Here is a 144,179-nt window from a genome sequence, read left to right on the forward strand (position 1 = left end):
TTGTCGACTTCTTAAAGAGTTTTGATGACCTCCGTGAGCGCTGTGAATTTAATTAGGAGGCTCCGGGTTCGATTCCCGGTAGGGGCAAATTTTGAATTTATAATTTCAGAATTTTCTCTGGTCCGGTCTAGTAGGAGGCTTTGGCCGTGGTGAAAGACGTGCCGCGAAGCGATTTAGCGTTCCGGTGTGATGTCGCGTAGAAACCGATTAGGGGTATGACTACCATACTCTGGTACCTCCACTGGAGGATAGATACACAAAAAAATATTTATGACTTATTTCGAGAAATACAGATACTTAATCACTACCTTTATATAAATAAATAAATATACTACGACAATACACACACCGCCATCTAGCCCCAAAGTAAGCGAAGCTTCTGTTATGGGTACTAGGATGACTGATGAATATTTTTATGAATTATATAAATACTTAGAATATACATATAAACACCCAGACACTGAAAAACATTCATGCTCATCACACAAACATTTTCCCGTAGTAGGAATAGAACCCGCGACCTTGGGCTCCGAAAGCAGGGTCGCTGCAAACTGCGCCAATCGTCCGTCAAATTGTTATTATATACATACCTTAGTAATATATAGATATCGCAATGAGATTAAAAGATTAATAGTTACCAAATTATAAAAGAGATATGGATCGTGTTTTTTTTTAATTTCTGTCGTTTGTAACTACAGCACGGCTAGCATAGGAAGGGGACATTTATCATCATCATCATCATCAAATCAAACGATAGACGTCGACTGCTGGGCATAGGTCTTTTGTAGGGAGTTCCAAATACCACGGTTTTGTGCCGCTTGAATCCAGCGGCTACCTGCGACGCGCCTAATGTCGTCCGTCCACCTCGTCGGGGGTCGACCAACACCAGTACGGGGCTGCCATTCCAGCACCTTGGGACCCCAACGTCCATCCCTCCTCCGAACTATGTGCCCACCACTTCAGCTTTGCGACTCGTTTAGCTATGCCGGTAACTCGGGTTCTTCTACGGATCTCCACATTTCTGATTTTATCACGTAGAGATACTCCGAGCATAGCTCTTTCCATCGCCCGCTAAGTGACTCTGAGCCTTCTTATGAGGCCCATAGTTAGTGACCATGTTTCGGAGCCATAGGTCATCACTGGCATTACGCACTGTTCGAAGACTGGTCTTCAGGCACTGAGGGATTCTTGACAAAAGGATGTCACGAAGCTTCCCGAACGCTGCCCATCCGAGTTGGATTGGGCGGTTCACCTCCTTCATTATATCCCCGGGGAAAGCCTATAAATTTATCTTCCCCCACAGCTTTATAAACTCTCAGAGCACTGGCGCACAAGTGGAAATAATATCCGAACAATATATGTGTAATAATAAACGAGAATAAACCTCTCCTATTCCATATCCCCGTGCTTTAGCAGGTGGAAAAGTTATTTATATATCCGTGTCAGGGGATATAATGGGCGGATATAATTTTTGTCTCCTGCCCTGCTGAAGTATATTATGGTCTTCTTTTGAAGTACTGCAACTAACATTCCAGCCGCTAGAAGAATTCGTTCTTGTCGTCTGAAGTCGTAGGTTCTTCATATAAAGCTATTAGGAAACTGGTTATTCACTTACCATTAGATGGGCCGTCTACTTCGTCCGTCAATTATGACCAAGTATAAGATTATAGGAAGCGGTGATAGCCGAGTGGGTAGAATCTCGAGTTCACTTTCACGTTAATTTTACGCACCTCTTAACTTTTCTGAGCTATGTGCTTTGGTGCATTAGAGAAAAATTATTTGAGTAAATTTTTACTATGCGCACGCACACCGTCACAAAAAACCGACACCCTGAAGTTAGCTAAACGGTATTACAGTGAACACCTGTAATTGTCATAGTCTGCGGGCTTATTCCGGTGATTTCATTGATTCAATTGTAGAAAAATGTCCATTTCTTTACCTAAGTAAAATATTTTTTGGTAATATTTAAATAAACTTTATTTAACTAGATAATGCGTTATGATAAAACTTTCAATGTATTAAAGTTATACTTTGAAGTTATACTTCTTTTGGCGCGTTAGGAAAAAATGATGGGAGTAAATTTTTACGATGCGCGGCGCACACAGTCACAAAAAAACGAAACCCTGAAGTTATCTATAAGGTTTGACCGAAGACTTTGGCAATTTTAAGTCATCTTTAAATCGTCAAAGTCTGCGGGCTCATTCCGGTGACAAAAATCTCAACTTTCAATGTTTGTATTAAATACCTTTTTTCTATTGTAAAACGTAGAATAAGACGAAATATAAAATTTTTGAAAAGATTTTCATCTTGTTACGCCAAAGAAGTATAACTTCTAACGCCTGTACATAAGTACATACACGTATTTTTTATATGGACATTTTTTTACTGTACAGTACGTCTGGTATTGACGGAAGACGGATGATTCTGTTAATAATACAATCAATAAAGGAAATTATTAAAATAAAATAAAAGTAGTACATGTACTGTTATAATAATATTTTATTAACATAAAACAAATAAGTACAAATAGTTCATTATATTTAAGGTAAAAAACATCACAACGACAAAATATACATATTATTGACAGCCTTAAATATAGTTAAGTATGCATTATGACACAAATTTATGTAATTAGTGAAATGTTACTACCCCATTCATCAGTTTGTAGTGCTAGTTTTATGATTGAGTATATATTAGTTTATTATTTTATATTTATTTATTATATTTTTCTTATTTGTGCAATTTTGTTTATGTATTTGTATTAAGCTATTTGAATGTAGGTTTATAATAATTTTACACCACCTGTCCGCTCTCGCTCATCCTGTCCTAATCCAAAAGTTGCCTGGCAGAGATCGCTACTAAGCGATAAGGCCGCCTATTGTATTCTACTTCTGTTGTATTTCTATCGTTTTTTTTACCAACTTTATAGTGGTGTACAAATAAAGAGTTTAATAATAAAGTTTTCGTAAAGAACAAGACACTATCTCTATCCCTCTCATTAAAACTCCTATCTTTATTTCCTTCCCATCCGTCCTTTGGGGTTCACAAATCTATGAACAAAAAGTCGACCTCCGTCTACCGTCGTGCGCGTGCTAAAAAAATATAGATATGGAAGACCATGGTATTTCAGATATTCACTGCAATACCCACAATGTTCAGGATGGCACTTAGATCTTTCATTAATTAACACTATTATTGAAGCTAAATACCTAGTTTCTAGATATGGAAGTATATGTTATAACGCTAGGCCCTTTGATACAAGACATATAAGACAGGTCAAACATAACTACTATGATCACTTATAACATCAGGACTTTTGAAACAAATTGTTTGTATAGAGCAACCTATGCTACATAAGCTATCTGTATGAAATAATGCTAGGGCTCCATATATGATACCTGAATAACCCAAAGGATATAAGAGATATACTTATCTGATGCTACATCAGGTACAACCATAGTACAAACAACTTTTAACAACTTATCTCAACTCCATCACCAGTATATACGACTCTTGTTTTGCCACAACAATATTTCCTTAAGTATGTCGTTTCCATTATAAATCATTTATTCCCAATTTGTAATGTTCTATCCACAATACTTTACTTAATCTCCTTTTCTCAATTAATTAATCTAAATCCGTGCTAACTTTTCTTTCCCGCCAATCTATCTTGTCAAACTCGCGTCTCCCGCCATAGATCCTATATTTTTCTTTGACAGTCTACTAAAGGCCATTATTCTATTTTCAATACACTATCAATGAGTATACAAACTATGTTTTGATGATATATTTAATATAATCATCGGGTTTATCATAGATAAAGTGCTATAATTCCCTATTTCCTAACACGCGCAAGTACTATTCGCGAAAACAAATAACATGGCCGTATAAGTTACAAAAATTATTTAAATTATTATCGTTTCGCATAACGCCTCATTGAGTATTGTGGTGGTGAATTAATTGTGTGCAAGTAAAATAACTGACACGCTGGATTCAAGAAGGGGTACCGTGAGTTAATTCCTTTTCCAGATTAATTTTCCTTCACGTGGTTCTCCTAATCTATATGCATCTTTCTTTTTCGCCTATCAATACAGTCCACTTTCTTTTAAAATATTACAGCTCTCTACACGCTTTTTTCCCACTAACTGGATTTATTAGTGTACTACCTTCTGTATACTGTATAGCTTTTTAATGGTTAAAATATGATATTGTATATATTTAAACTTATTTATTTAAACATCTTTATTGCGTAGTAAAGGAGAAATTACAAATATACTTAAAAAAAAAATTAAAAGCAAAAGGCGACCTTATCACTAAAAGTGATCTCTGCCAGGCAACCTTAACGATAGAACGAATAATACATGAGAGACGGGTAATCGCAATTACAATAAACAATACATAAATTTACACACTTAAGTACGTATTACTAATAACTCAGCGACGTCAGCGTCCAAATAAACTCATGTGAGTTTCAGGATGCGAAGAATAATAATTTTAGTAGTTTAAAAATAATAAGCACTGGTATAATGGTGGTAGTACTTTAGCGGACGAGCTCTGTCACAAAAATCCCTACTTCTACTGAACCGAACCACTATTACATGACTTCTATTAAGTCTTACTCTATAAGTTATGGAGTAATAACATCTCAGTGATTAAATTATGTTAAATTATTCTATAAAAGGAACTAAGTTCAATTAATATAACTTAAGTAGGATTTCAAGAGTGAACTGTTTTTGGTTGATGAAATAAAACTTAACGAAAAAAAATAATTAAGTATGAAAATCTCGTTTCAAACAGTTCATAAGATAAAATTTATTACTCGATTAAGTTCACGTTGGTAAGATTTTACCGTTTTTTTTTAAAAAAGAAAAACTTAAAAATAAAGAAGTTAGCATCACAACTTCAAAAACTTTGTACTATATTAAAACTTTGTAGATATATTTGCCAAAAGAAAAAACCTTTTCAAATTATTGTGTAAGATTATATTCAGTGGCGTGTATAGAGATACCCTCTATGCACGCTATACTCGTAAATACTTAAAGGTAGGCTTGTCAACATTAACTCATACAATGCCTATTCTTAAGCTGTCATCTGCATACCCTGTGCATACACTCTATGCACGCCACTGACTATATTGTACTATACCTATCACATCTCAAAACGAAGAATATTTAATTACAGTTATTTACTATTCGAAATTATTATTCGATTATTGTATTTTGGTCGAAAGCATTCAGTATCACTTAATACCCTGAATGTATTATAAGTTTAATACAATATTTCTGCTACACTTGGAGGTAATTTCTAAATAAATAATAATAAATAGTGAATCTCACAACAAATTCCTACACAGCATCATATAATGTTTCTCTAAAGGGTTTTTTTTTTCATTCTAAAACCGTTCGACGACTAAAACGAAGACATGTTTAAGGGAACGTTGATAAAATACGTGAGATGTTTAAGGGGGGAAGGGGTCGAGTCTAATTTAATGTAGAGAATGGGGGGCATATAGCACATTTCACGCAATTTTTGACAGAAAATTTACAAAAACACCTCACGTAATTTATGGACGCCCTTTACATATACTTAAAAATAAATAAATAAATAAATATACTACGACAATACACACATCGCCATCTAGCCCCAAAGTAAGCGTAGCTTGTGTTATGGGGACTGAGATAGCTGATAATTATTTTTTTATGAATATAATACACATAAATACTTATAATATACAGATAAACACCCAGACACTGAAAAACATTCATGTTCATCACACAAACACTCTCCAGTTGTGGGAATCGAACCCACGGCCTTGGACTCAGAAAGCAGGGTCGCTGCCCACTGCGCCACTCGGCCGTCAAATTATGTGTAATGTTTAAGAAATTACTTCTTTTTGTACTAAATAACATTCCAAATACAAGAATCGATGTTAGATTGTAAAATTATGTTGGAAAAGAGCAACTGCTGAGTTTCTTGCCGGCTTCCCCTCGTTAGAATCTCCCTTCCGAACCGATGGTAGAGTCCCTACAAACAGACCGACTCGACTTTCAAATAGAGCTTTTATTAGGTTTACTTGAAATAAATGTTTTTTTTTTAACTTTGCTCAGAATACAGTTGTGTGATGACAACTGTATTCTAAGCAAACTTAAAAAAATCTCCCCTTCTCGTCCCACGTACGAGGCGACCAAGGGAATGTAACAAAGAACGGGCAGCAACCTCCTCTGTGCTACTACTACGATTACTATTACTTTGATGACAAACACGCGGTGATTTTGTGCAAACCCTCCCGTTGGGAGAGGTCGGTAGTTCAGCAGTGGACTGTTACAGGTTTTCGAGGAATGATAAACAGACAATAAACTACAAGCTGAAACTGTTGGTTTCGTTCGGACGATTAAGTAATCACGCCTGCTCGAAAGCAATCTTAACTACTAATATTGCCTACTTTACTCCTACTCAGATGTATTCGAATCTTAATAAAATTATAATGGCGCATTTTCATTGGTCGATAGAAAAACACATTCGGAATATTTCTTAAAAGATACCTATGATATCGAATGGTGTATTCCATTTGCCACGCGCGAGGATTCACTGTTTGCTTAGTATTCATTGGCTTGCAATTCAAATGTGCATAAAAGCAATGCCTACCTTTTGTACCTTGTTTTTTTTTTGTAACGTACTGAAGAAGGATTCTTCCTATGACAAGTAAATTGCATTTTCTCCGTTTTCCATTCAAACTAACTATAAATTTATGAATTTTAAATAAGTTAGTTTCATTGGCTTGCATTTCATACGTGCATAAAAGCACTGTTTACCCTAGTCTTTTTATTGTTAAAATGTTAATTTTGAAGAAAGATTTTGCCTATGAAAAGTGAATGTGCATTTTGTCCGTTTTCCGTTCATCTGTCTGTCTGTTAAAGACCTATCACATTTTAATTAAAGAATGCAGGAACTATAAATGTTATACAGGTTAGTATATTTATTAATATACTAGCTGTCCCGGCGAACTTCGTACCGCGGATATTTTTTATTTTTTTGATGAATGTTATATTTTATTACTTATTATCCTATTCCGGACTAACAGAAATCCAAAAATCAAATATCATAAAAATTGGTCCAGCCGTTCTTGAGTTATAAATGGTGTAACTAACACAACTTCCTTTTATATATATAAGATGTATTAAACCTAGACTCGTAAAAAAGAGTATGGGTTTAATATAACTGTCATACTCCTAACAGTTTGGTCCACTACCATCTCAGTCTGCGCGGTGGAAGGCTGACATTGCATTTAAAAAATGCAAACGAAATGGTTATATTATTAATATAACCATTTCGTTTTTGTATTTCCATAGGCTTTTTTTTTTCCTCTACCAGTTTGCCCTTAGATGCAATGTCAGCCTGACACACTGCACACAGATAATTGTCGTAAAAATGTCTCATATATGCAAATTAGGAATCAATATTTCGATTGATTCTGTTACGCTGGCTAAAAGTTATTTGCTTTTAATCGAGTGCATTTTTTTTCGAGGCAAACCACTAGTATATAAGAGGCCAGGCTTTGTTTTGGCTGGACAAGCATCTTGTGTATGCACTGTTCGTATCGACCAATGAAATGCGTTCATAAATACGTACATGCGTAACATAGAGCAATAAAATGCGTTTACACTTACATATGCTAGCATTATGGATCAATAAAATGTGTTTATAAAAACAAACAAAAACACTATATAGCAGTGCAATGTGTTTATAAATACATATACTGGGTAATGTAGACCTATAAAATGTATTCATAAATACACATTCCAGCAATAGTGAGCAATGAAATGCATCCATGAATAAGTACAAATACCAGCAGTATAGACTAAATAAATACATATACGTGTAAACAATGAAATGTATTAAGAAAAACATTTACTATCACAATGTTATATCATAAAGACACACACTAGGACTATAGAGCAATGCAATGTGATCATAAATAAATACGAATGTATGTATATTGTATGGTTATCGCCATCATCTCACTACCGTGTACACATTTCTCATGTAACGTACGCATCAAAAGTGACATCTATGGGCCTACTTGATTAAAGATATTTTTGACTTTGACTTTAACTTTAATTTTATAGTGCTAATGCACTAAAGAACAATGCAATTTGTTTATAAGTACTTGCGATAACACTATAGAGCAATGATTAGTATTCATAAATTCATATACAAGCAAATGGTTTCACTAGGATCACGTGGATATAGTGATTGCGGGCTCCTTTTTCACTTCCAACATTTTGTAGTACACCACAGCGTCGTGTACGGTGGGGAAAGTGTCTAGCTGCAATTGCTCGGCTTCTAGGGAGTTGTACCGCTCGATCATTTCCAGTACGGGGCCTGGAAGGGGATTTTAACACCATCATCATATCCACCGATTGACAAACACTGATGGACATTGGTCTTTTGTCGAAAGTTCCAAAATTTAAAAAAAGGACAGTGTTCTGAAGGGTTGTTTGCGTTGATACACCCTTCCTTGTTCTCTGACCGCACCTTATGCCGTAGAAATAAATTCCACCCTCATCATCTGGATGCCTGGTATTCTTCTACTGTTCGAAATATCAGATCATTTCTACCGCGCACTTGCAAATTACAGAACAATCTCCCTTCTGATGTGTTTCCTCAAAAATACAATCTAGGGTTATTCAAGGGGCGGATAAACAAATTCCTTTAAAGCCGGCAACGCGTCGGTGGCTCCTCTGGTGCTGCAGATGTTTATGGGCGCAGGTGACCCACTTGCTCGTTTGCCTGCTATTAATATAAAAAAAAAATACTCGTTGTTGGGCCGCTTGTTTCCAGCAACTAGTTCGATGTCGTTTTTCATTGACTGAACGGCAACACGCGTATTGCCAGTGAAGACATATGGTTCCGAAACCTGCTCGCTCAATATGGGCGTCATAAGAAAGCTCAGAGTCACTCACGGGCGATGGAGAGAGCTATGCTCGGAGTATCTCTACGTGATCAAATCAGAAATGAGGAGATCCCTAGAAGAACCAGAGTTACCGACCGCTCAACGAGTCGCGAAGCTGAAGTGGTAATGGGCGGGCAGTGGCGTGCACAGAGGCCATGCACAGGGTATGCAGATGATACAAAATGAAGAAAATCTTCAATACGAGTTATAAATACTTAAGGATAGGCTTTTTTATAACTCTTACAATGCCTATTCTTAAGTTTTTTTAAACTCAGACTTAAGATTTTCTCTATTTTATGTCATCTGCATACCCTGTGCATACCCTGTATGCACGCCACTGTGGGCGGGGCACATGGCTCGGATAAAGAATAGACGTTGGGGTCCCAAAGTGCTAGAATGGCAGCCCCCGCAACGTTCGTCGACCCCGAACTAGGTGCACAGACGATATCAAGCGCGTCGCAGGTCATCAAAATCTGAGATCAACTCACCATTAGCTCCCGCCAGAAGCACAGTAATGTTGTTGGCCACAAGTTCTCTCTGCGCCGCCACCAAACTCTTAATGCCCGGCGCGTCCACGTACGACAACGCCGTAGCGTCTATTATTACGCAGTTCACCTGTAAACAATTCAAATAAAGGATCCTGAGAACAAATATTTTTGACCAACAAATAAAACAGCACCATCTCTTGGACTTCTCTCGAACTACGACGTAGTTTTAACATTAAAATCTACGTACCTCGTCGATTGCCTGTTGTATTCAGTTAAATCTTACTTTTTAATAATATGGCCCGCAAATAAATAAACGCCATCTATTACTACCCCAGCTCAATTCAATTCAATTCTTATTTATGGCTGAAGTTAGCTCGGATAATAATAAAACTATTAAAGAATATGAAGGAGTGCAAACTACGCGAGTATTATAAAGTAGTTTCACGTAATAGTTTGATTAATGAAAATCTAGTTTAAAATTCTAGACTTACCCTATTTCCTATGTTGGAATCCCACTCAAAGTCGGTCTTGCTGTAATTGCTATCGTCATCCTTATTCTGATCTCTCTTCTTCAGGTACCCAATCCTTCGGAATAGAGTCGCTCGGAACAGATTCTTACTGGCGAAGTTGAGCCCGCCGCAGTAGTGGAAAATCTTGATGCCGGGGATTTCTTCGGCCTGGAATAACAGAAAAACATATATGAATACTTACTTAAGTTTAGTTTTTATGCATACCATATTAAATATCTTTGTTTTAAAGACGAGACTAATTCCCGTTTTCACTAAACTTAGGTAACCCGGACGCCAAATGATTTGATAACCTCAAACACACACACACACACACACACAAGCACACAAGCGCCCACACACACATACACACACACAAGCTTGCGCGCGCGCGTACACACAGACATGCACGCACATACAAACACGATATATTACACATTTAATGCATGTTCCTTAAAAAGTTTATTAATGTCAAATTTGTTATTTCTTCTGTTAATGTACAAAAAAATATTTCAAGTGAATGAGAGAGATGATGACTATATACGAGTGTACATAAATGCAACCTTAGTTTTGGCATCAGTGGTCGTCAATGAAATTATTTTTATTTTATTTATTTATTAATTTATTTAGGTGATGTGTAGAACAAAATAAACGTTTCACCCACACTTAGATAATGACCACCGACGGTAGGCGTCATTAAAGTTACGACACCGATTCGGCAGAGCGTCATGTTCTGGGAACTACTAAATTGGCGTCACAGATGAAAAATATAACAATACCGACACAAATTACCACACCTTGTGGCAAGAATAAAAAAGGTGCTATTTGAAAGAAAAAACGTGTGAGCCGTCAAGGGACGCCTGGCAGATGTGAAACATCGAAATGGTTTTCAGTAAGTTATTGCAGATATTGCATAATGAAAAGATAAAACATTACAAATTTGTTCCACAAATAAAAAAAAATACATCCAAATGTATAACCACTCCTTTTTGTAATTCGGTTAATAATGACTGTTTTATTACAAAATTAATATTCATTTTTATTGTTACATACGAAATACAAAAATTCAATCATATAGCGTGGCGATGATCAGGTCAAAAATCAGGTTTACATAGATGTTTCACATCAAAATAACAAAACTCATTACTCAATTCAATAAAAATAGCATTCGCTTTTTCTAATGACTTGATATTATGACATATACTAAGTCAGTTACCAATATAGACATTTGCATTATGTCACTCATTGTCAACATAGAAAATCTTAGAATCTAAATACTATAGGTATTAGAAACAAAATAAACATGGAATAACGTACATCTCATTGTTCATTATAACAAACAATTAAAGCAAAGATGCACAATTTTAAACATTGAACTTTAACTCAAGATAATCCCACAAAAATTTGTTTAATGGACATAAGAAAACGCGATTCTGCAAAGATTAACAAAAGTATATTTTGAAATGGTTTTCCAGAAGACATATTGCGAAGGTACTCCAAAGGATTTTGTGAAGGCTTGCTAAGAATAATCAGTAAAAGTTTCAGCAGAACATACTGCGATATCCCAAAAATGAGGTTTTTCGCGGACAAAAGATACCCATACGCTCTTAATTACGAAGTTGGAGTTTGCGACGTAGTAAAATGGTGGATTTTTATGTTTTTGAACGTTTTCCTGATGAGCAGTGTGCAGTTTTTTATACTCTGTTTACATCGAAATGGAATGGATGAGCCGAGGAATGTTTATGTCAGAATGAAGTACTAGAACAAACAGATTTTCATCCTTTATGATCAGAAATGTAACATTTTAGTTCATTATTCCGCTTTAGCACTGTTAACTCTACATATGTGTTGCTATAATAAACTGAACAACATTTTATTGAAGAGGGTGCGATAAATGTACTACGACAATACACACATCGCCATCTAGCCCCAAAGTAAGCGTAACTTGTGTTATGGGTACAAAGATGACCGATGAATATTTTTATGAATCATACACATAAATACCTATAATATACAGATAAACACCCAGACACTCATAAACATTCATGTTAATCACACAAACATTTTCCAGTTATGGCACGAACCCACGGCTTTAGACTCGGAAAGCGGGGTCGCTGCCCACTGCGCCAATAGGCCGTCTAAATCCTAGCAAGCATAAAGATTAACAATAAGAGTTAAAACGCTTTTACAGTTGTTATTGATAAGCACTCTTGCATAGCTTTTAGAAGTAGTACAATTTTTTGTAACACAACTCGTCCGGGAAAGTACTCTCGCCATGCTAATTGCATGCTTATGCTTGCTACTGGGAAGAGTATAAGGCTGCCAGTCCACCACAGCGGAGCGAGGCAGCGGAGCCGAGAAACGGACTAATGCGGAGCGGAGTTGCGTACTGTGACTGTCCACCAGAGCGGAGCGAGGCTGCGGAGCGGAGTGAGGAAGTAATGCGGAGCGGAGTTGCTGTGTTTTTCAATATACGGAGCTAGGCAGCAAGTACGCGACGAGTGATTTCCCGCTCCGCATCCCCGCGCGTTTCCCCGCTCCGTTTCCCCGCTCCGCTTACCGGTTTTATATGAATTTTTAAACTAGCTCGCAAGTCCCTGTCCACTTAAGAGGAGCGGAGATTTTGTGCAATTCTATTGGTTAATATTTCTCTGTTTCTCGGCTCCGCTGCCTCGCCTAGAGGGAATCGGCGTCGTGGGAACAATCCGTTTATAGTTAAAGAGCAATACTCACGGCGCGATACCTTTTGATGTCAAGGTACAGATCTGTATCCAGCACGCGGCCAAGTAGGCACGTGTACGGCTTCTGCGAGCGACAGAACAACGCTCCAACACTAGCTAGTAATCCAGCGCCAAGTCTTAAATACGGAAAACAACATTCTCAATAACATGCTATATTTTAATTCAATTACAGTCATATTTCAGCCTGACATAATGGTATTTGAAGAGAGCTTCTTGCGTCTTAGCTTGCATGTTTTTTCGATACTAAATGATAAGTATAAGATATGATAAGTAACTAATTAATAAATTTGTGACACTCGATTGAATCTTTGTGTAAACCGATCGCCCGTGAATGTTCATCTCCTGACTACAAACTATACAACGTGTAACTGAATAACGAAATACCGTTGAAGCGTGCGTAAGTATATTAAAGAAGAATATTTATTATTCCATACAAACGAATTGAAAAATTCTCAGTGTTTACTTTGACAGCCCTATTGAAGGTCGACGCGCGCATAGTACCTACGCTACGCGACGCGTACCTAATAACGTGGCAAGAGTCACTTGATTTTAATTTTGCATGTGATGTTAGGACTGTATCTGATTTCGTTCAGTAAAAACTATGGCAGTGGTTTCCTCGAAAACTATTAGTTTCGGTTTCACAGATAAGTCTCAGAAACAGTAAATAATATACCTCTGAAACTTGTGAAGTAATATTTCGGTTTTAATTTACACGTTGTATGAGTTCTAGATTTTATAACGATCGTGTGTCCCGAACACAATTAGCAAACGAACAAGACATACTTTTGCGTATTTAATTTAATATTATTATGGTTGACCAAGTACGAAGCTTGCAGATACTAGTATGTATTCGCGTAATGTATACATAAATCATAATAAACTTGTGACGTACCCAACGTCGATATTGATCAGCATTGTCACTAAGAATGTTACCAGCCACACTACAGCGTCCAACTTGCTTAGCTTCCAAAACCTGAAATATTAAGAGAATCACTAACCACAGAATGAAGTTCATACGGAAACCGAGTATGCGACTTATATTGAAGCATCAAAAACCACTCCACTTTAGTAGAGTTTCTCGAACAAACAGTTAAGTCATTCGTTAGTCCTAGTCCTTGAGGTACCCACCCACTGGGCTATCACCGCTGCCAAGCAGACAATTATAACACCTATATTTTAGGGGGATGGGGGTTTAAATTATTGTTGTGATAAAAAAGGCCAAGTTCGAGTCGGACTCAATTATCAACAAAAACGGAAAAAAAATCGTGTTTGTTGCATCCCCTTAATATTTTTTTAATTATTTGTGAAAATTCCGACTGTCTAACTTTCACGGTTCATAAGAAACAACTTTAACGATAAAAAAGCTTGGATATGAATTGCTCTAACTTCATAGCTTAATATTGATTATCTGTGACATGGTGATAACAAAAAAAAAATACCCGGCTAACAGTGTTGTGGGCTCTTCTTAGACCAGGGCGCGTTTGGAAACCTCGCTTTAGGTTTAAGTTTTCGAACGAAGTATCACTATCCCCATACAATTATGTAAACATATATGTAAGAACCCTTCATAAGTGCCCGTTATAGGCTCCTACATGAATAAAGAATTTTCGAATTTGAATTTGCAACCATGTGACAGACGGACGGACAGACATGCGGTGCGATTTTACTCCTTGGGTACGGAACTCTTAAAATAACTTAACAGAACTGAATTAATGAATGAATTTATTAATACACTTTTATTGTACACCAAATAAAAAGGTAGTTACAGAAATATAAAAACAGAGAAAGAGAGTACAATTTGTTGGCCTTATCGCTACATAGCGATTTCTTCTAGGCAACCAAAGGCGTAAAAGGAAAAACCATAGAAAAGAGGTAGGCGGTGCAATAAATAAGATATAAACATTACACCAATATATAAATACAATATAATAAATAAATAAATAATAAATATATTACGACAATACACACATCGCCATCTAGCCCCAAAGTAAGCGTAGCTTGTGTTATGGGTACTAAGATGACTGTTTTTATAAATAATATACATAAATACTTAGAATATAGATATAAACACCCAGACACTGAAAAACATTCACGCTCAACACACGAACATTTTCCAGTTGTGGGAATCGAACCCACGGCCATGGACTCAGAAAGCAGGATCGCTGCAAACTGCGCCAATCGGCCGTCAATATATAACTATATTATATATGACGGCGCCTCTGACGCGATATTATTTTTAAAAACAATGACTTCAGCAATACTGACGTCATTTTCCTCGTCGTTATCGTAACTTTCCATGTTAGCAGTAATAAGGACTTGTTTTTCCAAATAATTGTTTATTTCACTTAAATAAAGTTATCACAACAATATAGAGCTCTGCTCGGTTTGGCTACTCGTGCCAGAATGATCCGTAAGACACTGAACACTCTGTATTTATAAAGAACACCCAGGTGGGGTGATAAGCAATCTGTTGTTTACAGGTGGTGTACATCAATTAGCTAATGATCTTTAATTATGAGAATAACAATTACAATTTATCTTTAATCAATTTAGTTTTTAGGGTAATCAATTTAGCAACTTCATATGTCGTTGCGCCGATATATATACAACGTGTAATCGAATCACGATATAATGTTGAAGGATGTATAAGTATATTTCAAAAGAAATAAACCTGTAAAAATTTTAAATCAAAAGAAGCATATTTATTTTTCCATACGAACTAATTCAAAACATTCTCAGTGTTTACTTACGACAACCGAAGATAAAAGAACGACACATGGCCATAGTACCGTAGGTACTACTATTACCCATGTGTCGGTCTAAGCGACGCGTACCTAATAAAGTGACAGGAGTCACATGTCGGTCTAAGCGACGCGTACCTAATAAAGTGACAGGAGTCACATGTCGGTCATAGCGACGCGTACCTAATAAAGTGACAGGAGTCACATGATTTTGATTTGCATGCGATGTTAGGGCTGTATCTGATTTGTTTCAGTATAAACTATAGCAGTGGTGTACTCAAAAACTATTAGGTTTTCGGTTACACAGATGCACAATCCACGGTCCCGGGCAGCTTGCCTCCAGCTGCTCCCAGCGACTCGCCTGATGTCATCTGTCCACCTCGTTGGGGGCCGACCTACGCTGCGTTTATATATATAATACAGATACAGTACATAATGTTCCTCTGAAGCCTGTTAAGTATTATTTCGGTTTTCATTTACACGTTGTATATTGAAAATAGTAGATAAATTACACATGAGCACTTACTTATTTAGATCCTTGACTTGCATAAACATGCCTTTCAGTGAGACGATTATGATGGACGCAAGCACGCACCGGGGAAGTTGCTCGAAGAACGGCCCCACCCACAGCAGCACGCATAGAATGAGTACCGCGCTTACAACTGATGTTATCCCGGTTTTGCTTCCAGCCTAAAATCAAAGTACAAAGATTTTCCAGTAGCTGTATCAAACATTTCATACGGTGTCATACTAAATTTCTGTAGTTCTTCTTACGGTTACTCTTGTTAGACATCATAATTATTATGTAAATATATAATGATTTATAGGTATACATTATTTAAACAAATATGTTAATGTATGCTTATGAGGAAAGTGATCGTATGCTCATTACCTACAAAGTGTACCTATTCCATATTTTGCTAATTTGTCTGTGTTTTGTAAGTAGGTCTAGGATTGAAGTGGGAGTAGAATGTTGATCTTTGTTCATGGTAGTACATTCGACGACTCAATTCATTCCTATTCCTACCCTCGAATTGGTAACACGTGTTAGCGAAAATATATTACTTCAAGTTCACTTTGGTATTTCTTTTACTTTTATACCAAATTCTCGATAGTTTAATACTCTTATCCTTAGTTATGTGGGATGGGATCCGTTGAGGCCGTCTCTTTGTTTTGGTTTTTGCCATATCAATCGTACGAAACTTTGAGTCAAAACCAGAATTATTGTATTTATTATTTTCACCTGCTCATTTAAATCGATCATTGATATTCGACTTCCGACTGCATATCTGTGATGGTGATAATTCTTATATAAACCATCCTAATGAGCGAAAGCTACTGGTGTGCCAAACGACCCTGATCAGAGAGCGATGTTTTTATTTATTTAAACTACTTTATTGAATAACATAGGAAACACTTGCCTTAATATGATTATGTGCAAAAGGCGGCCTTATCACTAAAAGCGATCTCTTACAAGCTACCTGCCGTTAGTTTTAACGGAATAAAGGAATGAGTGACGAAATACCGCAATCCTATGCATAAAATTACATAGATTTACACATTAAAAAATACAAAGATCATTAAAAAGAGTAATAAATGTAATAATATTTATAAATCTTTATATTATTATAGAAAAAATATATTTGTTACCTAATATCACTCAATACTTAGTTATTATAGTTTATTATTTCTTTATTTAATAAAGTCTCTAAAAAGTTTCGTATATTTTGTTGAAATCAAACTTACCTGATATTGTATGTATGATCGAGACAAACTCGCACAGAGTGGAGCGCAGCAGAAGAATGACCCAAACACGTTGCTCGCGCCCTGCAACAAAAACATAAATGTAAAAAATCACGTTTGCTCTGAGCATAAACAATTATTATTAAGGAGTAAAGAACCTTTAGACAAAGTTTCCAGGTTCTCCTTCCTTCTTGGAAGTACGCATCTTTTAAAAAGATAAGTGCAGTTGCGATTGATTTTGATTCAAGATCTTTATTTAGGACTATGTGCCTAATTGAATAAAGAAATATTTGACTTTCGACTTTGCTTTATTCGTTACTAGGTTTTGCCCGCGACTTCGTCTGCGTTTGTTTTTGTTTTTCGAAAGACATGTGGCATTCAATTTAGGTGTAATTCTACTGAAATTTTTAAGTTGTGTATTCTTTTATAAAAAAAGTAAGTAAGTAATTATTTAAATCGGTTATCATTTGACGGCGTTATGTCGTCCCCTCTCCCAAAAGAACTGAGCTTAATTTCGGGATAAAAAGCATCCTATATTACTTCTAATACCTTCAGTAATATGTGTACAAAGTTTCACGATGATCGGTTCAGTAGTTTTTGCGTGAAAGCGTAAATTATTATTACTTATTAAACAAACTTACATTCACATTTATAATATTAGTAGGGATCTATTAATATATTAAATTTAAAATTATCAGTGAAACTGTGCGTCCGAGTAGCATGAATCCATTCAAGTAGTTCAAGAACTTGAAGTGATATCACTTCAGGTTGTTATAGCATAGTTTATATAGGTTCGCACATCTAAAGATATCAACATGTCAATATAGTAGATGGGCAAAAATTGTAACCAACTGGCATCCCATGGATTGGAAGAGAAGACCCGATAGGCCGTTAAAATTGACTCACATATAGATCCTTATAGCGGTGCGCAAAACTCTAAGAATATACATAAATATTAATAATTACAAATATTAAATAAAAATAGAGGATATCCAGTTCAGAGTGCAAATCTCACCAATGCCAGAAGTTCTTGGTTGGCGTCCACCTCGTACTTCTCCTTGGCGGCGAAGATTAGCGCCATGGACATGGATATGGTGTACGTTACCATCGTGATGGTGAAAGCGTCCAGGGCGATACGCGGCAATAATTCTATGGGCGGAACATTAGCATCCGGTAACCTGCAAATTATAAGGAATAAGTATCTAAATACTTGGACCTTGCTCACGAGATTACCGCCATGTGGAATGTTGAGTCGACCGTTATTGTTCCGATCGTTTCAGTCAATGGTCTTCTCAAGAAAAGCTTCGAGCAACATCTTAAGACGTGTTGGATCAAGAGTCGGATACAGAAGGCAGTAGTCCTTGAAACGGCGCGTATTGTGAGGAGGTTCTTCACTCTGGAGCTCTGATCGCCGGTTGCTTGGGCATTCAACAGCCCCTTATAAATTTTTAATACTTAGTGTTTTTTTTTCAAGCATTGTTAATAATAATTATAATAATGTACTTTATTACAATTGTAATGGCGATGGCATTGTAGCGCGAGGAGGGAATAGAGTCCACGGCACCTGATCCATAGTTTAACTACTACTCCAATAATGCAGTAAGTCATATTTATGAAATACTCACCCAGTAGGAATAGTTCCGACGAGGGAAATACCGTAGTTTTGCTTGAGGTTGCCGAAGCTGGACGCAAGGGTCCCGATGACGATCGCCAACAACTCTATGGGCACTGGGACTCGACTCCTCTTGCTTACCCAGGGCTACAAAGAAATATCAAAGTAATCATGACCTTGAACAATTCTTCACTTTACAAAATGTTTTTTGTTAGGTTATTGTCTTATAATGTGAACAAACTTGTCTATCTTTTAATTTTAAAGTATATTTCAAAAAAGTATAACTGCGGGACAGCAATAGAATGACCAACAAGCGGGCGTATCGCATCATCACCGTGTTACAAATCACCAAGAAAACAAAAAAAACGTGTGTGTACTAATGTACAAGCGTTAGAAGTTATACTTCTTTGGCGTAACAAGATAAAAATCTTTACAAAAATATTATCTATCGCCTTATTCTATGTTTGTAGAAAAATTTAAAGTCAACTGTCAAAACTTTTTTAGAAAAACTAAAATGTTGACTATAGCTAACATCGTGGTGTCGGTTTTTTGGGACGGTGTGCGCGCGCATCGTAAAAATTTACTCTCACCATTTTTCCCTAACGCGCCAATAAGTATAACTTCAAAAATTTCCTCTGATAAAAAACACCCACATGTTTATTACAAATACTTTTTTTTAATAATGATATTAGTGACCTTTTTATAAACAAAAAAAATAATTCTAATAAATTAACAGTCCAAGATATTTACTTCAGATAACTCACCACATCACCCATTTACCGGCCCACTACAGAGCACGGGTTTGAGGCCCTGGCCCACCACGTTGGCCCAATGCGGATTGGTGGACTCCACACACCTTTGAGAACATTATGTCGAACTCTCAGGCATGCAGGTTTCCTCAAGATGTTTTCCTTCCCCGTTGAAGCAAGTGATATTTAAATAATATAAAACGCACATAACTTGGAAAATTTAGAGGTGCGTGCTGGGATTCGAACTCGGCCCACCGAAAGTGAACTCAAACTCCTAAATAATGAAAGGCTGCTAGGGCTAAAAAGTTAATCAAAATATTACGTAAAATTGTTTTATCTTCTTTGTTATCACATATTCTCTTTTTTTATTGTTGTATTGATGTTGTGTGTAGTCTTTTGCATCGATAATTTTTATTAGTGTTTTTACCTACACTTGGAGGAATCATGATTTTTTTTTACATAAATTTAAGATGCATATAAAAGTTTTCGGAACCGACAGGGTTTGAACCTGCGACTCTCGGGCGATCGCGGCCTGAGTGAATTTTTAGATGCATTTTTAAATTTATTATTATATTATTATTTTGGTCTAGAAAAATCAAGCTTAATCTGGGATTGAATGAAAAACAGTACCTTCAAAATTTCATTGTTCAACGCAATAACGACGCAAGCGATTGCCGATATCGCGAACGCGGTCCAGTTCGCGTTTGGGATGTTCTTGATTATTTCTACCACTGTCTGGAACAATACAGAGTACAGCATACGGAGTCAGCCGGAATCAGATCATCGGAATTAGTAACTGATTCATCGTCATCACATCAACTCATTACCGGCCCACTACAGAGCACGGGTCTTCTTCCACAATGAGAAGGGGTTAAGGCCGTAGTCCACCACGCTGGCCAAGTGCGGATTGGTGGTCTAGTTTAAGTCATCATCACCAGTCCACAAGCGTCCACTGAACATATGCCTTTCGAAGAACGCGCCACCTCACACGGTCTTCCGCCTTTTCTTCCGCCTTATTCATTTTAAGTCACTGATTAATTCCTACTAATATTATAAAACATGTGGTGACGTGCGTTTGCGTGTCGCCAGAGATGACTTACGGATCCGAGACATGTCGTTAACTATGGGCCTCAAAAGAAGGCTCAGAGTCACTCAGCGGGCGATGGAGAGAGCCATGTTAGGAGTATCTCTCCGTGATCAAATCAGAAATGAGGAGATCCGTAGAAGAACTAGAGTTACCGACATAGCTCAGCGAGTCGTGAAGCTGAAGTGGCAATGGGCGGGGCACATAGCTCGCAGAACCGATGGACGTTGTGGTTTTAAGGTGCATAAATGGCGAGCCCGCACCGGTAAACGCAGCGTATGTCGGCCCCCAACGAGGTGGACAAATGACATCAGGTGAGTCGCTGGGAGCCGCTGCTGGCAAACTTTAAAAACGTTAAAGATTCGATAAAATGATGTATGACAAAGTTGTTCCCCTTTAAAAGTTAAAAAAAAGTCCGAGACAGCGTATGTCTATCTTTAAAGGTTGACTTATAAGCGGACGAAGTCGCTATTCAGCATGTATAGTAAGTAAAATAGAAATACCGCCAAAAGAACAAAACAGATAAGACTAGAATTTATAATCGACCCATTAAAGGAAGTAAGTTTATGTAGACAAAAAATGACTTCGAATACATAACACACCACCGCCCACTGCTGGGCAAAGACCACCTCGCTCATAGGAGAAAGGGTTTGAGAGCATAAACCCACCACGCCGGCCAAGCGCGGACTTCCTTCTTCTTCTTAGTCGTTACAGTCGACCCATTAAAGGAAGTAAGTTTATGTAGAAAACAAATGACTTCGAATACATAACACACCACCACCCACTGCTGGGCAAAGATCACCTCGCTCATAGGAGAGAGGGTGTTAGAGCATAAACCTACCACGCCGGCCAAGTGCGGGCTTCCTTCTTCTTAGTCGTTACAGTCATGACAGACTGGTCGTGGTCGTCATTTGGGTGTTGTGGCTCGCTTGACAATACTTCGCCACTCTCCTCTAACGGTTGCCTTTCTTGCGCATTTATGTAGAGGAGCTTCGATGGTCCGTCCATCTCATCGGTGATCTTCCGCGTGCTCTGGTACCTTCTACTTTCCCTTGAACCTTCTAACTTCCCTTTCCCTTTCCCCCACACACAAATTCGAGACCGTTATGTTGAACTCTGAAGCGTGATGTTTCCTCGCGATGATTTTCATTCACCGTTAAAGCAGGTGATATTTAAATTGCTTAAATCAAAAAACGCAAATTAGTCCGTAAAGTTAGTTACTTACAAATACAACTTTATAATTAGAGCCCAATTTGGGCAGCTTAATTCCGAACAGATCCTTCAACTGGGACGCCAGCACGTGGAACGAGGCGGCCGTGGTGAAGCCTGATACCAGAGGTTCGGAGAGAAGCGTGGATACGGCGCCTAGCCTCAATATCCACATTATCACCTAAAACAGAACATCAACAAAGAAATATCATCGGCTAAACAGTCTGAAGCAAAAAATACGCGCCAAATGCGAACCTTCACCTGGTTTTTCGAAACTAGGTAAAAAATAACGAATAGGTACATTTGTCGTCATTTGCCGTCGCGTGACGCCCAGTGGATAAAACAGTTAAACATCAGTTCAGTGATGTTGATAATGATATCCAACGTTAAACGTACCTGAATCAGACCAACGGTGAGAGAAAGTATACTGAGTACTTGAAGCGGCGTGTAACCAACTGACAAAAACGGACCTAAGGAAGATAATAAATATAAAAAATGAGAATACAATCACTTAAATGTTTATAAGTTAACTCATCTTTCGTAATGCTTTATATTTATTTTCAAAAAATAAAAATTCTTAATTCAAAAACAGACACAAGTCAAGTATGTATTTGTACAAAATTGCAAATTCATTCAAGGGCAATTGTATATTATTTTATAACAAATTACCAAATGAAATCTTTGAGTTGTCTCTCAATAAGTTCAAAGTTTATATAAAACGTAAGCTTACAGAAAAATCCTATTATAGCATTAAGGATTATTTAAACGATAAAAAAGCTTGGGTGTGAATTGCTCTAGCTTCATAGCTTAATTTAAATTTACTGGAAGATGGTGATAACAAAAAAATAAATTTACCCGGCTAAGTTTGTTGTGGGCTCTTCTTAGACCAGGGCGCGTTTGGAACCCTCGTAGCTTTAGATTTAAGTTGGCTAACGAAGTTATCACCATCCCGTTACAATTATGTAAACAATTATGTATGAACGCTTCATAAGTGCCTGTGATAGGCCTACATGAATAAAGAAATTTTGAATTTGAATTTGAATTTATTTGCAAGCATGTTTGTAGTGACTCTACCACCGGTTCGGAAGGCAGATTCTACAGAGAAGAAGCCGGCATGAAACTCAGCAGTTGCTCTTTTCCAACATCGTTTTACAATTTAACAATCATTGTACTATCTTGTGTGAGATGAAAGCGGAGCGGCTTGCTTCCAGACAACCTTGTCATTAAGAAATTCTTCAATAGTATAGCAACAGCGATGTATTAAATGTGTTTTTTATACTGTATTCTTTAAGTGATTATCTATTACGACATATTAACATGACTAAGAAGTAATTTTGACTTAAATTTCTAGTTATATTTAGTTACAACAAAGATACGGCCGCAGCGACCCTGCTTTCCGAGTCCAAGGCCGTGGGTTCGAGTCCCACAACTGGAAAATGTGTGATGAACATTAATGAGTTCAGTGCCTGGGTGATTATCTGGATTTTTATAAGTATTTATGTATATTATTCATAAAAATATTTGTCAGCTTTCTTAGAGCTCATAACACAAGCCACGTTTACTTTGGGGTTAGATGGGGCAAAATGTATCCTCCAGGATGAAAACTATTATATTCTAAATTTCATCAAGGTAAGCAATGCATTCATAACAAATGCATTTTTTTTTTAAATCACGCAGTTAACTTTTACTACTATCTTTTCCGGGATAAATATTATCCTATATCTGGGGATGCAAGTTACATCTGCGCGCAACGGTTCAACCGAACAAAGGTAACACATAAACAAACATACAACATTTCGCATTTATAATATGAGTGTCGATTTAGTAATATTTACTTTCTGTTGTCGTGCTATTCACCGCGGTTATTAACTCAGGGTGGACTGAATGTTGGGTCACCACCTGCAAACAAAATATAAATTCGGCATAGCGTTAGCTGCATAGAATTAAAACAAAACAGAACCCTCATTCAGCCACTATAGCATGCAGTACATTGTGTCGCAAACAGTAAAGACATCCTGCGCACGTACACAATTCCAAACACTCTTCTCTTAATTAGGGTATTATGTGAGTGTATTTACCTTTCCCGCCATAAGGCAAGCAACTGCGAAGGTACCCATGGAAACATGGGGTGAGGTTCCGAATATCACATATATGAGCACTGGGAAGAAAGCCATATATAGCCCGACTATGGGTGGTACTTCGGCCAGTAGCGCGTAAGCCATACCTGAAATTATACAACGTGTAAATGAAAACCGAAATATTACTTTTCAGGCTTTAGGCTTTATTATTTACTGTCTCTTAGACTTATCTGTGAAACTTAAAAGCTAAAATTTTTTAATAAACCACTGATATAGTTGTTACCGAAATAAATCAGATGCAGCCTTAACATCACATGCAAAATTAAAATCAAGCGACTCCTGTCACTTTATTAAGTACGTGTCGCGTAGCGTACTATGCGCGTGTCGGTCTTTTATCTTTAATAAGGTTGTCATAAGTTAACACTTAAAATGTTTTGAATTCGTTTTTATGGCAAAATAAATATGCTTCTTTTGTTTTAATATTTTTACCACTGCCATGGTTTTTACTAAAATAAATCAGATACATGCAAATTTAAAATCATGTGAATCCTGTCACTTTATAAGGTACGCGTCGCGTAGCGTTAGTACTATGCGCGTATCTGTCTTTTATCTTCAATAGGGTTGTCATAAGTAAACACTTAGAATGTTTCAAATTAGTTTGTATTTTAAAATTAGTATGCTTCTTTTGATTTTATATTTTTACAGGGTGATTCCTTATATTAATTACTTCAACAGTATTTCGTAATTCTGCTAAACGTTGTATAAACGAAAATTAAAATTAATTGAATACCATCCACTATGTCAAGAGGATAACAAGGTTCTTAAATAAAGAAATAAAAAACTGGAAAGCCTGATTCAGTAGTTTTTTTTAATGACCGACAGAATTCTTATTTTAATAACGGCCGATGGCGCAGTGGCCAGCGACCCTGCTTTCTAAGTCAAGGCTGTCTTTGCATGAATGTTTTTCAGTGTCCGGGTGTTTATTTATATATTATAAGTGTATTTATATATTATGTGTATTACTCATAAATATAATCATCAGTCATCCTAGTACACATAACACAAGCTGCGCTTACTTCGGGGCTAGATGGGGATGTGTGTATAATCGTTATACGTTATATATTTTATTTATTCTTATTGATTGAATGGGTCGGCAACAAAAAAATTAAAAAAAACTGTCAAACTATGAAACTAACCTTGTGGTATATGCATGACGGCAGTCGTGGCCCCCGCAACCAGGTCTCCTACCAGGAATTTCTTGGGGCTGTACCGTGGCAGCCATTTTGCGATGGGCAATGAGTTAAGGAGGCACTCGCCGAACCCACAGCTTTGAACTGCTCGCTTACATCGGTAGCTCACTGGAATTTAATGAAATATGGCTTAAATTGCTATTAGACTCTGGAACTCATTGTCTCAGATGTCTTCTATTGTGCAGTGGTGTACGCTATGGTCAAGTAAAAGACGCCGTGTTCGATTCCAGCCGGGTACCATTTGTGAGTTTATAATTGGCTCAGGTTTTAAAAAGACTCGAACTTTGAAAGCTTCACAGTTTTACAAACCTTCAACTTGCATACTTCAAAAATTGCTTTACGATTATTGATCAGTTTACAAGAAATTTTACAATCATCAAACTTTACAATCCTCTGCAACATTTAAGATTAGCAATCCTTAAAATTTGCAAGTTTCAAACTTTACCGGCCCACAACAGGTCACTGTTCTCCTCCCACAGCGAGAAGGGGTTAAGGGCATAGGCCACCACGCTGGCCCAGTGCGGATTGGTGGACTCCACATGCCTTTGAGAACAATATGGATAACTCTAAAGCATGCAGGTTACCTCACGCTGTTTTCCTTCACCGTTGAAGCAAGTGATATTTTAATTACTTAAAACGCACATAACTTAGAAAAGGTGCGCGCTGTTATTCGAACTAGGACCCCCGAAAGCGAAGTCTTATACTTACAAACTGGGCTATCACCGCTAAAAATATAGTATCTAATGTGTATCATGTGTAAGCGGTTATAGCCTAATGGGTAACGTTTTTTAGCCGAGTTCGATCCCCTACACGCACACCACTGACTTTTCGGAGTTATGTGCGTTTTTAATTTAAGCAATTTAAATATCACTTGATTTAACTATGAAGGAAAACATCGTGAGTAAACCTGCCTGCCTGAGAGCTCACCATAATGTTCTGAACGGCCGTGTGGAGTCTACCAATCCGCACTTGGCCAGCGTGGTAGACTACCTAGACTAAACCTAGAGGCCTAAACCCTTCCCATTCTGAGACCCTGTGCCCTGTGGTGGGACGGCAGATAGTTGATGGTGATATGCACAGACTATGCAGATGATATAATTTGGAGAAAATCTCCAGTACGAGTTATAAATACTTGTGAGTAGGCTTTTTATAACTCTTACAATGTCTATCCTTTGACGGCCAATTGGCGCAGTTTGCAGCGACTCTGCTTTCTGAGTCCAAGGCCGTGGGTTCGATTCCCACTACTGAAAAATGTTTGTGTGATGAGCATGAATGTTTTTCAGTGTCTCGGTGTTTATATGTATATTGCTTCATTATTATTTATGTATATTATTCATAAAAATATTCATCTTAGTTCCCATAACACAAGCTACGCTTACTTTGGGGCTAGATGGCGATGTGTGTATAGTCGTAGTATATTTATTTATTTATTATTATCCTTAAGTTTTTTATAATTCGTTCTGGAGATTTATATAGATATATACATACCCTCTATGCACGCCACAGATGCTGATGATGTATATACATAAAAGATAATCTAGAAGAAGTTAAGGAGTTGCGGGCATCTTATTTTGGTTTTTCTTTTTTTTTATAGACTTACATGGTTTCTTTGGCACTTGATAGTCTGCATCTTTGTTTAGCGCGTCCTGCTGGTACACCCGTCGTATGACGTTGAACTGCTGACTCGGATGACCTTGGAGCCTGGAACAAGGAAAACAAATAATTAAAATAGGTACATTTAATCTTTATATATATTTTTTTTATAATTTTTATTAGTGTTTTTACATACACTTGGAGGTATTATCAATTTTTTATATGCATTTTAAATTTATAAAAACTTTATATATATATTTCTTGTGTGCGTATGTATGTCACTGAACTCCTCCTAGACGGCTGGACCGATTTGAGTGAATTTTTCGGTATGCGTTTGGTTGGCACCCTGGATGGTTTAGATTCACAAATCAGCCCGACAGATGGCGCTGGGGTCAGCTAGTAATATTATATATATTCACCAGTGTCGGGGCCGACTTCGAATCCCAGCAAGCACCTCTAACATTTCTAAGTTGTGTGCGTTTTAGTGGCGTGCATTGGGTTTCTCACCAGGATATGCATACACTAGGAAAATTGCATAAAACGGCACAAATTCTCCTCCTATTCCAGTTATATATCAATGTTAGGGTATGCAGTGCTTCTGTGCATGTATGGAGGGCACGCCACTGGTTTTAAGTATTTAAAATATCACTTGCTTCAATGGTGAAGGGAAACATCGTGAGGAAACCTGCATGCCTGAGGGTCCCACATAATGTTCTCAAAGGTGTGTGGAGTCCACCAATCCGTACTAGGCCAGCGTGGTGGACTACGGCCTTAACCCCTTCTCATTGTGGGAGGAGACCCGTGCTCTGTAGTGGGCCGGTAATGGGTGGATGTGATGAATTATATATCTTTATAGAAAAGGTTTTTTATTGTAATAATTGTCCGACCAAGCTGATGCCCACCGAATGGCAAGAGGAAAATCATTGCCAATAAACGGAGCAACTAAGAAAAGAAGAAAGAATTAAAATCGTCTTTATTGTCACACTTTGAGGTAAACACCAGGTAAGGTAGCACGTCTTACAAAGTGCCATAAAATTAGGCTTAGGTGTACAGCCTCATACGCCTGCAATTTCATTAGCAACCACTCCTTTCTGACCAAAACTCAGGAATACAACAATACAATGAAATAATCCCTACTAATCCCTATCCCTATCCCTAGCTAATATTAAAAATGTGAATGTAAGTTTTTTTGTTACGCTTTCACGCAAAAACTACTTAACCGATCCTCATGAAACTTTGTACATATATTCTTGGAAGTGTTAGAAGTTATATAGGATACTTTTTATCCCGACATTAAGCTCGGTTCCTTTGGGAGAGGGGATGAAAGTTTTTGACGATTTTACACCATAACTCCGACAAATTTTAACCGATTTAAATAATTATTTTTGTACTATAGAGGTTATAATATGTGTTTAATTTTACCCAAACTGTGGTTGGAGATAGAGGACAGAACTCCTCAGCGGACAGCGGCAAACCCTTCATTTAAGGCTCAGCGATACTGAATACTTAAATTTTTTTTAGATCTACAGCTAAATTTAATGCCACATCAAAAAACAAAATCAAACGCAGACGAAGTCGCTGGCAACCGCTAGTAATATTATAAATGTCAATATAAGTTTGTTTGTTACGCTTTCACGCAAAAACTACTTAACCGATCCTCATGAAACTTTGTACATATATTCTTGGAAGTGTTAGAAGTAATATAGGATATTTTTTATCCCGACATTAAGCTCGGTTCCTTTGGGATGAAAGTTTTTGAAGATTTTACACCATAATTCCGACAAATTATAACCGATTTAAATAATTATTTTTGTACTTAAGATGTACGAGAGGGCATCCAGCACTGGATAGAGCTACAGGACCCTAAAGTTCTCTTCACCGACCGTTATTATATTCCAAGACCGTGATCGTGAAGCGATTGAAATTCGGAAGCACAAAAACTTCAATCGTGAGAATGGTTTTAAATTAGCAAGTGTGTCCACACACTTGCTAATTTAATACCACATCCAGTGGTAGAATTATGCAAACCAAGAAAGCATCTTAGAGCTTCTCAATTTAAAAGTGACATCGTCAATGTCGTGTGTCGAACAGTTCCGGAAATACCGACATAAAATACACGAAAGCGGGTAGTCAGATTCTGCCCGTGACATCCAACTTGACATCTCGTACCTACGCAGTCCCGTCGTGACCACGATCCATGCAACTGGGTCGAAATATCGACAAATCCAAAATATTGTATATGTACTCGTTGAACTATATTTAAGAAAATTTTTAATTTACTTTGGTTTATAGATGTGTACACAATCTATTATAATGTTAAGAAATGATAAGGATTACTTAAATAAGAAAAAAGCTTGGGTGTGAATTGCTCTAACTTCATAGCTTAATATTAATTTACTGTGAGATGGTGATAACAAAAAAATACCCGATTAAGTTTGTTGTGGTCTCTTCTTAAACCAGAGCGCGTTTGGAACCTTTAGGTTCAAGTTGGCGAAAAAAGTTAAACGATCCTCTACAATTATGTAAGCCGCCAAGTATATGAATATAAAGATTTTTTTAATTTGAACTTTTTTTAACGCCATTATCAGAATTTTAACCTTTCCATAGTCTCTTAGGAACAAATAATACTCGCCATTCCTCATCACTATCCGATTCGTCCTGCAATAAAGGCTCATTTTCACTTCCGACGTTATGCCTTCTGAAATCCTTTTCGAAGAACAAAAAAGTTTTTTTCAGACGCATCTTATTGAAAAAGAATCCTTATGTTATATTCGTTTTAAGATCTACTTTCAAGATACTTTCGAAAATTTTATTAAAAATTATTTAATGTTTTTTAATGAGTAGTGCGAAGATAAAAATAACTTTAATCTGTTTAATAACAATTAAAATTAAAAAAAAAAACAACTTTGTTTTTAAGTCACTATTATTTTTTTCACGTCACAAACTGTCTATTATTAAAAAATAGAGATTTATTTAAACTTTCAAGAACCACAACACAAAGAAGACGACGTTTCTTTAATAAGATTAGTTAAATACTATTTTTACGAATCAATCAATTTGTTTACAAACCACTTATGTATATATATCGATTTTTAATCGTTTTTTAATTTAAAATACAGCGTCGTGTTCTAAGATCGATTATTAAGTTACTAGTACGTTGAATATAATCAAACTGATAGTTAAGATGTAACGGCCGAGTGGTCAACAATTGGTAACATATTTTTAGCAACAGCACAGTTGCACAAAAATTTCGCGATATAATTAAATGTCTTTCAAATTTCAGCGACAATTATTGCGTGTTACCGGATCAAACTGGACGAAAACCATTATAACGAGTAATGAATATTATATAAAAAACAACTTCAATTGTACTGTATATCCATAAGAAAGCCCATAAGATATTTTGGAGAAAATATACGACTTATTGCCTCGATGAATGATGAAATGAGACGTAATTTTTTGCCGTATTTTTTTTTTTGTACATATTTTTTTTCTTCGACGGAAGTCTTGAATCAAAAACGGTTCATAAAAGCAAATGAGAAAAAGGTATTGCCTTTTTTATTTATTTTTATATAAAGCGATGTTTTGTATATAATGTTATGTTTATATATACATGATTTTATACCAAAATCATTGCAGTCGACTGATTACAAATAAACGTATCTATCCAAAAAAAATTGTATATAAAGTAGTATAAATAGTATGTAAAATAGTATATAAAAAATAGATTAAACAAAACATAAATATTTAAAGTTTAAATATACTTATTTGATTTTACACGTTTATATATTATATATTTTTAAAACACGCTTTAAAATCAAAAGTAATGAAAAGATTGTTTCATGAGAGTTAAAAATATTTGAGTATAGTCTCACACTGTCTCTAACTCCGTAATAAGTTACAGTTTATTACTAAATTATTGGAAGTAATATAGGTAATAGTCGACGCAGTATAGCGGTAATAGCCCAGTGGGTAGGACACCGACATTCGAGGGGGCGAGACCGAATCCCAGCTCGCACTTTTCTGAGTTACGTGCTTTTTAAGAAATTAAAATATAACTTGATTCAACGGTGAACGATAACATTATGAAGAAACTTGCATGCCTGAGAGTTCTACATAAAGTTCTCAAAGGCGTGTGGAGTCCACCAATCCGCACTAGGCCAGCGTGGTGGACTACGGCCCGAACCTCATCACCCGTGCCCTGGAGTGGGCCGGTAATGGTTTGATATGATGATGATGATGACAGTCGACGCATCAGATTATAGTGGTATGAGTAAAGAATACAAAAAAGGTATATTATGAGTGATTTTTTACTTTCATTGTTCTTCACTTACCAAATGTTTCAAACAACTCCCTTCTTATCAAATTAACAACGTATATCATATTGTAACGTTTTTCATATTATCGAGTCAATTAAAAGTTTACCGGACCAGTAACCTCTTACCGCAGGTCACCGTAAGGCACTGTGTACACAGTGAAATTTCTACGCGCAGACGCCTTGAAAACGCGAATTAAAATCAAAGTATTCTATAATGAGATACAAACAATACGTACAATAACAATTAGATTCTAGTATTTGGAATGTAGATCATAAAATAATCATAGAATTATAGTAGATACAAGAAAAAAGTACTTTTTAATTCATAGGCGAATCAGACAAATGTTTTTTTTTAATTATTTTTATAGGATCATAAAAACAATCAATGACATTATCATGAGAATATCATAAATAAAAGAGAAAGACAGCAGATTGAAACCTTCTAGAAATGACCACAGCATGCTTAATTAAAATACTCTAAAAGCTAATCAACTAACAAAGCGAAATTATACCTGCAATACTATACAAAGAAAAGGGATGATAAGAATCCAAAGTGGAAGGGATGGCAAGAAGATAAACGGAAAATAAATAAATGCAAGTTATAGTACATGTTTGACATGTACTTACATAACTTGAATGATTACATTTTTGAATGATGACAATGAACTACTAAAAATGTCATAGTTGTTTCTGTATATTAAATACCATATATTTAGAGGTTACTGTCTATTTTAATTATGCTTAATTTTATTTAAGAACCTAAAATTGCAAAATAAGTGGTAATCGAAAAGTGCATGCAGCGGCCGCTTATCATTTTAGGTCGCGTTGTTTACAACGGAATTCTGTAATGTCACGCTCTTATCCCTTCCTTCACGTTCACACTCAAATACTATCTATCGTAAGATACGCATTATTTATATTTTGGGGCGCAATGCGATTTAACGCGCGAATAAACGCGCAGCTGAAAACGCGCGTAAAACGCTTCGTCTGTATTGTGCTCTTAATATTATCAAAACATATTATTTTCCAAACAAATTTGAACTGCCTTGTCTTTGTTCAGTTATTAAGTGTATTGATAAAATCAATCAATTCGGTTCATATACTCCTCGGTCAAGGTAAAATGAACTAACAATGAGTCTAGCAATTTTATCTTGGATAGCATCATCACTTAGAGTACATCTAGATGGCATATTATTGCTTTTATACCTTTAACGCTTGAATGTAATAAGTTCCCCATTATTCTCCCACAAAGCCTGAGCCATTTAATATGTTACTATCTGAAACTTCATCCTACTATCTGTAGGATAAAGTTTCTTTTGTTATATTAACTTTACAAATAAAAATCGTTGGCTAACTATTCAATAAATATGGATTGAAGTGGCTATCAAATTTAAAAATACTTTTAAAACATATTTCTTTTTCTTTATTTTTAAAGTCCTTTTTAAAAACTTGGTCATATAAGTTTCGCTTGTGTCGCATGTCGCTATGTAGTCGCATGTCAGTGAACCGAGCATATAAGTTTGGCCAGTATAAAAAATCGCTCAGTTGCAGATTTCAGTTAAACAATGTAGAATTCTGACCTCCGTGTCGATCCATATCTAAAGTCAATCAAGTCCGAAGTAAAGGTTAAGGTTTTTTTTGAGTATTCATGGGATTTGATGATACCATCAATGTTAATAGGTAAAACTGATTTATCATTTACTCACCATCTATTGGGATTCAACTTCTCCTTCTCGGAGTCCTTCTCCTCGCTACTAGTCCGCATAATTACTATTCACTTCACTTATTGCACTTAAAAACACTTCAGTCACAACATTTACACTGAATGCCTTACACTTTAGTCTTTGAGATTAAAGTGTATAAGTATAAAATATATAGGTACCTATCTTTCTTTTAGTGCACTTAGTATTGTGTAAATAATATACTATAGTAATAATATATCTAGTAAGTCACAGGGTTTAACTGGTACTGAGAGGTTTACTTCTGAAAGTTAAAATAATTTTTCTTTTGTAATTTTTTGGATAACGGGGGACAGCAGCGTCCTCTGTGCTACTACTTTTAATATCTATTGAGATCACTAACCCGTCTCTGCCCAGCAGCGTGGTGATTACGGGCAAATCCTGCTGTTGGGAGAGGCCTTTAGTTCAATGGACATAGTAACATGCCTTTGCATTATTTTACATTATAATAAATATTAAGCTTTTATTTAAATGAACGGGTGCATCTTTACGTATTTCGGAACGTTTCTCTTATGTCAGTTGTGACAGTGACATGATCAGCTGTGATGAGAAACTGGTGTTTTTTCAAACTGTTAACCGCTATACTTAATTAAAATCATTCTCTGAGATTTAATATCCTTGTGGCTTAACATTCCAATGCTGGGAACTCCCACGGTGGGATAAGAAGTTGACTTGCCTTTAGATTACCTGTTAGCAGACATAATTACATCTGAAGCTGGCACAGCACTGAAACCTCTGACTGCCTGGAACTTGATGCTGGCCTACCACAAAAGTAGAGTACCGAAATACAGTCGAGCTTAGACTGGCCTACGTCCTGTTTTTTTTATATTTTTAGTTTCAAATATACCTGATCTTTAAAATTTTGCCCGTATTCTTTATTTTACCTTCAAGATTAAAGAATAACGTGACAACTGTTGTAGGCTCATGATTACGATGATGATGATGATGGAGTACTTTTTAGGCACCGTTTCATCAGCAAAGAAAGTACAATGACCCTAAAAATAACAAGCGTTTTATGGGCATTAGATTTTCCCGGGTGCTTGGGAACGATTTCGCACTCATCTGACTCTCATTCGATTGTGATAAAAATGTTAATCCCGCGATCATCCGCATTTATTACAGTTTACAAATCCCGTGGGAACCGCTTGGTTTCATTGGATAAAAAGTAGCCTATGCTACTCTACTCTACGTCTAAAATGACATTATTACTTATTTCTGATTATTGTATTTTTATAAACATTTGAAAACTGTCTGTGAAAGTCGATTGTTAAGGGTCTGTTTAATGAAATGTGTTATTGTTATGTACCCACAATTTGGCAAATAAATAAATATTATTATTATTATTAATAAAGTTGATTGCCTGCTTAGTTAGGGCGTGAAGGAAGGACAAACATACTATCGCATTTATAATATTAGTAAGGATTTGACGGCCAAGTAAGGTGGGAGTGAAAGGAGCATGATAGGGGTGGAGATAAAAGACCGATATATAGTAGCCACAACATTAGAAATCAAACTAGAGTTATTGATATTCTAAGTAAGATTGGCATTCACAAATGGCAGGACATTCAAAAAGAGATAGACAGGAAAAATGGAGCAAAGTCGTCACAGACTGGTACCCACGAGATGGAAAGAGAAATAGAGGCCGACCATATAGGAGGTGGGAAGACGACATTAAACAGACCGCGGGACCAAGGAGGATTTTGCCAACAGGCAATCCGAAACGCGTGAAATAATTCCTATCCCTACTTCCCTATCCCTATCCCTATACCTACTAATATTATAAATGTCAATGTAAGTTTGTTTGTTACGCTTTCACGCAAAAACTACTTAACCGATCCTCATGAAACTTTGTACACATATTTTTGGAAGTGTTAGAAGTAATAAAGGATATTTTTTATCCCGACATTAAGCTCGGTTCCTTTGGGAGAGGAGATGAAAATGTTTGACGATTGTACACCATAACTCCGACAAATTATAACCGATTTAAATAATTATTTTTGTACTATTGAGGTTATAATATGTGTTTAATTTTGCCCAAACTTTGTGTAGATCTAATGAATGTGGTTGGAGATAAAGGAAAGAACTCCTCAGCGGACAGCAGCAAACCCCTCATTGAAGGCTCAGCGATTCTGAATACTTTATTTTTTTTTAGATCTACAGCTAAATTTAATGCCACATCAAAAAACAAAATCAAACGCAGACGAAGTCGCGGGCAACAGCTATTATACAAATAAATACCCAGACACTGAAAAACAATCGTGCTCATCACACAAACATGTCCCAGTTGTGAGAATCGAACCCACGGCCATGGAGTCAGAAAGCAGGGTCCCTGCCCGCGACGCTAGTCGGCCGTCGAACCCAGTCGGCGTTATGATTGATATGCCATAAAGAATGTCCAGGGCCCATGGAAAAAAAACATTGCGTAAGTTCATTAAGTTTGTATAAACGTGGAATATTTTTTTAACTTCTCCTATAAACAGAGTAACATACCTTCTAATGACAATGTAAGATGGTGATAACAAAAAGGACACCGGCTATGTTTGTTGTCGGCTTCTTCTTAGACCAGGGCGTAGCTTTAGTTTTAAGTTTACGAATGTGGTTATCGCCATCATCTCACTACCGTGTAATTCTTATGTACGCATCAAAAGTGCCACCTACTTGAATAAAGATATTTTTGACTTTGACTTTGACTTTCTCATTTATAAACGGTTCAAAGAAATGAGAACAGACAGAAACCGACTAATATTGCAGCATCAAAAACCACTCCACTTTAGTAGTCATTTCATACCATTTAGCAGTTGACAGTAATTATTTTACCTCTAGTGTTCCAAGCTTTTACCATAAAACGGGGAAAATGGGAAAAGTTTGTGAGCTAGCAACATTCCGCGGGTGTGAAGTGAGATGTGCGCGGGGCGTTTTCTCTTTTTTTTTTAGAAACAATTTACCTTTTAAACACAAACTACTGGGTAGTTTAGTGTTTAAAAGAATATAACTGAAAAAAATATTTAACGTGTGTATACAAACATATTACTTAAATTTTTGTACAATAAAGGCAGTCTTATATTTTTCATAATCTCGGTATTTTCACTGTATCATTGTCAATGTATATACTATGAATAAAATAATAACAAAATGTAGACATTCCGCAAATTGGCACGTGCATTTTTAATTCTCATTCAAGGGTAAGTATATTGAACAGCTATTACTTATGTACGTAAACTAGATCAAGAATTATTGGAATCAGGGTGGGCGTATTTTACAATATAATATTCTATACGTTAATAATAGAACCTTCTGTCAACTGCCTATTTGGTTTCGTGGTAAGCATATTCTACTGCGGATCCCGAGATTTTGGGTTTGAATTTCAGTTCGGCCCAAGGCCAACAAATTCTCGAGGCACCAGGCACCAGGCGAATTAAAAAAAAAAGTGATGTGCGTATCTCGAAAAGGAAGTTCAGATGTCCCGATTATTATCGCTAGCATGGTGTAATTATCGTTGAAGCCCACCAATCCACACTGGAGCAGCACAGTGGCTGTATAAAACTCCCTCTGGACACAGGCCTTTTCTGTCTTATGAGAGAAAACGGTCAAAGGCTGATGACGAAGATAATCATTAATCCTTACAGAAAAAATAAACTTTATATCAAAACAACGATTTACCAATGGAGGTAAACCTTGCCTTTCGTATAGAGTTAAGGAAAAGTTAATATTGACGCTATAAATCTGCCCCGAAGAAGTGTTACCGAGGATTTCGTTGGAGCGGGAGGGGAGTTTCCGTCTAAGATTAAGTACCCTTTTTACTCATAACGTTATGGTGAAACACGCCAGTATGACGCTTGGCCGGTGCGTAGACGACTGAGGCAAAAATATTGACAAGTTTGCTTTATGGCACTGTTCCCGCATCTCAACGCAATTTAAGTCGAGTTGAGTTGAGTTACGTCGGTATAGTAGGTACGCGCTGGCCTTAACCGTTAAAAAAAAATTTGTGAAAATGAAAAATTCATAATTAATTTATTCCAAGAAGGCGTGAACAGTACTTTCGAAACGTAAAGTCTGTATGTTTGTAGCGACTCTACCACCGGTTCCCTCGCATTAATATAGCAAAAAGTGCAAAGTATATAAAAATATTCCTTACATTTTATCATGGCTCTCCGCTATGCTGCTTCTAATAAGTTTCTTGGACATCGAAAAAGTTAGTTTTACTTAAAGCAAAAATTGTATTTTTGTTTTAATCCATATTAGATCCGACGCCCGTGTTAAATACAATGTTTTTTAATCTCTTCCGAGTTTTATAAAGGTGTTCCGTAATATGTTTACCATGCATCGTGTTATTCTTTACCCAACAGCCTCCAATCTTAGGCCTAAAGCAGAGAGACGACTTTATTACTACTACTTATTTTTTTGAATATAACTGTTAATTCAAAAATTAAGAAGCTCGATTTCAATACAGTATTTACTTCTTTAGAATAAGATTAATTATTTCGGCACACATAAAACTATGTTCAAATATTAAGCAACTAGAAGAGGGCCATCATTGATATGGAATGCTGGGCGACCTACACTTGCCTAGCACTTGACTAAATACCTGTTTCTGGTAACATGATATCGTTTTCCAATATTTTATAAGTAAAGTCAAAGTCAAAGTCAAAGTCAAATATTTCTTCATTCAAATAGGCACATAGATGGCACTATTGATGCGTATATTACATATAAAATATGACATAGGAGTGTGTTAATGGCGATAAATAAATTTGTCAACTTAAAACTAAAGCTACGAGGGTTCCAAACGCGCCCTGGTCTAAGAAGAAGCCCACAACAAACTTAGCCGGTTGTTATTTTTTTTTGTTATCACCATCTCACATTGTCCTTTAAAAACTATTAAAGAAGCAACCTGGTTAGAGCAATAATTTACACCCAAGCATTTTTATCGTTGACGTAGTCCTTAATACTATAAAAGGACTTTTCTATAAGCTTACGTTTAATACAAACTTTGAACTTTTTCAGAGACATGTTCAATATATCAACTGGTAATTTATTGTAAAATTGTATACAATTTCCTTTAAATGAATTACTTATTTTATGTAGTCTAGTATATTGCACTGCAATAGTATCAATTTAAAAGGCTAAAAGATTGCCAATGGACAAGCTATACCTGTGTGCACTTGTAGCGTAGGCACGAAAATAAAGAGGTCTCACTTTTACGTACTTAGTTCTCGTACATATACATTATATTTGTTAATATTCTTAGTTTTGGTCATTATCTCACAACGTACGGATCCGTAAATGAGATGTTTACACATGCTACGAACTTTCCAAATAATTCAATGCAACGTACATTTACGTACTAGTTACTGAGAATGTATACGAAACCAACTATTTAGATGTTCACAACTGGGATAATATAATGCAATTTTAAAAATTTACTACACATCTAAAGCCTTTAGACTAAACAGCCTACAAATATTGAACAGTGCAACATCTGTTAGATCGGTAAGTGTATTTTCAACATTGGACCTTTTTTCAACGTAACGACGCAGTTGAAGAAAAACTTTCCTCATGAAAACCTGCGTTTACTACAATTGTAATAAATGTGGGTGTGTTCTCTGCGTTCACTGCTCTACCCTGGACCCATGTATGCTCTAAGCTGTATTATTACATTACTCTACTAACCCTTTCATTTGATACCAACATTGAGAGAGTTGTTTTTCACAAATCTAATTGCCATTTGGTGGTGGCGGCCATCTTGGATATAAAATTATAAAATTTATCATAGTGTTTAGTTATTGAGGAAGTTGTGAAAAAATAACTAATCCGCCATCTTGTGGCGGCAGCCATCTTGGAGCGATTTTCATCAAACACAGCTAAGAACACTTCCAACGAATGCAACTTTCAAACCCAAAAAACAAATGAAAATAGATTCATCCGTTCGGGAAATACGATGCCGCAGACAGACCCACACACACAACATGTCGAACTTATAACTCCCTGTCGTTTTTGCGTCGGGGTTTAATAGAAGCGGAATGAATGAGTTAACTTTAATTGTAACCACAGAGACAATTCACAGGAATACAAAATACAGATGCATGGAATAGAGAGTTGAAGTAGAAGGTACAATTTGTTTTGTGTCACTGTTTTTTTTTTATGGTAATAATTGACGGACCAGGCTGAAGGCCCATCAACATCGTCATCACATCAAACCATTACCGGCCCACTACTGGGCACGGCTCTCCTCGACTCCACGCTGGCTGGTGGGGATTGGTGGACTCCACACACCTTTATGAACGCGCAGGCATGCAGGTTTCACATACCTTTGGTAACATTATGTAGAACTCTGAGCCATGCAGGTTTTCTCACGATGTTTTCCTTCACCGTCAAAGCAAGTGATATTTTAATTACTTAAACACGCATAACTTAGAAAAATTAGAGGTGCGTGCTGGGATTCGAACTCGGCCCCCCGAAAGTGAAGTTCCTACCCAATGCGCTATCACCGCTTTCTATCTATCTATATTCATTATTTGGCAGCCGGTTGGCGTAGTGGACAGGACCCTGCTTTACGCGGCCAATGCCGTGGGTTCGATTCCTACAACTGGAAAAATGCTTGTGTGATGAACGTGAATGTTTTTCAGTGTCTGGGTGTTTATCTGTATATTATAAGTATTTATGTGTATTATAATTCTTAAAGGATTCATCAGCTATCCTAGTACCCAAAACACAAGCTACGCTTACTTTGGGGCTAGATGGCGATATGTGTATTGTCGTAGTATATTTATTTATTTATTATATAATAATAAATAATCTGAGAGGTTTGTTTTTTGTTTGTACCTACCCGTAAAATTTCAAAATACTGTAAGTGAGAAAGGTTAGAAGCTATTTAACATAACGCTACCGTAAACCTATAACTTTTCTAAGTTACGTGCGTTTTATGTAATTAAAATAGCACTTGCTTCAACGGTGAAGGTAAACATCACGAGAAAACCTGCATGGCTCAGAGTTCTACATAATATTCTCAAAGGTGTGAAGAGTCCACCAATCCGCACTGTGCCAGCGTGGTGGCCTTAACCCCTTCTCATTGTAGGAGGAGGCTCTGTAGAGGGCCGGCAATGGGTTGATGTAATGATGATGATGAATGAATAGATTTATAGATATAGATTTGCTTCGTCATGTTTTTTTCACAAACAATAATACGAACGGACAAACGGTATTTCAAATGTCGGACATCTGCATTAGGCCTTAAGAATTCCAAGACAATTTTCCTTATCGGAGATTTTATCCTATTGGTACTAGTCACAGCTGAAATATTTATTCTTCGAACACTTACAGTGGATTCACGGCCAACGATTAAACAGGTATTAAGAATTATTTAAAAAAGAATTAACATTAGTAAGTCCATGTTTGCAAAATGTGACATAATCTGCTGTTTTACTGCGAATATCTAAAAAATCTATGTACATAAGTTTACATAAGACTTTGCAGTTGCGAATTTTTTCACTGATTTACAAATGGACAAAGTACTTAGCTGTGTTTTGCGATTTCAACCGAAATAATTTCAAAAGTTAATTAATAACCTACTTTTCATTATAAATGCGAAAGTTTGTAAGGATGTATGGATGAATGTTTGTTACGCTTTCACGCAAAAACTGCTTAACCAATTTGACTGAATTTTGGAATGAAGATATGTTATAAATTGGATTAACACATAGGCTTATTGTTATCCCGGAAAAATTTACGATTCCCATAGGATTCACGAAAAACCAAGAAACCGCGTACGAAGCCGCGGGCAACAGCTGGTATTGTTATAGCTTAATATGAAGTGAATAACCATGTTCTTTACCTTATCTTTACATAGTTAAAACAAAGTCGCTTAGAGTCACTTTTGAGTCAATCTAATTTAATTTTTTGTATAGTTGGTAACTTAGGCCGTGGCTAGATACCACCCTGCAGATAAAGACTAAGCGATTTAGCGTTCGTTAGAAACCAATAAGGGTAATAGGTCAAATATAATATAACCATAGCCATGCCATAACCCAACAGGCTAGCCAAGTTACCATCTTAGATTGCATTATCATATACCAGGTGAGATTGCAGTGAAGGGCTAACATGTAGTGGAATAAGAGAAAAACTTACTGAAGCATGCAAAAGTCGAATATTGTCGAAAACCAATATCAAAACCGAAAATCAATAGTGACAACCCCTCTTTTAACATAACTTTGTTATTAAAGCCATGCTTTTTTAGGCACGTTAGGAAAAAGTTATTGGAGTAATTTTTTACGATGCACGCGCACACCGTTACAAAAAACCGACACCCTGAAGTTAGCTATAGTCAACATTTTAGTCTTTCAATAAAAGTTACCAATAAAGTAAAATTTATGTTATTTAAATATAGTTTATTTAACTAGATGATGTCGTCGTGTCGTTTTTTCTGCAAACGTAGAATAAGGTCTTGTTACGCCAAAGAAGTGTAACTTCTATCGCATGTACATAAGTACACACACGTTTTTTTTTTGAACTCGCGGCAACTATTCGTTTTCCCGGATTAAATGAAGGAATCTGTATGCAATAGTTGGCTAAGATCAGTTGTGATGTGTTGTATTTTTTTAACTCCCTGAGAATTTTAGTACCCTGGTACTTCTCCGAAATAAACAGTATCCTGTGTCCATGAATGATATCTTGATAAAATTCCTATTAAACATCCTGGAATGTTTTATTGGGCGAGGCAACAAACGAATAGACAAACATGCACGCATTGAAAGTATTAAAATAAAAATATTGAATTGTGAGACCATTACGAATCCATGACAAAAAAAAACAAATTACATACCAAATTGTTAAATATTACATGGCTACTAGATACAAGGTAAAGGTCAGAGCACGACAAAGAGCAATAACACTATTTTTAAAAAAACAAAATATATATTTTTTCGATATTTTTTTAAATAAAAGTTCACTAAAACAAGACTGGCCGTTAATACTGACGAATGTATACTGAAGTACTACTTAAAGACATCGTAGAGATCACACCCAACGTTGATAGCTTGATAGCAATAATATAAACATTTAAGGTGCCTTTCCACCTGCGTTATGCGAGAATGCGTTGTATTTGAAGTCAACCAATAAGATTTTTTGCCTTTAAGTTTAACTCTAATGAAAAAAGATTCAGCTTAGCTCAGTATTTAAAAACAAGCCTCTCAACGTATGTTTTTTCCGGGACGTTCAGGACATTTGGCACAAATTTAAAAAAACCGTCTAAGTGCGAGTCTGACTCATTCACGAAGGACCCCAGAAATATTTACTTTATTCTTTTTTTTTAGTATTTGATTATCTTATAAAAGTTTCAACTGTCTAACTATCGTGGATACAGTCTGGTAATAGGCGAAGAGACAGACAGACAGCCGAACAGCGGAGTCTTAGTAATAAGGTATTTTAACCCTTCGTGTAGGTACGGAACCTCAACAAGGAGCGTGCGAGCCAATTATGCGACTAGATAAAACTACAAGTTTTCGTGCATATACTGAACTTTTTCGCTTCGCCTCTATTGTGCTTTATTTGCTTTCTACGCGAAAAGCAGGATAATCTGTATGGTGTAATTTATAATTTCTTAAATCTTTATACTCCACAATAAACAGCTCTTCGGCAATGTACACTCTACGCACGTTCCGCTCCGAAATCAGGCTCGCATCCTCAGTAGATATTGACTTTACAAAGAATAATTATCAAATGAAAAATTCGCCTTTTTAAAAATTTTATATATTTCTTATCCCCACCTTATCTATCGAAACCCCTACCAACTCATTAGTACCTCTGAATATGCTTAATAAAGGTGTAGTTGGTAAATTTATTTGTTCGTTTAGCAATTCGAACCTCCCATTCTCTCTCTCATCGCTTCGCCTCTGCGTTGTGATGTACTTTCTAAGGCCCGGCATGGCCTCGAACCCTTTCATCTCTAGGGAAATCAGTGATACAACATTGGTTGGGGTGTGCATCTCTAGTGTCTTAAAGATACTCAATTTTCACGTGGCAAGAATCAATATCATGCATAACTTAAATCTTTGACAACGGAAAATGCTCTTCGCAATACTACCTTGCTCTTATGCACCGTGTTCGTGTGAAAGATTAAAAAATTTAACAGGTTGGCGCGGCGTCTTGTCCTCTCACCTGACAATTACCTCGTACAACTATATCGCTCTAGTGTAAAGTCAGCCTTAATCTTAATAAGAAATTACTCATCGCAATGTATGCTAATTTACAAAATACAAACATTAAGACGGGTAAGATTATTCCAGTCATTGAACTGAAATGTATGGCATAACATTTGTATGTACATTCGTCATTAAAAAACCATTCAAAAAGTAAATAAAGGTATATCTACTCCTTTAACTTATCTTACAAAGAAAAGTAGTAGACAGTCCTGGGTGAGAAGAATGTCGTTGCTTAAAAATTGACGTCATGTGTTAGGTTATTCTCAAAGTTCAAATGTCCCTGATGATTGCCAACTTTCGCAAGGAGAGGGCAAGTTGGATGGAAAAAAGATGGAAATGTGTCATTGGTGGCAAAGTTTGATATCAAAGCATTTTTTATTATTTAACGAATTCAAAAGATGGTAGCGGGTTAACCTGTAAGGGGAGTATGGTAGTCATACCCCTTATAGGTCACTACGCGGCATCGCATCCGAACACTAAATCGCTTAGTGGCACGTGTCGTTACCAGACCAGACCAGAGAAAATTTTAAATTACCAAATTGCCCCTGCCGGAATCGAACCTGGGCCTTCCTACTTAAATTCATAGCGCTCAACGTTTCGCCAGGGAGGTCGTCAAAAAAATTATAAATATGAGTAATTATCTGCGCCCGCCGAAGTTACCCGCGGTGAATTAGTCTGTAGATACACGTTGTGGCAATAAAACAATGAACGATATCCAGGACTAAAATTAGTTGTTTCCACTAACTCTATGCTAAAAACCAAGTCGATCGGTTGCTTATTTAGGGCGTAAAGGAAGGACAAACAAACAAACGTAATTTAGCATTCAAAATATACTCTTTTTTTCCTCTTTTTTCTTCGTCTTGTCTTTGACAAATCCCGACGAAACAATTTGTATACAGGAGATAAAGAAGCCTATGCTACTTTCCCACCTTTCGACTAACTCTATACTAAAAATCAAGTCGACTGGTTGCTTAGTTAGGGCGCGAAGGAAGGACAAACAACCAGACATAATAACGCAGTTATAATATTTGCTATTGCACTTTTTATTCGTCTTTGACAAATCCCGTCGAAACTGTTTGTTTTTCAAGGATAGAGAGTAGCTTGTGTTACTTTCTGTCCTTTCAACTAACTCTATGCCAGACATAAAGTGGATTGTTTGCTAGTTAGGGCGTGAAGGAAGGTCAAGCAAAAAAACATAGTCACGGGATCCCTGTGGACCAGCTATATTTATTGGTCAGCTACAGCTGCATTTATTGGTCTAAAAATATTTGCCAAAGAACTGTTTCACATACAGATCCTCCTATCCTGTATTGATAATACAGTTTCCACATTTGACAAATGTTATAAAACAGCAATTTTTTTTTATTTAATTTTGTTTTTTAATTATTCTTTTATATATTAGTGTAGATGGGTTATAGTTATCAAATAATTAATAAAATAATTTCGCATGTATAGTATTATAGTTACGATTCATTTGCTAACATGTATGTTCACGGGGGGGCTGTTTGATGTAAGACAGGACATCATTGGATACCTAGTTACCTACTTTATTGAATTACTCACTATATTCCTATCACACTACACTGGACTCAAAACGCGTATATCATTCTAAAGCACTACAACACTGGATTAGATCACTGCACTGGAATATTACTGGAATAGTATAAACCGACTTTATTTCAAACCATTGAAGAACCATGAACTTAGTATACTGGCGTAAGTATGTACATACACACTACTTTATGACCACAACACGATAAATGAAATGTCCATAAAGATATTTAAATGTTATAATAGTTACAGATGGGATAAAGCGTTAAAGTCTGTGTCAACTGAAATGTTTTTAAAAGAGGAAAACTTTTTTCCAAGTGAATTAGAAGCTCTTTCTTTTTCGTCCAAGTGCTTTAGGATTACTTATGATTTATTTATTTATTTAAACTCTTTATTTGTACATCACTACACATTTAGAAAAATATAGGACGAATAGAGAGAAACACAAAAACTGGAGTACAATACAGGCGGCCTTATCGCTTAAAAGCGATCTCTGCCAGGTAACCTTAAGATTAGGACAACAAGAGCGAGAATAGGTGGTGTAAAATTATTATAAACCTACATTCAAAACATAAACAAAATATACACAAATAAATATAAAAATAATACACTAATATATAGTTTATTCTTATAATTTATTATTACGATAAGCTTTAATAATACCTACAAAGTTGAACTTTTCTTTTTTTTTTTTTTTTTTTTTTAGCGGGTAGGTGTAGAAAACGTCACATGTGTTTTTAATGTTCTCTGATTTTAATTTTGTTTAAAATATAATTTAAAGGTAATCTAAACTTAGAAATGTTATATTAACATATCTTCCACATACCAGCAAGCAATCCAAATAAAAAATCCTTAAGAACTTCACATTTTATTGTAATCAACACTAATCGGAATTTACAACAAGAAAATGGAGAATTTGGCATCCATTGAACACTCTATTTCTGCATTAACTGAGCACTTTAATGCACGAATGGCTGAGTTTCAGCGCGTCATTCAGACATCCATCCCAGCAACCAGTCCAAATTCCAATGTTGCAGCACAGTTTGGTGCATTTAGAGTATTTGTCTTGACATCACTTGAAAGCCTTCAATTACAAGTCCAGGTGCTCTCTAAGCAGTGTGATAATATGGAGACACGAACCAGGAGGAAAATGCTGCTGCTGCATGGTGTACCTGAAGTGCAAAAGGAGAGTTTGCCCGCAACAGTTGCGGAGGCATTGTCCAGCAATCTTAGCATGCCAGAACTGACCGAAGCCAAACTCAGTTATTGCAAGCGTTTGGGCCAATTAAAGGATGGCAAGGCTCGTGTTGTATTGATCAAGTTTTGTGACTTGTCTATCCGTAACCAAGTTTGGTTTTCAAAAAAACAGCTTAAAGGCACTGGGGTCACTTTATCCGAGTTTTTGACGAAGGAACGACATGACGCCTTTCAGGCAGCGAGGCAAAAGTTTGGAGTTTCTCGATGCTGGACGCGGGATGGGTCCATAATTGTTCTTGGCGCTGATGGTAAGCGCCATCGAGTTTTTTCAGTTGCAGAGGTGAAATTGATTGGAGTAAAGTCCGGTGATATCCCAATGGCAACCACGTCTGCCGCTTCGGATCAAGCTAGTGCTATAGCGAGTGCAAGTGTTGTGCCAGTGCATTCTTATGCTGCAGTTCCCTCGTCTAAAACAGTCAAGCCTCAGGTCGAAAAGCCTAGGCGAGCTGTTAGAAGGTAATGCCTGCCTTTTATGAGATTTCCAGAGTCTTCAATTGGTTTCAAACATTGTATTGTTCACTATTGCTTCCCTTTGCAGAAAGTCTGCTTTGCTGATTTTGCACTGGTGTAGGTACATAAATAATTATAGTCTCGTTTAGTTAAAACTTGACATAACCTCTTTTTCGACTATTGTACCCTCAATAAATTTTATTTCAATTTTCATTTTGTATTCACAAGTCACAACAATGTTCAATGTCAATCTTGTCTTTTTGTCAATTTCCAACCACAGACAAGGACGAGCTAAACGTTTTGATTTTGCAATCCAGTTTGCGTTTAAAGCAAAGAGTATATAAACATTACCGCAGAGCATTAAGTTGTGGTTTGTTCGATCGCGTACCATTACTAACCGCTCATATTAATTTAAATATTGATTGTGTAGCTATTAGTTTTTTTTTATTTTTAAGATTTTGGTTTTTCTTTTTTTTTGATTTCCTTGTTTAGTTTAATTTTTTTATTTTTTGATTTACAAATAATTTTTTGGGCTTTTTTCTCTTTTATTTTATTCTATTTTTTTTTTTATTTTATTTAATTTGTTTTTGTTTATTTTTTTTCTGTATGAGTATTTTGATATTTTTTTAATTAGATGCGTATGTGGCTGTATTTATATGCAAATATGTATAAGAACCGCCGATTAGAACATACATTTATTAGTGTTTGATAATTTAATGTGATTTAAGCGATTTCCTATTAGACTTGCTGGTGAATGGAAGAGTACTTATTTGTTTTTTTTTCCTTTTTTTCGCTTGTAAACTTCATATATTTTTTTATTTTTTTTCGTGTATATATATATATTTATTGTAAAATTGTATTTTATTTTATATATACGTATTCTTTTTTTTTTATTATATTTATTATTATATTAAGCATAATTATTATAAGTATGACTTCTTCTAACAATAACTCAGATAGTGAGGGTGTTTATTGTACAGGCTCCTCTTTATCCAGCGACAGCTTCCATAGCACAGATGTTCCACTTGGCTCTGTTTTAGACAATACGTTCACACCATTCCCTAAAAATTTTAATGTAGTTCATATCAATGCGCAGAGCATTCCCTCGCACTATTCAGATTTTTTATCTACGTTTGATAACAAAGCAATTCATGCTATCTTGGTGTCGGAGTCGTTTTTGAAACCTTGCCTTCCATCAACTTCCTATTCTTTGCCTGGCTACCATCTCATTAGAAATGATCGAACAGGCAAGGGAGGGGGTGGTGTCGCCATTTACCTACGTTGTCACATTCCTTTTCGTATTTTAAATAAGTCCCCATCTTTATACTCTGAATCATCTGAACACATACTAATTGAGGTTCAAAGTGGTCAAAAAAAACTTCTACTTGGGGTTTTTTATAGTCCCTCGCTTCATATTGATTATTTTGATACTTTAGAGACTATACTTGAAGAGTATTTAACAACAGTGGACCACTCTATCATTATGGGTGACTTTAATACGTGCCTTATTAAAAATGACTATCGTTCAAAACGTCTATTGTCTATTATTAACAGCTCTAATCTTGAAATATTACCTACGCATGCTACTCATTTTTTCCCCAACTGTTTTCCTTCCCAATTAGATCTCATGATTGTTTCTTCTCCAAATCTTGTAGACGCACATGGACAACTGCCGGCGGAGGCTTTTTCTTATCATGATTTGGTCTATGTTTCCTTTAGAATTCGTCCTCCTAAGGCAAAACCGACTATTGTTATGCGTCGTAGTTTTCGTAATTTTAATAATGATAAATTTATGGAAGATCTTAATAATATTGACTGGGATATTGTTTTTGACACGCCTTCTGTAGATGATAAGCTTAATATATTTAATTCACTTTTGACCCAACTTTTTGATATACACGCTCCGCTCCGGCCAATCAAAATTAAGCATCTTCCTGCACCATGGCTCACTAATGACATCAAGCTGCTTATGTCCAAACGCAATAAAGCAAAAAGTAAATATAAGTTAAATCCGACAGATGCCAACCTGACAAAATATAAAAAGCTACGGAATCGGTGTAGCAGAATTTGTCGAGATGCTCAGCGTGAATATATTCACTCATCAGTGGATCAAAAAAATGCCGACAAAGCTTGGAAATTTCTGGCTTCACTGGGAATCGGTCGTCAGCGTCAGCAAGATTCGCAAAGCATTGACTTGGAGAGCCTTAACAAACACTTTATAGCCAAATGTTCATTCAATGCGCTAATTAAACAAGGGACGCTTAATTATCTTTACTCATTGCCTACACACGAAAGACCTGAATTCCAGTTCAGTGATACAACCGTCGATGAAGTTAAGAAGCATATTTTTGCTATTAAATCTGATGCGACTGGGGTTGATGGGATAAGTAGGAGAATGATAATTGCAGCGCTTGACGGTGTTTTGCCAGTATTGTCTCACATACTGAACTCATCACTTACTTCAGCTGCATTTCCCACCGTGTGGTGTAAAGCATATGTAGTTCCTATTCCTAAAGTTCGTAACCCTGTAAATCCTTCAAACTTTCGGCCTATCTCCATTCTTCCGTTTCTGTCTAAAGTTCTCGAACGTATTGTCCATCAGCAACTTAGCCTCTATCTTACCAGATATGATATTTTAAGCCCCCTCCAGTCCGGTTTTCGTCGTGGTCATAGCACAACAACAGCCTTGATCAAGGTCTGCGATGATATTCGTTTCGCTGTCGACAATAAACTCCTTACCGTATTAGTTCTCTTAGATTTCAGTAATGCGTTTAACAACGTAGACTTTGATCTACTTTTGGCTGTTCTAAAGACAGTCAGCATTTCACCTCACGTTGTCAACTGGTTCCGGTCTTACTTATGTAATCGTCAGCAATGTATTCGTTCGGACAGTAAACTATCTTCCTTTCTTCCACTTCTTTCCGGAGTACCTCAGGGTGGTGTTCTCTCTCCGCTTCTATTTTCAATTTTTATAAACTCAGTGTCATCTGTTTTATCTTCGTCCTATCATTTTTACGCTGATGATTTGCAGTTTTATGCATCGGCGGCTATTGATAATCTTGCCGTTGCCATTGATAATATTAATACTGATTTAAATAAAATTGCGGCTTGGTGTCGGTCATTTGGTCTCCAAGTAAATCCAGGTAAATCTCAAGTAACTATAATAGGCAGCTCTTATTTCCTTTCCTCTCTATCATATAACAGGTTACCACTTGTTCTATTTGAAGGTACTGTTATACCTTGGAATAGTGCAGTCAGAGACCTTGGGCTAATTTTGGACAATACAATGTCTTGGGTACCTCAAGTTTCTGAAATGAGTCGCAAAATTTTTGCCGCTGTTGGATACTTGAGACGGTGGAAGAAGTTTCTACCGTTAAAAACTAAAATTCTCTTAGCTAATTCTCTTCTATTACCTATTTTAGACTATGCTGATATTTGCTACTTGGATTTATCAGAGACCATGCTCGATAAACTGGAGAGGCTGCAGAACGTATGTATACGGTTTATCTTTGGTATACGTAAGTTTGATCATGTGTCCGAGTATCGTTCTCGGTTAAACTGGCTACCAATTCGATCACGTAGGAACTTGCACGCTCTTTGTCTTTTATATTCTATTTTATTTTATCCTCAGACGCCACCATATTTAAAAGAGCGATTCAACTTTCTTGGTAGCAATGTTCAGTGCTATTTGAGGGCTAAGGATGACAACAGGTTGCATGTTCCTGCCAGTCACTCGCATGCGTATGGAAATTCTTTTACAGTCAAGGTGGTTATACTCTGGAATGGATTGCCAAGAGACATAAGACAGTCTAAATCATTAAGCATCTTCAAAAGTCGTTTAAAAGAATATTATTTATCTACGGAGTCATAAACTAATATATTTGCTCTGTATGTATTTGTGTATATTTATATTTATTTATATATATATATATATATATATATATATATATTTGTATATATGTTTATATGTGTATGTATTTATTTCTGTATTATTTGTATTTGTATTAGCTGTTTATGTATTATTGTTATATATAGTAGATGTAGTTTATGTTATATATTTTTAAAATTGCACTATCCCGTTTCCATACTCCTGTTCTTCTTTCATTAAGGGTTGTCTGGAGGAGATCGCTTAAAGCGATAAGACCGCCTTTGCGCATTGTTATTCTTCTTGTATTTATGTTTTCAATTTATATTATAAATTGTGTGCAATAAAGAATTTATCTATCTATCTATCTATCTATCTTTTCCTTCAAGTAAGAAGGATTTATTTCAGTATATTTAGAGTTTCATCCTTTAGGCTCTTTACAGTTTGGCACATATAGCTGGAACAAATGTATGCATGCAAAAAGTGTTTATTTAGTAAGGTTCTGCGTTAACACGTAATCGCGTACTCACTTAATTATTATATTTACGTGATTTTATAACAACACATACGTGTTTTAAATGTATACAAAATTCCAACATTGTTAGTATATAAGGCAAAATTAAATCACTGTGTTTATGCCAATGCATTACAGTAATCTATACTTATAATAAATCTGTAACTGGAAGATTTCTGTTCATTTAATATATTTTGAAGATTTTAATGGATATACCTGCAAATTCATTTTTAAATTATTCAAATTGAGCCTATCGCTTAGAAGTTGCGACGGGTATAGAATAACACGTACAGCGACGACGATGCGCGAATAACATAGTTTGGAAATAAAACTGGACTTGGTAGGTAGCACTGCAATTAGTTTCTAGAATTTTTTAAGATATTAAAACAATTTGGTGCACGAAGTTGCTCGGGTCAGCTAGTGTGTTAATAAAATACACACATAGTAGTGCTATACCATCAAGGCTTTATTCAATATCGGCTAAAGCCAAGCAATAACATTTCTGATTTCATGGCGTAAATGCTGCTACCCGATTTAATATTAAAAACAGACGTGCCTTGATTTACTCGCTACCATCTTAGACTGCTGACATCTTAGTCAATGGCTAACTTGTAATGGAATAAAAATAAAATAAAAAATATCTAATCTACCTATATTCCCAAAATTGGACATTCATCGAATAAAATGTACCTAAAATGACTTAATACCTATATTTTCAAAGCTATTTACGTAATCGTGTAAAACATTGATTTAATTACTAAAAGTATGAGACCAATATTATGTTAAATGTTTATTCAATGGCCTCTCTATAAGTTTAATCTCTACTATTGACCATGTGTGATGCGCAAGTGATGAATAAACATCAATGACTTGCTGCCTTGTGATTTTTCACAGGTCTGGTAAGTAGTTCGAACAAAAAACCTCCTTCATTCATTCGTCGCTATGGCATACTAAAAATGAGCATAAATGGACTTGAACTTTTAAATTAGGAATAAAATAACTCTTTTAAAAAGGTAGGAGTTTTTAAAAATGGAACGTCTAGTATGTAACGGAAGATTTATGAGCCCTTTTAAGGTAAAAGAACCTTGCTAGGTCTTACGAAGCTCCACAATAGACAAGGAATACACCACAGCATAAGGATTTATAATATTTTAGTTGAGCGCTGTGGTTTTAAGTGGGGGGGTCTCAGGTTCGATTAGATTTGGTAACTTATAATTCCTGAATTTTCTATGGTCTGGTCTTGTGGGAGGTTTCGTCGTGGCTTGTTAGCCTACCAACAAAGACGTACCGCTAAGCGATTTAGCGTTTCGGTACTACGTCGGTTAGAAACCGATTAGGTAGGTATATGGTTTTATTATAACTGCCATACTCCTCAACAGGTAAGCCCGCTACCGCGACTGCATTATCACTTACAAACAGGTGGGACTACTATAAATGGTGGGAAAAATAATTGCGATTTTTTAAAAATCATCATTTGTATAAACATCTAAGAGATTAGGCCCCAGCAACCCTCCTTAGAAACCATATCTAATGGGATAACTCGTGCGCCATGTGTGATAGCTTTCAATTGACGTTTGATAAAGTGCTCAAATGATGCAACGTGATAACATGAAGTGTTGATGCTACGATAGCAATCTTTGACATTGCTTGAGATGCATGGATATTACGTTAGCCCCTTTAGCTATGTATATTAACACATATGTTCGCTCCGAGTTTGCTCGATGAATTAACACTTCAGGCCATTAACTTAGCTAAGGAATAAGGTTACTTAGAATTTACAATGTATTTTATGTCAATACATGGCCTAATATGATTAAATGATTGCTATGTTACAGACACCTACAGCTCATTTTCTTTTTAATGTTTTTCTTTGTAGCCCTGCGTAGACTTATGGGTATCGTTTAAAACCATCTCTTAAATAGTTACTAAATCAAAATCCGCAGTAGATATAGACAATTTATTGTTCTAAAAGAGGGTTATCTTCCAACGCTTAAAGCAGTACAATTTTAATGACCTTGACTTTCCCAAAATAAGAAAATCCTGAAACCAGAGCGTCAACCATACTAAAATAATACTTATAAAATAACACTGCATCAATCATAAACGTTAAACTTACAAACGTTGACATGACCTTCGCCAAATAAATGCATCTCGAACACAAAAAAAAATACTATTTTACACGGGCAACTTTATTATTTATCAATTTATGCCATCCACGATTGTCAATACACTGTATAGACTGTTACAAATGTAATTCATATACTCGTATACATTTTTACTATTTGATAAATATGATCTTTATTGTATTGGGTCAAATGGAAACGACCTATGTCTGATTAGATAATATGTCGGGAGACCACGTCCAGTAGTAAGTATTGTACGCGTATTTTACTCAATGTTACATTGCAATTAGGAACGATTCATGGCACCTTATATTACAAAAAGTAATTTCAAATGAGAGATGAAATATCTTAAAGATGATAATAATTAATTAATAATTATGATAAAGCGCACTAGCTAGCTCTAGCTCTAGCGCATTGAGGTGTTGATGAAGTGAATACGGATTTCTTCGGGATAAAAAGTAGCCAATGTGTTAATTTAGTGCATTATAATCAATCTTCGCGGATATGTGCGTAATCTATTACGTGGCTCAGCCACGAGGCGACTGGTTGGAAAGCCGTAGAGTTTGAATCTTTACGAGTCAGACATAACCTCCCCTTAGCGTAGCGGTAGGTACATTAAGATCTCCCCACGAAAAAATCTATCTCCATTCCAAGATTCAGTGAAATCCATTCATACTTTTTCCATGCAAAAAACATCCATACATTCATTCATTAATCCTCACAAACATTCACGTTTATAATATTTGTAGGATTCTCAATATAAACCAGCTCAATACCAAAACTTTAAACAACAAGACTGTCCGAGTGTTCACCGATGCCAACAAGGAAAATAAACCTAAAAACCCCGCGGTGCTACGCAGTGTTAGTCATGGACTATTATAGCGAAGGTAAAATGATCATTTACAGATACCCGAGGCACAGTCCTATCATTGCGACTAACAGACAACGACGATTTTGACTAGGTCATCGCGCTGGATTATGAATAAGCAACAAGGTCGAAAAACGCAACATCGGTTAGTTTGCGCTCCCTACTCTTAATCACTTAATAGTAAAAGCGCAAACTAACTGCTCAAAAATAATATTTTTTTCGATAGCCAGAATTACATGGCCAAATTTCAATTTATTTTACAAATATCAGTTGTAAAGAAATTAAAGAGATTCGGCCCCAGCAATCCTCCTTAGAAACCAGACCTAATGAAAACGCGTGCGCAGTGTGTGATCGCTTTCGATTGACGTTTGATTAAGTGACAACATTCGGATGACTTTGACTAGGACGTCGCTCGGGCCAACTAATATGAAAAAGCAGCAACTGGAGAGAGCAATGTCTTTTTGCACCTATTCTTAAGGGACGTTACATACTGAACATCATCAATAGCCTATACAGTCCACTGCTGGACTAAAGGCCTCTTTTAACGGAAGGTTTAGCCATAATCACTAAGGCAGTCGGTTTGGTGATCGCAGTAGATGGTAGTAGTAGCAAAGAGGACTAGTCGTTTCGTACGTCAACCGCGGAAAGAAGAAGTGAAGCCGAACCTCGGCTCAGGCGACGATTGGTGGGAAAGGGTTACGAACGGTGATTAGTCCGTACGCTTCCAAGAACGTGGTCCGAGCCCACGTCCGGATGACGTTAGACGTCGGGGACCTAACATGTGTCTACTATCTGCTTCAATATATAGCTCTGATGCAGCAGTTCCTTAGCTACGAAGTCCCGAAAAAATCCGTTCAGCCGTCCCGAACAGATATACAGGCAGACGTTCATCCAAAATAATAGTATTAGCAAAAGAGGCATATATTTCGAAACATAGACATACACTTCAATTCTATTTCTTTGTATTAAGATAAGATATGATGAAGTAATGAGAATGTAAGAAAAACGTAGATTTATAATTGATGTTTTACTAAGTAGAGGGGCCGGGAAGTCATTAGATGTTTATGACAATTGACATCCATCTGATCCATATGATCTAACCCGCAACTTCGCCTGCGTTTATTATTATATAAGTACATCCCTAGTACCTAATGTAATAAATGGGTTAAATAAGGACAAAACAATTAGTCGAAAAAAACCAAATCACTTTACCATTTATAAAAGTTTGTTAAAAAATATACTGTTTGTATTTCAAGACCTCTATAGAATTTAATTAGAAGCTTTGATAGCGCAGTGGACCGAGCTCGACTTCACTTTCGGGAGGCCGAGTTCGAATCCCAGCACGCACCTCTAACTTTTCTATGTTATGTGCGTTTTAAATAATTTAAATATCACTTGCTTCAACGGTGAAGAAAAACATCGTGAGGAAACCTGCATGCCTGAGAATTCTACATAATGTTCTCAAAGGTATGTGGAGTTCACCAATCCGCACTGGGCTAGCGTGGTGGACTACGGCCCTAACCCCCTTCTCATTGTGGGAGGATAGCCGTGCCCAGTATTGGGCCGATAATGGGTTGATATGATGATGTTGATGATGAATAGAATTTAATACCAAATCCTATCAAAATCCGTTCAGCCATAACAGAGTTAATTTTAGAGTTACACGTTAGAGAAAATACATTTTATCAGGTTGTGCCCTTTTCAATCTGTCTCCCCTTGAAATGGAATAGCAATACTTTGAGACAATGTGGCTATTTATTTTGCACACAAATCTCTAAGCTAAACCAAATTCATAGATCTAAAAATAGTCTTCGTTTTTTTTTAACTCCGCGGGGACCGTTAAAAAGTATCCCTTCTTGGGGATTGAAGCTATTAGAAGGCAAAAATACTCCATCGATTTAGCTGTGAAACCGCTCATAAAAGCTATTTTATAGCTTCTGTTTTAAATCATGTATCATAATAATAATAATTATGGCAAAATAAGGATTACAAGCTTTTTAAGGTTTTTGTTTTTTGTTTTATTTAATTTTGTTGTAGATATAATATTCGCTTGGTACTTAATTCCTAAGCAATTGTGGCCAATGTTATTGTTTATGTATAACTAACTTTTAGAAACTTCATAGGTTTTTGTGATATAAAAATACGGCATTACTCTTATGTGTATTGTTTCTTTTAGAAAGCTAATAAATAAATAAAAAAATCTCTTAAGAACATGAAAGCATACCTACTATATAGTAGTATGGATATCCATCTCAAGAATGTATGTTCACATTCTTTTTGTAATGTTAGGTACGCATCAAGAGTGCCATCTATTTGATCTAAGAAATATTCGACTTTGACAAGGTTTATCTTTAAGGGTATTTCATCAAGGTGCAGTTGTTGAAACAAACAAACAGACACTTTTAATAAAAGTATGGATTAGTAGTGATTTATATGTAGATTTGAAGTTGAAGGTTTTTTAAACACTGATATCACAAAATAAATAAATAAAGCGGGTGATATACTCTGATGTATTCTTAGGGTTGCAAGATACATCCTTATAATTTCCTGGACGTTTCTGGGCTTACATGGTACACTTTTTTTGGTATGGTAACACTTGGGCAGGACGGAGGTTATGTGGGACTCTTCCCTCGAAAGGGGGGTATACCCAACCTAAAAACCACCAAGGCATATCCCTCTTATTGGCTTTGTTAGACGCCCGGGTAACCCGTTGTATATTTCCCGGAGTTATTTTGTAAATACCACCAATAATATTGATCAAATCGTCACGAAACTTTAACTTATAATACAGCCGATAGAATTTTGGAAATCGGTTAAGGTATGGCGGAGTTAAAGCTGGTATAGCCCAGTGGGTACGAGCTCGACTTACCTTTGGGGCCGAGTTCGAATCCCAGCACCGCTAACTTTTTTAAGTTGCATGCGTGAAGGAAAACATCGTGAGGAAACCAGCATGTCTGAGAGTTCTCGATAATGTTCTCAGAGTTGTGTGGAGTCCACCAATCCGCATTGGGCCATTGTGGTAGACTACGGCCTTAATACCTTCTCCCGGCCCTTTAATGGGTTTATATGATGATGGCGGAGTTATAACGTAAAATCTATATAAATTTTGAATGAATGAATAAATGAATACACTTTTTACATTGTACGCCACAAAAAATACAGAAGAATTTTAAATAACTAGTTTACACGATGTATAAAATTAGGCAGCTTTATCCCTACATAGGGATCTCTTCCAGGCAGCCGTAGGCTTAAAACACAGCTCAAGATGAGAAGTAGCATAACTATCATAACTTTCATAGCATCTCCCGAACGAACCCTACACTCCAAATTGGTTATTCCTAACAAGATAGTGATTGTTGTGATCAAGCATCTTGATTCCATACGAGCCTAACAAGAACATATAGATACATCAAATAAGATGATAATGATTGTTTATCATAATTCAATGGACTGGGCAACTGTATTGCTCCTATTATTGTTACTTAACTAAGGCATATTCTTAACTGATTCAATTTACGTACTTGTTTAAGCTAAATAATTAAAAATGATCTAATCATACAAAGAAGTAAATAATAATAGAAACAACGTATTTATTTGTTAGAATCAATGAACATACCTACATTGTTAGCTCAATCTATAATGAACTTGCTGCTATAACTAATCAGCTTTTGTTGTTATGTTTATTATCATAATTGTTATAATTTATATAACGTCAACTCAGAGAAAATCTCTCTTAGTTGGCTTTCTTTTTTTAGAGTGTAATTTTTTACCAAATTGCATTTAAATCCGCTTAGTAGTTTTTGCATCAAGCGCGCAAACAGACGAACAGTCAGAAACTCGAAAAATTGCATTTATACGTTCTATTGCCTATTTCTAACGTCGCCCAGCTATCTATTTGCAAAAATCCTTAATATACAGACACGACTGGTCTACGTTTTTTTTAAAGTATTGATAAAAATTAGTCGGCCCTCTGGCAACCCTACGTTTACTTAAGCTCAAGACAGTAATCAAAGACTATTCGTTTTTATTGTTAAAGACCATAAAAACAAGGTTAACCAATTACACGTTTAAACCACTTATTATTAATGAGTAAGTTAATTAATCTGGTAGGTTCTTGACTAAAAGAAACCTTCATCATCATTACATCAAACCAGGCCCACTACAGAGCACGTGTCTCCTCCTACAATGCCAAGGGGTTAAGGCCGTAGTCCACCACGCTGGTCCAGTGCGGATTGGTGGACTCAACACACTTTTGTGAACATTATTTTGAACTCTCAGGCATGCAGTTTTCCTCACGATGTTTTCCTTCGCCGTTGAAGCAAGTGATATTTTTATTACTTAAAACGCACACAGCTTAGAAAAGTTAGAGCTGGGATCCGAACTCGGTCCCCCAAAAGTGACGTCGAGCTCCTAACCAATGCGCTATCACCGCTTCAAAATAAAACCTTGATTTCTTCGAAAACCCAATTCATTTGTTTTCATTGTAGCTTTGTAGACACACCGAAAAGTAAATTATTTATAAGGTGAATTAGTTTCTTTTATAGTGGATAAAAAAATATATATTATTGCAATCAAGCTATTCATTAAATATTTTGTGGATAATTGATATTTATTTTATTGGCTGTAAAAATTGAAAATTTAACTGATTTGCTCGAGGACCCTCATTTTTATAATTATTTAATGTAAAATAATTATTTTATACAGGCTCTCAAAGAGTTACATTTGTTGGAAATAATATAATAACTAACGAATGAAAATAACTATGCATGTCTACCAAATCGAGTTTTTTTTATGTACGAGTATGTTACCCGATTACTCAAAAACGCCTGAATCGATTTGAAAAATTCTTTATGTGTTTTGAAGGGCATACTTTCCAGGTTTTATTTAAATTGTATTAAAATCGGTCGAGAAAAAATCAACAATAATGTAACCCAAAGTAGCATATTTTGTTTGCTTTTAGTTCCTGGGCGTACGTTGGAGTCGGTTTTTTTTTAAATAAATTATGTTATGTTGTAGTTTTAAAATATTACCTACAGATAGCACTCTCTATCTGTTAGCACGGTTATTAACCAGCTCAGTAAAGTTAACCTAGATTACGTGACGTGAATTTTAATGAGTGAAAATTGAGGAAAAACTAAAGGATTGCTTTCATTACACTTACCTACTTACACTTCATTACAATTAGCTAATCGAATACGTACGAAATGAGAACAATACATAAAACACCTACATCATGGAGGTGACGCCAATGAAGTACGCAAAGTGTGGATGTTTGTCACTCAATCACGATAAAACGGCTGAACGGATTTGGATGAAATTTGGCATGCATGTAGCCTTTGACATGGAAAAGAACATAGGCTACCTTTTATCCCGATTCCTTAAGAAGTTCCCGAAGGAAAATTCAAAGGCGTTAACGAGTTAAGCTGCGCGCAGACAGCTTTGAAATTCGGTATGCATGTCACTTATGCTATGGAAGCAAATTCAAATTCAAAATTCATTTATTTATATAAATAAATATACTACGACAATACACACATCGTCATCTAGCCCCAAGGCAAGCGTAGCTTGTGTTATGGGTACTACGATAGCTGTTGAATATTTTTATGAATATAATACACATGAATACTTATAGTATACAGATACTGAAAAACAATCGTGCTAATCACACAAACATTTTCCAGTTGTGGGAATCGAACCCACGGCCTAGGTCTTAGAAAGCAGGGTCGCGGCCAACTGCGCCAGTCCGCAGTCGGCCGACGACTGGCGGTTATGATCAGATTACATTGAAACAACATCATCAGAGACGATGGCGTCAGGTAAAGTTTAAAACTACGTTCCAGCCGCCACGCCCACCTCCGAAACTTAAGCTATGATTATATTATTATTCATACAAATAAAGTATACAATTATATTGTGCAGCATTCAAGAAACATAATAGTTGTTGCGTGTGTATGTGTGCAAGCAGACATGTACTTTCTATACCGATCTGTCAAATAGTTCCCGTGGTAAGATTAAAAATTGTTAACGAGCGAAGCTTTGGATCCAATTTTGAAGACCACGCAGACGAAGTAGCGGGCAGAAGCAAGTATTTTTATAAAACTCTGTAATATAGGTTCGTCTCGTCCGGCCTCTTATTTTTCCTATATTTGCGTATGCAGCTGAGACGCGGACCATTATCAATCAATATAATATTTCATTCAGATGATAGATTTAATTTTCTAGCGCTATCCGAATCTACAGGGAAGAGAATAGGAAAATAATAAAAATGCCAAATTCAATCTGTACTCCGGAGATTTTGGATTAAATTTATTAAATACTAGATGTGCCCTGCGGCTTCGCCCGCGTTATTTTGGGAGGCAGCGTACTGCAACATAGTCAGACCTATAGTCATATTTGAGATTTTTCATAACCATTTTTATATCTACGTAATTTTTTTTTCATTGAAAAATATACTATGTTATTTCTAATACCTCCAACAATATGTATAAAAAGTTTCATGAAGATCGGTTCAGTAGTTTTCGCGTGAAAGCGTAACAAATAAACTTACATTCACATTTATAATATTAGTAGGGAAGTAGGAATAGGGATAGAGATTATATTTTTTGTCAAATTAAGTTTACACGACGTTTTGTCAATGCTATGTGCACTTGTAATTGACGTGCATATAAGTCCATGTTTCTGTGTGTGTAATATGTTTACAGTGTAATATGCATGTTGTTTGTGCTCTTAATAAATAAATTATAAACTTTCGGTGCGAAGTAAATATCACAAATAACTCTTAGATTACTGGTTTAGTTACGGGTGTGGGATATCGAAGTTCGATCGATCGATTCCCTCAATCTTAATAGACTTGAACCTACTACTAATTGTTTGAGACGTTAAAATTTGGATAATAGGTTACTTATTACGGTTTACACATCTAGTTTGAAATGTTAGTCCCGGAACGATGAGATAAAGGTTAAGGTTTTAATGACAAGGTTGCTTGGAAGCATCCGGCTCCGCTTTCAGCTCTCACAAGATAGAAAAATGAATGTTAAAATACAAAATGTAAATTGTTGATGTTGGAAAAGAGCAACTGCTGAGTTTCTTGCCGGCTTCTTCTCGGTAGAATCTGCCTTCCGAACCGGTGGTAGAATCACTACAAACAGACAGACTTGACGTTTCAAAAGTGCTTATATTAGGCCTACTTGAAATAAATGAATTTTGAATTTTGAATTTGAATTTGAAAAGAAAAAATGCAGGCCCATAACCAATCTTGACTGCATCATAACTTAACATCAATTTAGTTTGCAGGCGAGGTCTAACTTGAAATATAAAAAAAAAGGATTTTAGTACACAACTCCTTCTGTAGTGGAAGAAAAGGGTTACACCGTTCAAAATTCAAAAAAAACAAAATTCAAAATTCATTTATTTCAAGTAGGCCTAATACAAGCACTTTTGAAACGTCAAGTCTGTCCGTGTGTAGTGACTCTACCACCGGTTCGGAAGGCAGATTCTACCGAGAAGAAGCCGGCAAGAAACTCAGCAGTTGCTCTTTTCCAACATCAAAAATTTACATTTTATATTTTAACATTCATTTTTCTATATTGTGAGAGATGAAAGCGGAGCCGGATGCTTCCAAGCAACCTTGTCATTAAGAAACTCATCAATTGTATAATAACCTCGCTGTAATAAATGTGTTTTAACACATTCTTTAAACTTATGCATTGGTAGGTCCAAAATTACCTTAGGAATCATATTATAAAAGCAAATGACTTCTGCACCTTTCGCAGACGATATGCAGATGTCACTAATTTATGACCATTTCTTGTAAGTCGACTGTTTATATCCACTTTTTGTTTATAAAGACTAATATGTTGTCTTACAAATACTATATTGTTATAAATGTATTGTGAGGCTACCGTAAGTATACCAATTTTTTTAAATTTTTCACGGAGGGATTCACGTGATTTAAGTTTATATATTGACCGTACAGCTCTTTTCTGCAATATGAATATAGTTTCAATATCAGCAGCTTTGCCCCATAATAAGATCCCGTAAGACATCACACTATGAAAGTACGCGAAGTAAACAAGTCTTGCTGTTTCTACGTCAGTAATCTGTCTAATTTTCCCGACGGCGTAGGCAGCCGAGCTTAGTTTACCTGCTAGTGTATCTATATGGGTACCCCACTGAAGCTTACAATCCAAGGTCATGCCCAGAAAAACTGTGGAATCTTCCATTTTTAGTGATTCTCCATTTATTATTATATTTTTATTAACTTTCTTTACATTTGGTTAAATAAAATTCCACACACTTAGTTTTTTTTGCATTTAAAATTAAATTATTGACAGTAAACCAGTGCGACACATACGACATAGCACGGCTTACATCGTCAGAGTTGTCTCTACCTCTATCAGTTTTAAAAATTAGAGATGTATCATCAGCAAACAGTACAATGTCACAGGTTTCACTGACATGGTGTGGTAGATCATTTATATACACCAAAAATAGAAAGGGACCCAAGATTGAACCCTGTGGGACACCCATTGACGTAGCCGACCCCTGCGACTTAATGTCTTTTATGCAAACCCTTTAGGTTCTGTCACTGAGATAAGAGGCAACCAAATTTAGTGCAACGTTTTTGATACCATAATGGGCTAGTTTAAGAAGCAAGGTTTTATGATCAACACAATCGAATGCTTTGGATAGATCACAAAAAACACCAATGGCATTCTGCGAACGTTCGCAGCCATCGTACACATGTTTTAAAAGTTTAGCGCCTGCATCCGTGGTGCTACGACCTTTAGTAAAACCGTACAGCTCCGGATGTAGTAAGTTATTTACATTGAAGTGATTCAAAAGTTGATTTAATAAAAATTTTTCAAAGACCTTACTAAGAGCTGGTAAGATTTAAATGGGTCTGTAATTGTTAATGTCGTTTTTATTGCCAGATTTAAATAGAGGTATAAGTTTACTATGATTCATTAAATTTGGAAAAGTACCTCTATCAACACATTCATTAAAAAGTATGGCTAAGTAAGGGGCAATAACGTCTATAATGTTAGATATTACCATTACAGACATACCCCATAAATCACCGGTTTTTTTCTGTTTCAACAACTTAAAATTCTTTATTATATCATATGCAGATATATGTTTAAAATTAAATAAAACGTTGCACTCATTAACGTTGTTCCTCAATAAACTCTGAGCTGCAGTAGGTGAAGAATTAAGTGAATCAGTCAACAAAATAGGAACACTCTGAAAAAAGTTTTCAAAGGTACTTGCAACCTCACTGTCAGCGGTAACTTTATTATCATTAATAATTAATTCAAAGTTTACGTTGCGAGATTTAGCTTTCCCAGTTTCATTATTAAAAATTTTCCAGGTTGTTTGTACTTTGTTATCCGATTTTATGATTTGATCCTTAAAGTATAGCGACTTAGCATGAAAGCAAACGTTCTTAAACGTTTTAGAGTACATTTTTACGTGTTGTAGGAAAGCTGGAGTATGGTTATATTGTTTTTCACTATAGAGCTCATACAAATTATCTCTACTTTTGTATATGCCAATAGTTGCCCAATCGCTAAACTTTATTTTTTTATTGAAATCTATATGTTTGAAATTGAATATTTTGTTAAATTCATTTTCTATAATATTAAAGAGCGTACCATAAATGCTGTCAGGATGACCGTTCTTAAAGACAAGGGCAGGAATTTTGGATGATATTTCACCTTTGAATCGCGTCAATTTGCTCTTAGTTATCGGCCTACACTTGACGATATGTTCATCTTTGTTTATATTATTCAAAACAGTAATTTGTTGGCCACAATGATCTGATCTTAAGTTGGTTATTATCGATTTACCTAAGATATCACAGTTGAGAAAAATATTATCTAAACATGATGCTGAGGTTGCTGTGATTCTAGTAGGTTCACTAAAAGCATAATTTAAATTAAAACATTTAAATAAGTTTAGCAACCTAGTCGTAGTTGCATTACTAAGTAAAATATCAACATTAAAATCCCCGCATACTATTGCTATTTGTGGATACAGACAATCGCTTAAGCACATCTTCCATTACATCACATTACATACAAGGCTAAAATCACCTGAGGGGGGACGATATACACACACTATTATAAATCGCTCCAGCTCCACACAAGATAGTTCTACAGTGCGTTCAACAGAAAGACTAACTATGTCTTTTCGCTCCTTACAAGTTATATTATTGTTCTATAACATGACTGTTTTCAGTGTCTGGGTGTTCATCTGTACATAATAAGTATTTATGTATATCATTCATTAAAAAATATTCATCAGTCAACTTAGTATCCATAAAACAAGCTACGCTTACTTTGGGGCTAGAATAAATATATACTACGGAAATACACACATCGTATATGTAGGTAAAGCAAATGCTATTGTTTAAAGCGGGAAAAAGTTGTTTATATTAAGGGTTATATTAAAGCCACGCCTGAAGTTCAGGCGTATTACGGGTCTCGGCCCACCATAGGGTTTAGCCCGGAGTACGCCACGCTGGTCCAATGCGGATTTTTTTATAATATTTATACTTACAAACAAATGCGTACCTCACAAATTATATTGGTGTGTATGTAATAAATGTATGTAATGGTGCCATTTAAAATCTACTGTCCCTGATTTAGGTAAAAACCTGTATTACAGGCGACAGTGCTCTCCTTAAATTGTTGTGTCCGATGATTGAGTGTATGATTGTGCGTGTGTGAGTTTGCGTCGCGTAGGTAATTGTACTCGCGTATATGTTTGCTTATACAAGATAATTATTATATTAAATTATATCTTTATATATATAATTCTTCTGTGCGTGTGTATGTCACTGAACTCCTCCTAAACGGCTGGACCGATTTGAATGAATTTTTTTGTATGCGTTTGGGTGGCATCCTGGATGGTTTAGATTCACAAATCAGCCCGAAAGATGGCGCTGCAGTCGGTATCTAGTATACATATATAAATTTGTTTGTTTTGGATTGTTGGACACTCTAAATGCCTTTGAGAACATTATGTAGAACTCTCAGGCATGCAGATTTTCTCACGATGTTTTCCTTCACCGTCGAAGCAAGTGATATTTTTAATTACTGAAAACGCACATAACTTAGAAAAATTAAGAGGTTCGTGCTGGGATTCGAACTCGGCACCTCGAAAGTGAAGTCGAGCTCCGGTAATGTATAGATAATAATAATATGGGTCTGAAATTGCAACGGAATGTCTAAGATAATTGAAACACATAAGGTTTTAAAGTACCTAAATAAAAGCTTGTTTACTCAAGACAGGCAAGGCCAGGCAGGCAGTCAAACATCATCGACATATTATTTCTTAAGATCTATGCACATCACTAAAGTGAATAGTAAATATTTTTGGAAATCTAAATAAAGATACCTATAACTAATTATACAATTATTTCAAAAAGACGCAGGTAATTAGCATTAATGTTACACATAAACGAAAGGAAATTTCATCAAAGGTTAAAAATAAATAACGAAGAATTTGCGTAACTTACGAATAAATTTCACTTGTATCACTTTTCCGACAATTATAAACTTTAAGATTTTATATGAACTATAACGTCTGTCATACGTAGATTAATTAACTGCGTGTTTTACAATTATTTACATTTAAGTGAATCGAGAAATAATATAAACATAACCTAAACACATCACTATCACAACCTGTCAAATAAGTACTGAATTAAAATGAAGGTTGAATGAATTAAACAGCTGATCGTTGTGTACGAATTTCTACCAACATGTACACCACATTTAGGAAAATTCTACCATTAGTAACTTTCACACTGGAAGAAAAAAAAAAATTCTTAAAGCATAGTCTGTATCAATGACGCTTATGCAAATTGTAACTAAAATCTTTCTTGGTGTTTTTTTGTCTTAGGAGTGTGTTTTAATGATGTTAATGTTATTTACACAATCTATTTGACATCAACATTGACAACTTAAAATTTTTTTGCACATTTTGGTTACATTGCACCCACCATATAGTCTTATTCTTACATAGTTATTCAAAATACCCGGGTAGGTTGTATAAGTGCTTCTTTTCAGACCCAAGTGCGTTTGAAAACCTCCAATAGCGTTGTTTTTTTTAAGTAGATAAAAAACTTTCCCGTCACAAAAAGGTATATACGATCCATTTATGAATCACTAGACAAAGTGCAAGCAAGCCTTTCTTAATAATCATAAAACATAACTATATTGGTAGCATTTAAATAGTAGCAACATTTCAGTGTAATGACAGACGTTATAAGGCTCGATGGACGGTGGTCAATGGATGGCATTAAATCTACTGTCAATAATTGTCAAGTAATGTCAAATTCAAATTTCAAAATGTTAACTTACCTATTTTTAAAATTGCTTGCAACTCGATTTGAGAGAAAAGCTCCATAAGTACACCTGCCTCCAGTGCCTTTTATTTTGTTAAAAAGCCAACACAGTTCTCTATAGTGTTGTGTCTATTATAGCAATATAGGCTTAAGCGAAGTATACTTCGGATAACTGTTACCTAACAATTCGTATCTTAGGAATTGGGATGTTGTTGATCTAGTGCTTATGTAGGTTAATTGTGTGTACGGAAGCTGTGTTATCTATAATGAGATAAAAAGTCATCAGTCTACCAATTTTATCTCAGTTGCTAACTTCAACGCAATGGTTGATAGTGAAAAGGATTTGTTTCGCGACACTTGGGTGCGGTTTATTGGTGAGAAATGTATATAACGTTATACGCATACAGATTGAAGAATTAGTTTCAGTGTAGTTCTCTAAATCAATTGCTAAGTGTTAAAAAGCTTTCCAGCCAAAGGGCTTAAAAAAAATGATTAAAAATTTAACAACAGCAGTTTTGTTGTTCTCTGTGGTCTGATTATAAATATAGTAATAATTAAAATATCCTTATTCAGGGATCTTATTATGGAATATACAGGGGTCATTCTTAAGTCAAAACTTTGCACAGTACAAGTACAACAGTCGTAGGTTTAAAGCCTTAAAGTAAAATACACTAATCTATAATTAATTTGTTGGCAAATGCTGAGAATGCTATTGATACATAAAAATTATATAATCAGCATACTGTTGAAGCTTAAATCTTAAACAAAGTTCACTCACCCCTCATCCCTAATAATATAATGGTCGCTGAATAGATCCATGATTGCAGGCTACTCCAATGAGGTAGGGGAGTCTTTCCGACCAGTGGTTCCAGTCAAAGTGGTAAGGGCCACCTACGGTGTGGCCTTCGCATATGTGCTGGCTGATACTGTGGACAAGAGTTGGAAGATGTTTAGTGTGAGTGGAATATTTTGTTTCAATAGAATGTAGTATTTTTCCATTTACCTGTAATTATAATATTACGGGTCTTAGTCATTGTGTGATGTTATTTAGTTAAAATACACAGTCAAATATTTCTTTATTCAAATAGGCACATTGATGGCTCTTTTGAGTAGCAGTGAGTAGTGATGATGATAACTACATTTGTTAACTTAAAATTGAAGCTTCCTAACGCGAGGGTTCCAAGCGCCCTAGTCTAAGAAGAAGCCCTCTACAAACTTAGTCAATTTTTCTTTTTGCTATCACCATCTCACATTGTCATTTGAAAATATGTTAGAAGCAACCTGGTTAGAGCAATAGTTCACACCCTAGATTACATAATCATTTTTACAATTATAGGATTTTTCTATAAGCTTTCGCTTAATACAAACTTTGAACATTTTAGAGACATCCTGATGATAGTCTATAATCTTCCTAAATAGTTTATTTTGAGATTGACAAAGGAAACAAATTGTAATATAATAGCAGGGAATAGTAATTCTTGAGATGAAAAATAATAGCTTCTGACAATGCCTTAAACTTAATGCACTAACTTAATTTCTTTAATCTGTATATTTTTAATGGATATCCATCTTAAACTTTCTGTTGCAGATTTTTTTTGTTGTTTTTTTGCAGAAAGGAGGGGGGCCAAAGAAAGTTTTTGTTGAGACAGGTGATGCATTAGTGTGGCAGACGTTGGCATCTGTAGCTATACCCGGTCTTGTTATAAACAGGTATCTGCTTTTATTTATTTTGAACTACCACTATTATAGAAACTAGTTACTCAAACTTATAATAATTTAGTATCAAGTAATTGTAATATTGTCGTCTTTAACAAAAGGACAAATATTTTTATAAATTATAGCTGTTTATATTTTATTTTTTAAGTGTTTATTTTCTGTTTTAACTTTAATTTTATTTTTACTTTTTGTTCGTTTTAATTCCAAGCTGTGTACACATACTTTGGGTTGTAGCTTAGAACAAAACTTGTTATTACTTATATTAAGATGTATCTTTAGTTATTATCTGTTTAGTGTAACCTTATAACAATAAATAAATAAATAAAAACTATTTCAAAAGCCTTGAAGCAAAAAAATAATAGATTGCCTTTGTAACAGACTTTTTAATGAGTATAGGCTTTTATAATATGACTCCCACGGTAATTGTGGACCTACTTATGTAGGGTTAAGTTACTAGATTGATTTATTTCTTAAAGATAAGGCTGCTTGAAAGCAGGCCGCTCCGCTCTTATCTCTCACAAGTTGGGAAACTTTAAATATTTTAAACAGTAAAATGATGTCGAAAAAGAGCATTCTGCAGAATTTCTTTAGCCCTTCTCTGTAGAATCGGCCTTCCGAACTTGTAGTAGAGTCACCACAAACAGACTGACTTGGCGTTTCAAAAGTGCTTATAAACTAGGCCTACTTGAAATAAATGAATTTTGAATTTCAATGCAATAAAATTGATTGACCAGTGCATTTGAAGTGGCGTTTTTAATAGACATAATACAAAACCAAAACCAAAAATTTGACCACTTGTCGACACTTGTACTTTGATATATTGATTTATTGATTAAATATAAGTCCGTTTAATAAATAAATATATGTGTGGATTTTTATAGCTATTTCTTTGCTCTGCAGAATTGCTATTTTTTATTTGAAGGTGCATATATCTATATTGGGTATTGGGTTTTTGTTATTAATCAAATCTGGAGTTAGAAAATTGGTGGTGCATTGCTTGCATTGGAGAGCCCATTACGGGTAGTTTACACAGAACGGTAAAATGTCTGGTTCCATTGAAAATATGTCTGAACTGATGAGCTTGCAGTCAAGGTCTAACTTGTAGTGAAACAAAGAAAAAAATAAAGCCATGTATAATTCAATTTTTTTTATTGCAGGATATGCCATTATACACAGAAGTATCTAGCGAAGAAAGTGCCAAAAATTGCGCCTGCACCGAGAAAAATAGCGGCAGTTGCGGTCGGACTAGCTTCCATACCGCTCATAGTGTATCCCATAGACAAGGGGGTCACACTCCTGATGAACGCAACTTATAGAAAATGGTTCCATACGTAACGATGGCTTTTCCACCCCGGCTTCACTTAAGTGGCCTTAAGTTACTATTTACAAGTATATACAACGTCTAAAAGAATAATGAAATAATATTGAAGGGTGTATGAGTATATTTCATAAGGAATCACCCTGTAAAAATATTAAATTCAAAAAAGGATATCTATTTTTCCATACAAACTAATTCAAAACATTCTAGGTGTTTACTTATGACAACCCTATTGAAGATAAAAGATCGACAAGTGCATAGAACCTACGCTACGCGACGCGTACCTAGTAAAGTGACAGGATTCACTTGATGTTACTTTTGCATGTGATGATAGGGCTGTGTCTGATTTATTTTACTAAAAACTATGGCAATGGCTCAAAAACTTCGGTTTCACAGATAAGTGTCAGAGACAGTAAATAATGTACCTCTAAAGCCTCTGAAGTATTATATCGGTTTTCATTTACACGTTGTATATCGCCCGCGCACATAAAGAATAGATCTATAACAAAATATTTGTATATCTCTTCTCTTCTATCGTACAAAGAGATTTTATAAATCTCATAGCGGTTACCAGCGTTCTTGTTCCGTGTTTATTACAGTTTTTTACAAATCCCGTGGGAGTCATATATTTTCCTGGGTTAAAAGTATTAGTAACGTTACTCTCTAAGAAGCCTTTCTAAGTTATGTGCGTTGTAAGTAATTAAAATATCACTTTCTCCAACGGTGAAGGAAAACAGTGAGGAAACTTGCATGCCTGAGAGTTCTACATAATGTTCTCAAAGGTGTGTGGAGTCCACCAATCCGTACTAGGCTAGCGTGGTGGACTAAGGCCTTAACCCCTTCTCATTGTGGGAGGAGACCCGTGCTCTGTAGTGGGCCGGTAATGTGTTGATGTGTTGTGATGATGATGATGTAACTCTCCAACGTTTTAACAAACTCTATGCCAAATATCTCTATATAGAAATAATATAACATATACATATTTATATATAGTTGATTGGTTTAGGGCTTGAAGGAAGTACAAACAAACATACAAACACATTTCGTACATTTAATATTAAAAGATATTCTTTAATGGCGCGGGTTATATGGACCTAACTGAAGGATTATAACTGGGTGTAAGTTTGATTGAAAGCTGTTTAGTAGTTTTTGAGATAAGCGCTATCAAATAGACGAACGCAGCGGGCTAAGAAGGATGATAATGCTTTTTAGCCGTGTTTGTGTAAACGTGAGCTTTATATCATGTGACATAAAGTGTTATTTGTAGTGGCCGTCGCTGCATATAGTACTGGTTCCAAAATCTTGAAAAGTATGCCTTATCTCACATGGCATAAAGCTCATAATGCGATGCGCTATGATGTGCTTTAATAATACGATGTTACATTAGTCGTAGTCGTCTTACTGGTAAGTGACGTCACGAAATGACTAGCGAAAAACAAAATTTATTAAATAAAAAAAGAAATCCGCCTGAAAGATCTTTAAAAACGCATTGATACTTTAAAATTTAACAAAATAAAGTTAAAAGTCTATGTGAATGGTTAGGGATATATCGGATATTTTTTTCATAAGTAAAAACTTTGGATCGCTTAACAAATTCAAGTGGGTGGCATTTTGTTTAAAAAAAAGTTTTTAGTATGTAGTGATAAAAAAATTAAGGAGCGATTGCAGACAGAAAGAATTATAAGGTAAGGCACACAAAGACATAGAAGTATAGGTTTAAAATCACGGGTTAAAAGCCCGTACTATTTGATTTAGTTCAATTGTAGCTATTATGCAAGATACAAAAAGTTTCACGTAGGTACACTTTTTTGTTATTATTTCTGGGATTCCGAGCTTCTAAATGAAATACCGAATAACGGAACAGCTACGGAATCACTTTTTTGTCTGTCTGTCGCACAGTCAGTTTTCAGAAACTTCTTCTGACTATCCTTTATTAGTACACAAAGAGAGCTAAAATCTCTTGTATGCAGCATACTAAGTAAAACTCTATTACAGTGGGATAAAGACGATATTGCGAGTGTAATTTTACGGGCTTACGCTGACAAGTTTCGATGCTGTATTTATTTGGAAATATATTTTTGTAATAAATTTTTATATTTGAATATTCGCATAAATATTTTACAAATGGACACTATTAGTAAATTGTAAATGTTTATAAATTTAAGACAAATAAAAAGACATTAGATCTGTAGTTAAAAGTTATTATAATTTTATCGTATAGTAAGGTGTCGGATATAGCGCCATCTAGTGGAATTCCACTGAACTTAGCTAAGCTACTAGACGCTTATCTTTCGTTATTTTAGTTCAACTATTTGCTATACAAATACTCAAACAATATGTAGTTGTGCAATTCAGTTGCACAATTTATAGTCGTTACGTTGTTAAACATTGTTGTTATATATCTTGTTAAATAGCTGTTCCTAGGGGCGTGCACGTGATACACATTTAAAGGCACTGCGTTCCACCTTATATTAAGAAGAAGAAACAATTTATGACACGTATAACATACAGGAAAAGTAACAGTAAGTAAACGATGTAGACATGCAAAGGCGGCCTTATTGCTGCAAGCAATCTGTTACATCATTAACTATATTACGGAACTCTATTATTAAACCCTCTGACCCAGTTGGCAAAATATACGTAAAAATGCACATTGTGAAATCTTATAAACCTGTGATTCCTGCTTTATTGTAAAAGTACGCCACTAGTGTAAAGCTACATAATGAGTTTATTATTGTATATTAAAAGTATTGTTGGTAAAATTCGTCTTTTCTTTTTATTCTGACGACCGACTGGCGCAGTGGGCAGCGACCCTGCTTTCTGAGGTCAAGGCTGTAGGTTCGATTCCCACAACTGGAAAATGTTTGTGTGATGAACATAAGTGTTTTTCATTGTCTCGGTGTTTATCTGTATATTATAAGTATTTATGTATATTATTCATAAAAATATTCATCGGTCATCTCAGTACCCATAACACAAACTACGCTTACTTTGGGGCTAGCTGGTGATGTGTGTATTGTCGTAGTATATTTATTTATTTATTATTCTTGCGTTTTGGTTCTTAGCAGCGGTGGGCACTATAGTTTTATAATTGGGAGCTCCAGGGTTCTATCTCCGGCAGTGGCAATTTGGGAATTTATGACGTATGAATTTTCTCCGGTCAGGTCAGCAGGGCTAGCACGGCCGGGAGATAAAAATTATACCCCCCCGATTAAATCCTCTGACATGGGATATAATTAACGTGTCCACCTGTAAAATCACTGGATCATGGAATAGGAGAAGTTTATCCCCGTTTATTAATACACGTATATTATTAGAATATTATTTCCACTTGTGCGCCGGTGCTCTGAGAGTTGATAAAGCTGTGGGAGAAGATAAATTTATATCCTTTCCCCGGGGAATCGTCTCCCGCCCATGCTAGCCGTATTAATTTCATCTGACCTCTCTCAAACTAGTGATGAATATTACGACGCGGTACCTTGCTATCTAATTAATATGCTACAATTTGTCCAAAAATAGCTCTAATGGTCAACAAGCTTTCAAGGTGTATATTTCTGCGTGTTTAACTATTTAATATATTATTATTTAAATCACATATGATAACGACTAAGACACCGGGACTCGGGAGGTATCTTTGCATCGTTCGAGTCCATGTAGGACTGAAATGTACCAGTTTTCGGATGGACACTTTCCGATAAATACCTGAGGGGTTGCTACGGCGCACCGGAGGAGTGGGGCGAGCGCGAAAGCTCGTCATGAGAAGAGCCCCAGGGCTCGACTACATCGGGTGGGAAGGTGCGCCGTAGCAGGCCGGCAAGGTCCTGCGAGGACTCTGACCTCGGCTCGGTTCTACGTTAATCTGAGTGTTGGTGGACTTTTGGCCTAATTATTGGTAGTCCGAACGCCTCCGGGACCGTTGTACAGTCAACGTCCGGGTGACGTCAGAAATCGGGGTGAAGTGTACCGATAATGCAGCTGTATTTATATCAAAATACCCACCAACTTAATGTCATGAACATTTACATGGTGGGTACCAGATTTATTGCACAAAACATTCGCACGCCTGTCCATTGTGCGCACAATATCGGCCGCGATGCTTCAATTTCGCGGATTTAAAAATAATATGTAAATTAAACTAAATTGATAAGTTTAAAGTAGTTCTGTCATATTAACGCGTTTCCTATTAACGCGTTTCCGGTAGAAAAGTACAGGAGTTTTGTTTTGTTCCACAATAAGTAAGCCCGTAACTTGAAGCGCTTGCATTATTCAGACAAACATAAAAAGCGCGCAACTGATAACACCTCTTTTTTTCACATGTTAGCCCTTCAATGTGATCTCCACTGTAAGTGTAGTGGAGCTCGCTTGGCAGTACGTCTTTCTCGGTACCTAGGTGTTATCTTCTTTTAACAAGGTTTATTAAAGCTTGGGTGTGAATTATTGCTCTAACCAGGTTGCTCTTCTAATAATTTTAAATTACAATGAGATGGTGAAATAAAATAAAACACCCAATTAAGTTTGTTGTGGGCTTCTTCTTAGACCAAGACGCGTTGGAAACCCTCGTAGCTTTAGTTTTCAGTTTACGAATATGGTTATCGCCATCATCTCACTACCTTGACTTCTCATATAATGTAGGTATAGGCCTACTTGAATAAAGATATTTTTTAACTTTGACTTTGACTTTATTAAAGCCGCCGCCTAAACATCGCATTACGAAAACGCCTTCTACATTGTTACGTATGGCCAATACTTCTTTACGGATGCGAATCCTGGACCATCAAAGAGGATCTCAGGAAACGTCTAGAAGCATTCGAGATGTGGGCCTATCGACGCATGCTGAAAATTAGTTGGACTCAAAAGGTTACCAATGAGGAAGTCTTGCGACGAGTTGGTTGTCAGCGCGAACTTTGGAAGACCGTCAAAAAGAAAAAAGTTGCTTATCTAGGGCATGTGCTTCGGCATGATAGATACAGGCTACTGCAACTGATAATGATGGGCAAAGTTGCTGGAAAGAGACGCATCGGTCGCAAGAGGAAGTCTTGGTTGCGCAATATAAGGGAGTGGACTGGGATCGCGAGTGCCGCCCAGCTGTTTAGCCTCGCGAGAGAAAAGGAAAAGTATCAAAAACTGACGGCCAACCTTCACTAGTTGGAGAGGCACCTAAAGAAGAAGAAAGTGTTCATAATACATAGTTTTAAACTAATGATCTTTATTGAATCACGAAAATCGATAGGTACTTTCATACATTTTTTCTTAACGATAAGACTAACAAAAAGTAGGCTATGGTATCGTAAAGTAAATAATTAATCATACAATCTTAATCACTGACATACCTCGCTACACTTCAATATAATTTATTACCAGGTATAGATTTCAATGAGTTTTAATAATTTCATGAGACTGCGTTAATTACAGATGCACGTAATATAAAACAAAGAATAAAAAATGTATAAATCTTTTGATGAATTCTTGTTACATAACCTCTATTATTTATGGCTGCACTTTTTGTCTCGCTAACGATATCTTGATAAATATTTATTGTTAATAGCTGAGTGCCGTGCGAAATAATTGACTTTTAAACTTTTGTGTGAATTCCCTTGTACCAAATAGTACTTAGTATTTGTCTTAAGGAATAGGCACCTACTTCCTACAGTTCAAAATTCATAAACAACCGTACTTGTGTACCGCTAAGTATCAAAAGGCAGAAGCGATGTTACTCTTTTTTACCTAAATCAAATCTGAACTGATTTTGATCGATCCTATTATATTTTAGAAACCCCGACGCGCAAAAGTTGGTGTGTATTTGTGCGTGCGTGCGTGCGTGCGTGCCAGCGTGCGTGCGTGCGGGCTTATGTGTCTGGGCATCGTCGTAGCGCCCGAACGCATAAACCGATATTGATTTCGTTTTCTTTGTTTAAAAGGTAAATCACTTGAGAGTGCTCTTGGCCATGTTAGATGAAAATCGGTTCAAGATGGCTGCCACCACAAAAGGGCATATTACATTATTTTTTTCACTACTCCCTCAATATGGTTATCAAATTAAAGAACTTGACTGGTAGAACACTACATTTTATTGTTTAAAGTTTGGGTTTAATGTTAGATTTATAGGGCTTTGTTTAAATCGTGGTTTTAATGATCAATCATACAAATGAAACTCTCCAGTTATATATAAGCAAATTCAAGCTTGTAGAACTACTAAGTTGAACTCCCAAAAAAATAATAAAATAAATATACTAAGACGTTACAGACATCGCCATCTAGCCCCAAAATAAGCGTAGCTTGTTTTATGGGTACTAAGATAACTGGTAATTTTTTTTATGAACAATATCCATAAATACTTAATCGAAAATAATATACAAATTAACACCCAGACACTGAAGAACATTAATTTTCATCACACAGACATTTCCCAGTTCCGGGAATCGACCCCCAGACTGGACTTAGAAAGCAGGGTCGCTGCCCACTGTGCTAATCGGCCGTCAAATGTATCCATAGACGTTTGGACGTCCAAAGTTGGGACTAACTGACTGACTGACTCCCGACACTCTAATAACAACAACAAATAAATTCTCGTAAGTGGAATACCTACTTACTTGCAATAATTTTAACTTAGTTATCCGCGCAGGGCATTTGAGGGAAACTGCAGACTCTACCTTAGTGAAGTCGGATGACCTGATGGATTCACTTTAACACATTGGGGCAGCAAACAACTTCACAACATTCCGATTTAAAATTCAAAAATCAACACCGGTCACAGTCGCAGAGCACTTTAAATATTACATACCCTATTAAAGCCTATTAAAGCTACCTTATAAAGTGACAGTACTCGAAAGAAAAGAGGGTAGTTGGAAAATAATCTTTAGACAGTTCAACGTATTATAAGTAGGTACCAAAAACTTAGCTTACTTTCGTATAAACACACCGTACATAAACAATCTTGAGATGTCTTGTTATTTTCGTTCGCCTTGTCTTCTTATTAGAATGTGAATGAAGATAATATCTGAGACATATGAATTTGAATTTTGTCAAAATTCTGTAAACCCTTTTGTTTTTATTTAGATTAATAGACATAATGGCTATTGACAGGATTTTTTAGGTTTGTAATGACCTAAACGGACAGAGTTTAGGTTCGTGGTTATTGCTGTAATAATATCTTAGGTTTACTAAATAAATTATTCCTCCGTCATGGAAAATACCACAGCAATAAAGATGGATGGTATAACAACTTAGAAAAACTCTCGTCGATAATAGTAAAGCGACTTCTTTGGTTTAAAGTTAAAAATTGGCATAACAAAGCTTATTATATGTTCTTACAAAATCTGCGATTTTAACTTTATCTGTGGAACATCAAACGTACCTAGCCATCACTATCAAACCATTACCGGTCAACTTAAGAGACGCGGAACGCCTTTTAGAAAAGAAAATGGTTTAGGCCATAGTCCACACTGCAGGGCGCAGGTCTCCTCCCACAACGAGAAGAGGTTAAGGCCGTAGTCCACCACGCTGGCCCAGTGCGGATTGGTGGACTTCACACACCTTTGAGAACGTTATGGAGAACTCTCAGGTATACAGGTTTCCTCACTGTGTCTTCTTTCACCGTTGAAGCTAGTGATATTTTAATTGCTTAAAACGCACATAGTTTAGAAAACGAGGTACGTGCCGGGATTCGAACTCGGCCCCCCGGAAGTGAAGTCGAAGTCCTACCTGCTCGACTATCACCGCTTCTGCACTGCCAAATACATTACCTACCGCTATTTCGTTGGTTCAGAGATGCTGTTTTTGCTGAAAGCATTTTCCTTATTTTCTCACTTTATCTAAATTGATGACTGAAGCTAATCAAAATGTACACACATCTGACTTTACACATACTAGCGTCATGTTGCAGTGGTTTAGCGTGTGTCATAGGTCGAGGGTTCAAATCCATTGCGCTGTTACTGTGCCTAATCCTACCAGCTCTAGAGTTTATTTCGGCGATTCTGTAATTAGCCGCTGCTTTGGTCAGGTGGTCAGTCATGGACCATCTGTGTTTCATACTGTATCTATCTCATGAACCGTCACCGGTACAGAGTTGTAATTTTCACAAAATGAGTATTTATATTGCCGCTATAACAAATAAATAAAACGATGTCTCATTCAAGAAAGGTGTATTTTTGGGTTTATTTCTGTTGCACAATATCAAAATTATCAATGCTATTTTTATATTGATTTTATTGCTCGGTTGCTTGTTAAATATTGACAAGCAATCAAATGACAATGTGAAATGGTCATAACAAAAAGAGCACCCAGCTAAATTTGTTGTGGGCGTCTTCTTAGACCAGGGCGCGTTTGGAACCCTCGTAGCTTTAGTTTTAAGTTTACGAATGAGATGTTAAGTACCTACTAACATAGATTATAAGTATATAATACTAACAAATGAGGATTAACTAGTTGAAATAAAAGTTTATTACTATTATTTTTATTATGTATCTAGTTTTTATATTGCACTGTAAACCCTTAGTGCGAAAGACCAAATCGTTCTTAGTCATTATTATTTGCTCTTTATACTCTGTTGAACAATTTTTTTTTTCCATATTCATATTACGTCCGTGCTCCATTGAGACCAAATAAAACGTGAAATTACATAATATGAATTCATGTTATATGAATTCATACGTCGATTATTGGTAGTTACAATCCGTGTTAAATTATTCTTTAAATGACAATACGTTAAAAACAATTCGTGCGTTTTAATTATTTACAGATGGCGCCACAGTACTTCGATGTCTTATACGTATATCTGCGAAACCTAAAAGTTTAAAAAAAATGTATACAGGTTGTATCCGTGGCTGCTGTTTTGGAAAAAGAAATAACAATGGTGCACAGTCTGTAAGCCAGAATCTTAAATACTTTGTAAATGGGTCTGTTACTCAATCTCGCTGAAATGGCCTATCTTCTTCTGATTCATGACTTTTGATTATATTAAAAAAATGAATTTTTGTTGTTAATGTTTTATTCCCATTGGAAAAATTTCAATTCACCACTGAAGAAGTAGTTGGAAAGTATTTTAAAAAATCTAAGGTGCTATACTAACCTTAATACGTCAATATTTTAACTTAACTCTTAAATTTCACTGCACTTTTATTTGTTGTTTCCTTTGTATTTTCTAGGCAGCCATTTTTGTGGCGAGCGTGTTTCGCTATACCGCGGAAAGCACACACTGAACGCGTATTATATTATTGAGATATTTCTAACAACTGATACTAAACTAAAGATGTCTCAAGTCATAAGCGTTAGCGATGGTCATTTAATAAATCTAACCAATCTAAATCAAAATGTACTCGTGGGACGTGGTGCAATTTTTATCCTACTCTTACCTATAGATAAGGATAGTATTTGGTTCGCTGGAAGAAATCTCTATGAATCGATAAGGTCGCCAAATGTATGCGTTGTTTTGTTAGACTTTTACTTTTTGTACACTATAAAAGTATATTCATTAATTTATAGTACTACTAAGTTCTACTAGATTTAATCTAGCTTCTTAAGGTTTTGGTTTATTTTTAAGTATGATCGTGAAATATCGAACGGCTTTATAAAACTTTATATAATATAAAAAAGCTTTAAAAAAAAAGACTAGCTGGTCGCTTCTCTCGCCATAGCACCATCAACGACATCATCTGACGATCTCTTGCTACCGCTCACGTACCAGCTGTATTAGAACCTATTGGTTTGGCGCGGAGCGATGGCAAGAGACCTGATGGTATGACGCTCATACCTTGGAGGCTTGGAAGGTCACTTCTGTGGGATGCAACTTGTGTTGATACCCTAGCTGCATCACACATCCAGGCCACTTCGTCAATGGTAGGTGCGGCTGCTACCAGTGCCGAGCAGGCCAAGAGGCTTAAATAGGAATACCTGGATAGCAGCTTCATTTTTGTGCCTTTTGGAGTAGAGACTTTGGGACCGTGGGGTCCGGAGGCGAGAGCTCTTTTCAAAGAATTATCGAAAACGGTTATCGAGTCTTCCGGTGATCCTAGAGCGGGCAGTTACCTTGGCCAACGAATTAGTTTGGCCATCCAAAGGGGCAATGCTGCCGCATCTTAGAAACTGTGCCTCGCTGCGGTGGTTTCGAGGACGTTTTAGATTTTATTTAGTTTTAAATAGTTTAGTTTATTTTAGGTTATATTTGTTAAAAAAATAATATCTTTCAGTAATATTAGAAGAAGAAAAACAATTTTAATTACGTAAAAAAGCTTGATGAAATAAAAATATTTACCCGACTAAGTTTGTTGTGGGCCCTTATTAGACCAAGGCGCGTTTAGAACCCTCGTAGCTTTATGTTAAACTTGGCGAACGCAGTTATTACCATTCCCTTACAATTATGTAAACAAATATGTATGAACGCTTCATAAGTGCCTGTGATAGGCCTACATGAGTAAAGAAATTTTTTATTTGAATTTAAAACAGATTTTTTAATCAGAAACTGATCTTTTAAAATATATAGTTACGCTTTAGTAACGAAATTAAATAACTCATTATGATTCTGCCTCAGCGTTGCGAGATTATAAATAAGGCCCAAGAGAGAGTTACATAGATAATATTATTGTTTCTGAACACCCGTAACCAACTTTACCGCTTTTTGCTATTTGCTAATTTTAAAACTATAAGTTCAACGTAAGTTTTTTGATACTATTGTAGGTATGTGTAGGTGCACAAAAAGTATATTTTATTTCTTTATATACCGATATCATTTTGCCTACTCTTAGTATTGGAGGACTCATTCTATCGATGCAGAAATTAGTATAATATTCCCTCTGTATCAGTCTTACAGCGACTGTAGTGACATCTAGTAGTTTTGCAGTTTCGAATTTTTTGAATTTTGATTCCAAGGCAATAGGTTTGATTCCCACGACTGGAAAATGTTTATATGAGCATGAATGTGTTTCAGTGGCTGGGTATTTATAGGTATATATAATAAGTATTTATGCATATTAGTTATAAAAATATTCATCATTTACCTTAGAACCCATTACACAAGCTTCGCTTAATTTGGGGCTAGATGTTGGTGTGTGTATTGTCGCAGTAGGTATATTTATTTATTAAATATTATTATTCATGTTGAAATCAAACGCTTTCCTTCAATGACTTATACCAAACCCTCAAGTTCAGTTACTCTTGGGTGTTGCGGCCGATGCGTATTTTTAATTTAACAGGTTTCCCATCCCAGTACAAATCTTAAACATTTTTTTTATCAATATGGGGTCATTGTTTATATCGGGTTTTACTTGACAGACCGGCCTGGCGACTTCAAACTCTAAATTCCCTTTACAATCCATGACTTGCTGTGACAATGTTGCAATTTATTTGTAATTATGCATTATAAAGCCAATCTCCAATATCTGAGTGAAGAGTCTAGAGATCTAGAGTGCTATCTTCAGATAAGAGGAAAAGGATAGCACTAATTACTTAATTCAAACTGTTGAATATTTATTGAAGTTATACTTCTTTTGGCGCGTTAGGTAAAAATTATGAGAGTAAATTTTTACTATGCGCGCGCACACCGTCTCAAAAAACCGACACCCTGAAGTTAGCTATGAGGTTTGACAGTGTACACTTTCAATTGTCAAAGTATGCGGGCTCATTCCGGTTATTTAATTGATTTTATTGTAAAAAAATCTCAAACTGTTATGTTTTTTTATACACTATACATCACAAAAAGAAAAAGACATGGACAGGAGAAGAATAAACTTAAAATGTAGGATAGACAAGGTGGCCTTACCAACCAGAGTAACCAGAAATCTCTCAGGCAGGCAATATTGCAAATAATTTTAAAACATGTAGAATAACACCCTAAGATTGAAAGAATTAAGAATTTCCAAGCTTAATTCTTTTTGTATTTCACTACAGGCTAGCCCGTAAACTGATGGTAAGTGATGCATTCTAAGATGTAAGCAGGGTATAACTTCACCCATTAAAACTCGTCCCAAGAGCAAGGTTATCGATAACTTCGGTTAATATAGCTGGGGATCAGTGCCACATTACGACTAATTGATGCCCCGCCAACACGGTTAGCACATCATCACTTAAACCGATGGACGTCCACTGCTGGACCCTATGTCCAGCAGTGGACGTCCATCTTCTGTAGAGAGTTCCAAAATTCATGGTTCTGGGCCGCTTGTTTCCAGTGACTCCCAGCGACTCGCTTGATGTCGTCTGTCCACCTCGTTTTCCGGTCCGGTGTCGCCATTCCAGCACCTCGGGTTCTCCGAAGCCCCGCCCATTTCCACTTAATCTTCGCGACTCTTTGAGTTACATGTAATGTCTAGTTCTTCTGCGGAAATCTACCCGGCTAAGTTTGGTGTGGGCTCTTCTTAGACCAGGGCGCGTTTGAAACCCTCGTAGCTTTAGGTTTAAGTTGGCGAACGAAGTTATCACCATCCCCTTACAATTATGTAAACATATTTTATGTATGAACGCTTCATAAGTGCCTGTGGCATGTGTTCATAGGCGTACATGAATAAAGAAGTTTTGAATTTGAATTTAAATTTATAAAAGTAGAAGCATCGAGTATTATAAATACAGAATGACAATAGCCCTTAGTCTAATGAATAAGTATAATCGAATCTTTTGTGCCGGTATTATGTTCAACCTCAAAGCGCAATGATAGGCCCGAAGAGGATCGTGACTGTAGATTGCAAAACAAACCTTTCATATTCTATTTGCTGAGGCTAAAGTGTGAAACACGCGCAGTTCATACAATTACTATAATGATCATCATTTTCAAAAAATTACCGGCCTTTTTCAGCGCACGGGTCTCCCAGGATGAGGAGGGTTTTTGCCGTAGTCCACCCTACTGGCCTAGAACTGCTAGACTTCTAACGCCTTTGAGAATCATGGAGGTCTAGGCAAGCACTCGCGCTATTTTAACCTTTTCTCATCGGGAGGAGAACCGTGCTCTGAAGTGGGCCGCTAATGGGTTGATTTGATGATGATGATGGTCGGTGTGAAATAATTGCTTAAAACGTAGTAAACGTAAGTACTAAACTTGAGGTGCGTGCGGAACTCGTTCACCCCGCAGGGGAAGCCGAAGTCCTTACTATTAAACTAACTTTTAATAAACACTATTTACCTAGTTTAGTGGTTGACTGACTAGATATAACGAGGTCCTTTCGGTTCTCTGGGTGGACGAAAAAATGTGAAGAGTTATGTGTTACCGTTTATCGTAATAGACCATCTCAGAAAAAAGTTAAACAGATGCTCTCGGTTATTTTTAACAATTTTAGGTAGAAACCCATTAACGTAGAATTTTGTAGCCCTCATTCAGAGCACTGAGGCGCCATTTCTACATACGAAAGGATTTAGGAGCACAGCGAGCCACTACATTCGATGCAAACTATAAAAGCCAATCTCCATAGGTCGATAGAATAGCGGTGAAACCCATAACTGACTTTTTTTATAAAAGCAACAGTTGTTTTTTTAACACAAGCACCCCACAAAATTATTTGCATAATTATATGCATAACGAATAGCACAAGTTACTAAACTGAAGCTTAAGTGTGTGCGAGTAACCTTTACGCGCGATTGAAGTTAAACTTTTATTATTATTTTATTTTAATTATATTTATTAATATTCACTATTTCATTTTATATTCTATTTAAAATTCATTTACGTCACTTTCACATTTTGTAAATATTTTCATATGTTAAATAGAATAATTAATAATAGAAAATTGAAGGTTACATCAGCACATGTCAATATAACCTTGTCATTGAATATTATAGAATGTCGCAATCGTCAGAAAATTTATTAATAATTAAGTTATTACAAAAATAATAAATAAACAAGTATATTTAGATAATTTCAAAAAACTTTGCTATTTAAAATACTTTTTTAAAACTGTTGAATTTTTATTCACTTTGCTATTCACACTCGATCCATTTGAAACTATCAGTGTATCGCTAATGCACCCGTATTATTATCATAATATCATGAACATTCCATGTGAATCAAATACACCTTCAATTGTTTCTTAAATCTATTAAAAAAATTATATAAGAATTTGTGAAAATGGTAATCAAATTTATAAAAAATCAAAGATTCATTATGTTTACCAGTTTACAAAATTACAGCAACTATCTTTTGTAATACCGCAATATCACGAAACATCGAATTTAACACACTCAAAGTAACATAGCTGAGGCGTTGATTATGTGAATCCTTGAACTATCCATACGCTTTGCGAAATTTGTGATTAAAATTAATACAACTACTGCTGATTTCATTTGGATGTTTTTATATGTTATTACCATTATTTACTGGCTTGCCCGCGTTTATTACAGGTTTTTTAGAAATATCGTGCAAACCGTTTATTTTCCTGTGATAAAAAGTAGGCTATAATTACTCTCAGTCCTTTCAACTTATTTAAAACCAAAAATCAAGTTTATCGGTTCCTTTTCGGTTCATTATTGGTAAGCGCGCGACCAAGTCGTAGCCGAATAATTTTTAAAGAAATATGTGTTCTGGATACTTTTCTTTTTCTCTAAATTGCACAGCCATAAATCTGCTTACAAAAGCATTTTCTACCAGCCGTTTCTATCGAACGTGCGACAAAAACGAGTTAGGGTGTGGCCAAAAAAAATATACTTACTTGGTCAAATTTAATTTTTAAATAGCTTATAACTTACAGCCGATTGGCGCAGTTTGCAGCGACCCTACTTTCTGAGCCCAAGGCCAAGGGTTCGATTCCCAATACTGGAAAATATCTGTGTGATGAGCATGAATGTTTTTCAGTGTCTGGATGTTTACATGTATACTCTAGTATAAGTTATGTATGTTATTTAAAAAAAAAATCATCAGTCATCTTAGTAACCATAACACAAGCTACGCTTACTTTGGGGCTAGATGGCGATGTGTGTATTGTCGTAGCATATTTATTTATTTACATTTTTAATTAAACATACAAACAACTAAAATATAACTTCAAATTAAACTCTGTAAACAAAGCGTGTGACAAGAAAAAGAAAAAAACTACATACATAAAACAGTTATACTTTTTAACGTCATAACAGTGATTTGATAACTACAAAATTCACGAGAATATCTTCGATTAATCAAAACTGACCCCAGCACGGCTAGCATGGGCAGGTGACAATTTATATTCCCGGGGATAGGATAAAAGAATACTTTGACAATTGAAAGTGTACACTGTCAAACCTTATAGCTAACTTCAGGGTGTCGATTTATTGTGACGGTGTGCGCGCGCATCGTAAAAAATTACTCTCATCATTTTTCCTTACGCGCCAAAAGAAATATAACTTCAAAAACCGCGGTTCCATCTGAAGTTTCCTTAGCCGGTTGGTATAAATTTGGATGCTTCGCTGTTATCTGTGTGGTATGCCTTACAAATAGTATATTTCAATTGCGGCAGTTAAAATAACTAATGGCTGTCGTTAAAAAATATTTAGGTGGTATGGAGATAAAAGTCTTGGTTGTATTTAAATGTAACTAAAAACTTTAAGCTAACATTTTCGTGGTTTATCAACATATTTTTTTAACGGGTGCATACTATGATAATATCATGGGATTTGTCGATATTTGGACCCATTTGCATCCCATAATATTAAGAACCCGTTGAACTATTTCATTGTACTATTGCGCATTGTACGTGAGGAAACCTGCATGCCTGAGAGTTTCACAGAATGTTCTCAAAGGTGTTGAGCCTACCAATCCGCACTGGGCCAGCGTGACGGACTACGGCCTTAGCCCCTTCTCATTGTGGCAGGAGACCCGTGCCTGTAGTGGGCCGGTAATGGGTTTATGTGATGATGATGAACTATTTCAAAGAAATTAAAAAAAAACCACTTAATTTACATAAATTCTCATAAAAAAATATTTAAATTGAGCCGCTATACCACATATATACAAATTGTACAATAAACTACTTATTGACATTTTGAAGATATCATAAAGTTCGAAGTTTGTTTAAAACGAAAGCTTATAAAAATATTATATACATTATACAAAGGACTACGTAATCGATAAAAAGCCACCAATCGGTGGGCCTAGGAAAACTAGGCCAGCGTGGTGGACTTCGGCCTTAACCCCTTCTCTTTTTAAGAGGAGACCCGTGCTGTGTAGTGAGCCCTTAATAGGTGGATGATAAAAAAGCTTGGGTGTGAATTATTCCTCTAACCAGGTTGCTCTTCAAATAATTTTAAATGACAAAGTGAGATGGTGATCACAAACAAAGAACACCCGGCTATGTTTGTGGAGGGCTTCTTCTTAGACCAGGACGCGTTTAGAACCCTCGTAGCTTTAAATCATGTCAAATTAATGTCACACCTTATCTATGTGATAGTCATTAATTGATAAAAGTGAATAAAAGTTACTATAAACTTTTATTCATTAAGAGTTCCTTCAATTTCATACGTGAATAAAGATATTTTAAACTTGACTGTTTTCTTTTCCCTGTACGATACGGTACTTTGCCAGGTACAGAAGTAGATTTTCATTATAATATTTTGATAAATGACAACGTAAATCATAAATTATGTGGCATTATCTTAGCGATTTATGCCAACTTCCGTTGTTTGCATATAAATTAGTGGATAGGTACTTACCGTTTTCTAGTGGTAGAACCTACAATCTGCTAACAAAACATAGACTTTAAATAAAGATTAGAGACAGAAAACATAGATTTTGTATACAGGAAGTAATCACGCATTCTCGCGTTCTTTTTCTGTGTTCCGAGATAAGATTGCCTGCTTAGAGCGCGTGCACCTACAGACAGTTTAGTGCAAAGCACACAGAGTATAAACACAGCACGTGTGACCGCATCCTGTCGAACGAATATGAATAACTAGCTGTTGCCCGCGACTTCGTCTGTGTTTGATTTTGTTTTTAAAGTATTCAGTATAACTAAGCCTTAAATGAGGGGTGTGCTGATGAGTTCTGTCCTCGATCTCCAACCACATTCATCAGATATACACAAAGTTTAGGCAAAATTAAACACATATTATAACCTCTATAGTACAAAAATAATTATTTAAATCGGTTATAATTTGTCGGAGTTATGGTGTTAAATCGTCAAACACTTTCGTCCCCTCTACCAAAGGAACCGAGCTTAATTTCGGGATAAGAAGTATCCTATATTACTTCTAACACTTCCAAGAATATTTGTACAAAGTTTCATGAGGATCGGTTAAGTAGTTTTTGGGTGATAGCGTTACAAACAAACTTACATTGGCATTAGTAGGGATAGGGATAGGAATAGGTATCGTATTTACTCAATATCGCGTACTAAACTGTAGTGCTCGAATGTATTGTAGCCACTCGTAATCATCGATTGACGTCTACTGATGGACATAGGTCTTTTGAAGAACGTTTCTGAATCCACGGTTCTGGTGATGCTCCCAGCAACTCGTTTGATTTCGTATGTGTGTTTATGGGATCGAGGTTGCCATTCCAGCACCCTACGTCAATCGGTGCCAATCTGTGCCAGAGCTTTGTGCAATCGGAAGACACCAACACAACTCACTGTGATACAGTTTTAACTAGTGCAGGAGTTGGCGTAACTGAAACCTGATCTTACAAACATTTTGTACATACCTATATATTTGCAATAACTAACCTCATTTGTTATGTAAGCAGGCATTAACTTGGTTCAAAGGTCGCTGGTACATATAAAACTGTGAAACTTGACAAAGGCACCAGTAACCAAATTTTATGTTTTAAGAAGTTTTGTTTATTTATAAATCTTAAATGCAATGTTTTTATACACTTATTCTATATAGAACTCTGCGTACAAACTATTTTTGGCCTAAATAAAGTTTTTTATTATTATTACTATAATAGCACACAAACAGTTGCTTAATCATCATCATCATCATATCAACCCATCACCGGCCCACTACAGAGCACGGGTCTCCTCCCACAATGAGAAGGGGTTAAGGCCGTAGTCCACCACGCTGGCCCAGTGCGGATTGGTGGACTTCACACACCTTCGATAACATTATGGAGAACTCCTTCACCGTTGAAGCAAGTGATACTTTCATTGATAATACTTAAAAATAAGAGTGAGATTACGGGGTTTTTTTTGTCGGTGAAATTTCATGTTTTTATGTTTTCCCTCAATCTGGGCACTTGGAAATATGATGTTTTATTTTTGGGTTTTACAGTAGTCCATCAAGTTTGATTAACTTGATGGACTACTGTAAAAATCAAATCTAAAAGTAGCGAGTTTGCTTTATACCCCCTATTGCACACCACAAAAAGTACATAGAACAAAGAGAAAAGTACAACGTATACAATTTAGCGGCCTTATCGCTACATAGCGATTTCTTCCAGGCAACCAATGGCGAAGATAAAAAATTTATATTTTATATGTATGTTTTTAATTACTTAAATATATACATATAATATATAAAGAAACAATATTTGTAACTAAAGACAAATAAATTAATAAGTAACAACAATTAATAATTATATATACAATATATAAAAATAATATTTGCTTAATGGGATTCTAACTAGGCCCCGCGAAAGTGAAGTCGAAGTCCTACCCACTGGGCTATCACCGATTCCAAGTGACTTTCCCTTTTTCTGCATATAATTTGGGCGAATGGTTAAAGAGATAACATTACTTAGGTATGGAATATTAGTAAATACAACGGTATGTAGTAAAAGTGCCATTCCCACGCAATTGTCTTATGTATCATTATTAATAGCGTAGCACCTGCGCTGGTTACCCAATAAGATGTAAAGGTGTTATCAATTAATCACTTACTCCTACTTAATTGATAGCCGTAGTAACCTTGCCCGGGGTTGCCTCACGTGCCATAAAGCGTCGTAAACTAGTGATATTGTCAGGATCGCCTTGTTTGCGTCATATCGAAGTTTACTTTGTTAATCTCAGTAAATATTAAGCCACATTTACATTGAGACTTGACTTTACTGTGATAACGTAATTGTTTCAACGGTGTAAAATGTAAAGTAGTAGTATTAAACCTAAAAAACTCAAAATGCTTTAGTATTAAACCTAAAAAACTCAAAATGCTTTAGTATTAAACCTAAAAAACTCAAAATGCAAGAATCTCGCCCCAAAAAATAAAATAATAACTAATTATAATGACGCATTAAAAACCCTAGCCACAAAAAATCTTTCTCAGCTCCTTTTTATTGAAGATCCAAACATTATAATCAAACTGTTAACATGTATAATGAAAGAGTCGATACAAGAAAATACGAAAACTGTTAAAATCCCAAAAAATAAGCGCATTATTAAGCCCTGGATTACCGCTAGCATCCTACGCTGTATTAAAAATAGAAACAAAATGCAAAAAAAGTTAAAAAATGACCCCAAAAATGAGATCTTAAAAATATCATATAAACGCTATCGAAACTATTGTAATAACCTTATTAAGAAACTTAAACGTAACTATGATAGAGAACAATTATTAAACGCTTCAAATAATAAAGCACTTTGGAAAAACATTAAAAATATAACAAACCTAACTACGACTAGGACTGATAATATTGATTTACTAAAGGCCAGGCCGTTCCCTATTGATTCAGTTAACTTCGTTAATAACTACTTCGCAAATATTGGCAAAAACTTATCAGAAGAGATCATTTTGGACAACTATTCGCAATATTACAGTTCAGACACTTCTCATTCGCAACTCTCATCTTTTGTTTTATTAGGTACGTCAGTCGATGAAATTAGCAGTATTATTTCGGGACTCAAATGTAACAGCTCTGCGGGTTGTGATGAAATTACTACTAAATTCTTGAAGTTAGCCAGAGACAAGGTAGCCCCCATCATTTGTCATTTTACTAACTTATGCTTCGAAAAGGGTACTTTCCCGACTCCTCTAAAAGAAGCTATAATCACGCCCGTTCACAAGGGTGGGGCCAGAAGCGATATCAACAACTACCGACCAATATCGGTCCTGCCAGCAATTTCCAAAATATTACAGAAATGTTTGAACAAAAGGCTAATTAATTACTTAGACAAATACACAATTTGGTTTTAGACAGGGTAAATCAACCGAAGATGCAATTTCCAACTTAACATCAATGATTGTTAAGCAACTTGATCAGAGGAATAAGTGTTTATGTGTTTTTCTAGACTTAAAAAAGGCGTTTGACACCGTTTCTGTTCCCATTCTAGTGAAAAAGCTAGAACATGTAGGAATTAGAGGAACGCCCTTGAAACTGTTCAAGGATTATTTAAGTAACCGTAAACAGAGAGTTAAAATCGGAGAGTATGTTAGTGAAGAGACAAATATAATCTATGGCGTTCCACAAGGAAGTGTATTGGGACCGACCTTGTTTCTTCTTTACATAAATGGATTGTGTGATAAAAAATTGAAAAATGGTAAAGTTTTCTCTTACGCTGATGATACCGCTATCGTGTTCTATGGGACCTCCTGGAAAGAGATCCAAAGCTCAAGTGAAGAAGGTCTTGCTAAGGTTTCTGCATGGCTAAATTCAAATCTGCTTACCTTAAACACCAGTAAATCTAATTTTATATGTTCCACTATTAAGAATAAAGCTCAACAACGATTCAATTTTACGCTTAAAATTCACAAATGCGGTGATCAACAAAGTCAAAATTGCTCTTGTCCAACCCTTGATAAAGTCTCGTCTACTAAATATCTAGGTGTTGTTCTTGACCAAAACCTATCCTGGTATCCCCAAGTAGAATTAGTTGCTAGCAGAGTAAGGAGGTTAACTTATATTTTTAGGATGTTGCGATATGTTGCTACTCGTACATCTGAGTTGCTCAAAAAAATATATCTGGCCTTGGCCCAATCAATCATGACCTACTGTATTCCTTTATGGGGAGGTGCCGCTAAAACTAGATTCATTGAAGTGGAAAGGGCTCAGCGCTATTTATAGAAAGTTATGAACTTCAAATCATGTCGATTCCCAACAGAGTGGTTATATGAAATCAGTAACTGTCTTACAGTAAGACAATTATACGTTTTAAATGCAACTCTTAAAGTACATAAAACTCTGCGTATTGATCGAAGTATTCTTAATAAAAGAACTAATAATACTGTTGTCCCTTCAGTAATCTCTAAAACGGCCTTTGCTAATAAACAATTTAAAAAACAATCCAGTCTTATATATAACAGAATTAATAAAGCACTTAATATATACCAATTAAAGTCTTACGATTGAAAAACAAAAATTACTCAATGGTTACAATCACTAACATGTACAACATTATACTGTGTGAACTCCTTTTGCAACTGATAAAGTAAGTCATTAAATTTATTAAACAATAAGTTAAACACGCGCGCACACTCGCACACACACACACACACACACACGCACGTACACATAACATAATCGTACTCACACTGCATGTTTTACTCGCATGTCAGAAATTAAAAAAAAAAAAAAGTATTATATAAATAAATTGAGATAAAAATGTGTTTTGTAATGGAAGAGCGAGATCTTCTGGCACAGGTTTTAAACTTAACAGAAGTTCTCCGCCTTATCTGCTATTGTTTTATGTGAACAAATAAATTTTCATTTCATTTCATTTCATAAAAAAAATGTAAATTGTTGATGTTGGAAAAGAGCAACTGCTGAGTTTCTTGCCGGCTTCTTCTCGGTAGAATCTCTCTTCCGAACCGCTGGTAGAGTCACTACAAATAGTCAGACTTGACATTTCAAAAGTGCTTATATTAGGCCTACTTAAAATAAATGAATTTTTAATTTTTCTTTTGGTCTATTCTTTTAGCAAGCATCGCTTAGCCAATCCGTCGTATTAAACTTTCTGTGTGAAGTGCGATCTTGCACAACCAAAATAACCCCGAAAGACAAATTTCAGGGGGCGGTATTTTAGATAACCAAAAAAGTCTGCTGCAATTTTAAATATGTGCCATGTTCCACTATAATAACGATAAATAGTATCAATAGTAATATTTTTAATGCCAAAGAACGTATGTTTGTATGTTTGTTTGTATGTTTGTTTGTTACCTACGAAGGGCTTAACCACTGCACCGATCTTTTTACAATTTGGCAAAGAGTAGAGATAATTTTACTGTGGAAAAACATGCCAGACCGTTTACAAGGGATTAAAAGAAACCTGTGTAAGTCTTAAAGCTAAACCGTTAATGTCAATATTGCGAATTGAGATAGCTTTCATTTTGTAAGAAAACAAAAGAACTTAATTAAAATCAAACGGTCAAAGCTAGCAGCAGCTAGTTCTAATATAACTTCTTTTATATGCCACAAAAAATTGTTTTACTTTCAAAATGCACTAACTAATATCAGTTAGAAGGATAAATATTGATACAGTGGGAGAGAAAGAGAAAAGATATACCATTTTTATTATATCATAGCAACGAGACACTCCCTACATGGTAACATGTGAATAAGGCTTAAGGCTTCATGTACAACAATGAGTGGTAAACTAAACCTTGATAGAATCAATGTGTTAATCCGGCAATCCCAATCATTTTCTTAATACCTGTTTCTAAACAATAAACATTAGCTCCACTTATCTGCAACAATATAAAATAATCCTAAACAATATTTTATAATTTTTTATCTGATTTCAGAAGAACCGTTGCGAGGTGTCTTAATATTATTATTATTTATTGTATCAGGCAACTAGGTCAATATATAAACACATAAAATAATATATATTTTAAGAACTATAGATAAAAAAGCCAATATCATAAAACTTGACGGCTTTATTGACGGACGGTTAGCACAGTTGGCAACGACCCTGCTTTCTGAGTCCAAGGCTGTGAGTTCGATTCCCACATCAGAAGAATGTTTGTGTGATAAACATTAAAGTTTTTCAGTATCTGTATATTATAAATATTTATGTATATTTTTCATAGAAATATTCATCAGTCATCTTTGTACCCATAACACAAGCTATGCTTACTTTGGGCTAGATGGCGACGTGTTGTCGTAGTATATTTATATATTTTATTTTTTTAATAGTAAAATTAAAAATTAGGTAACTAGGAAGGGATTCAGTTTCTCCACCACAATGCCGTGAGACCAAAAATCCGAACTGGGAAACAGCAGACCGATTCTGTATCTCAGTTGACAGTGTGGAAAGTTGTCACCAAATAACCTGTTAAATCCATATTTTGCATTCTGAAAGTTCATTTCTTCCGTAACTTAGTTGGCGCATACTTTTCCGTAAAGGTTAATTATAAAGGTTTGATGGCAATCTTCCACAGTGGCTAGCTAAATTTGATGTCAACTGAGATACAGAACAGACCATCCTTACACTGCACTGAGCCCATGCTGTAAGCACATAGAAACTAGGGACGAAGCTACCGCCGCAGCAGCCGTATCAATGATACGGGGCCCCCAGGCCAAACGTGTGTAAGCAAAAATTAGTAAAATTGTATCCACAATGTCACTTAACCTTGTGTCACTTGTCACTTCAAAAATTATAAAAGTAAAAAAAAACAATATTCTTTTTCAACTGATAAAAATTACCTAAGGACTTCGATTGGGCAGAAACGGCTATCAGACTTCTCACTTTTGTCTGTAGAGGCAGATATTTTACAGAAAGTGAAATCATCTTCAGCTTTATATGACTTAACGAAAAAAGGCAATTGGTACATCCGTTCGTGAAATACCATGTCGCAGGCCGAAACACACAGACTTTTAAACGCCCGTAGGTAGTTTTTGCATAGGAGTTTAAAAACAAACTGCATCCAGTAATTATCTAAGTACAGTTAAGAAATCTAAACAAATAAATCATCTTGTTATAAAATATTCAGTTATATATAAAATTGATGTTGTGATAGCAGGTACGTAAACTAAATAACAGTATAAGTTGAATATTTTATAAGATGTTTTGAATTTTTTCTCGCATTGTTTTACAATCGCAATTTTATATTAGTGACGGCCGACTAGCGCATTGGGCAGCGACCCTGCTTTCTAAGTCCAAGGCCGTGGGTTCGATTCCCACAACTGGAAAATGTTTATGTGATGAAAATGAGTGTTTTTCAGTGTCTGGGTGTTTATCAGTATCAGTTTATTAAATTCGTAAAGAAACCATCAGCTATATTAGTAACACAAATCTATGAGAATGAGGGAATAGAGTGAACCAATCAAAAAAAAAAAATTAAAATACATTCCTATATCATCTACTATCAACGACAGTGTGCAAATCTTACCTTATTAAATAATATTCAAACTCATTCGAATAGAAAATAAAATAAAATTTATTAAGGAAATAATAATAATAGTCATAATTAAGGAAAAAATAAATATTCGTTAACACTGTAGTAAGTTTTTTCTTAAGTATTTTTAGCTCCAAGCGAAGCCCAATAACTTATACGTGCCTAAGTTTGAAGTTAAGCAATCTGGGCGATATCTATTTAAATATAATAAATTAATATAAAACACTCGTATCTTGTAGATCCTGGACAAATTAAACAGACACAATTCTTTCATGTTTTCATGTCAGATGTATAAATTACAGTTATCTAGCGCAAACAAAATTTGACGTGTTAAGCGCTACCTCAGTTTTCCAAATCTTTGAGTAAACAGTTTTTTTATGTGCATAACACTCGTAATATTTCACTGTTTCGCAATTAAAAAGTGTCCACAGTATTTTTAGTAGTAGACCTTTTTGTGGCAGAGCTAGTCCGGGGAAGTACTACCGCCATGGTTATTGGCGGTTATGTTTATTTCCAGTATATGGTTATATATAATATACATATATATATAGAAGAAGAAAATTGATGCTCTGGAGATGTGGTGCTGGAGACGAATGCTGGGAGTTTCATGGACCGTGTGACGTCTGCCCTCAAAGACGCTTCATGATGACCACGACCACTCTGCCAAGAGTGTAACGACAAAGAAGAAGAAGAAGGTTATATATATTTGTAAACTCAAAAAAAAATCCTATGCAACTAAAATTCAACGTTGATTTTTAATAATGTCATAACGGCCAACTGGCGCAGTGGGCAGCGACCCTGCTTTCTGAGTCCAAGGCCGTGGGTTCGATTCCCACAACTGGAAAATGTTTGTGTGATGAGCATAAGTGTTTTTCAGTGTCTGGGTGTTTATATGTATTTTCTCAGTATTTATTTATATATAATTCCTAAAAATATTCATCAGTCATCTTAGTACCCATAACACAGGCTACGCTTACTTTGGGGCTAGGTGGCGATGTGTGTATTGTCGTAGTTTATTTATTTATTTGTTTATTATTTATATATACTGGAAATTATTTCAACTTTATTTCAAGTAGGCCTAGTTTATAAGCACTTTTGAAACGTCAAGTCAGTCTGTTTGAAGCGACTCATTGTGTTCGGAAGGCAGATTCCGCAGAGAAAAGCCGGCAAGAAACTCAGCAGATTGCTCCTTTCATTTTATAATTTAACAATCTTTAATTTTTTTCTGTTTTGTGAGAGATGAGAGCGGAGTGGCCTGCTTCCACGCAGCCTTGTCGTTAAGGAATTCATCAATCGTGTAGTAACCACGATTGGTTAAATGTGTTTTAATGTATTGTTTAAACTTAGGTAAAGGTAGATCTAATATTACCTTCGGTATCATGTTATAGAAGCATATACCCATCCCCACAAAGGATTTCTGTACTTTTCTCAGACGAAATGCAGATATCACTAATTTATGTCCGTTTCTAGTACGTCGACTGTTTATATCGACATTTTGTTTATAATTACTTATAAACAATCAAAACTGTCCCATAATAAGATCCCATACGACATTACACTATGGGAGTATGCAAAAAAATAAACAAGCAGTTTCAATCTGAGTGTTTATCTCTATTTTATAAGTAATTATGTATATTATTCATAAAATTATTTAACAGTCATCTTAGTACGCTTACTTTGGGCCTAGATGGCGATATGTGTATTGTCGTAGTATATGTATATTTATATATTTTTTTTTTAAAGCTGTTTTGGCATGTTCCAACATTGCTGTTTTGACATGTTGGTTGCTGGCAAAGGCACTTGAGGTTACACCCCACTTTCACGGACACAGGGTCTGTGTTTGAATTTGTCAGTCTCATTCTTTGCATGCCCTACGAAATGTTGATGGTTATAAGCGACGATTTTCCACTTACCATCAGGCGGATCATCCGCTTAGTCCGTCAATTACACCGCGACCGTACAATAAGTTATACATTACATTTTTTTAATAAATAAATATACTACGACAATACACGCATCGCCATTCAGTCCCAAACTAAGTTGTGGGTACTAAAAGGTACCTACTAAGATAACTGATGAATAATTTTAGGAATAATATACACACATAACGACACACACATGCACATAACGAGTGCGGAGTGGAGATGGGCATCATTGATTCGACATGTTACGATCACTGATGGGCCAGCGGTAATAAAAAGTTCAAGTCAATTTTACGTCATTTATTTCTTATAACAATTCTACTAATTCAGACACATTTCAACAATGTTGCAATACAAATATGTCAGATTTTCGATAAATAGCAAAACATACTAAATATAAATATATTGTAAATCATCTAAAATTAATTTACAGAATATTGCAAATATATAACATTCAATATATATAACAAAACATGTTTATATGGAAAAAACTTTTTTTATGGCTATGTCACTATGGTACGTGTGAAATGAGCAGGTTGTTATGAGTCTTATTTATTACTAAAACTAGTCACAATAATTACTATAGTTAGTCACAATAATTGGATATGGCAGGTGGCACTACGATCAGATTCAATGTTTTTATTTTCCGTGTTGGAAGGGAAATGTCTGCCGGGCCAAATAACGAAACAAAGTAATAAAAAATTATAAAAGTTTCGAACTTTCATAATCTTTCATTACTTTGTTTCGTTGTTTTAAGGGTTCCATACCTCAAAAGGAAATTAGGAATACATTTTGTCAATAACGCGGATGCAAGAAACAAGCTGAAATCCTTTGAAGCTGTCAAAACTATAGATTTTGGTACAGTTCATATATGAGTTGCATCTGCGGATTTCACCCGTAACCTTTATAAATCAACCATAATATAAAAAATTAAAGTAAAAAAATATCCAAAAATATATTTAACAGGTAATGAAGAAACACCACTGAATGTTATATAGAAGCATGATAAAAATTGGTGACTAGAAAAAAAATCACATGTTGACTGATAAGAGACCGTATGATAGAACTAAATACTGTATATTTTTACTAATACCTAAAACTATACAAGGCAGCGTCTGGGAATATTTTTCAAAGTTATACTATATATAATACCTTTTACTTACTTTTAAACTGGCATTATGACATTATTAAAAATAGACGTTGAATTTTAGTTGCATAGGAATTTTTTTTGAGTTTACAAATTCTTTATCGTTTTAACATCAGAAATTACTAGTCGTATTAAATAAATTTAAAGAAGTTAATTTAGTCCGTTTTTAGATTGTAGGCCTTATGTATTGCATACAAAGTTTAAGGTAGACACCAACACGTATGGAAAAACCGTTATGCCCTGTGTATGCGACTTATATTGAAGTCGACGGATGGCGCGGCGCGACAAAAGGTATATTTATGTTTATGTAATATGAGACTTATTTTAATTTCAAGGAGTCTTTTTATTTATTTATTTCAACCAAAAATTTAAAAAATAACTTTTAAAGGGCAGGATGTGCACAAGGACAACTTATCTCAAAAGAGATTCCTCGAGTGAGAAAATTTGAAGTACGGTAAGTAAGGTACTTAAAGAGATAACTGATACGAAGAGACACAATGCATAGACATATTTAATTTATTTTATTTTACAGACGCAAAGGTGGTTAATTATATCTTAGGACGCTTGCGTTTTTCGAACAAGGTTAATAGGGTTTATACAATACTAAATATTTTATTCTTGCAATTAGTACGTTATAAATTACATATAAATGAGGATAAAAGATTATTAATTTTATTCATAGCAATGTTGAACCTAAATGATTGATTAGCAGGTTATTTTTTTTTTTTAACTGAACATAAAAACTTTGAAAAATATTTACAAAGCTCGTCTAGTCACTCATTTTCTAATCAATCATACTTTTTTTTATGTAAATTAAAATTAACTTTAATCTTAACTTAAAATGATAACGAGAGCAAACTGAATATATTAAAGTTTTAACTTTATCACCAAATTTAAAATGCCATTCTTATTGTTAAAATAGCTTATACAGATCTGTTATGTGAAATATTGCAAAGCATACAATACGTTTGAAATAAACTTACACCTATTTATATTTGTTAGACATACATAGTTGCTGTACCTATAGGTTTATATCATCGATATATTTTCGATTATCTACATGTTTCGTCCAAAATATTTCATTACACTAAGCTTAATTTGCTATAATCCTGCTGTAATACTACACCGAACAGATGTTTTAAAACACACTAAATACACAAACACCCTAAACGTGCAGTGAAAGTGTGTGCAGATATAGCAAATTAAGCTTTGTTTAATATATATCTCATGGACATCCGCAAAATAATTTATTCATAATTTAGCCATATTTGCAATCACTTTGCAATATTCCGCATACCAATAACTCTTCATCAATTTAAAAGCTGTGCTCTTGTCATGTTGCTCAACTCCATGGCCCTCTCCTTTATCTCCGTACGGGATCCAGCACCAAATCTTCTTAACCATACCAATTTTAACCAAACATTCCACGCTTTGTTACTATTTTTCCTAACATCTTTTTATTTAATAAACTTCATTCGTGTTCTGCAGTATGACTATAAATATAATATATATATTCAGAATTAAAAGGTCTAAAAATAGTGCTATCCTCTTTTTACAGGGAAATTATGAAAACATAACAGACTACTACGTACGTACTTGCAGACCGTTTAATTAAGTTTAGTTCAGATTTTCATACCGCCGATTTGACAACAATATATATAAATATTAATTTTGAATTATCAACATTATCTAATATTAACATTTTAAAAGTGGCGATATAACTTTAATAAATTTTAGCTGAAAAAATTAGTATAAATCAAACAAATTTTTGCCGAAAGTTAGTTACTGGTAATTGGTCACAGTATAGTTCCAGGCACCGTACGTGACCGTTCAATATATTTGATTACATTTTAATATTATTATTATTTACATGGGCACTATGTTTGTTACATGTGGTGGTTTTTGAACACTTTAAGAAAAATATGATGAACAAGTTCTTAAGTCATAGTTAAATGATATTGTACTATTAATAAAGCTACAAAGACGGGACTTAAGGCATATAAAAAATATTAGTATAGCTTAGCGTAACGCGACTTGAAAGCTGACTGTTAAAGTGATAATTAATGACAAAGTCAAAGTCAAAAATATCATTATTCAAGTAGGCCCATAGGTGGCACTTTTGATGCGTACATAAGAATTACACGGTAGTGAGATGATGGCGATAACCACATTCGTAAACTTAAAACTAAAGCTACGAGGGTTCCAAACGCGTCCTGGTCTAAGAAGAAGCCCACAACAAACTTAGCCGGGTGTTTTTTTTTTGTTATCACCATCACACAATGTCATTTTAAATTATTAGAACGTGACGTGACGTTTTCAGTATTAACGCTTCTTCTTCTTTTGATTTATGGCTTTTCGTAGTGCCAAAACAAGTATTAACGCTGTTAACATGTTGTTAACATGACAGCAATCAAGTGCTATACTTAGTCTATAGCTTTAGTGTAAGTTTTCAGGTAAACTAACGCCGCATCCCCGTTGGCCAGAGCCAAAACGTAAGTTTATACAGAGGCCCAAGCCACAAAATTAAATAAATCCATATAAATTCGACAAATATACATTACTTTAAAGATAGGTTTGGCAAATTTGTAGTACAGTATATTTTGAGTTTCACAAAGGACTTTGGTACATAACAGATTAATCAATACACACGATGTTGGATACCCAGTCAATTAATCCAAATTGCCAGATTAAAGCAATGAAAAGTTAACAATTAATCAATAAATAAGTAAAAATGTGAATCAAATTAACATGTAAATACTATGAAAGATATATAAAAATTATTCATTGTAAAGTCAACATCTCCAAAAGATGCTCCGGTAGAGTAGGTACATTGCCGAAGATCTGTTTGGTGTGGAGTATAAAGATTGAAGAAATTATAAATTACACGATACAGATTTTTCTGCTTTTCGCGGAGTACAGCAAATTATTAGCTTCAATTTCATAGTTTATCGTAGAATTCCGCCTGTAACGCCTGCTTCTATCCAATATTTAGAAAGTCATGACTGACGTTAACTTGATAATTCGAGTTTAGACTTTGATAAAATATACAACTAACATTAAGCTTCAATTGTTTACCCAGATTATAGCAAATCAAGCAAAATGTTAAATGCATACTATTGAATTCAGCACAGTAACGCCTGCTTTTTTCCAATATACTTTAACAATATTGGTGGATACACTATTTTCAAGAAAAATAATGGAGATACTTGTAATTAAGGCATTTATTCTGATAATGAAAATGTAATAACTTTACAAAACCATTTACGTTATTTTTGTACCGAAATATATGAGAAAACAAAATAAAATAGATATAAAACAGTGCTGTGGTTCTTTACAAGGAGCATTTTGAAATAGATAGCTCAAAGTACGACCAAATTACCAACAGTGGTGCTAAAAATTATTAATTCCTACTAAACAAAGTTATCAGGTCTAAAAGTAGTGCGATCTATTTCACATTGTTCCTTTTGTGGAAGAATATAACTTCTGATATACCTGTTAGTTTAGTTCTGTTCAAAGATTTTTATTTCTATATCCTTCTTACCATTAATGTTTGTATTATTTGAACTTTGTATTGAAAGAACAATGTCAAATAGATCAAACTACTTTTAGACCTGACAACTTTGTTTAGAAGAAATTTATAATTTTTAGCACCACTGTTGGTAATTTGCTCGTACTTTGAGCTATCTATTTCAAAATGCTCCTTGTAGAGAACCATAGCGCTGTTTCATACATGTTTTCTTAGATTTGTTATAATTTCATTTTCAGATTAAATAACCTACAATGCAACTAACATAAGAGTATAAATTGCAAAGCCACAGCAAACATCATTACAAACATAGTGCTGTCTGATTCTACTCGGTATATAAAAGTTGCTACTAAAATATCAAATTATAAAAAAATTTACAAAGTATCAACACGACCTAGTATCCATATTCCTACTTTCATCATAACGCCAAGGTTACGTCTTTATACAGATTGTTTAATTTATATAATACCGTAACTAACCTACTCCTTCTATTTGATTAAGTATTTTTGAAATAAAAAATTAAAACTACTACATTTATTATTTGTATTAAAAGACCGACATTTATTCTTTTAAGCTATGTTTAAAAAAAAATCATCGCATTGAAAATGACACCATAATAAATATTTGACTAGACGGTAAGAAATAAGCACGCAAACTTCAGTCTTTAAATTCCTTATGCAGCAATTCTTATTTTAAAAATGTAAGTCCTGCAATTCCAATATAAATAAAATCTACCAACTAGGCCTTCTTGAAAAAGTCTGATATATAATATCTAAGTTAAATAAACAGCCATAATAAGTTTGTTGCAGTCAATTTAACATATTATACAATTTTAAACAACCTGTATATAGATAAATACATTTTAACTCGATGAAAGTTAATCGAAAGATAGAGATTACTATTAATTAGCCACGACACTTAACGTCCCTTCACTCTATAAAACGATTAAAACTAAACTTTTCCAAGCCCAATTTAACAAACAGCAAGATCCAAATTTCACAAACAATGTTGAGTGACGTGACTTTTTAATAATATAAACCTATCTTAATAATTATTACTTACTACAACACCTAATTATTTTTCTCTCTTCAACTGGAAACTTCATACAAAAAAGCCCAAGGAAACCTAAAGAAATAAACTACAGAATATACCAGAAGCGTATTCATTATTTTACATTTTTTTTTTCAAAAAGCACAAAATTACTAATCGGTTCGACGTTAGCTTTAGGATTTTTTCTACGGATTTAAATACCTCTGCATGTTTTCAAAAATATATATTTTCCGGATTTCGCACACTGCAAATAATTATTTATATGAGCTATAGCAAAGTGCATTTTTGAAAACAAGTAAGTACAAGACTTTATAACACACCAATCATAATTTGAAGTTTAGACCATTTTGCTTATTGGCTTCCAACCGTTTCTTTATGAAAATTATTGACAATATCAATAAAATATCAACTTATTAAAGCAGGCTTTACTTTGCGGAAATCCATTATATACGAAGAAAATTACGATAATTTTCTATATTCCGCGAACAGCTGTACGTTGCGAATTCCGCCTTACAGCAATATTGCATGTTGTAAGGCGGAATTTGGCGGTGTTTCTCCTTCATACATCTGTAAATCAACCACCCAAAATAGCAATAAAGAAATTTGAATTATAAACGGTTATAAATTGCACCGTAAAGATTATTCTGCTTTACGCGGATTATAACAAATTAGCTTAATGTTCTTTGTATATCATGGATTTCCGTAAAGCAAGCCCCGCTTTTATATTTTCATAAGATGATCTTTCTCTCAAACTCAAATGTCATTAAACGACACAATACTGCCTACTGTTTACATGTTTTCTTGATTATAATTTATTTACCTTAGTGTACCTTCCAGAGCGGCTGAGGGCTCATACATCATATTTTTCATACAGTCTTTTACTATATATTTTTTACTATGATTCACAAATAACAGTAGAATTGTCCTTTTTCCTCTCATAACTGAATATAAATATTAGTTTATCATTAATTTGAAATTCTTCCCGAAGCGCAGTTAGTCAAAGATTTTTATCGTAGGCGGTCCTAGACAACGACAAGCCATACATTTGGTTTAAGGTTTCATCTTAACTTTTAGAAGACCCTACTCGACCTCATTTTTAGATTTGCGTGTCTTAATACAATTTCAGTTACGCTTAGGATAACAAAAAGAAATAGGTACATGATAGGACCGCCTAAGTAAACTTATTAAATATTAAGTAAACTTTTGCTAATTTCTCAGAACCAGTTTTTAATATTCTTGAAACAAAAAGTCCACTTGGTTAAGGAACTGATTTTTTTACTTTAATTACTAATGCACAATTTCTTAAGCTAGGTAAACGTATACGTGCATTCGCGGCAATTTGCTCACAAAATAACTTACGCGGTATTGGTGCAAACGACGATATGGTTCTACGCATTTTGGGAAGGAGTAAATAAATACACTATGACAGTGCAAGCATCGCCATCTAACTTATTAAATATTAAGTAAACTTTTGCTAATTTCTCAGAACCAGTTTTTAATATTCTTGAAACAAAAAGTCCACTTGGTTAAGGAACTGATTTTTTTACTTTAATTACTAATGCACAATTTCTTAAGCTAGGTAAACGTATACGTGCATTCGCGGCAATTTGCTCACAAAATAACTTACGCGGTATTGGTGCAAACGACGATATGGTTCTACGCATTTTGGGAAGGAGTAAATAAATACACTATGACAGTGCAAGCATCGCCATCTAGCCCGTAAGTAAGCGTAGCTAGTGTTTTGGGTACTAAGATAACTGATGAATATTTTTATGAATACTCATAATATATAGATAAACACCCATCCACTGAAAAACTATTCATGTTTATCACACAAACATTTTCCAGTTGTGAATGGAAATGTTTCACCTTTGCAAAAAGTTGATGGTAAAGAAGTTGTTAAAAATCTTAAAGCCAACGTCTCTAGGTGCCTTAAACTATCCACGGTTTCCTAATGCTCTTGGTCTGAAGACTCGACGTTTTCAGTCTGCGCAAACTTCAGGAACACCTGTTCCAGGGTCGTCTGACTGAAACTGTACTCCACGATGTTCAACTTCTCCTTTGCTGTATATAAAAAAAAAAACATCTTTAATCTTATATATTTAAATGAGCAATTCTTGTATATATATATAATTGGAATCTCGGAATCGGCTCCAACGATTTTCATGAAATTTAGTATACAGGGTGTTTCGGGGGCGATAAATCGATCTAGCTAGGATTCATTTTTAGAAAACGTCATTTTATTTGTGTTTTCCGGTAATAACCGATTTGGTGCAACGAAGTTGCACGGGTCAGCTAGTGTAACATTATTACACATAGGACAAAAATTATCATGCCATCGGAATCCTAAAGTTTTCTATTTGTACACTTCCCTCAGTTTTGTGTAGCTGAGACGATTCCTTCAGTTTTAATCTACAACAGTATTGATACAGTTGTGTAAGCATATCTAAACGAAATAAGGCCTGTAAAAGTGCTTTCCTTTTCCACAGGAAAGTTATGCAATGAGTCCTTTTAAATCTAACAGCCGAGGTTTTTATATGAAAAATAATTTCCAGCCCTGCAGGGCTAGCACAGGAAGGAGACAAAAATTATATCCCTTGATTATATCCCCTAACAGGGGATACAACTAACGTGTCCATCTGCTAAAGCACGAGAACATGGAATAGGAGAAGTTTATTATAACGCAAATATTATTTGGATATTATTTCCAAACGTGCGCCAATTCACTGAGAGTTGATAAAGCAATGGGAGAAGATCAACTTATATCCTATCCCCGTGGAGATAATTGTCTCCTGCCCATGCAAGCCGTACTGCGGTACAAGCTTGTACCTCAAAGCCCCGGAGAGCATGTTACCCGCATTCGAAAAATGATGATGGTCGTAGCAACATTCGAGTATATGAAGATCTTATTACGACTACGCGACGACGGCGTCGGGCAATTTTATTTCGGCTCCCCAAAAGACCTACGTCCACTGCTGGGCATAGGTATTTTAAAGTTCCAAATTCCACGGTTCAGCGGCTACCTGCGATGCGCTTAATGTCATCTGTCCAACGGGGTGGGCCAACGCTTCGCTCACCAGTGCGGGGCTGCCATTCCAGCACCTTGGGACTCAAATTTAAATTATTATATAAAGCAAACGGCACTCCTTACCGTCTTCGATCTGCTGGAAGCATCGCGCAAGGCTGGAGACGGAGCACTGCGGCACGGAGAACACGAGCCGCTCTGCAAAGCTCTCCTCCAGCGTGGCGGCCGGGAACAACTGGGCTACCAGCGCGATGGCTGCCTCCGCGCTCGCACCGCCAGAGGACTCCGTACTGAACAGACACTGAATGTATACACCACAGAAAAAATAAGAAAGTGTGTGTGTGTAACCTTTACGCGCGATTGAAGTAAAACATTTATTATAATTAATTGATGAAAGAGTAAAATGTTCCTGGGACTCCGCCATTTTATGTAATATTTACTATTTCATTTTGTATTCTACTAGCTGTTGCCCGCGACTTCGTCTGCGTTTGTTTTTGTTTTTTGAGAAACATGGACATTAAATTTAGGTTTAGTTGTGTATTCTTATAAAATATATATATATATATTCTCATAAGCAATATATGAAAAGAACTGTCTGACCAGTCTCAGCCCCTCCTATCACTTACAAAAAAAAAGTAATCATATAAGGACGAATCGAAATCGCCGTTAGTTGATTTATATGCTAAAGGTTAACTTTCTATCATTTTTTATATATTCCTTGTGTAAAATCGTCAAGCTTTTTCATCACCTCTCCCAAAGGAACTGAGCATAATTTTCCGAATAAAAAGTATCCAATATTACTTCTATTACGTCCAAGAATATGTTTCTGAAGTTTCATGATGATCGGTTCAGTAGTTTTTGCGTGAAAGCGTAACAAACAAACATTCACATTTATAATATTAGTAGGGATTTAAAATTCATTAATATCACTTTCACATTTTATAAATATTTTCATTTGTTAAATAGAATAATTGAGAGTAGAAAATTGAAGGTTAGATCAGCACATGTCAATGTAACCATGTCATTGAATGTTATAGAATGTTTCAATCGTCAGAAAATTTATTAATAATTTATTTATTACAAAAGTAAAAAATAAACAAGTATATTTAGAGATTTTCAAGAAACTGTTGAGTTTTTATTCACTTTGCTATTCACAATTGATCCGTTTGAAAATATTGAAAATAAATAATCCTAATTGATATTTGCCACTAGCTTGTATATAAGTCAAAAAGCGTGGAGTAGGTATATGACATATACTTACGACGAATTTAAATTAATATTTTTATAAAGCGGAAACTACACAGACGTCTGACGCAAGCGTTACTTCCGTCAGAAAAAAATCTGAGCTACTCCCTAGTCGCGCCTAAAGAAGTTTTACTTCAAAATTAGACTTGTAGTTCCCCACTGTCTCACCTGCCTTTTAATTTTTTTTTTTTACTACAAGTGAGCTCTTGTCTGCAGTCTAAGGTGTAGCGGGTTAGCCTGTTAGGGAGTTTGGTAGTCATTGGTAGAACACTAAATCGCTTAGCGGCGCGTCTTTGTCTGTAGGGTTATAAATTCCCTAAATTGGCCTCGAACCCGGAACTTCCTACTTAAATTTATAACGATCATCGTTTGCGTCACTTAACTACAGATCGTAACGTAAGTGCCACGTAGTTTCCTTATCATAGTTCTGTACGTCAAGTAAACTAAATTTTGATCCCAGGTGAACCAATCTAGGTAATATTTGCCAAGAGGTAGCATGCATTCTAGACAGGATCGTCATTTATCCCGGAAACACTGACGTTTAACAAGAGATTTTGAAAAAAACCAAAAAAACGCGGACGAATTTGTGGGCAACAGCTAGTCTGGTACATATTTTTTTTTAGATATTATTAATGAATGAATAAATTAATATACTTGCACACCAAAAAAGTAGACAAAAAAAGAAAAGTATAGCAAAACAACGTACATGATTTGGCGGCCTTATCGCTCAAGTTTAACGAACGCCAAATAATAAATTTACTAAATAATTTAAACCTGAAACTGAAATTATCGCTTCTAAAAATATTCATACATAAATATTCATAAATTGACAGATATAGTAATATTTTAATCTATATCAACTACGTAATTAACTGTGGAAATCTTTACCATGTCTCGCAATCCGATGATAAGAGGAATCTAGACCGAGTAGCACCTGAGCACTCTCTGCAGAATATATCTTGTAGAACAACAGGTTACCAGAACCTTGCAATGAGTTAAGAAGAAGAGTCTCAAGTCAAGTCTCACCGATGATGGTGTAGCCGAATAGACGGCGTGTTGCCGACCAGCGGCGTGTGTATGCTGACGTCCACGGTGTCCCCCTCCGCCTCAACCTCCCCCTCGGCCTCCGCCTCGGCCGTCGCTGAACCCCCTCCAGATCCTGCAAGGAATAAGCGTTATTTCCGTTATAAGCGTTTTGTGGAAGTTAGGAAATTAGCTTTGTTTACTCTTAAGCCTGGGAGAGCACGTGACGTAACGTGTTTCGGTCGCTATAGCTAACAATAAATTTTGATTATGGTGGTTAAGAACACCAATCGATATCATAATATCTCCCTATTTCGCCTCCGCGCAAAAGGCTGTTATTGCGCTTCGGAAGCTGTTGTCATTGGTTTATCCATCTCTAGATAGCTGGAAGTAAGGACCAGCCAGATTCGCCGGACATTTGGATAAAAAGACCGGACCTTACCTAATTGAGGATTTTGTGCCTCAATTAATATAGGTACGACAGTAAAATAGTTATTGAAATCAAGCTTTTTAGAGACCAGTCACCTGCGCTCGTCAATGGTCGGCGCTCGCTCATTTGCGAAATCCTATAAGCCTTACAATAGCTGGACAAGCCGGACACCGTTTATTTAGGACACGCAATCAAAAAACCTAACTATGTCCGTCTTTATCCGGACGCCTGGCAAGTCAATCAGAGCCCGAGGTGTACTTTGAAAAGCTATGAAGTTAAAAGTTACCTTCGTCTGCCTCTCCTAGTGACGGAGAGTTGTCAGGCGACCGCAGCGGTGACGGAGTCATTGATAAATCAGTTTCTAATACCTGGAAACAAACACTTAACTTAGTCAATAGTTAAAAACGATGAGTGTTAAAATATAAAATATTAATTGTCGATGTAAAAAAAGTGCACCTACTGAGTTTCTTGTCGGCTTCTTCTGGTGGAGTCATAAGCAGACAGACTTGACGTTTCAAAAGTTCTTATAGTGCAAGCCTACCTACTTGAAAAAATGAATTTTGAATTTTTATGATCTTGAAACTTTGACACCAAATCAATCACGTTTGAATTTTGTGGCTGTTGCTGTTTGGCTTAACTGAGTTTCTTGCTATATCTGTAAGTTTTAGTCAATAATGGTAGATTGCCAACCTAACAGAAAGATAATTTTGAAGTCAGGATTTCGGATAAGAATTTTTGGACTGCTTAGCATATATAATAAAGCATTGATCGATTCTGCGGATTAGGTATTCATCGCAAAAGAACTTCCAAAACTAGCCAAATTTGAATGAAAATAATACTGAAAAAAATATGGAAATCAAAAAAGGACTTGAAGTTTTGCTCCATGGCCAAAATAAATTACACTTCTTCAAATCATAAAGATCATCATCTGCAGCCTAATAAAGTTCGAATGCAGGGCACAGGCTCCTCGCATATTAGAGCATAGACCTACAGCGCTTCTCCAATGTGGGTTGGTGGACTTAAACCGTCACGGTGACACAGTCAATTTTGTAACTCTGGGCTGGTACTGAAAATTCTTTAACAGAAGAAACAATACTAATAATTCTTGGGATTCGAACCCGTCCTGAGTCCTCGAGATCCGTAGTTGAACGTGCTAACAAACGAGGCTACTCCAAATGGTTCTTTTTAAAGACACGAATACTCACAGGCTTCTGGTTATGCTGGCCAATTTTCATCTCCAACGTATATCCTGCGCCGTACAAATTCTTCAAATGTTGTGTTGAACCAATACATCTGCGTTTAAAATCATTTATCAGTAAAAAAGTATTAAGGCAAAAATATGCTACTTTATTCATAGAAGTAAAAACACGAGTTTCTCTCACCTTAAACCTCCCTTAACCATAATTCCAACCCTAGAACATAATGCGTCAGCCTCTTCCATGGAATGTGTCGTCAATATAGCACCTTTTCTACCCTGGATAAGAAAACATACTGGCTTCATTTTTTTTATCACAAATAGTATCTGGGATTTATTGAAAACATAATATAAAAAAAAATCCTCAAACTAAAAGGAGTCGAGACGATCGTCTCTGAAATTAAATTAAGTAAGTACGAAGGGTTACATGAGCAATGGGAATTCTAGAATTATAATGAAATTTATTTAAAAAGACATATTTTTGGAGTTTACTCCTTAAGAATCGATTTTCATATATAAGGCAATGAGAAAAATGTGAGGAGAAAATCTACTAATGAATGACCTCGTTACGTTTTCGCTTTGCGACGTTGCATGCCCGGCAACCGTCAAATGCGCAAACATACAACGTCGCTTTCGTTTAATTAAGTTATTTTTCCTATTTAAGTTACTAAGGAAACCGAATAATATCTAGATAAAGAAACAAACACATAAATGTATAGGACAGAGTGAGATAGAAAACATAATACATTTTTTTACCTATTCTAGTTACCATGGAAACTAGTAGGCAACTTTTAAGAAAATACACAGGATTTTTAATTTACCCTTTCATTTGGTATTAATCTTTATTCAGTTAAATAAACTCTTTTTGTGTATGTTTCGACAATCGTACTTAAGGAGTAAACTCCAGTCGTGCGTCGGAGCTGACACACACTTTTTTTTTCAAATAAATTCGTAGCTAATATTGGCTTTGGTGAACCGCGACAGTTATGACCTACTGGTATAGGCTGCTTGTCCACCAGAGATCCTATCTAGAGATACAATCGCACGCATCCTTTTAACAAAAAACAGCTTCGTTCAACGCGTTTCCAACAATGTTTTGCTAAGATCAGCTATAAAACCAAAAGATGCTTGTTGGTGGATATCGATATACATATCCTTAGCTGCATAGCTTAGCAAATCTCTCGTTTATTTATCAGAATCGATGTCCAATGCCAAGGTTGGGAGCTGAGTTTGTAACCACATCTTAGGATAGAGTTAAGCTAGACATACGAGATGCGACTAATTTATATGTGCTTCATAGGGGTCTAAACTTCTTGCCGTGTACGGCATAGCTCAGCTACCTAACGCATAGCTTCCTGGCACATCTCATTCGCTCCGCTTAGCCTTTGTGGAAATAATAGCATACTTACAGCTTAGCTTAGCCGAGCTATCTCGCACAGCTTTAATAGAAAATCAACGTTTGCCAGCACATGACTAAGGAATAAGTTCTTCTGTAATAAGTTCCTATGGAACTTCATGGCGTGCAAGTCATCGATATAATCACTGCCCTAAAAAGATGATTGTTTCCGTATCATCTATCTATAATTTTTTTGCTAGCGCATATCCTAGTCATATGAATAATGAGTATATGGTTTGTAGTTTTGAGGGAATAGATCAGTTGTGAGATTATTTCTCGATGTGCAAGTGCGCAGTAGAAATGATCTGGTATTGCGAATAGTAGAAGAATACCAGGCATCCAGATGGTGACGATGTAATTCGGATACATGTAGATGCGATCAGGCAACAGAGAAGGAGGTAATTATGTAAAGAACTCAAGAACACTCTCCATTATAAAGTAATAAAGTAAGTCAACTCAGCCACCCAATGGGGTAACGAATGTGTACATTGTGGGAGATTTTAACTATTGTTAGGTATAGGTTAGGCTTTAACTTTTTACACGTCTCCAGAGAATGTTAAGAGCGCGTATTTTGGAGAATGTATTGCTTTAGGAAATAATTAATATTATAATGGACACAAATCTATCTGGATGGAATTCAATAAATGATATCACGGATTTCCATCAATTACGAGTACATCCTTTCTACTGATGATCATAAAACGGAAGGTTTTTTGCGGTTGATAATGGTTGGAAAAATGGTTTAAATTTATAATATTGTGGACTAGACCGATTCAGAAATGAAGAAGATGGACACCACCCTCAGGGCTCAGACCTTAGGACTTCAATTTAAAGATGGCGCCTGATATGGCAGAATTTGATAATGATGAAGGTACGTTTGTTTCTATCAAAGATTTTTGAGTTACCTGGAAGCTAGCCAGGATAGTGTCCCAGAGGAAGCGCTTGCTCCTCGGATCCATGCCGGTGGACGGCTCGTCCAACAGCACGACGCGCGGACTCCCCACCATGGCCAACGCAAAGGACAGTTTGCGCCGCGTCCCGCCGGAGCATTCCTCGGCGTTTTTACCCGCGTGCTCCATTATTTGTAGCCCGTTCAAGTACGCGTCTACAATCCTGAAAACATCATCAAGAGATATATCTGGTTCAGGTTTTTTTGGATTCATACTCTGCAACATTTTTAATTGTACAGACATTTGTACCTCTTCCATATCAGCACAGGGGGCCTTATAAATAAAAGTGGCATAATGTCGGCGTAGTTTAGTAGTGTTTTTTGCACTCTGGCATTTAAAATAAAGTGTCAGTTGAAGTGTAACAAAACCCTAAATAACGGTTCCAATATTATACGAAGTTTAGTAATAAGGTGGTCTACGACTAACTTAGGCTAGTTTAAGACAGCTTGCTTTTACACACCTTTATTAAAGGCAATTTTAATTAACAAATAAGTAATGCAAAAGTTAATAATGAAACATTAAACATTTATAGTTAAAAATAAATTCTCTATGTGAGTTAAATAGTAGTTAAACGATTTTATAAAAGTTTGTCAATAAATCATTTAGGATCCTGAAAAGAACTTTGCTACTAACCCAAATCGTAAAAAAGTATCCACTCAAGTCCTTGGATCGATTTTCCAGTCAGTCAGTCAGTTGCTAGGTACTGGATTTCTCTGTCCAGAGATTCAACACCAGAAACAACACTTGTTAGTGCGTTAAGCCGTCGTCGGTCTATAAGAACCGTTAGAATCCTCCAACCTGCATCGAAGCACTATGGATCACACCGTTTCCTTGTCTCCAAAGAGACAAAGACTGGTGCAAAGCAGTCAGATGTTTGTGGACTGATGAACAATGTTTTAAGCAGGTGCAAGGTTACCTCGGCGTATCAGCCTTGCTGATGCCGCGGATCGCAGCGTAGCACTCGATGTGCTCGCGGAGGGTGACGTTCTTCCACAGTGCGTCGTGCTGCGGGCAATAGCCGAGCATCTGAAACGGGCCTGACTGGGCGTCGTCGATGTTCTGCCCGTCCAGCATTACCTGTAGAAGGTTAATATAGATAGAGTTATGTTTTGAAACAGCTAGGGCCGTCGCTAATTGTGACTAAAAATCATAATGAGCATAAGGAAATAAGGAAACCTGCACGCAATCTCCATAATGATCTATTCAAATTCATTTATTTTAAGTAGGCCTACTTTATAAGCACTTTTGAAACGTCGAGTTCTCAACGGTGACTACGGCCTAAACTCTTCTCGTTATGAGAGGAGAGTGGAGACAGTCCTTAGGATCAAAGAGTAATTTAAAAAAAAAAAAAAATATTCCACTACAAATTAGCCCTTGACTGTAATCTTACCTGGTGGTATGTGATAGCTTTTTTTTTTAAATACCACTAAACGAACTAGATTAATCTCGATTTTGTTTTTGATTTAAATAATTTTTCTGCAATAATGAATGCAAAAAATGATAAAATGTTTTTTTTATTCCGCCACAAATTAGCCCTTGACTGCAATCTCACCTGGCGGTAAGTGATTGCTAAGATGGTAGCGGGCTAACCTGTTAGGGAGTATGGTAGTAACACCCCTAATCGGTTTCTACGCGACATCGCACCGGAACACTAAATAGCTTAGCGGCACGTCTTTGTCTGTAAGGTGGAAACTACCCACGGCCAAAACCTCCCACCAGACCAAAATCTTCTTTAGTTTCGAATTCCAGTTTGTTGAATGTTGTCAGCAATGACGTCAAGATTGCGTCCAGCGAAACAACAAACACAACAAGAACGCGTTCGAGCCAGGACGTTCTGTTTGTTTGCACCGCTTAGGACGCAGATTGCACACAGGCGTTTGTGGCCCTCGCTTTATACGATTATTCATAGTAACTGATATTAATATAATCCTCGTAGATTTTTCTCTTAAGTGTTTTTTTACAGATCCTCTCTCAGGGGCTCTCTAGGAAGTTAGGCGACCTATATATTTTTTGGTGCCATTTTGAAATGTCAAAATTTCCAGTGTTTTTTAATTACGTACCTACTTGTTTCATAAGATTTTTTTTTAATACTGATCTTAAAGGCATATACTTATTTCGACATTGACGGTAGGGGAGCCGCAATTGGGAAAGCGATCATGCCGCGATTTCCAGAGAGTCGCAGGTTCATATCCTGTCGGTTCCGTAAAAATGCATTATATGCAATTTAAATTTATAAAAATTGATAATTCCTTCAAGAGTAGATAAAAACACTAATGAAAATTATAAAATTTGTTTTGATGAGATTTCTGGTATTTGAATAGGCACAAGATAATTTATTTATTTTCAAAAGTAAATTATCTTCTCTTGAGTCATAGTGTGAACAATTAACTCACAGTTCCGCAACTGAGCCGCTCCTCCGCCGTGATGATCTTCATAGTGGTGGTCTTCCCGGCGCCGTTGTGCCCCAGCAGACCGAATACCTCCCCCCCGTGCACCGCCAAAGACAGCCGCGCCAGCGCCGCACGTCTTAGCGGCTCCCCTCCTCCACAGCAAGAGTTGCCGTTACGTGAACCGCGGAGCTTGTACTCTTTGCGGAGATTCTAGAAAAAAAAGAGAGTTGACACACTTCTTCTACATATTGACGGCCAACAGGCGCAGCGACCCTTTTTATGTTAATTAGAAGTTATGTGGGACTCCCCAGGCTAGATAAAGGGGGTATACCAAAACTATAACCACCATAGTACGCCCCTCTTATTGGCTTTGTAAGACGCCCGGGGAACCAGTTGAATACCTCCCGGACGTTTACCAACCACTCCAACCAACTAATGGGCCCCGCGCTAGCGAGGTATCTTAGTACCCGTAACACAAGCTACGCTTACTTGGGGGCTAGATGGCGATGTGTGCATTATCGTCGTATATAAATATAAAAAAATATATATAATTTAATTTAAGTATTTAAAAATCTATAACTCATAATAAAATAAAGTATTAACAAACTGTTGTTTATAATATAAATCCACAAAGAGTAACTCAGTGACCAAAAATAATCAAAAACCCAACTGACAAGAAGGTCGTCCGAGAAAAATTTGAATTCCAATGTATAACGACGAACGATTTACGCTGAATTCTGTGGATTTACGTTTATGGTATTAACCTGGGGAGTATTGCTTTCATTTTCTTTAGTTCTTCGCACTAGTTATAATCCTAGCAAACATAGATAATCCTTGTAAATACCTAACTCATTACTCACAACACTTACACCGTACCTTTTCGTTCATCACGAGATACGTCCATCCACACATTAAACAAAAATATTCTTGCTTCACTTGACTGATACGTGGAAGTCAAGTTGAAAAATAATTTGAACTGTCTCATACAAAGTTTACATTACACAAATGTACCCGAGTAGAAGTAGGCAGGAGGGCTAGGAGATCAAGTTTTATTTATTAAAAGCTTAAATGGTCTAGACATACCTCTATTACAATCATAAGTGTCAAATTCTTATATATGTTTTATTGACATACCAAAATATTCTGTAAGATTTTAGTATTTAGTAAAGATATATATTACCTATAATATTGTATTTATAATTAATTTAACCCATTCACTATTGTTTTTATTAAAAGAAATTTTTTTCCATTTATTACATTAGTTTACAGTAACCTGAAAATGTGTTCAATGTATCATAGACTTCCGCAAAGTAAAGCGTGCTTCTCTTCATTAATACTTAAAATGTTATTTGTAAACAACAAGTGAACAAGCACTGCCTTGATTGTCAATGGCATTGAAATCTTAAGTGCGCACAAAATGCATTTTGCGAGGTAAATTTAGAACACTCTTTATACAGAGGCTGCCAATTATTAGGTCACGTGTTTGTTAAGAGTTTGTTATATTAAGAATGTAATAGAGAATGGGAAATTGTAAAAATTACAATATAATAGAGAATGTATTATTTTTATAATAATAATTGACGCAACGCCTGATCCGAGAGATCACTTAACCGATGGAAAAAATGAAGTATTTAAATTGCGGTCAGTTAAAAGTATAGAGATAGCTCCCGCTAAAACAGGTAGGAAAGGAAGAAGTAATAAAGCTGTAATTCCAACAGCTCATACAAATAATGGTATTTGATTAGTGTTGCCCAAATTCAGTCTTGGTCTTGCAGTCTTGGTCTTGTTCTTGCGTTTTTGCAAGACCAAGACCAAGAACAAGACCGCGTATTTTTAGCAAGACCAAGACCAAGACTGACCGTGCAAGACTTGAGCAAGAACAAGACATAGCCTGCAAGACTCTTGCGTCTTGCAGCTAGGACTTAGCGCTATTTCACGGAGTAGTTAGGTGTAACAGTTCGGTGTATAGGTAGGTAGGTACGCTTAGGAATTCTATGAGACGCAAAAAACTATATCAAAGAATATGAAAAACTGGACCTATGCGCATTACGACTAATACCATAAACATAGCGAATAAAAAAATATCTATTAAAATCAAACTGAGTGCATGCATAGTTATGTTTTAACCATCGGCACTTTGATAATGCGGCATCAAAGGTTTTGTACTTACTTCTCAAAGAAATTTGCCGCTTTTCGGAAGTACATGGTTATGATACACGCGCCGGCGGCTACTTTTGAAATCTAAAACAATCGTTGCCGCCGCGCCGAAATCATAACATTTGACACTATTCATGCAAAATAATTTCGAATTTTAAGAGTACCTACAGGTGTTCCATAGAATAAATAAGTTTCAGATTGGTGATTTTAGATTGGTGGAGGACGCATGAGACAGAGTATCCGATTTTATCGAAAATGGCCCGTGATTTTCTCTCAATACCTGCAACTTCAGTACCTGCTGAGAGGTTATTTTCTAAAGCATCATTAGTAATTAGAAAACATAGAAATAGGTTAAGTGATGAGTCAGCCAGATGGTTACTTTGTATTAATTCTTGGTCAAAAGAATTGATATAAAGTATCATAACCTAATGATAAAGCTGTTGATTTGTGTTGTATTTTATTTTTTATTCAAATAAATGATAAATCGTAAAACTCTTTTATTAAATTTCTTATAAGTTGAGGGTTCAATCTCTTTCTAGACAGATAAGTATTGTTCTTTAAAATACAGTCAAGTTATTGTAATTAATTTGTTTTTTTACATGTTTTAGCAAATGTAAGCTTATCTATAATATAAAAATGAATCACAAAATGTGTTGGTAAGCGCATAACTCAACAACGCCTGGACCAATTTGGCCAATTCTTTTTTTTAAATGTTCGTTGAAGTTCAAAGATGGTTTTTACGGCGAGAAAAATTCGAATAATTGCCGGAAAAACCCAAAAAACAGCCCTTTTCTATTTCCCATACAAACGTTTTCTAACTAAAACGAGCTTTATTGCTATTATATAAAGTTCATATTGAATTACAAGCAGTCACTGTTGTTTAAACAATGTAGGTATGTTCCTAACGTCAAAGAGTCAATTAGCACTTTATTACCTCTGTACAAAGTTCAAATTCAATCATATCTATCAAAACAGTGTGCATTGGAGCACAGATAAACAAAAAAGAAAAAGAAAACGAAATCGAATAGTTCAATTTAGTCAAATAAAAAAAAAAGTTGAAATAACAGCAAACTGTCAATTTCAGTGGGTTTTTTTCTTGGATTTTCGGTTACCTCCTACTTAATGAGCTAATGAGTTTGCTTTTATCAATTGATACACATAACAAATTCGTACCTATATAGTGTTTTGTGCAGTGTTTATTTACCTTTGATCGCTAATTATTGCATGTGACAAAATCTATAATAATATATAAATCTATAGAGTTTTTTTACGGTTTTTCCGTTAAAACTATTAAACTATACATCCGATTGAATTGTAATTTTGCATCCATGTAGAGGATACATTGACTTAAAGGATAGTCTAACTTTTGTATAATTGTTAAAGTGTATAGCGGGGGCGTTAATGATTAGAAAAAATCATAAAAAACTAAATTTTGAATTTTAACTCTTTTAGGCATGAAATTTGGACAGAATTTTTTTGGGCTATGAGCAAACAAGAATGTATTGAATGAAGTTTAAATCACAAAATCGGTTACGGGGGTGCTAATGAAAAAAAATGAAAATTTTATACTAACATTCCCACATTTAAATTTATAAAACATTCCCACAGACTTAAAATTTAATAAAAGTTTCATGTTTGTTAAATTAAGGTCACTTACTATCAGATTTCGAAAAATTTTAGCCCTAGAGGAGATTGTTAAAATTATTTATATAATTATAATTGTTGATAACATCCTAAAGGTTTTTTATAGTAATAAATGATGGACCAAGCTGTGGTAACCTAATGATTAGTGAAAAACCATAATTTGTTACATAAAAGAAGAACACTTTGAATGCCATGCAAGGAACACATCCTATGAAATGACACCCTTCGGACTGGAACGCAGCTCAGCAGCTTAAATAGGCATGGGGGTAGTAGGGACTTCCCTGGACAAGCTTGGCCACAAAATGCTTTAATAGGTACTACTACTAAAACTTTAAGTGCGGAAGAGTCTATGTAAGATTTGCAGTCAATGATTGCAACTATCTATAATTTCCAAATAATACTGGTTGCCTCTGGAAGGACACATAGGAGGGACATCTTTAGTGCTAAAACACATATCTATATATATAAAAATGTTATGTTGGTTTGTGTACGCTTCAAAAACTCAAAAAGTTCTGCAATGATCGGGATGAAATTTTAGCATGATATATAATACGCATCAAGGATTGTTTTTATCTATTTTTCTCAACCATTCAATCACAATGTGCAACAGCGAAGCGTGGCAGGGTACAACTAGTAAATCATAAATGTTTATTAAGAAACAGTTACTTCCATGGAAAACGACATATAGGTCAGTTGATTTTTCGAATTTCTTATCAAATCTTCAGTTATTTATTAATCTGCTTGATCTTTACTATGGCTATGTTAATTCAAGCTCACAATGTTCCAATTCTAATACGTTTTTCTAAGATTTAAAGTAAACTTTAATAAATAGTAATAGACTAATAGGTAATTGCAAGACTTGCAAGACTCTTGCTGCAAGACCAAGACCAAGACCAAGACTGGGAGCGCAAGACCAAGACCAAGACCAAGACCAGGTGTATTGGCGCAAGACCAAGACCAAGACTGGCTAAGTCTCGTCTTGTTCTTGCATTTGGGCAACACTATATTTGATCGTAAGATATATTATTAAATCGTATATTGATAATTGTTTAATGAAAAACCGTAGGCCATAAACCGAGCAATACTGCTCAGGGTATGCCAGGAACAGGTTGTCCCACCAGACTATAACTTCTGCTTTGTTAATCCGGATATCTTATACATAATTAGTGCATTTTCGTTTTTGTGTCTGATCTTTTCCTGGGAAGATTACGATTACCGTTCACAGAATTAAGAGCATTCAGAAACCGTGTACACGACTTGTATTGAAGCATTTGATGCTTTAGTAACCACTCCACTTTAGTAGTGTTTCTCGAACAGGTGGTTAGTCACTTCACTCTATTTAGCAGATGACAGTAATTATTTTACCTTTAATGTTCTAAACGTTAACAACAAAACAGGGAGAATGGGAAAAGTTGGTGAACTAGCAACATTACGCTGGTGTGAAGTGAGACGTGCGCGGGGCGTTTTCACTGTTTTTAGACACAATGCACTGAATGCAATAATGGCTGAATGAGTGCATAGAGGGTATGCAGATAATATAAAATAAAGAAAATCTTCAGTACGAGTTATAAATCCTTAAAGCTTTGTAAGAGTTATAAAAAGCCTATCCTTATGTATTTATAACTCGTACTGGAGATTTTCTTCATTTTATATCATCTGCATACCCTGTGCATACCCTCTATGTACGCCACTGTGAATGAGGGTTCTGGATTGTCTTAATTCTGTGCTACTGTTATGCTATTTTCTGCCACAGCATTTGGTGGTTGCCGGTGCTATTGCAGGCACATGTGGCTTAACCCCTTCGCCTTAGGTTACACACGGCGGCCCTTTGCAAGATGTGTTCTTTGCATGCAAAGTGTTGGTCTGTTTATAGGCAAGTTTTTATATACCATCAGATGGGCAATCTGCTTGATCCGTCGATTATTATTAGAAAAATAGGCTCTGCAAAAGATAGTTTGTTCGCGATAATATATAACTCACGTGTACAAGCAACGCAGGCGGTTGCTGCGTGTTCTCCGGCGACAACTGAAGAAGAGAAGACACGCGGCGTCGCTCGCGTCGCACGTCCTCATCCTCTCCCAGCTCTCCCCCCACCTCCGACTCCATGTCTGGCTTCTCCGGAGGACTGTTTTTATGCTGGAAGACCAAATCCTAAGTTAGGAAGCTTTATACTGGAAGATCGGTAGTACAATTTATATGTACCAACAACGTAATATTGGAGTTGAGACCCAGCTCTTAAGCAACCAGAGGGTTGGCTCTACATTATCATCTCTAACTCATGATTACCATGCAATGATGTAAGAGACGGAGATAGCCCAGTGGGTAATGCTTCGGCTTGCCTTTCGGGGGGACCAAGTAATTAAATATCACAAACTTTAACGGTGAAGGAAAACATCGTGAGGAAACCTGCATGCCTGAGAGTTCTCCTTAATGTTCTTAGCGGCGGAAGTCTGCCAATCCGCTCTTACGGCCTACACCCTTCTCATTCTGGGAGGGGATTTAGCCCGGTTCGCGTTAATTCGACGTTCGATTGGCGCAGTGGGCAGCGACGCTGCTTTCTGAGTCCAAGGTGTCCATTCCAACTGGAAAATGTGTGTGATGAACATGGATGTGTTTCAGTGTCTGAGTGTATATTTGTACATTATAAGTTCTTATGTACATCCCTACTTCCCTATCCCTATCCCTACTCATATTATAAATGTAATTGTAAGTTTGTTTGTTACGCTTTCACGCAAAAACTACTCAACCGATCCTCATGAAACTTTGTACACATATTCTTGGAAGTGTTAGAAATAGTATAGGATACTTTTTATCCCGACATTAAGCTCGGTTCCTTTGGGAGAGGGGATGAAAGTGTTTGACGATTTTACACCATAACTCCGACAAATTATAACTGATTTAAATAATATTTTGTACTATAGAGTTTATAATATGTGTTTAATTTTCCCCAAACTTTGTGTAGATCTGAATGTGGTTGGTTATAGAGGACAGAACTCCTTATTTAGGGCTTAGCGATACGGAATACTTAAATTTTTTTTAGAAATTCAACTAAATTGAATGCCACATCAAAAAAGAAAATCAAACGCAGACGAAGTCGCGGGCAACAGCTCGTAATTAATAAAAATATTCATCAGTCATCTTAGTACCCATAACACAAGCTACGCTTACTTTGGGGCTAGATGGCGATGAATGATTGAATGAATACGCTTTTATTCACACCAAAGAAAAAAGTAGTTACAGAGAAAAGAGGTAGGTGGTGCATCACATATTAATAAGGTGTTAACATACATTAAATTACATTACCCATAGTTAATATAATCTATTTAAAAATCATATATAAAATATATATATATATATATATATAATGACAAGGTCGCTTGGAAGCATCCGGCTCCGCTTTCAGCTCTCACAAGATAGAAAAATGAATGTTAAAATGTAAAATGTAAATTGTTGATGTTGGAAAAGAGCAACTGCTGAGTTTCTTGCCGGCTTCTTATCGGTAGAATCTGCCTTCCGAACCGGTGGTAGAGTCAATACAAACAGACAGACTTGAGGTTTCAAAAGTGCTTATATTAGGCCTACTTGAAATAAATGAATTTTGAATTGAATTTTGAATTTTATACGTAAAATCGATGGGTGTAGTATTATCGTGGTATATTCATGAATTTTATTTATTTAATGATGCTGATGATTTAAATTCACTGTTAGTTAGTAGGGCTTTTTCAAATTGCACGAACTTGTGCCGCTTTTCCCAGCAGCCATTTACGACTCGGTGTCATCTATTTGCCAAACGCAATCTTATATTAGGCTTAGAATACTTACAGGACATATCCTCCCGCCGGACTTCAGCCGGTCGGCAGCCAACAACACGGCACCGCATATAGGCACGTGTACTAACATTGCCACGATCAGAACCCACACCTCCGCTGTGAAGTAGCTCGCCAGATCGGGCACTGTGCATAAGCCCCGAAGGTTGCAAGTTAAGTATACCCTGGACGGAACATTATGCCGATTAAAAAAAGTCTGTGTAGCTATGTACACGCGTTAAAAGTACACTACTTCTTTGGTATATATTTCTTTCTTTGGGTCTTTTATCTTTGAGCATTTTTAATTTTATTATATGTATTTTATTATATAATCTAATTTGACATAATATATTATTCACTCATTCATTCACTCATAAAAATATTCAGTCAGTCAGTACAGTCATCTTAGTACCTATAACACAAGCTATGCTTACTTTGGGGCTAGATGGCGATGTTACACACATAGTCGTAGTATATTTATATATTTATTTATTTAATTAAATCATCAGAATGAGCCCGCAGACAATGACAATTGAAAGTGTACACTATCAAACCTTATAGCTATCTTCTATTCTATCTATACTTCAGGGTGTCGGTTTTTTGTTTCGGTGCACGCGCGAATCATAAAAATATTCTCTCAACATTTTTCCCTAACGCGCCAAAAGAAATATAACTTCAAAACATGCGGGATATTCTTCGGGGGACTGCCAATAGAAATGAAAACTAAATCTACGTACAAATATACAGTGTATGCATAGCTGATAGGAAGCGTTCGGTGACGATGACGCGGTTTCATGGAATTTTTGTTTATGTAAAAAGTGCTCAAGAAGTTTTAACATTCAAAATGTTTTGAGATAAATCTACTTCATAAGTCTTTGTTTTAGTATTTACTAGTGGTACTTTGAAAAAAGAATTAAATTTTTTGCTCCGTAGTGTTAAACTACCTCCCTGGCGCAACGGCGAGCGCTGTGAATTTAAACAGGGGTCCTTGGTTCGATTTCCGGCAGACAATTTGGGCATTTATAATTTGCGATGATTGGAAACCTATTAGGGGTATAACTACCATACTCCCTAATAGGTTAGCCCGCTACCATCTTAGACTGCATCATCAATTACCGCCAGGTAAGATTTCAGTCTCAGATTGAAAAAAACATTTATCTAGTTCGTTTAGTGGTTAAAAAAAAAAAAAGGAATAAGTTTAGCTTCGTGTGCAAGCATTTTAACTTTTTCGACGAGTAACTTGGCAGAAGGCAATTAATATAATTAATAAAAAATTGCAGCCTTTATATTACTCTACTAATCTAAATTACTTACCTATCAACATAGTATATGATGGCATACGGTATGTACATAACATCCAAAAAACTGAACACCAAATGAAGATAAAATGCAATATTGCTACCTGAAAACAGAAACCGTAATTGAAGTCATATGAATGAAGGCTAAACGGAATTAATTTATCCCAAAGGAAATGAGGCACAAAATGTACAAAGGCATCAGACTAATCTCTTAAAATTGAACTCGTTTCTGAACCGAAATCTTTATATTATTAGATTGTTATAAGTAAACGAATATATTATCACCCCACCAACGGAGAAAACAGAAATGAAAGGTTCAAAGGTAGGTATAAAGACCTGAGTAAACGAAGAAAGCTTGTGGGATGTTCAAGATTTCTCTACAACAGGCTTTTAAGTTCCAATAGGAAGACTTTAAAGACAATCAAAATAAAATACACTTACCCCATTTAAAAGTGTCTAACACAGCGACTAATATAAATGGTATAACTCCAACCCATGTGGTTATATTAGGCATGATACTTTGAGCGGAATCCATTTTGTCAAAGATGTAAGAGAGACATGTGTTGAACAAAATGGCCGATGGACTATAGAGAATAAGAAGACCAGACAGCATAGTAATCGCTGAGCCATTTGTCAAACTGGGTATATCATTGAGGATTACCTGTAAAAAAATAATTGATGATGAAAAATTAAACAAATAATTTATGTTTTAATTAAGAAATAAACAGATCTGGTGGTATTTTTATTACAGTCAGTTAAAAGCAGCTATGGAATCTTATACAAAACAAAGTTTAGCAAGAAAGAGCTTAATGAATAAATTATAATACACTTACAAGACAAAGAACTCCCACGCTTGTGATGATCATAATAAAAATGAGTATTGTGAAGTAAGTTAGAAAATACATGCTCATTGATAAACCGTTGACCCTCAACTGGTTCTTGGCTTTTATCTGAAATATTTATGAAATAATATTTGATTACCTAACAAAATTCAGTACGAAGAAATAGATTTATTAAATTAAGCTCCCAACACATCGTAAAATCGTTAAAAAGTGTTCACGGCGAAATTGGAAAAAAAGTGAATCTCGAGCTTCTTGTTTATAATAGTCTCTGTAATTAGTTAGCAAGAAGAACTCGCAGCTTGCATTCTTAATCACCTTATTTAATCTATGATCTTCAAGGAAGGATAATAGAACCAACGGTATAAATACGCTTTATTAATGTTCAAATTAAGTTACAAAATATCTACTTATAAAATACCTATATCTTACTGACCTCTCTATCATAAACAATATCTACAGCAAGTGTAACAGGAACCAAGGCGAATATCATGCCCATAAAGATGGCGCATACAACATTTCCTAGATTAAATTCTTCCTGTTGCTCAGTTTGTTGAAAAGGATGTGTCAGCACTTCTATTGGCCTAAAGCTATCAAGCTGACCGGATGCTGACATTAGTACCCTAAAAAAATTACATTGACATGAAGAAATGGTCGTGATGAAATAAAAAAGGTCCGCAATTGTAATTGTGTGCAAATGCGATAATATGTCTGTTAAGTTGGCTTTAACCTTTAAGTTTGAAAACAACAGAACGAAAATCCGTATTTATTTTACACCAAGTTATTATTCATTTACTTATTTACTTATATAAAATAATGAAATACTACGCTACGCCAAAATAGAGAAGAAGTCGTACATCAATAATTATTTCTGAAAATCCGAAAGCTTACCTGTAAATGCTATTGTCCAATAAATTTATTATAATAGGCAGACTATGTGTGTAAGTACTATTGTAATAGGCCATTATTTTCCCAAAAGGAATGAGTGTGTCTTTTAAGCTGAAAGCACCAAAGTTCTCCATATCTAAAAGACTAGAAAAGTTTCCATCAAAAAAGTCTATCGGATACGCTCCTAAAGTTTCTAATGAGTCCTGGAGGTCCTCTATTTCTTTCAAATTGGCCTGTTCACTAAACAAGGCAATTGGGGTTCTATTGAAGTAGGCATTGGGGTCCAATTTGAGCGGCTGCATCCGAAAAAACACTATTTGTCTCGATTTCATGTAGAGACCTAAAGCGCAGGAAACTGAAACAAAATATCTAGTTACTTTTTCTAATCGGTTTAACAAATCCAATCAATTTCACTCTGTTTAACTTTATATCGTAGAAAAAACTTAAGGTTATTTTATATAAAATGTTGGGCTCGAGTTTATTAAAATTTCTGTAATGAACTTTTATTTTTTTTGTAAATCTTTTATGGCTGCTTATAATTGTTAACGTTAAAATAATTACACACAAAACAGTTATGTGTTATAAACTGTTACAATCTTGGAAAGAAAATAATAACAAAAAAATTAGATATTTTGTAGATTTTTTTAAAAAGACATTTATAGACTTACTAATAGGCATGAAGATCATAACATAAAGCTTGTATGGGTCGCGGATCATGCGCACGGTGCGTATGTAGACGAGTGCGCAAAACGTCCGCCAACACGACTGATTTGTTTTTACTATTTCTCCAAGAACATCTGCTGATACCGGGGGTTCTGGTGTGACCTAGAAACCCTTAATTATTAAACACGTTCGAAGTTCAACAGATTTTCTATTTTTAATATTTAGAAAATATGAGCCTTTACAAATTCTATTCCTGAAATAAAAATAATATCGATAAAGGCTTATTTGAAAGGGTAGTCAGTTTGACATTTTTTATGCAATTTATATACGCCTAAATGATAAGTGATTATCACCCCCTAACTCATATGCACAGGTTCAGTAAAAGAGCCATCTTGCCGGAGGTAAAGTAATGATTCCAATCCTAGTTATGAGGAGAAGCCGTAGATAGATAATGTCACCAGAATGAGCAATTGTGGGTAGTCAACGTTTACCAAGTAGTTAGGAAACATCAGGGGAATATCACTAGCTGAAGCTTTGAATTCTCCTGATTATTGAAAAATATACTCTTGAAAACCCTTTCCGTTGTAAAGTCTCACGAATGGTGGCAAAATAACTCCAAATCTTATTTGCCTATTTATCCCTAATATTATAATTTGATAACTATATACTAATCTTTTCATGGATATGATGTATTTAGGAAAAGTATCATAAAATAAACCATTTATATTAAAAATTGTTTAATTTAGAAAAACCAAAAGAAATAATTTCAAATGTTGTTCCATTTCTGCAATGTTTATTCACATGAAATATTTTCTTCGGTTTATTTACCTTAACATGTTCTACACCATGATTGGTAGAGTGCAATGCATGTGACGCTGGGGGTGTCGGCAGAGACGTTGTTTTCTGTTGATCTTTGTCATTCAATTCCTAAAGATATTGAGAATAATGTAAAATTAGTTAGATGCACATTAGAAATGAAAGATTTTGCATTGAAACAATAAAGAGCAAGCAATATACTATAAGAAGAACTACCTGATAACTCAAAGTCTTGCTCTGAAGTGATAAACTCCTAGATAGAGCTCGAGCCCGCACCAACTTTACAGATGACACACCTTCTACAGCCTCCGTTTCCTCTGCATTTTCACCTTCCAGACTTAAGAATACTTCTTCAAGCGTCGTCATGGACACTCCATAGCTTGTGATACCTACAAATTGAATTAACTGGCAATGTAATTAGCCAGAAACGTTGTGAAAACTGTGAATAGCGTTTTTTATCTTCTAAGTTTTATGTTGGACACAAAAAAAATTTGTCCTTTCGAGACACTTGTTGGAGTATTTGTGAGAAACGTCAAACCCAAAGAAGGTACAACAGTACTTTTGAAAAGGTTTGAAACTTAACAAATTTCTGCATATGAGATGATATGGGGTCTCATTTTGTAATATCACATTACTGACACATATTCAAACCACAATATAAAGCGTCTTACCGAGCCGGTTGCTCTTCTCGCGTATTTCCTGCTCGATGGCCTGGAAGAGCGGGGGAAACAGGTGCACGGCGTAATGCGGCAGGATGTATGAAAGTTCACGGCCGTGACGTCGGGCCTTCTCAGCACGTGGCACGTGGCCTCGTACCATCCTAGTAATCTGATGCTCGCGGCACGCACCTGTTATACGAAACACTTCCCGTAAAAGAAATACCAAGTATACCCAACCTCATCCTGGGTTAATGATACCTTTAGCCAAATCACCGCATCCTGCCTTAATGGCATTCAAGTTTTTTTATTCACTGCAAATAATCAATGATGATAAGTTATAATGAAGGCTAAGTTGGTAGCCAACCTGTCAGATGTGTGTCAGTTATATTAAACTCATATCAAATTGCTTTTATGCGACATCGTACTAGTTAAGAAAATTCAGTTAGAAGTTATAATTTCCCTCGCCGGAGGTAGATCAAACCTGAGACCGCATTACGCATTTCCAGTGAGTTCGTAAAATTTATAACTTTAGTGGGACCAAACATAAGAAGTAAAGTTCAACCAAAGTTTTGTTATTTATCTTACCCACTTAGGACGCTTACTTGAACACAGCTAAGGACGTAGGGTGGACACAGTAATACCTTTAATTTAAGTTAACAAATAACAACTAAAAAAACAAAAATGCATAAATAAAATCTGACAAAGCTTTAAAGTTTGAAAAATGATTTTGGTTTAGTGTATAAATAGCATAGTAGCAAATCTGGTAAAATGCCATAGGAACAGTGGCTACTCTAAGAATCTGGATTGGAGAAGGATTTTTGCATTTTGATCTTCTGCTTAGATAACAGCAGAAATACAATAGCTAGAGATATATCTATAGCGGCTTAAAAGATCTTCAAGCATTATAACAAATATGTTTTGCTTCTTCTTCACCATCGAAGTTTTTATTTTCTAATCAATACTTCAACAGCCCTCTGAGTCTCATGATCCTTTTGTCAGATGATCCCGCTACGCTAGACGTGTCCAGCCCACTAAAACGCCGTTCCGGACAGCTGTGTTCCGGTCTAAAGGGCGTGGTTACAGGCACATGAGGTTTCTCATGTACGAAGTGTTGCTCTGTTAGAGCCTGTTTTAAACTTACCGTCAGGTGGGTTATCTGTTTGGTATATCAATAATTAACTATACAAAAAAAAACTTTCGATATTAATGGCGATACTACTTTTGGCTCATGATGTTTTAGAACTTAAAGTTGTATTTAATGCATCGCACCACATTAACCAAATTTGAGAAGACTAACTCGTGACTGCGGGGACCAACCACTAATAAATTCCAAGTTTGGATAGTTATTTATTCCAATAGAAAAAAGAATATCAACTTACCGTCTAAAACTAACGTCAAATGATATCCAATGCCAAATTTGTTCTTTAAAAACAATGAAGTTCCAGCACAACGAACCTGTAACAAAACGTTAAGCATTGATTTTTAAACTCATTTCTACTTTTATCAAAAACTTAAATCATTTTTAAGGATAACGTAAAGTCTGGTTTTAAGTCATCAACAGCTTCTAGTGTATCAACAATCAGAGCACCATTTTGTAGAATACTTACCCTGCCTTTACTTATGACAGCTTTCCTGTCCCCTAGGATATCAGCTTCATCCATGAAATGTGTGGTCAGTAACAAGACCCTTCCACGACGTGCGCGCTGCAGAATTCGCCATGTTTGTCTCCGTGATACCGGATCCACTCCTGCCGTTGGCTCATCAAGTATTATTATCTGTAATGATTCAACTTTATTTTTATATGAGAATACAACATAGGGATATATACTTTTTTCGTCTGTAAAAAGCAAAAATAAAAGTTTGAAATGTATTAATATGTACATATTGAGGTGGATATTGATAAGTGTTCATAAAAATTATAGTACACTTTCATCATTATCATAATTCAAAAGATAAAAAATATTTCTCGAGGAGAAAAAGATTCAGAGCATACATAAGGAGATAAGGAACATAATAGTAGAATCCTATCTTCATAATTTATGAGATATTTAGTAAAGACCACTTCTACAGATAGATATATTAAAAACAGGCAAAAATGTCCTAACTGGGAAATACCTTAGGGTCTCCTATAAAAGCTATTGCTATGCTAAGTTTCCTCTTCTGCCCTCCAGATAGATGCTTTGAAAACACCATCATCTGGTCAAGCAGTCCAACTTCAGACACCGCTTTGTGAACTTCGTCTGATATCCTATTCCGTGGTATACCCTGCAATAAGTGTTGTGATTAAAGTTGTATGTTTCTCTCATCATTATAGTATTACTCCTGCGGTATTCCGTTATTCTAGGTTGTTTCATGATTACCGTCTCGTGCTAAATCTAATCAAACATCAGTTCTTTCACCTTGTAATTAGAAGTCAACAAGCAGGCCGAGATACAATGGTAATGTATCCCTTTTTGGTATCTACATTATCATTAGTAAAATACTTACTTTTACAGCTGCGAAGAATTGAAGGTGCTCCTTGACAGACAACAGATCAAATAGAACATCCTGTTGAGGACACACCCCAATCATTTGACGTATCTCGTGCATATCATTTGGGTCTCTACACGAACAAAAAACATTACGTTACAAATATTTTTTTTACTTTATCTACATTTTATGTAGACAATAAAGGTCACAAAGAATCTAAAATGAAAAAAGCTATCACAGCTCTAGTTGAGAATTCATCTCCGCAAAATTTGATATAGAGTAACTGACGCGAAATATGGCCCATAAGAATATTTCAATAGAAATAAGTTTTATCTATAAAAAAAAATAACAATACTCTGGCTGACGCCTAGAACCAGTATTAAGTAATGTTTACCTCGAAACTTAATTCATGGCTCCGAAAAACCATTACATAATACTCACCTAACATCCAATCCGTAAACATAAGCAGTTCCATTTGTAGGTGCAGTAAGGCCAGTGAGGATATTAAAAAGGGTTGACTTCCCAGCTCCATTGTGGCCCAGTACAGCGGTAATCTGCCCCTCATAGATGCTGAGGTCAATGCCATCAATCGCTTTAACTTCTGGTCGTCTACAGTGACGAAAGCTCTTCTGCAGTCCTACGATCCTGATGGCTTCTTTATCTAGCAGCTCTCTAGAGGTAAATAATAACAAGGAGTTGTAGAAAAGATATAATATAAACTTCTTAAGAAGCTTTCGCTTGGTTGTTTGATCAAGGGTCGGATACAGAAGGCAGTACTTCTTAATTAGGCGCGTATTGTGAGGAGGTTCCTCACTCTGGAGCCCTGACCGCCGGTTGCTTGGGCATTCAAAATTGCCGGGCGAAGGAGAAGAGGTTTTTTTTATAAATTTTTAATAGTATTCTTTATAATTGTAAGAAATAAAAATAAAAAATAGTATAAAACTGATAAAACCCTATTTTTTATTTATTATTGTAAATTCTGTATAGCTCAAATATGGATGCGGATGAAATAAGTGGAGTTTTCACCCTAAAACAATGTTTTTGTTTTCTTGTATTGTTTCTTTATGTTATGTTGCAATTATGTTATATTATTGAACTATGCATATCAATTGAATAACAAATATGTTATTTTAATCGTTTATTTAAAATTTCAATTTACATTTTTTAATTCGCCTTTTTCCATTGTTTAGAGCTGCTAAGGGTGACTTTGTTATTTCTTGAAAAAAGCAATTAAATTTTCTCGTCTATTAAATATAGCAGTAACTCACTTAGGTACCGGCTCGATGTCCTTATTATGCGCAGTGTCACCGTTGGAGTGCAAGTGAATGGCAGAGACGCGACCCCGCCTGCTGCCCATCCAGAAAGACGGCAGCAGACAAAACCAGGGCTTCTGCTTTATGCCGTATTCACCTAGCAAGAATTCACGTTTTATTATAAAGAAAAAATTGGCTGTCATATTTAACGAATCACAAGAACCTTCTGATCACAGTGAGTTAGATGCGAAGAGGAACGGAAAGGTCTGGAATGATCTATACGAATGTTTAATGTACCAGTTTATATCTTGGAGATGTCTCTTAAAAAGTTCAAAGTTTCTATTAAACGTAAGCTTATAGAAAAGTCCTATTATAGTATTAAGGACTACATAAACGTCAAAATTCTTGGGTTTAAATTATTGCTCTAACCAGGTTACTACTTAAATAGTTTTAAATGACAATGTGAGATGGTGATAAAAAAAACTACAGGATAAGTTTTTTGTGGTCTTCTTCTTAGACCAGGGCGTTTGGAACCCTCGTAGCTTTAGTTTTATCATAGTATACTTTAGCCTTCTATGTCATATTTTACATGAAATTTACGCTTAAAAAGTGCTATCTATGTGCCTAATTGAATAAAGAATGATTTGACTTTGACTGTGACTTTGATAAATGCTCAGGGAGTCAGTCTCCCTTTGCGATTCAGGAGGGGATAGCAAATTTTTCCAGGCGATCAATAGTATGCCAAAACCAAAACACCAAATTTAAAGAAGACATATTGAGCCTCATGGGATAAGGACAAAAAGAAGGAGAAAATTGAACAGCAGTTAATAGACGTAGTTTGCAGTAGATGGGGCAAAGAAGTTAATTGTTGGGTAATTAAAGTATCAGGAATGGAAAGGTTAATGTCTTCTAACGCGATAGGCCAACAACCACTATAGTACCTCCCAAATTAAGTGTTTCAATAGAAAAAATGATTGAACTTACTGGGTATGACAGCATCAAGCCAGTACGCGGCTAGGCCATACAGCACTGTATCCACTGCCATCATAATGAGACTGCCACCGAAAGGTACACCAGGCCCACTCCACAGGTTCTCCCACGTCACACCCACGCCTGCCATGTCCAGTACTAAAGCCTGTAAGCGTATTTGTACATACATTTATAAATCTCAATAGTTCTACTTCCAAACGTGTTCCTGCCAGTTCACCAGTATCTCATTATACATTATTATGATTACCAATTTACTTCAACACAAAAAATCTCCTGTCCAACGTTCGGTCATCAGGTATTTAATGTTAAATAGTTACAAAGTTTTATGACAACCTGTGTTTTTATCATCATAGCAATGGCACAAATTGATTAATGAATATACAAAATGTTATACTTTTATATTTTGTATTTATATTGAAGAAGTAACTATTTTAGTGCAACCTTATTAAAATTGTGCAGCGGTACCAAACTAAGAGAGGTGTACCACTCATAAAGTCCTGTTTAATAAATATTATTCACTGTTAATCAACTTAAAATAAAAGTTATGTACCTTATCCATGGCTAGAGCGTAACAGCTAGAGCTAATTAGTGAGACGAACCAGAAGGCGAGAGAGTCAGCGTTCGAAACAAACACTTGGATGAAGTACAGACCACTCATCAAGTTTACCGCAAAGCTGCCTAGAATACCCGCAGTCTGAAAGATAAAGTTTTATAAGTCCAAAATATCATTTGATACGACCAATTACTGACGCAAAATAATTTGAGACAAATTTGAATAGTTTACTGATTATTATGTACTTTTAACAATAAATTCGCAGATTTATACGGAAACATCTATTTCATTTAATCTTGAGAAGAATATAAACAATATACATTTAAGTATTATGGAAATTTATTTTCAATAAACAAACAACAGCAGTGCAAGTGGAGCAGACGTCATCTAAAATTAAGTCCGAACAAACAATACAAGAAGATGCAAATAAACAAATACGTACGATACTCAAATAAATGGTTTGGATGTTGATGGTTTTGGGAAAAGTGACGTCACTTACCCTAGCTTTATCGAAGAACGGTGTAAGCATAAAAGCAAATGTTATAATAGTGAATCCAAACAATAACATCAGTAGAAAAATTAGAATGTAAGACGAATGTTGGAACACCTGAAAGATATAAAAGTATGTTTAACTTTTTTCTACTGAGAAATTAAATTCTAATTATATATTGATAATGATATTAATTACCTTTAAAGTAAATAGAAGCACGGTGCTGACGAGAGACAAAATAGTGACAAAGACGGCATAAATTAAAAACCAGGAACCCCTAGAAGAAAGATTAATTTATTAATCTTCATATTATAGTTACAAATTATGCCATATTAATACTTTCCGAAGATTTCACTGATGGGAATTGGAACTGAGTTAGGCAAAAGTTAACAAACATTGTATGTGAAATTTTAGCCCACCATAACATGTTGTTTCGGACTTATGGGTCTGTTAGTAATTACTCTTTGTAGCTAGTTACGTATAACAGACTGATTTAATATGAGACCAAATGTAGGTACACACATAATTACTTATGGAACTACCCAACATAGTTAAGTACTCTATCTTTATAAACTGTCTACATCTATTACTCTACTTTGATATTGATCACTTACCAATAAACACTATCCTTTAACCCCATTATCCTCATCCCTTCCCTAATCTTCTTCTCCTTCTCTCCAACCACAAACATTAAGAGATACGTGATGAACTGTGATAACGTCATCACCATATACATAGGCATGATGACCCTGAAGATGACCAGCCAATCGCCAGTATGCTGACGTTTAGGAAACTGTCGAAAATCTACGCGTGGCGGGAAAAAGTTGTTGCCGGTGTCTATCTGAATTAAATGGAAAACTTTTTTTATTTATCAGAAAATATTTACAACAGAGAGAGATTAAAGAGAAAACAAGAAAATAAAAGTGATTATCAACTAAATTTGGGCTATTTTCTTCTAAATTATTTCCAGTCGCAGCCAGCTCATCATCATCCAAATAAAGAAAATAAAAATAATTGTAAAAATATTCTCCTGAATTCTTACTGGTAGAACCTCATCTCTCAGTTCTTAAAGATCATATAGATTACGCCTTACCTTGATTTTAACGAAATCTATCAACGTTTGAAGCGCTAGGAATCCAGTGTAATAATACTGGAGGACAGGGCACTGGTCTTCTCTATGCATTTCTGACAATGGTATTAACTGTCCTCCTCGAGACCAGTCGGAAGACCAGTCTTTGTACCCGGTCCTCTCTCGGCACTTCGCTGGAGATGTTGTTAGGGTCCGGGTTGAAGGCGTGCCGCCATCGCGTGAGGGGTTTGTGCGTATGGTATACCTGTACGAAACATCTTGTATTTAAATTTTGAACCTTATATATACTTTCGAGTCAACTTTGATGTTGAAACAAGTAATATTTTCAATGAATTTAAGTGTACACTAATATCTACGCAGTGACAAGCATAACATCAGCTGTTTATACATTTTAAGACAAATATAGGTTCACAAAGGTACATAAAGTTTTACGAATTACTATGACCGCAGTAGTCGTAAAGCTTTTTGTGACAGAGCTCGGCCGGGGAAGTAATATCACCATGCTTGTTTCTGCCGCTAAGAAGCATTGTTGCAATGCTGTTTTCCGATCTGGAAGTTGCCGGTGTAATTACAGACACATGAGGCTTCTCACCTACACCTCAGGCTATGGAATTACCATTACACATATTACATTACATACACATAAATGTGATTACAAAGACACCATTATTAACGGTTGCAAATATTTGTTAATGTTCTTTTATTTTAAACTAGCTGCTACCCGCGACTTCGTTACCGTGGATTAAGGTTTTTTATTCCCGCGGATATTATATTATATTTTGACGGCCGAGTGGCGCAGTGGGCAGCGACCCTGCTTTCTGAGTGCAATGTCGTGGGTTCGATTCCCACAACTGGAAAATGTTTGTGTGATGAACATAAATATTTTTCAGTGTCTGGGTGTTTATCTGTATATTATAAGTATTTATGTGTATTATATTCATAAAAAAATATTCATCAGCTAACTCAGTACCCATAACACAAGCTACGCTTGCTTTGGGGCTAGATGGCGATGTGTGTATTGTCGTAGTATATATATATACTAGCTGTTTCCCGCGACTTCGTCTGCGTTTGATTTTGTTTTTAAAGTATTCAGTATCGCTAAGCCTTAAATGAGTATAGTAGTATATATATATAACATGTGACTGTCAATTAATTATAGACAAAAAATTTGCAATAAAATAAAATTGCGACTTTACTTAAAGATCTAAGCTATCCTATCTCTTAAGTTGGACCAGACTGCTCACGGTGTGCCAATTTAATTTAAAATCGGTTCAGTAGTTTAGGAGTCCATCGCGGACAAACATCGTGACAGGAGATTTATATATATTAAGATATATTTTTTAATTTATTTATTATTCTTGCGCCGTGCTAATTTTTAATTTACCACGAGAGATTGGTATAGATAGAAACTAGCAAAGGTGACATGCATACCAAATTTCAAAGCTGTCTGCCCGCGGAGCTGATTAGCTCCTAAACAATTATCAATTTTCATATATAAGGCAGCCTATGTTATTTTCCATGTCAAAGACATGCATGCCAAATTTTATCAAAATCCGTTCAGTTGTTTTTGCGTGATTGAGTAACAGACATCCAAACAACCAAACATTCACACTTTCACATCTATATATATAAAAATGTTATGTTGGTTTGTGCACGCTGCAAAAACTCGAAAAGTTCTGCACCGATCGGGCTGAAATTTTGAGCATGATATATAATACGCATCAAGGATTGTTTTTATGTATTTTTCTCAACCATTCATTCACAATGTGCCTCAGCGAAGCGAGGCAGGGTACAGCTAGTTAATAATATTAGTAGGATTAAAATCATTTATTTTAATCGAGAACCAGTAAAATATCAACTGCATCAACTTTCAGAACTGTACATACTATAATCAAAGACATATAAACCTCAGCGTTTCTCCAAAGATGCCAGGGTCCGTATGGAAGATGACTGCGAGGGGAAATCTTTTGGCGTCGCTGTGGTAGGCATCGTTCAGTTCCTCGGTGGTGTTGTATCGGATCCAATTGATCGGATGCTGGGCCGACTCAATTAACATCGTATTGATGTCTTCTAAGAAACCCTGGAAGAAATTTCTTTTCTTAAACGCATTCTGAAACAATTTATATTTGGACTAGAATATTAGAATGTTTTTTTTTTAAATCCAAGTACTGTTTTTCAAAACGAACGCAGTTCTCCATTATTATTTTTTACATGATATAATGGGTATTAAAGTCTACGATAAGGGCGATATGGGAATACTTCAATAGACACCTTTAAGGAATGTGGCATCTCAAGCTCATAAAAATAAAATTTCTATTTGTTTTGTCGTTAAATTACACGAACTCTGAAATTCCCATAAAATTTTCCCTTACCCTATACCCTATTATATTTCTAAATAGGCTTAGGTAAGATTGATTGAAGTTAATTTAAACTATAATGCTACTAAAACAACAATCATCCGCAATCTATCGCTTGCCAAATGAAAATGCTAATGACGGCAGTAGCAAGAGTTACCGGCCAAGGTCTAACCTTAACATCGGCAATCCGATCGGATATCCGATTTGATATCGAGGTCCGTGAGCTATAACTCACCCCGTATGTTTTTATAGTTCGATCAAACGCAGACCACAAGCATCTAAAGTTGAGTTTGTTTTCTCAATAACACACAGCTAAACCAAATTCTTACCAAAGTCCCGTTGGCAGTGGCCCAATCCGCGACGACAGCGACGGAGTGGTTTTCCGAGATCGCGTCGTGATGGATGCGAAGCAGTCGACCGGGTTTGCTTACTTCGGGAAAGTTGGGGTTCGGCACCAGCATCTTGAGGAATATTAACACGCCGAGGGAGTACAGAGGAACCAGAACTTCCTGGAATTTAAAATTAGACTTGTACTTGCATTTCACTTTCATTATCATAGAAACTCTGCCCGCAATTTAGAAAATTTATATTCGGTTCCACAAATAAATCCTTCCCTGAATGAACTTACGAATCGCTGGAGTATCTACTCACTTCAGTTTCAGGACATAAAGTAACCTTATGTTCTATCTAATGATTGTAAGAAATAAAATAATCATTGACGTATTTTTGTCAAAAATTCTTAGTACCTGAAAACCGAAATCATTTTACCGTGATAACTTTGGAATTCTTTAAACCAAACAACGTCGATGGGCTGATATGATGGTGATATGGTGAACAGTAGAAATCTGTCAGTATTGAAACTACCAGTAGGTAAGCCAAACAAACGCTGGTACAAACGTTGGTTTTACTCACGAATTTACTTGCTGCTTGGTCGCTAACTATGGGTCTTATTAGAAGGCTCTGGTTCACTCGACATGCGATGGAGAGAGCTATGCTTGTATCTCTATGTGATTCTCAGAGATTCGTAGAGGTACCACAGCTACCGACGTAGCTGAAAGAGTCCCGAAGCTAAAGTGGCAATGAGCGGGGCACATACTCGTAGCTCGGAGACGTACGTAGGGGACGTTGACGTAGGGGTCCCAAGGTGCTAGAATGGCGTTCACGCACCGGTAAATGCAGCGTTGGTAGACCCCGACGAGGTGGACGGATGACATCAAGAGAGTTGCCGGGAGCCACTGGAAGGCAACTCCCTTCAAAAGACCTATGTCCAGCAGTAGACGTCAGTCGGTAGAAGTTATGATGATGATGACTCACTGCGAGGGTCTTTCTGGTGTCGCGTTTCTTCAGCAGCAGGTTCCGAACCACGGTTGCCCATAGCTGTGGCCAGAAGGACGCGGGCGGTCGCGTGCCCATGGCGCCTCGCAGTCTGCTACCTATCGCCACGCAGTCTGGTTCCTTCTCGCATTTTCTGGAACAAATAAAAAGTACTTTTAGAATCTGATTTTACCAATAAAGCCACCACCACGCCAAAAAAAAAGGTTGCTGTTCTAATAATTTTAAATGACAATGTGAGATTGTGATAACAAAAAAAACACCCGGCTAAGTTTGTTGTGGGCTTCTTCTTAGACCAGCATGCGTTTGAAAATGGAGTGGTTTTGGATACTTCATATTAGTCGGTACACGACTAATATGAAGCATGTTTTCTGTATGTTCTCAATTCTGACATTAAGTTAATCGTCATTTTGTTAATGAATTCCGATTGCCCCTTTCTCATTTATTTTAATGAAACAATACACTGATTCTTTCATATCTATCTAAACATTGTCTTTCATCAACATCTCCTGAAAATGTTCCAGTATGCAAAGTAGTGCTGTCCTTTTCAGACTGCACCGCTAGACAAGGATAACATTACTTATTGACTCGTCAATCGTGTGCATTTTATTCCATCTTACACTAATATACCTATATAAGCAGAAAAGTTTGTTTGTTTTTTTACATTAATGAACTCAGGAACGAATGGTCTGACTTGAAAAATTATTCTAGTTTCGGATAGCCCATTTATCGAGGAAAGCCACAGGCATCATAACGCTAAGGCCAATAAGAGCACATCACGGAAGAAGAATGTTTCAAAATCATGGTTTTTTTCCCCTTTTGAGATCTTCCGTTGCGTGCGCTGCGTTAACGGTTAAAGTTTCGATATAATCACGACAAAGTTCCTTTTTAAAAGTTCTAAAAAAAATTTTTACGACAGCATATGTCAATGTTTTAAGGTTGACTTATACGCGAACCAAGTCGCGAGGGACCGCTAGTCCTCTAAAAACGACAAAAGACGGTCAATTCAAATGCCCGTAGTAACCTGCATTCCCCGAAACTTTCCCGTTACATAACGCGACCCCCTGTCGCCACGCACCTGGCATCGTTTCCGGGCGCACCCCGCGTTGCCTTTCCCCCCATGTTTCCGTTTTGTTACTGGCGCCCTTTGTTTGCGACGTGAAGTTTATGAAAATTATATTTTGATCATTCCATGCTGCACCTCGGGTATTTCTAATTTGGGGCATATTTTAATATTATAAATCTGACTAGGTACTTAAAAGCCTGTGTAAATGCAAAAGTGAGTCTGTTCGATTCGGCACATTCTTGGACCAATCTTGATAAAATAGCTTGCTTCCTAGCGGTAGACATATGACAATATATATATTTTTTATTCCACTACAAGTTGCCCTTGACTGCACCTGGTAGCAAGTGATGATGCAGTCTGAGATTGAAGCGGCCTAATCTGTTGGGGAGTATGGTAGTCATACCCCTATACGTTCTCTACGACATGGCACGGAACGCACTAAATCGCTTAGCGGCACGTCTTTGTCAGGAAGGTGGTAACTAGCCACAACGACAGCCTCCCACCAGACCAGACAAGAGGAAATTCAGACATTTTAAATTTCCGAATAGTCCCTGCCAGGAATCGAACCCGCGACCTCTTAGGGAGTTCTAATCAGGAACACTGCTGGTGAAAGTTACCAGCGGGTTTTAAAAAATTGAACTCGAGCCGATGGATTGACTTGACTGTCTAACTTATCATGAAATTTTGCATATAAATAATTGGTACACAGACGCCATTATATCCCAGGAAAGTAAAGGGTTCACATTTTTAATAACCCTGCTTATAATATCAGCTAGTTGTGATACATATTAGAACTTTTTTAATGATATAAATAGACCAGCACGTGTACCTACAATTCGCGTGCCTTTTTCTATACATATAAATGGTATAAAATGTCGCGATGCCGCGTGAAAGAAACAAACAGACACAAACCAACAAAATGCAAAATTTAAAAACCCTTTGTTTCTAATTACTCTTGATTTATTGATACGAACAGAACCCTGCCATTAAAATTTACTAACACGCACTTCGCCACTACAAATGCTGAAGGCGTTAGGTACAAGACCACATACGTCCGGAAGTCTGATCTATCCGACTAATTAAAATAACTAAGTTCATGTAAATAACACTTCTAGTACGTTCTTGACAGGCATCAATACATAACACTAGTATGTAGACGTGCAGAGATTATTTTGAAGTTGATTACAATCTTTACTAATATATTTTTATTTAAAAGCGGTGGTCTAGCTAATCTAGTGGTTAAAGGGGAATAATTTAATTTAAAAAACTGGATGTACATACGTTAAGTAATATAATTAAATTTATTTTAAATTTTGTATTATAAATGTGACATTATAACATTTATTGTGCTGAATTCGGTGATAGCCAAGTGGGTAGGACTTTCGGTTCAACTATGTGTGGGCCTGTAGTGGGCCGGCAATTTGTTGCTAATGATGTGCTGAATAAATTCAATTGAATGCTCCCACCACCCTTTCGGGGACACAGTTCGATCCCCGGAAAGAACCTTTAACTTTTCGGAGTTACGTGCGTTTTAATTGAAGCATCGTGAGGAATCCTGCATGCCTGAGAGTTCTCTTAAACGTTCTCAAGGACTTGTGAAGTCTACCAATCCGCACTTGGCCAGCGAGATGGACTACGGCCTAAACCCTTCTCATTCTGAGCGGAGACCCGTGCCGTGAAATCGTGTCGTGTCTCAAAGTCAAGTGATAAGCAAAGTCAGGTGATCAATCTTCCCGTCAAGTCACGTCAAAAAATTTATTTAAAGACCAGTAAGTCTTTGACGGCCGACTGGCGCAGTGGGCAGCGACCCTGCTTGCAGCAGCAGCAACGGCCGTGGGTTCGATTCCCACAACTGGAAAATGTTTGTGTGATGAGCATAAGCGTTTTTCAGTGTCTGGGTGTTTAATGTTTATATGTATTTTCTATCTATCTATCTTGTAATGAGGCCCGTTTCAGCGGATGCACTTCGACCATTTAGGAACTTTTGTGCTCATATGTATTCTATTTTATTTATATGTATTTTCTAAGTATGCATGTATATATAATTCATAAAAATATTCATCAGTCATCTTAGTAGCCATAACACAAGCTACGCTTACTTTGGGGCTAGCTGGCGATGTGTGTATTGTCGTAGTATATTTATTTATTTATTTATTATTTATTTGGCAATCAACCGATTCTTCATAACTCTTTTAAATTCCTACATAGGAAGATGTTTGATATGATCTTGCGGCATGATTTAATTTATTTTATTTATAGTGCCGCTGGTCATCGAGTGACGTCGGTCATCTAAATGTTGTCGCTTCCGGACACGCGGCGCTTGCACATGTCGTTCTAAAATTGAACGTCCGATGAAGTACGAATATTTCTCGATGACACTACAAGAAACGTTTCTAAATTTGTCATCATCTATTCAACCGGTGGATGATGAACGCACATTGCTGGTTACATATACGTGTAAATGAAAACCGAAATAATACTTTACAGGCTTTAGAGATACATGTACTGTGAAACCGAAAACCTAATAGTTTTTGAGTAAACCACTCCCATAGTTTTTACTGAAAGAAATCAGATACAGCCCTAACATCACATGCAAAATCCAAACCATAGTACTCCTGTCACTTTATTAGGTACGCGTCGTAGGTATTATGCGCGTGGCGGTCTCTTATCTTCAATAGGGTTGTCAAGAGCAAACTCTTTAAAATTAAATATTCTTCTTTTGATTTAATATTTTTACATGCTTATGAAATATACTAATGCACCCTTTTAATTTAACTCGTAATTCTGTTGAACGTTGTATTTAGAACGCTGGACTGCAATTACACAGGCCCCAAATTATGTGTGTGTGTGTAGCGGTAGAAACCTGACAAATAGTACTAAAAGAAAACTTTAATTAAAAACGTTTATTAATACCCATCAACTAGTTGTTGTTAGTGTAGTGTTTGCCCGCGTTCTTCGTCCGCTTTTATGACGGATTTTACAAATCCCGAAACCTTATGTTTCTCTCCGGTCTTTCAAATATGTGCGGAAAATTAGGCTGATTAGTTGCTTAGTTAGGGCAGGAAGGGCAAACAAACAAACCGACTAACTACCAAACAAATAAACTGCCAAACAATTCCTTAACATAAATATTTATAAATGTCACTGATTAATCGCATTATATGACTTTTATTTTATTTTTACTTTTTTTTAAATTTATTTCCAAGATGTATACACATAGTTTGGGTTGTAGCTTAGAATAAAACTTGTTATTACTTATATTATTGTTATACTTATATTTAGATCTACCTTTAGTTATTACTTTTTAGCTGTTTTGTGTACCTCATAACAATAAACAATTCCGGACTGTAACGCATACTAACGTATATGAACAGCCTCCGAAGTGTACGTGTACGTGTTAATCTGAGTATAGAAGTATTTGTGAAACAGGATGTACCTTTTATTAAAAACGAACCTACCATATATATTTAGAAGACTAGGGCTTATTAATAAACGTGACCTAACGTCGGAGTAGTTATTAAGTGTATTGTCGTAGTTTAATTTACAAGTGTTAGAGCGTGGAACAAACTGCATATGTATTCTTTATTTTTTTTATTCCACTACAAGTTAGCGCTTGACTGCTATCTCACCTGGTGGTAAGTGATACTGTAGTCTAAGATGGTAGCGGACTAACCTGTTAGGGAGTATGGTAGTCATACTCCTAATTGGTTTTCACGCGACATCGCACCGAAACACTAAATCGCTTAGCGGCACGTTTTTGTCAGTAGGGTGGTAACTAGATATGGCCAAAGCCTCCCAACGTTATGCCACGTTTATTAATAAAGCCCCTACAGTTACAGTTACAATTTGACGGAACGTGCTTGGCTATAAAATGCCAATAACTCAGCCCTGCTAAATTGTTGCAATCTTGCACTTTGATCTAGCGGTACCTAATACCCAAGGCCGTAATTCTTATAACGAGTAAGTACTCGTACAATGTAATAGAATTGGACGAAGCCAAAACGTGTGAAAGGTAAAGTCCCCATGATGTAGTAACCACCCAACTGCCGCCATCGTTCTTTATAATAAACGTGTCGACTTTGGCATTCGTTCAAACGTGTCCTATCTTACAAACTTCTATAGAAGGGTACGGACAGACAAGTAATTGATAGGAGTTCGAATATTCAAGCAATTACTTCCAAATTCCATGACGACCGCGTGGCGCAGTGGGCAATGATTTAGAATCCAAGGCCGTGGGTTCGATTCCCACAGCTGGAAAATGTTTCTGTGATGAACATGAATGTTTTTCAGTGTCTGTGTGCTTATATCTAGTTATGTATATTATTCTAAAAATTATTAATTAGTCTTCTTAGTACCCATAACACAAGCTACGCTTACTTTGGGGCTAGATGGCGATGTGTGTATTGTCGTCGTATATTATTATTTATTAATTTATTTGTTCCAAAATAGCGGCTACGCATAAAGGCTGTATGAAACGGCTAGGCTTCAGCTTCCCTTTCAAGGGGACAGAGTTGGATTGCCGGAAAGTTAGAGGTACCGTACCCCTTTCATAATTGATACCAATTGGAAAATCTGACACTCCATGGTCTTGTTTTTAGCATGATCAACGAGTGACAAGGTTCTAGATTCGATTCCCGGGTCGGGACAAAAATAGTTAATTATTAGGTATTTCTGAAAAAAGAAATCTCAGTTCAAACTCATACTTAGGAATTTTGCAGTGTCTACCTGTTCCCGGTTATTTTCACTAACATGAAATAGTAATCTTTAAAGCCCGCTAATCCGCCTTGGAGTAGCATGGTGGGTATATAGTCTAAAACCCTCTCTTCTATAAGAGAAGAGGTAAGTGGAACGCGAATAGTCTGTGCTAGATTATAAGGAATCTCTTTTAGGATTTTAAAAATAATCGCAGTTATATAGTTTTATCCATTTGTGCATGTATAACACAGACCGACGGACAAAGCCTCCAACTTATAAAACTCTTTTGTTTCTGTGGTAAAAGAGAACTTTATAAAAACTTTGTTATGTATAGCCTGGGAAAGCCTTCAGAAATTAATTTAAAAACATCAAAATAAAAAGCTCTCCAGATTCTTCTAAGCAACCCCTTTTATATGATACCCATATCACGGGGTCGCATAAATAATAATTGACCCGCCATCTTTGCGAGTCCGCCATATTGAATTAGAATGATGTCATTTTGCTACCATGCATGATCCAAATCAAACGATTACCTATGCGAACCTTCAGGTAATTAAGTTCAGTCAGGCAAAGACCAAAGTAAATTAACACACAAACATTCAAATTAAAAAAGAGAAATCGCGTAGGATTCGATACCCCTTACAGGTTAGCCCGTTCCCATCTTAGACTGTATCATCACTTACCGACAGATGAGATTGTTGACGTAGGCACGGCTGAGGGTCATCCCTTGACGAACTTTGACGTCACGTTTGCAGCAACTGAAGGTCACTTACTTTCCGCATGGATCCCTTATACTTTAGGAGAAAGTGGCAATTTTGATGTTTCCTTACAACGTCCTTGGGATGGAAAGATTAATATACTCTATGACAGCACAGAAGATTTGTTCTCGCTCTTGTTGTCCTAATCCTAAGATAGGCTGGCAGAGATCGATTCTAAGCGATAAGGCCGCCTTTTGTATGCTACTCCAGCCTTTGTATTTCTCTCTATTCGTCCTTTATTTTCCTAACTGTGCAGTGTACAAATAAAGAGTTTAAATAAAATAAAAATGAATAGATTAATTGGCACGCCATGCCACTACACTGAAAGGTGGAAGGGCCGGAACCAATCATAGCTATGCTCTTCATAGAGTACACAAACTAACGCGAACAATGGTTACAGGAACTAACGCCCTGGCTAAGCGACGCGGGACGTCACAGGCGAAGCGTCTAGTGACTGAAACAAATGTATCGAAATATTCAGTTTCCCTGAATGAATGCTTTTCTAGTCAATCTCCAGAGTCCTTCTAACTACGCAGGAGATATTATAGATATAGGTACAACGTGTAAATGAAAACCGAAATATTAGTTCACAGGCTTTAGAGGTACATTATTTACTGTCTGTGGGACCGAAAGGTCATTTGTGGGATTGAGTATACGCTTTTATAATATGATTCCTAAGGTGATTTTGGACCTGCCAATGCATTACAGCGTGTTTACTATACAATTGATGAATTTTTTAATGACAAGGTTGCTTGGAAGCATCTGGCTCCGCTTTCAGCTCTCACAAGATAGAAAAATCAATGTTAAAATGTAAAATGTAAATTGTTGATGTTGGAAAAGAGCAACTGCTGAGTTTCTTGCCGGCTTCTTCTCGGTAGCATCTGCCTTCCGAACCGGTGGTAGAATCACTACAAACAGACAGACTTGACGATTCAAAAGTGCTTATATTAGGCCTACTTGAAAAAATTAATTATGAATTTTGAATTTTTTGAATTTTGAAACTCTGATAGTTTTTGAATAAACCACTGCCATAGCATTTACTGAAAAAATCAGACCCAGGTGCACTATCTACTCCCTCAATCACTTAGTCCCAAAAGACGAGCAGCTCCGACCGGAAAGAGGTCAGCCTCGGCTCTTGCTGGGAGCACAGGGATGAATTACTGAAGATTTCCAAACTTCAGGCCAACTAACTAACTTAGAATTTCTTGATATAAAAACCCAATAATATTCCGGGGTTGAACCCAGGGCCTCAGTCGATTATACCACGAAACCAACGAGGCAGTCAATAGTAATACACCAATACAATACAATAATATTCTTGGTGTATTACTAGGGACTCGACCGGTGAGTAAACTAGGTAGTTTACTCACCGGTCGAGTATATACCACCCATAAATTTATTTACATTGCGCGATAATTCGGTAGATGCTATTTGTCCTGTACAGTAAAATTAATGGGGCAATCCCAACTGTGGGATAATGCATGGTATTTTGTACACCACTACGAAGTTACCCATAATTAAGCAGGAATAGAAACAAAAAGGTGGAAGTAGAATACAAATGGCGGTCTTATCTTATCTTAGAATACCTTTCTATATACACAAATCCGATCCACGATGACTGCCTCGTTTCTCTCTTCTCTTACTTTGCCTCGTCAGTCCAGTGCAGTTCATGTTAAACTTTGGATTGCAGAATGATCTACAGACTATATAGTACCGACTGTACGCAAACAGGTACGGAATTGTAAGGATTTCCTCTTGCTTTGGTTATGTGCCGCTTGTATTCAGCGACTCATAGCGATTCGTTTCATATCGTCTGTCCACTTTGTGGATAGGCTACCTGTTCTCACCAAACTTGTTACCCAGCTTTCAGCTGTTCTCTTAGCTTTTTTTTCATGT

The 144,179-nt window shown here is 35.9% G+C and overlaps 4 protein-coding genes across 8 annotated transcripts in view; 2 read left to right on the plus strand and 2 right to left on the minus strand.

Moving 5' to 3' along the window:
- Nucleotides 1-8,083: 8,083 nt before the first annotated feature.
- LOC120627850 (prestin) lies at nt 8,084-66,827 on the minus strand. 4 transcript variants are annotated; one of them, XM_039895945.1, is made up of 18 exons: nt 65,150-65,273; nt 32,772-33,048; nt 26,755-26,855; nt 25,101-25,262; nt 23,905-24,050; nt 23,662-23,725; nt 22,223-22,296; nt 21,843-22,007; nt 20,164-20,268; nt 18,798-18,931; nt 18,188-18,350; nt 17,176-17,256; nt 15,956-16,119; nt 13,581-13,661; nt 12,681-12,804; nt 9,933-10,118; nt 9,442-9,568; nt 8,084-8,382 (listed from the first exon to the last, which is right to left on the minus strand). In XM_039895945.1, exons 2-18 carry the CDS (start codon nt 32,828-32,830, stop codon nt 8,237-8,239), a joined length of 2,082 nt encoding a protein of 693 aa, XP_039751879.1. In that variant the 5' UTR covers nt 32,831-33,048; nt 65,150-65,273; the 3' UTR covers nt 8,084-8,236. The 4 variants fall into 4 exon arrangements, with proteins under 4 accessions (XP_039751879.1, XP_039751880.1, XP_039751882.1 ...); XM_039895946.1 differs by lacking the exon at nt 65,150-65,273 and adding an exon at nt 41,623-41,642; XM_039895948.1 differs by lacking the exons at nt 32,772-33,048; nt 65,150-65,273 and adding an exon at nt 66,759-66,827.
- On the plus strand, nt 45,459-46,268 carry LOC120627852. Its single transcript, XM_039895949.1, has one exon. The coding sequence runs from the start codon at nt 45,459-45,461 to the stop codon at nt 46,266-46,268; it is 810 nt and encodes a 269-aa protein (XP_039751883.1).
- Nucleotides 65,980-69,181, plus strand: LOC120627853 (mitochondrial fission process protein 1). The gene is made up of 4 exons (XM_039895950.1): nt 65,980-66,354; nt 66,808-66,935; nt 67,593-67,690; nt 68,854-69,181. Exons 1-4 carry the CDS (start codon nt 66,303-66,305, stop codon nt 69,029-69,031), a joined length of 456 nt encoding a protein of 151 aa, XP_039751884.1. The 5' UTR covers nt 65,980-66,302; the 3' UTR covers nt 69,032-69,181.
- Nucleotides 69,182-99,084: 29,903 nt separating this feature from the next.
- The window catches only part of LOC120627811 (ATP-binding cassette sub-family A member 5-like), a 65,308-nt gene continuing 20,213 nt past the window's right edge, over nt 99,085-144,179 (minus strand). The window contains exons 2-36 of one of the 2 annotated variants that reach the window (XM_039895862.1): nt 135,747-135,900; nt 134,762-134,941; nt 133,983-134,155; nt 132,079-132,319; nt 131,600-131,826; nt 131,184-131,262; nt 130,995-131,102; nt 130,493-130,636; nt 129,937-130,087; nt 128,968-129,109; nt 128,141-128,371; nt 127,718-127,832; nt 127,346-127,495; nt 126,838-127,005; nt 126,610-126,685; nt 125,243-125,419; nt 124,788-124,960; nt 124,584-124,682; nt 123,761-123,917; nt 123,096-123,447; nt 122,641-122,827; nt 122,199-122,315; nt 121,807-122,026; nt 121,382-121,469; nt 120,084-120,252; nt 118,242-118,397; nt 112,464-112,670; nt 110,987-111,147; nt 110,026-110,233; nt 107,912-108,003; nt 107,735-107,822; nt 106,816-106,897; nt 106,103-106,235; nt 103,958-104,121; nt 99,085-102,870 (exon numbers count right to left, since the gene is read on the minus strand). In XM_039895862.1, coding sequence (XP_039751796.1) covers nt 102,758-102,870; nt 103,958-104,121; nt 106,103-106,235; nt 106,816-106,897; nt 107,735-107,822; nt 107,912-108,003; nt 110,026-110,233; nt 110,987-111,147; nt 112,464-112,670; nt 118,242-118,397; nt 120,084-120,252; nt 121,382-121,469; nt 121,807-122,026; nt 122,199-122,315; nt 122,641-122,827; nt 123,096-123,447; nt 123,761-123,917; nt 124,584-124,682; nt 124,788-124,960; nt 125,243-125,419; nt 126,610-126,685; nt 126,838-127,005; nt 127,346-127,495; nt 127,718-127,832; nt 128,141-128,371; nt 128,968-129,109; nt 129,937-130,087; nt 130,493-130,636; nt 130,995-131,102; nt 131,184-131,262; nt 131,600-131,826; nt 132,079-132,319; nt 133,983-134,155; nt 134,762-134,941; nt 135,747-135,900 — 5,482 coding nt within the window. In that variant the 3' untranslated portion in view covers nt 99,085-102,757. Of the gene's footprint in view, nt 102,871-103,957; nt 104,122-106,102; nt 106,236-106,815; nt 106,898-107,734; nt 107,823-107,911; nt 108,004-110,025; nt 110,234-110,986; nt 111,148-112,463; nt 112,671-118,241; nt 118,398-120,083; nt 120,253-121,381; nt 121,470-121,806; nt 122,027-122,198; nt 122,316-122,640; nt 122,828-123,095; nt 123,448-123,760; nt 123,920-124,576; nt 124,683-124,787; nt 124,961-125,242; nt 125,420-126,609; nt 126,686-126,837; nt 127,006-127,345; nt 127,496-127,717; nt 127,833-128,140; nt 128,372-128,967; nt 129,110-129,936; nt 130,088-130,492; nt 130,637-130,994; nt 131,103-131,183; nt 131,263-131,599; nt 131,827-132,078; nt 132,320-133,982; nt 134,156-134,761; nt 134,942-135,746; nt 135,901-144,179 lie in introns of both variants that reach the window. The other variant, XM_039895861.1, reaches the window with a different exon arrangement.

This window comes from Pararge aegeria, chromosome 12, assembly GCF_905163445.1.
Source record: "Pararge aegeria chromosome 12, ilParAegt1.1, whole genome shotgun sequence".
Classification (NCBI taxonomy): Eukaryota; Metazoa; Arthropoda; class Insecta; order Lepidoptera; family Nymphalidae; genus Pararge; species Pararge aegeria.

Excerpts from the sequence above, each read along its gene's own strand:
- LOC120627850 (XM_039895945.1), bottom strand. The coding sequence starts at position 32,830 with ATGCGGACTAGTAGCGAGGAGAAGGACTCCGAGAAGGAGAAGTTGAAT. Across the intron at positions 16,120-17,175 it reads GATCATACATACAATATCAG|GCTGGAAGCAAAACCGGGAT; the intron begins GTAAGTTTGATT and ends CTTTGATTTTAG. Across the intron at positions 9,569-9,932 it reads ATTCCAACATAGGAAATAGG|GTGAACTGCGTAATAATAGA; the intron begins GTAAGTCTAGAA and ends AATTGTTTACAG.
- LOC120627852 (XM_039895949.1), top strand. The coding sequence starts at position 45,459 with ATGGAGAATTTGGCATCCATTGAACACTCTATTTCTGCATTAACTGAG.
- LOC120627853 (XM_039895950.1), top strand. The coding sequence starts at position 66,303 with ATGGTTGATAGTGAAAAGGATTTGTTTCGCGACACTTGGGTGCGGTTT. Across the intron at positions 66,355-66,807 it reads CACTTGGGTGCGGTTTATTG|GCTACTCCAATGAGGTAGGG; the intron begins GTGAGAAATGTA and ends CCATGATTGCAG. Across the intron at positions 67,691-68,853 it reads CCCGGTCTTGTTATAAACAG|GATATGCCATTATACACAGA; the intron begins GTATCTGCTTTT and ends TTTTTATTGCAG.